The sequence below is a fragment of the Dendrobates tinctorius genome, unplaced genomic scaffold, assembly GCF_039654945.1.
Source record: "Dendrobates tinctorius isolate UK_male_01 unplaced genomic scaffold, ASM3965494v1 ptg000203l, whole genome shotgun sequence".
Taxonomy (NCBI): Eukaryota; Metazoa; Chordata; class Amphibia; order Anura; family Dendrobatidae; genus Dendrobates; species Dendrobates tinctorius.
Genome location: NW_027361870.1, coordinates 612,795 through 756,973, shown reverse-complemented (window position 1 = coordinate 756,973; position 144,179 = coordinate 612,795). Strand labels below are relative to the sequence as shown.

At 44.6% G+C, this 144,179-nt stretch overlaps 3 protein-coding genes and 1 long non-coding RNA gene across 10 annotated transcripts in view; 1 reads left to right on the top strand and 3 right to left on the bottom strand.

The window, feature by feature from the left end:
* AFTPH (aftiphilin) overlaps positions 1-10,708 on the bottom strand; it is a 76,964-nt gene extending 66,256 nt beyond the window's left edge. For 2 of the 3 annotated variants that reach the window (XM_073553767.1, XM_073553766.1), the window contains exon 1: positions 10,445-10,707. The gene's annotated coding sequence lies outside the window, so the exon portion shown is untranslated. Of the gene's footprint in view, positions 1-10,444 lie in introns of all 3 variants that reach the window. The other variant, XM_073553768.1, reaches the window with a different exon arrangement.
* Positions 10,709-10,762: 54 nt separating this feature from the next.
* SYS1 (SYS1 golgi trafficking protein) lies at positions 10,763-18,339 on the top strand. 2 transcript variants are annotated; one of them, XM_073553769.1, is made up of 3 exons: positions 10,763-10,994; positions 15,118-15,166; positions 16,524-18,339. In XM_073553769.1, the coding sequence occupies exon 3, from the start codon at positions 16,573-16,575 to the stop codon at positions 17,047-17,049; it is 477 nt and encodes a 158-aa protein (XP_073409870.1). In that variant the 5' UTR covers positions 10,763-10,994; positions 15,118-15,166; positions 16,524-16,572; the 3' UTR covers positions 17,050-18,339. The 2 variants fall into 2 exon arrangements, with proteins under 2 accessions (XP_073409870.1, XP_073409871.1); XM_073553770.1 differs by lacking the exon at positions 10,763-10,994 and adding an exon at positions 11,043-11,116.
* A 24,079-nt stretch (positions 18,340-42,418) lies between these two features.
* LOC141057200 (uncharacterized) lies at positions 42,419-44,901 on the bottom strand. 2 transcript variants are annotated; one of them, XR_012221997.1, is made up of 3 exons: positions 43,912-44,901; positions 43,431-43,553; positions 42,419-43,322 (listed from the first exon to the last, which is right to left on the bottom strand). It is a non-coding gene; the product is annotated as an uncharacterized lncRNA (long non-coding RNA). The 2 variants fall into 2 exon arrangements; XR_012221998.1 differs by lacking the exon at positions 43,912-44,901 and adding an exon at positions 43,754-43,899.
* Positions 44,902-66,036: 21,135 nt separating this feature from the next.
* On the bottom strand, positions 66,037-100,661 carry LGALSL (galectin like). 3 transcript variants are annotated; one of them, XM_073553763.1, is made up of 5 exons: positions 100,419-100,661; positions 86,753-86,824; positions 79,121-79,209; positions 76,621-76,798; positions 66,037-69,469 (listed from the first exon to the last, which is right to left on the bottom strand). In XM_073553763.1, exons 1-5 carry the CDS (start codon positions 100,449-100,451, stop codon positions 69,326-69,328), a joined length of 516 nt encoding a protein of 171 aa, XP_073409864.1. In that variant the 5' UTR covers positions 100,452-100,661; the 3' UTR covers positions 66,037-69,325. The 3 variants fall into 3 exon arrangements, with proteins under 3 accessions (XP_073409864.1, XP_073409865.1, XP_073409866.1); XM_073553764.1 differs by lacking the exon at positions 100,419-100,661 and adding an exon at positions 97,126-97,182; XM_073553765.1 differs by lacking the exons at positions 86,753-86,824; positions 100,419-100,661 and adding an exon at positions 79,305-80,371.
* Positions 100,662-144,179: the final 43,518 nt, after the last annotated feature.

The following is a 144,179-nucleotide window of genomic DNA, read 5'->3' as shown; positions in this document are numbered from 1 at the left end:
TTTACATTGAAGGCAACTTCAACTGTGAGAGACAGATTAAAAAACAAACACAAACAGAAAACTCACATTGTATGATTTCTACATACGGTAATTAAATTTCATTTTATTGCATGAAACAAGTATTTGATCACCTTCCAAATAGCAAGAATTCTGGCTATCACAGACCTGTTAGTTTTTCTTACCTCTATTACTCTATTAATTGCACCTGTTGTAACTCGTTACCTGTATAAAAGACACCTGTCACCACACGCCATCAATCACGCTCCAACCTCTCCACATTGGCCAAGACCAAAGAGCTGTTTAAAGACACCAGGGACAAAATTATTACCTGCACAAGGGTGGGATGGGCTACAGAACAATAGGCAAGCAGCTTGGTGAGAAGGCAACAACTGTTGGCCCAATTATTAGAAAATGGAAAAAACACAAGATGAGCGTCAATCTTCTTCGATCTGTGTCTCCATGCAAGATCTCGCCTCGTGGGCTAAGGATGATTTTGAGAAGGGTCAGGAATCAGCTCAGAATTACACAGGAGGATCTGGTCAATGACCTGAAAACAGCTAGGACCACAGTAACACACTACACCATCATGGATTAAAAACCTGCATGGCACGGAAGGTCCCCCATCTAAATGATCTATAGGAGGCTAGGGAGAAAGTCATGTGGTCAGATGAGATCAAAATAGAACTTTTGCCATTAACTCCACTCGCCGTGTTTGGCGAAAGAAGGATGAGTACAACCCCAAGAACACCGTCCCAACCGTAAAGCATGGTGGGGGAAACATAATACTTTGGGGGTGCTTTTGTGCAAAGGGGACAGAACAACTGCCCGTATTGAAGAGAGGATAGATGGGGTCATGTATCGTGGGATTATGGCCAACAACCTCCTTCTCTCAGTAAGAGCACTGAAGATGGGTCGTGGCTGGGCCTTCCAGCATGACAATGACCCAAAACACACAACACGGGTAACTAAGGAGTCGCTCCGTAAGAAGCATTTCTAGGCCGTGGAGTGGCCTAGCCTGTCTCTAGACCTGAACACAATAGAAAATCTTTGGAGGGAGCTGAAACTCTATGTTGCCCAGTGACAGCCCAGAATCCTGAAAGATCTGTATGGAGGAGTGGGCCAAAATCCCAGCTGCGGTGTGTGCAAACTTGGTCAAGAACTACAGGAAACGTCTGACCTCTGTAATTGCAAACAAAGGTTTCTGTACCGAATATTAAGTTCTGTTTTTCTATTGTATCAAATACTTATTTCATGCAATAAAATGCAAATTAATTATGTAAAAATCATACAATGCGATTTCCTAGATTTTTTTTTCCTTTTTAAGATTCTGTCTTTCACAGTTGAAATGTATCTACGATAAAAATTAAAGTTATAGCTCCGGATAAAAATGGTGCAAATTGTCTTTTCAATCAACTGGGCGTATACCAAAGAACTTGGGTGTTTGCTTTTCCTCATCCAACGCTAGCCAATCATAACACAGCCGCACCCATAGAGTAGTTTGGTGGCATACGCACAGTTGCACTACACATTACACTTATACCAACATGTGTTCCGGCTCATTTCTTTGTGTTTGCTTTAGTTTCTTGCACATACAGGGGAGTGACTTTGCCTTTTAGGGCTGTGCATTTAGTCTATATCACTTTCCATGGGCAGGCGTCTGAACAGTCATGTCTGGGTCCTTCTCTGCCCTCGTCAATGGAGGCCTCCTAGCACAGAGAGGTTTAATAGTAGAGACAGGACTATCCCGATTGGGTCACCTTGTCGTGGTGGGTGGGATAGCCTTTATGCTTTTTTGATTAAAACATTGTCAACTAAGTACCCCATGTTATTTACACGCACTATCACTATTTACTTTCTGCAGGGTATTTGCCCATGTTGTTTTATCCTAGGTTATGTTTGTTAATGTTCACAGTGAGAATGTGCAGCTAACACGTTGCACTTAAATCAACATGTGTTCCAGCTCATTTCTTTGTTTTTGCCCAGTTAGTTGAGAATAGAAAATTTACATCATTAACAGAAGGAATAATTTTGGAACGGAGGGGCACAGAACAGAAAAAAACTGTTCCAGAATCAATGCCGCTCTTGCAAATAAAAGAGGCACTCAAAGGAGTTTAAACCCAAAAAATAAAGTGAAAAGGTCCTAAGAAAATGTGCCATCTTCAGCTGTTTACTTCCATCAATGATTACCTGTCGAGTGGTGAACACAAGAATAAGCCGTCCACTGGCTCCATAACTGCTGTACTGTTTCCCTGTGATCATTAATCTTCCGTGAGGAAAACCTGGCTGACGTGAGCTTTATGAAAACTATAAGGGTGTGTGCACACGCTGCGGATTTTGCTGCGGTGTACAGTACCATGATTCCCTATGGGAATCAAAAACCGCAGTGCAGACGGTGCGGAATTTTCCGCGCGGATTATCTGCGGTTTTCAATCCGCAGAAAGAATTGACATGTCAATTCTTTCTGCGGATTCCCCTGCGGTTTGCCATCTCCTCCATTGAGGAGATGAAAAACCGCAGGGCCAAACCGCAGAGCAATCCGCAGGTAAAACCGCAGGTCTTTTGACCTGCGGTTTCACCTGCGGATTTTACAAAATCCGCGCGGATGAATCCGCACCTAATCCGCAGCGTGTGCACACAGCCTGAGAACAGGTGCACACGATCCTGAACTAGCTCTCGCTTTGGATGCCGTGTGTGACCGCTGCGGGTTGGACACTGTATTAATACGCACTGTCAAACCCGCAGCAACTCCGGATCATGGGCACTTATCCTAGGCGTACATGCACACGGCACCTTTTAGATTCTGGCGTAACAGCCAAATTTTCCAAAATGAAGACGTTTCAGGAAAACGCATTTGGTGTTTTTCTTAAAGCATCATCTTTGGTGTTTTTTCAGGTCATTTTTGTAGCGACTGTGCCACCACCATCTTTCTTTTAACGTAATTTAAACTTTAAACAGCGAGTGGAAGTTGCCCCAAAAACGAACAACCTACTTCTGTCAACCACTTCCTTTCTTCTGAAACCTGAAGCATTTAAAAAAGTGACATAATAAAGAAACATGTGCCCAGCAATGTCATTTTTACATCACTGTGCATTATGTTTTTTGTTTATATATCTTTTTTTTGTATTTACGCTTTTTCAGACAGGTACCAGGCAGAATCCGACTGAAAATAAAATCACGTGTACATACCCTCGAGAGCACAGCAAATATTTAATGAGGATAAATGTGTTATGAATTTGTGGAGCAATCTGTTGCAGAATACAAGGCTGACCCTCGGTGCGGATTTGCAGGTTCAAATGAAGGGAGTTCACATGTGTATTGACCCAATTTCATGGAGCTAGTTTGTGTGTGGACAGTTTTCTGTGTGGCTTCGGAAACACATTTGAAAAAATTTATGTCCATGTCAACGGCGAGTCGATTTCTCACAAAGGCCTCAATCACACATCCGTGTTCAAAAACATACATGAAATAAAATGCTGCCAGTGTCATCAGTGTGTCATCCGTGTGTGCATTCCTACCATCAGTGTGTCAGCCGTGAGTCGGATTTTACCATCAGTGTGTCATCCGTGTGTTCGTTTTTACCATCAGTGTGTCATCCGCGATGTCCGTTTTTACCAGTGTGTCATCCGCGTGTCCCTTTTTACCAGTGTGTCATCCGCGTGTCCCTTTTTACCATCAGTGTCATCCGCGTGTCCCTTTTTACCATCAGTGTCATCCGCGTGTCCCTTTTTACCATCAGTGTCATCCGCGTGTCCCTTTTTACCATCAGTGTCATCCGCGTGTCCCTTTTTACCATCAGTGTCATCCGCGTGTCCCTTTTTACCATCAGTGTCATCCGCGTGTCCCTTTTTACCATCAGTGTCATCCGCGTGTCCCTTTTTACCAACAGTGTCATCCGCGTGTCCCTTTTTACCAAGTGTCATCCGCGTGTCCCTTTTTACCAAGTGTCATCCGCGTGTCCCTTTTTACCAAGTGTCATCCGCGTGTCCCTTTTTACCAAGTGTCATCCGCGTGTCCCTTTTTACCAACAGTGTCATCCGCGTGTCCCTTTTTACCAACAGTGTCATCCGCGTGTCCCTTTTTACCAACAGTGTCATCCGCGTGTCCCTTTTTACCAACAGTGTCATCCGCGTGTCCCTTTTTACCAACAGTGTCATCCGCGTGTCCCTTTTTACCAACAGTGTCATCCGCGTGTCCCTTTTTACCAACAGTGTCATCCGCGTGTCCCTTTTTACCAACAGTGTCATCCGCGTGTCCCTTTTTACCAACAGTGTCATCCGCGTGTCCCTTTTTACCAACAGTGTCATCCGCGTGTCCCTTTTTACCAACAGTGTCATCCGCGTGTCCCTTTTTACCAACAGTGTCATCCGCGTGTCCCTTTTTACCATCAGTGTCATCCGCGTGTCCCTTTTTACCATCAGTGTCATCCGCGTGTCCCTTTTTACCATCAGTGTCATCCGCGTGTCCCTTTTTACCATCAGTGTCATCCGCGTGTCCCTTTTTACCATCAGTGTCATCCGCGTGTCCCTTTTTACCATCAGTGTCATCCGCGTGTCCCTTTTTACCATCAGTGTCATCCGCGTGTCCCTTTTTACCATCAGTGTCATCCGCGTGTCCCTTTTTACCATCAGTGTCATCCGCGTGTCCCTTTTTACCATCAGTGTGTCATCCGCGTGTCCCTTTTTACCATCAGTGTGTCATCCGCGTGTCCCTTTTTACCATCAGTGTGTCATCCGCGTGTCCCTTTTTACCATCAGTGTGTCATCCGCGTGTCCCTTTTTACCATCAGTGTGTCATCCGCGTGTCCCTTTTTACCATCAGTGTGTCATCCGCGTGTCCCTTTTTACCATCAGTGTGTCATCCGCGTGTCCCTTTTTACCATCAGTGTGTCATCCGCGTGTCCCTTTTTACCATCAGTGTGTCATCCGCGTGTCCCTTTTTACCATCAGTGTGTCATCCGCGTGTCCCGTTTTACCATCAGTGTGTCATCCGCGTGTCCCGTTTTACCATCAGTGTGTCATCCGCGTGTCCCGTTTTACCATCAGTGTGTCATCCGTGTGTCCCGTTTTACCATCAGTGTGTCATCCGTGTGTCCGTTTTTAGCATCAGTGTGTCATCCGTGTGTCCGTTTTTAGCATCAGTGTGTCATCCGTGTGTTCGTTTTTACCATCAGTGTGTCATCCGCGTGTCCCTTTTTACCATCAGTGTGTCATCCGCGTGTCCCTTTTTACCATCAGTGTGTCATCCGCGTGTCCCGTTTTACCATCAGTGTGTCATCCGCGTGTCCCGTTTTACCATCAGTGTGTCATCCGCGTGTCCCGTTTTACCATCAGTGTGTCATCCGCGTGTCCCGTTTTACCATCAGTGTGTCATCCGCGTGTCCCGTTTTACCATCAGTGTGTCATCCGTGTGTTCGTTTTTACCATCAGTGTGTCATCCGTGTGTCCGTTTTTAGCATCAGTGTGTCATCCGTGTGTTCGTTTTTACCATTAGTGTGTCATCCGTGTGTCCGTTTTTACCATCAGTGTGTCATCCGTGTGTCCGTTTTTAGCATCAGTGTGTCATCTGTGTGTTCGTTTTTACCATCAGTGTGTCATCCGTGTGTCCCGTTTTACCATCAGTGTGTCATCCGTGTGTCCCGTTTTACTATCAGTGTGTCATCCGTGTGTCCCGTTTTTACCTTCAGTGTGTCATCTGTGTGTCCCTTTTTACCATCAGTGTCATCCGTGTGTCCCGTTTTACCATCAGTGTGTCATCCGTGTGTCCGTTTTTAGCATCAGTGTGTTTTCTGTGTGTGCGCTTTTACAACCCAGTGTCCGTTTTTACCATCACTGTTTTTCACCGATGGATAAATAAATGACAGTGCTTCTCCTATACTCTGCAATGTTAAGCACGGACAGTACACTGATGCCATCCGGGTGCTGTACGTATTTTTCACAGACCCATAGACTTGTATTGGTCCTCGTCATCCGTGCTACTGGGGGGAAAAAAAAAATTAAAAGAGACGTTTCTCTGAGTGTTTTGCACAGACACACGGTCCGTGAAAAATACGGACATAAATTATAAAGGTTACATGTTGTATCCGTGGGAAAAAAAAAAAAAAAGATACAACAAGTGTAGGCAACGCAGAGCTATTTGTGGGCCATGAGTAACCCACCATCGTATATATAATCCCCTTATAGTGCAACCTAGAAAATCTCCTCTATAATGAAATAATTACAGCCCATAGACTAAAGCCTGGACACTTCTGCCTGGAATGCAACCGGTCAAGTTCTAGTATTTGCTTTCCAGTGTCTCGATCTGGAAAATTACAAGTCTAGTGAATATTTCAGAAGGAAGGATCAGGTGCCACCTGCTAGTCGCACAACTACCCCTGAGCCAAAAGTACCGTAACTCCCTCCCAGCTAAACACCAGGAGCAGGGGGCTCAACAGACACAGAACAGAAGAAAGGAAGAAAAACTGTATTCCTTCTTGTGTTAGGCTGTGTGCCCATGATGCGATTTTTGCCGCGATTTTCGGTGCAAAAAAAGCTGCGAAAACGTTTAAAAAACTCATACAGAACGCACCCCATGCATTCCTATGGCATTCCGCACATGCTGTGCTAATGTTGCACTTTTTTCCGCGGCGGAATCACATTGCGGAAAAAAACGCAGCATGCTCATTCTTTTTTGCGGAATCGCAAAGAATTGCCGCGATTCCGCACCCATAGGAATGCATGAGAACTGCTTTCTTCCCGCATGTGGCTATGCCCACCATGCTCGAAGTTAAGCGTCTCATGTGCGGTTGGTTCCCACGGTGTGGAGGAGAGGAGACTGTCCTCCAGGCCGTGGGTACCATAACCCTGTAAAAAAAAAAGAATAAAAAATTAAAAAAAAAAAAATCGGGGTATATTTACCTTCCGGCGTCATGGGCAGCATTCCCGGGCCTCAGCGTTCCCAGTAATGCCTTGCGGCAAGGACCTGTGATGACGTAGTCTCGCGTTACTCTAGTGGTCTCGTGAGATCGCTATACCAACGTCATCACAGGTCTCGCAAGGCATCGCTGGGAACGGGAGCGTCGCTGAGACTGCGCGGGACGTCGGAAGGTAAATATACCCCGATTTTTTTATTTTTTTATCATTTTTAACATTCTATCTTTTACTATTGAGGCCGCATAGGCGGCCTCAATAGTAAAAAGCTGGTCACACTTGTCAAACACTATGTTTGACGAGTGTGACCAACCTGTCAATCACTTTCCAAGCGATGCTTCAAATCGCTTGGAAAGTGCTTGAATATCGCACGTGAAAATCGCGGCAAAATTGCGAACATAATCGCGGTAAAATCGCGTGGAAAAAAATGCGCGATTTCTGGGAAGGAGTCCGGTTTTGAGTGTCCGGATTAAAACGCAACGTGGGCACACAGCCTTATACTGGATTACAATGTATGCTTTTTTTCTCAAAATATTTACCACGATAAGAGTAAAGACTGCCACACGTCACTGCTGCGGTAACCCTGCTGCTAATGATTTCGCATAAAGTTCTTTATAAGGCATTAAATACCCCAAAATGAATCTGCTAAGTGAGATGCGACCATAGAAAAGTACAGAAGTATGAAAGCTGCCTGTACAAGGCTGCCTGTGCCAGCGACACAGTGTGATCAGATCTAAGGCACCAAATGTTAGCACAGAAAGACACGCTGCACATGTCCTCTGTTACTGGAGCTCTAGATCTAGGTGCGAAAGCCAATTAATGTAATGATGGCCTTAGGATTCAACATGCGAGACTGGCTCCAGGACTCTAATGAAAAATCCTTTTCAGAATCTAGCAAGATCTGGAAGGAAGAACGTAATATGGCCGTACTACAGGGCGACAGGGATGAAAGGACCAGAACAGGCGCTGCCCTGCATGGTACATGGATGCCACTGGAGAGGATAATAAAGACGTAGATTTTTGCTCATGGACATAAAACAGATTACAGGAAACCTATCACACGCACATCACCAAATCAGATGCCACCACGATTTTCTATTCAAACATCTAACAAGTAAAATGGAAAGTAGGAAATGACATCAAAATATGTGGGCGAAATGCTATCGCTCAGGGCAAAAATTAAGGGGTTCTCTATGGGAATGATACGTTATCACATACACCGGACTTTACATCAGTCTATGATCCAAATACTGGGATTGCAGCAGATATTCAGTATAAGGGCACACAATGGACTTTCCTACAAGATGTACCCTAAAAGGCATCTCCCATAACTCAAAGATGTGAGTGGATGGCTACAAATTAAGTTCAAGGCATAAAACTAAAATCTTTCCATATGGTTCTGACTGGTATATAGCCGTGTAGTGCTGAGGCTACATTCATACAGATGCTGGGGTTCTCAGCAAATTGAAACCATGAATGTACTGTGTGCTCATCTTCATCACAGAGAAGGAAAAGAGCTAGCAGCTATAAAAACTAGCAGTGGTCCGTGTGGAAAATCACTTGTAAACTTACACACTGACATTCATGGGTCAGTCCATGGTCCACACAGAAAAACTGTTTGGAGCCCCCAGAACTCACAAGGCTGGGCAGCAGGCAGGACTATGCAGTCGGTAAGCCAAACCTCCGACTCCTCAATTTCCATGACACCGACTCCAACTCCCTCATACCATTGATGTGGAGTCGGTAAGCCAAACCTCAGACTCCAACTCCTCAATTTCCATGACACCGACTCCACAGCCCTGGCAGAAGCAGTGCACCCACTATATCCGGACCCCTTGCAGTCCTAGTAAACCAGCCTTAGATCACTGCAATGACGGTGGCTCAGTAGAAGGTTGGGAATTTCTGGTTTCGCAGTTGTAATGAGAACTAATTGAGCTTATAAGTTATAGCCGTGCCCGCAGGAAGTATATTTGTATACTGCGAAATCCCCCAAGAGTCACACAGGCAGTTTTTGAGCTAAACTCATAAGTGGATCCAAAAAAAAAAAAAAGTTGGTGTGTTGCAACCTTGTGAACCAGAGTTGGTACCAACCAGCAGGCAACTTACAGTGCAGAGAACCTGTTGCTAGACACCACCGTGCCTTACCCCAAAAAATAATATATTGACTATCCAGAGCTGTAGTTACATTTGATGCTGTGCATACTGACATAGGAGTGGTGGTCAATTCCTTCTGTGGCCCTGGGCCCTCTCCTCCACGACATGCAGAGGTGGCAGAGCCTTGTCCACATCATTTGGCCATACCCTTACTGGACCACCAAAATTGATGAGATTTTTGGAAATATTATCCACGCTTTGTAGATCAGGGCTGAGGATTTGACATCAGCAAGATGTGATTTTACTCTGCAGATTTCCACAGCGGATGTTAAGCCTTTGCACTGCAAAGTGAAATCTGTGGCAATTATGCAGAATTTCTGCTGCTCTCTTGGCTGGGAACAGTCCAGGGCATATGTACCCAAAGGGGGAACCTGACAGCTGCCTGTGGGGGTCAGGGGCCTTAGTTCTGTTCTTGCAATCAGATTTACCTCACTCTGGAACAATGCGTCCCAAGCCGATCTCTGGCAGCTTGTCCTTGCCCCACTGCCAGAGACTGATAGGTCTCTCCCTAAGGCCCGGGTCACACTTGTGAGAAATTCGCACGAGTCTCGCGTCTCAATACCCGATGCTGCTGCTGGCACTCAGACCGGAGCGCTAAGCTGCATGGAAATACACGCAGCCGCACACTCCGCTCCTGAGTGGCAGTGCCGGGTATTGAGACGAGAGACCCAATCTAAATGTGAGTGTATGGGGAATGACCCATCAGTCGGGGGGATGGGAGCTGCTGTTGATCGGCCACTTGAATAGTCCCCGTCCGGCTTATAAAAGTCTGTGAAACCCCTGCAGAGTAACGGTACCGGTCTCTGATTCCTGACCCTGCGGTTTTGGCTGCAGGAATCTGCTGTCAGGATTCTTTAGTTAATTATGCAGAGTTTATACTGCGCCATCATATTCCGCAGCACTATACATACATTATCATCACTGTCTTAGATGGAGACCCCAGCGTTCGGCGATGGACACTGACCCCCTGCACTGAACGTCGAAGTTCTCTAAGTCATAAGGGGGACAGCCCAGTGATGCAGATTTCCCTGATGGGTCACATGACAGGTTAGCACACGGAGCGGTCAGAGCAGTATGGCGATGAGTAACGCTGTGGTGTTCCTGGAAGCTCCTGACACTGGAGCCAGTGCTCGGCATTGGAGCTGCAGTACCCCACACAACCTGCAGACAGGGGCGGCGCTGCTTCTCTAGTCCTGTACAATCCTTTTAAATTAACCTTTTACTTCCTGGCGCCCCAGTAGAAGCTCTAGACCCGGTGTTCAGCAGTCAGCCCGGGGAGAACACCAGGCAGCGCCTCCCTGACCCCGGAGGAAGTGACAGGCAGAAGTTGTCAGAGCTGCCATGTTGTGTACACGGAGTCACAGATGTAAACAGCCGGATCTCACCTTGCCCCCTTCTCCCGGGCCGCACAGCTCGGACTTGCCGCTCATGTCGGTCCCTGGTACAGTCCCGACTCTCCGCCACTCGGGACGTGGTGATGTTCTAGTCGCCAGCTCCACCTGTCAGTCCTCCAGTTAACCCCGAACCCAGGAAGCGGCAACAACACCAGCAGCACTCTGCCTCCACCTCCGCCTCCTCCTGGATCCGCCTTCCCGTCAGCCACCGCGTCCAGGAGGAGACGCTAAACCGCTGCGCAGGCGAAGACGGAAGTGGAACAGCAAAGAAGGGCGGAAAAGTCTGAGTTGTCAGCTTCCCTTGCCAGTTCTACATCACTTCCGGCAACGCTCGACGTCATCTCCAGGTGACAGACAGGAATCGGGGGGATGATTGTGTCACGTGATTGGAAAGTCTGTGAGATGTGTACAGGCTGACGTCACTTCCGGTACGGAGCTGTAGCTGGCGGCTAGGGCGGAAGTGACGCACTCGTGTGGCCGGTGTGATGGCAGGAGACGGAGGCGGCTGGAGTGGTTGACGGGAGACGGAGGCGACAATATGGTAAGAAGGAGCCGTCCTGGCCTGTCAGCAGTGTGCGGCCTGCTGTGTGGAGGTGTCACCTGGTTGTCGGTGCTCGGCTTTGTCCTGTCTCGTTTTCTCTCCCATCAGTGCTGATATCCTAGGTCTCTGTCCGGGGCCCGTAGGGAGCGCGAATGCGGAAGGAGTTTTCCTGTCACATCAGACATTGAGTCCGCTGTGTTATCCACCATGCTTTACACTGTATCTCTTCTTTATAATTCCTGCTATGTATCAGCATAATCCCAGAGTCCAGCACATGCCTTATTTTGTATCCCCACAGCTCCCACTCTTACACTAATATCTGGTCCCTTAGAAACAGCAGGAAATGTCCCCAATGAGCGCTCCGCGTTTCCTGCCATGTTTGGTGATGAGGCCGGTAGTGAGCGCTCCGCGTTTCCTGCCATGTTTGGTGATGAGGCCGGTAGTGAGCGCTCCGCGTTTCCTGCCATGTTTGGTGATGAGGCCGGTAGTGAGCGCTCCGCGTTTCCTGCCATGTTTGGTGATGAGGCCGGTAGTGAGCGCTCCGCGTTTCCTGCCATGTTTGGTGATGAGGCCGGTAGTGAGCGCTCCGCGTTTCCTGCCATGTTTGGTGATGAGGCCGGTAGTGAGCGCTCCGCGTTTCCTGCCATGTTTGGTGATGAGGCCGATAGTGAGCGCTCCGCGTTTCCTGCCATGTTTGGTGATGAGGCCGGTAGTGAGCGCTCCGCGTTTCCTGCCATGTTTGGTGATGAGGCCGGTAGTGAGCGCTCCGCGTTCCCTGCCATGTTTGGTGATGAGGCCGGTAGTGAGCGCTCCGCGTTTCCTGCCATGTTTGGTGATGAGGCCGGTAGTGAGCGCTCCGCGTTTCCTGCCATGTTTGGTGATGAGGCCGGTAGTGAGCGCTCCGCGTTTCCTGCCATGTTTGGTGATGAGGCCGGTAGTGAGCGCTCCGCGTTTCCTGCCATGTTTGGTGATGAGGCCGGTAGTGAGCGCTCCGCGTTTCCTGCCATGTTTGGTGATGAGGCCGGTAGTGAGCGCTCCGCGTTTCCTGCCATGTTTGGTGATGAGGCCGGTAGTGAGCGCTCCGCGTTTCCTGCCATGTTTGGTGATGAGGCCGGTAGTGAGCGCTCCGCGTTTCCTGCCATGTTTGGTGATGAGGCCGGTAGTGAGCGCTCCGCGTTTCCTGCCATGTTTGGTGATGAGGCCGATAGTGAGCGCTCCGCGTTTCCTGCCATGTTTGGTGATGAGGCCGGTAGTGAGCGCTCCGCGTTTCCTGCCATGTTTAGTGATGAGGCCGGTAGTGAGCGCTCCGCGTTCCCTGCCATGTTTGGTGATGAGGCCGGTAGTGAGCGCTCCGCGTTTCCTGCCATGTTTGGTGATGAGGCCGGTAGTGAGCGCTCCGCGTTTCCTGCCATGTTTGGTGATGAGGCCGGTAGTGAGCGCTCCGCGTTTCCTGCCATGTTTGGTGATGAGGCCGATAGTGAGCGCTCCGCGTTTCCTGCCATGTTTGGTGATGAGGCCGATAGTGAGCGCTCCGCGTTTCCTGCCATGTTTGGTGATGAGGCCGGTAGTGAGCGCTCCGCGTTTCCTGCCATGTTTGGTGATGAGGCCGGTAGTGAGCGCTCCGCGTTTCCTGCCATGTTTGGTGATGAGGCCGGTAGTGAGCGCTCCGCGTTTCCTGCCATGTTTGGTGATGAGGCCGGTAGTGAGCGCTCCGCGTTTCCTGCCATGTTTGGTGATGAGGCCGGTAGTGAGCGCTCCGCGTTCCCTGCCATGTTTGGTGATGAGGCCGGTAGTGAGCGCTCCGCGTTTCCTGCCATGTTTGGTGATGAGGCCGGTAGTGAGCGCTCCGCGTTTCCTGCCATGTTTGGTGATGAGGCTGGGTAGTGAGCGCTCCGCGTTTCCTGCCATGTTTGGTGAGGAGGCCGGTAGTGAGCGCTCCGCGTTTCCTGCCATTTTTGGTGAGGAGGCCGGTAGTGAGCGCTCCGCGTTTCCTGCCATGTTTGGTGAGGAGGCCGGTAGTGAGCGCTCCGCGTTTCCTGCCATGTTTGTTGAGGAGGCTGGGTAGTGAGCGCTCCGCATTTCCTGCCATGTTTGGTGATGAGGCCGGTAGTGAGCGCTCCGCGTTTCCTGCCATGTTTGGTGATGAGGCCGGTAGTGAGCGCTCCGCGTTTCCTGCCATGTTTGGTGATGAGGCCGGTAGTGAGCGCTCCGCATTTCCTGCCATGTTTGGTGAAGAGGCCGGTAGTGAGCGCTCCGCGTTTCCTGCCATGTTTGGTGATGAGGCTGGGTACTGAGTGCTCTGCATTTTGTGCTATGTGTCGGTGACTGTGGATGTCACTTCTTACTTTTTTAGAACAGTCTCAGCCCTTTGTATATTAGTATGGGGTTTTGCTTCTGCTGGAAACTCCCTTTTTAAAGAGTTTGTCCAGGATTAGACATGGAGCAGGAAATGATCCTTACTCACCTGGTAAATCCTCAGGTGCACTACGATCTCTGAGGCTCCTGATTAGCTGCAGTGGTCTGCTGAACATGACTGGTGGGGAAATTACTTGATGAGGTCATTTTTCAAAGAAACTTCTGTAAACATCTAAGATCTCTCTTGTGTAGGGGCAGATCACATTACACTGCTGTTATAGTGAGTGGTCGGATAAATTTAGAAGTAATTAAACCTCGAGTGAGAAAGATAACAACTGTCATCTAAAAATGGAGCAAAATTAGATTTAAAGGTTTATTTCCAAAATCACAAGTTATCCTATTGCTAAAGGTCCAACTGATGGAACCACCTGTAATCCAAACATCAGCTCCCATCTCTGCAGCCCCGTCTTGAGTGGAGCAGAGCGTTGCATTCTCAAACCCCACTCCATTCATTGTATACAGCACTATAGTGGAGAATGGAGCTGTACTCTGCTAATCCCGTTAGCCCAGTTGACAATCAATGGAGCTGAGGTCAAGCATGCACACACCAGCTCCATTCAATATTGGGCTGCAGAGCTCAATCTCTAGAATGCTAGTCGTTGTCAATGGTCAGACCCCTGATGATCAGCAAGTTTTCCTTTATTCCTTATGACTTTGTGGGAAAAAGCCTAGAATAAGAGAGTAATGTCTGTAATGTCTATTGTCTGTATAAATCCCCTCTGAAATGTAAAGTGCTGCGGAATATGTCGGCGCTATAGAAATAAAGTGTATTATATTATTATAAGGGGGGGGGGGGCAGAAGTTCCTCTTTAATTTCTTAAGCATGGGGCCAATTTTCATTTTTACGTTTCTATTTTTTTTTTTTCTTGCAAGAGCCATAACTGTTCACATAGCCCTACGAACTGTTGATCGAGTTTAGTGTGAATGACGCCATTCATTTTACCATATGATAAATTTAAAAACCGGAAAGGAATTCTAAGTGCTGTGAAATGGCAAAAAATTTTGAAAAAATTATTGAATTCTGACATTGTTTCTTGGGTTTTGTTTTTGTGACTTTCTTTTTCTATTAAAAATGGCTTGGCAATATGATACAATTATAGAAACACCAAACTTGTGTCTCTTTTCCCTGATGCATAACTTTTTTTTGTTGTTTTTTTTTTTCCCCCCATCAATGGAGCTTTGTAAGGGTAGGTCCACATTTTCAGTATTAGGCAGCGCTTTGGACGCAGCACATGCCCGCTGCGTCCATACTTGACAGCCGCTTTCTTGATCTTTTATCAGCGCTACTTCAGTCGGTCTCCAGTAGTTTGTGACCTGAATTTCTCCACTGTTTATGGAGTCACTTCTCAATATAAGTCTATGAGAGACAGAAAAGAGGATCCCATAGACTTACACTGAGAGCTTATGACCATTACCTCTGACTCCTGGTCAGTCACAAGTTACAGATTGCAAGAGCGGAATGGTGCCAGAAGAACTGAAGACAGTGGCTGTATAAGGCTAGGGTCAGGGAATTTGCATTAGTGGCACCACTCCAGCTCTGAAATGAAAACCCTGCTTTAATATTTCCTCCATTATTACACTTTATTTCTAGTCCTCATACGGGATTTCAGCCTGCAATCGTTTGTAGAATATAAGTCGTGGTGTCCTTTATTCAGGGACTGAGCATAACATTCAGGTAACTAATATTTTTGTTTGTTTGTTTTTTTAGGTCTGTTACATATTTTCCAGACTCGTTAACAAGTGGAATCTTATGCCAGGTGAGAATGGACCCTCCCATTCACTGCAGTGTAACAACTGGCTTCTGCATTATCTCGCTTCACTGTCCACAGTGGCCATGTACATTCTCCCTAATGGGTTGGTCTGTCTCTATTTGCAAGTAAAGGCCAAAGCTGGAGAACACATATGTATCACGCATCACGTTTAGATACTGTCGGGTATGGCACAGGATACTTTTTTGGGCTGTATAGAAGAATGGAGGCTGCTTTGCAGTTCAAAATCGCATAAAAATATGTATACTCTGCTTTTTGGTTGTATTTTTATTCCATGTACTATTGAGAATACTGTGTTTTTTTTTCACGTTTCTATTCATTAAAATGAAAAAAGAAAAGCTGCAAGTGTCCTAAAATAGCAAATAAAAATCCAGTTCAGAGTTCCTTCAGAATACAATGGCCCAGGAAAGACTATTGTAACATAAAGGGGTTTATTCTTAAACACTTATATTGTAGAACAGGGGCGCACAGCTCCTCTTCTTCCCAACTCTTGTTTGCCAGGGGGCACTGCGATCCCAATTAATTGATCATTCAGACCAGCAAAACACAAACAGGTTGTTCACAACCAAAATAATACTTGGGATGTGATGAAATGTGAGTGTGTTTTCTGCATGTACACAACAATATGGCACTCGGGACAATGTTAGTCTGTGGGGCCATGCTCTCGTCAGATTTGTTTCCTCGAACCAGGTCGATCTGAGAAAGCAATCACTGCATGTCCGAGTTTATTATGATATTCGGATCACTCTCTGCCATGCGAATCAATGACTGTGTGTAAACCATCGGACTGCAGTCGGTTGACATCGGAGTACATTTCGATTTCCACAGAATGAAGAAAATGGAGACATTTTTTTCTCCTCATCCAAGAGAGTCAGCTCACAGCTGATCAAACTGTGATCAGAGTGTCATTTGCATAATCGGCCCGATTCTCTGATAAGAGAATACACAGTCTTCTGCACCTATCCTTGTTGTGCAGTTCACACCAGCAGCATGGGTGTGCCACGGGACCAAACTGTGCACCCTGTAATGCTGTAATCACTAATCAGAGGCTTCTTTTACTCTGCAGCAGCAGAGGAGCTCTGGATGACTGAAGTAATCTGACCGGTTTCAGAGCAGCACTTACAATCTCTAGAGCAAGTTGTTGTATGCGCTGCACTCTTTGCTTGGTAGACTGGCCGACACTGAGCAAGGAGTAGTAGACTATAAAATTAAAAATCCCTCTGTTCTTCAGAATGGAGAGGATTTTTAGTAAGATATCAATTGTAAAATTGCTTATTTTTGCAGTCAATGAACTTGAGATTAACCATTTAACATATTGCTTTTTTACTGTGTTTTTCTTTTCCAGCAACAGTTTCCTGAGCTTTTCACCTGTGTCACCGCTTATAGACTGTACCATGAGAATGGCCGGACAGTTCCGGAGCTACGTGTGGGATCCCGTCCTCATCATTTCGCAGATTTCACTGATGCAGTTCGTCTACTATGGCTGCCTGGGTCTCTGGATTGCATTACTGGACTTGTTGATTCACTACAACCCTTCCCTTGACCAGCTATTTAATTATGAGCTCTTGGGCTTTTCTTCTGTGCACGGGAGGATCACCATGATGGCTTTCATCTTAAACTCTTTGACCAGTTCTCTGGGACTACTTCACTTTATCCGCAGGGGAAAGCAATGTCTGGATTTCACTGTGACAGTCCACCTTTTTCACATGTTGGCATGTTGGATATATAACGCTCACTTCCCGAGCACGATCACTTGGTGGCTGCTGATGTTTGTCTGCATTGGCCTAATGGCAGTGACTGGCGAGTATCTGTGTCTGCGGACTGAACTCAATGAGATCCCCCTCAGCTCTGCACCCAAGTCTAACGTGTAGACTTTTTTTTTTTTTTTTAACCCTACGTACCCGTCAGATGTTTCAGTATTTATACTCTGCACCATTAGATCTGCTAATGGTTTCTGGAGTTTGGTTAAAACTACTGCTAGAATTAAAGCTATGGAATAATTGAGATGATGGAGTATACAAGCTGTGTGCACGTCTGAGTATGGTCTGTTCAGCACTTGTTTTGCATACCCAAAGTTTTTCTTTTATTATTTTTCCTATCATTTGTTACATATATGACCACCCTGGATTTTTTTTTGTCTTCTCAAACTAGCAAGAACTTTCCTGGAGGAGATTTAAAGGTTTCAACATCTTTATATGTAATACAACCACATTTCTATCAGTTCGGAACAAATGCAAAGTAATAGAGACGCCAAAAATGATTGTCTGATAGATTATACACTGGTGTAGCAAATAGGTGTGAGCACGCACATATGATGTACAGATGACCATAAACTTCAAGGGAGACGAGAGGTGATGGATGAACAGAGGTTGAGTTGAAACTAGAAAAGAGACATCATGATAGGGGTTTTATGTAGCGTTTCTTATAGTAAGGCCTCATTCCCACGTCCGATGTTCTCGTGTGAGTGCCATCTGTGGTTTTTTAACGGATATCACTCGTACCTCTTATGGTCTCTGGGGCGTCTTATTTTTCACAGACCAAGAGGTCTGCTCAAAATCGCAGAGATTTGTAAGATTTTGATATGAGTGTCTGATTAAAATCATCAAAACAAGTCCACGGATCCGTGAATAAATCGGACAGCACTTGGATTACCAAAGCATAAAATTGATGGAAAGCACTTACCAGGGGTAGAAAATATGAAAAAATACCTTTTATTGCTAGATGCACATGACAAAGCAACACTTCAACCATTCAGGTCTTTCGAAATGTTGCTTTATGTGCATGAAGCAATAAGGGAATTTCTTTTTTTTTTTTTTTTTTTATACAAGCACTCGGATGACATGAGATTGTGATCCAATTTTCAGAGACTGAGGCTGGATTCACACATCTTTGTTTCAGTGCTCAACTACAGACCTCGTGGCACGGACTGGCTGAAGGTCTCCTTATGCTAACTCGGCAGCCTCATATGCAAGAGCGGTCGAATTCAACTCGGTCTGTACTTGGACCGTTAAACTTGATGTGTGAATCCTTAGTCAAGGTCTACAACACGTCTTTTTGTTTTTATTCCGCAAGTTGCGGTAAAGGTGCAGCTTACATGAAATTTTATGTGATTAAATTAAGAAAAAATCCATTTCCCATTAAAACCTGATTTTTAAAAGTAACAGTCATTTATTTACTGTATTTTTTCCATAAATGGTCACCTGAAAATTAGAAATTTTTTAATACATATTTATCAGATAAATCTGCTTTCTCTTTCTGGACTGATTTTAAACTCTCAGTAGTCTCTATTTACAAGTAAAATCTGTTGTCGGTGATAGAGATGGGTGATGGCAGCTGGTGCTCATAAAGTTCTATGGAGATGGGAGGAGGAGGAGGAGCTGCTAGAGGCAAAACCCAGACATTCTGCTTCAAGTTCTCCTTGACCAGGCACATTTTCCGGTTTTATTGTATATGTTCTTTTAACAGCGCTGTAAAAAAATTCCTGTTTTTTTTTCGCAATACACAAAGCTTAATTTGTCATCTTTTACATTTCCTTTTTTATTATGCCTATAGCAGGAGGGACATGTTAAGAGAAATAGGAAGTGTGTGACTATTTTCACCATTTTTTTTTGTTCTAACTACAAAGGACCACCAGAAAACATTTTAAATTGCTTTCCTCTTCTCCATATAAATTATTTTTATATATTGGACATTTTCTTTTTCAATGGGGGTTGGGGCTAGAAAGATTACTTACCAGAAATTTAAGACCCCAAATGCCTGTAACTTTTGCTCACCTGCCATCCATCCAAACAATAAAGTTTGCCAACCACTGCAATAACTTAGTATGGAAACAGAATCCATTTATGAAATTTGTTTAGGGATTTCACCATATACTGTATAGTGATGAGCAAATGTGCTCTGATAGTGTTACCTGCCCATGCTTAGGTTCTAACATAGCATTTTCGGCGTGCTCTAAAATTAAGTTCGCGTTCGACAGCCGCAACACATGCAGGGATTGCCTGTCGAACAGCCGTGAGATATGCAGCTGCAGCGACTCGAACATAGTATTCCAGCATGCTCGAATAACACCTTATGCGAACACATTTGCTCATCACTAATAACAGACAGAATAATGATCCGCACTACTGCTACACCTGTAATAATGCACCTGTATCCAATTGTGGGAGGCTGCCGGTATATACGCCTGGGATTTTGGGTGCCAGCTCAATGAAACAAGTTAGGGAAATATTCCATGCAGAGAAAAAGTGATCCGTGGCACTCACCATCCCATAAAAATGCACGTTATTGAATCGGTTAAAACATGCCAAGCAGGGAAGTTATACGTGGTTCATGCTGGACGACGGCCGTTTCTCGCAATGTGCGCTTCTACGGGTCCCGTCATCCAACCTGATCCACGTATAACTTCCCTGTTAGGCATGTTTTAACTGATTCAATAAAGTGGATTTTTATGGGATGGTGAGTGCCACTGATCATTTTTCTCTGCATGGAAATTTGCTCATCACTAATAGATAGATATATCTATCTCATAAAGGTATCATATCCTATTTGTATGAGTGGTAAGATTTCTTAAAGGAAATCTGTCACCTATTTTTTTTGACTATCAGCTGCCGCCACCGCCATCAGGGTCTTATCTACAGCATTCTGTAATGCTGTAGATAAGCCCCCGATGTAACCTGAAAGAGAAGAAAAACGAGTTATATTATACTCACCCAGGGGAGGTCCGGTTTTGGTCCGATGGGTGTCGCGGTCCGGTCCGGCACCTCCCATCTTCTAACGATGACGTCCTCTTTTATGCTTCCCGTCGCGGCTCCTAAGCAGGTGTACTGGTCTGCCCTGTTGAGGTCAGGGCAGCGTACTGCAGTGCGCAGGGCCTCTCTGACCTTTCCCGGCGCCTGCGCACTGCAGTACTCTGCTCTCAACAGGGCAGAGCAGTGAGCCTGCGCCGGAGCCACGACGGGAAGCAAAGAAGAGGCCATCACCGCTAGAAGATGGGAGGCTCCGGACCGGACAAACACCAATCGGACTAAAACTGGACCCGGACCTCCCCTGGGTGAGTATAATATAACTCGTTTTTCTTCTCTTCAAGGTTACATCGGGGGCTTATCTTCAGCATTACAGAATGCTGTAGATTATACCCTGATGGCGGTGCCGGCAGTTGATAGTCGAAAAAATAGGTGACAGATTCCCTTTTTTGTTTCACCCACCCAGTGCTGTAAAAGTAAATTAAATCTGCATCATTCCCGCTACATGTGAACAGAGCCTATGGAATGAGAAATGTTTGGTTTTAAGGAAATATATTTTTACATTCCTTGTTACTATTTTTCCAGGTTTGTTACTTATTTCATCTTCTCTTGATGAAATTGCCACCTCGATTTTTTTATTTTTTTTTATAATTTTTTTGTGTGTGTGCTCTTAATCGTTCCCAGTATGGACTAGAAGAGTCTGGCCTGAACCGCTGTTAAATCAGAAGATCTGATGCCGGTTTGGAAAATGCGGTGCGTAATATGGAACTTGGACGTATGAATCCGGTCCAACATATCCAAGAAGAGAGTTTGCAGACATCTTTTCTATGTATTGTAGTCAGATTTTCCTTTTTTTTTTCACTTTTGTTTGGAGCCTTTATCCAACAGAATTTTGTGGCCTTATACATTTGAGAACACGCACGACTAAATTGTCATCATGGTCTCATGTTTAGTAATGCATTTTCTGAGGGCAGAAAGCGATTCAATAACTGAGACAAAAGGAGCAGAAGTTTTTCTGTCCGTATTGTTACAATTTAGATTTTTAGAAAAAATAGTCAAAATAAATATTGTAAAAAAAAAATTGGTAGTAGAGAATCCTATAAGAGACTGACCACTTAAGGGTATGTCACACTAAGAGATATCGCTAGCAATATCGCTATAACTAGTGACGTAGTAGCGATATTGCTAGCGATATCTCTGTGTGTGATACTTACCTACGACCGGCTCCCCCGCTGGTTATCGCTGATCGCGCGAGAACGTTCAGGACTGTTTCTCGTCGTCAGCTTCCTGCTGTGAGGACGAGCGACGTGTGGAGCCGGGCGGGAGGACGCAGGATCGCCTGGTGTGACAGGTAAGTAGCGATCCCCATCCCCAGCGATGTCGCTGGTGAGATCTGCCTGTGTGGCAGCTCACTAGCGACCACTTAGCGATGTACCAGCGATCCTGACCGCGTCATATCGCTGGTCGGGATCGCTGGTACATCGCTAAGTGTGACAGTACCTTTACCTACAACATATTCAATAATATTTTGGTCTATGGGATCCTTATTTGCAGTGTAAGGCCGGGGTCACACTGGCGAGGAATACGGGAGAGTGAGAGGCGCAAAAAGCACGCATTAGACACGGACCAATGATTCTCTATGGGGTCACTTGCACCAGGCGTATATTTCTCCTCAGTATCCTACACTCCGTGCCACTCGCAGCATGCTGCGATTGTCAGCGTACTACGCCCGTAATACGCCAATGCAAGTCTATGGGTGCGCAAAAAATACGGATTACACACGGACCACACGTGTGACTTGCGAGAAATACGCACCAGGTGTCTTTTAGCAAAGCCGGCAATTCAGTGCGCTATACAGTAAACTCACACTGACAGGTTTAATAAAGAAATGAAAGAATAGATATAAACACATAGAATACATATATATATATATATATATATGCATTCTATGTGTCTATATTCTTTCATTTCTTTATTAAAACTGTCACAGGGCTCCATTATATGTCCATTTTGCAAGCCTGCGAGAAAATCTCGCCATACGGATGCCATACGGATTACATACGGATGCTGACATGCGCAAAATACGCGACCACACCTTGATTACGGATGACATACGGAGCACTGTTTAGGGGTCTGTCATCCGTATTACGCATGTAAAATACTGACTGTATTTTGCGCAGGTTAGTGTGACTCCAGCCTAATGGACAAACTCACTGGTAGGAGCACACCCCACATCTGGTTAGTGGTATTGGTTGTATTGCTACTCTCTATTGTACAGAGTGCTGATAGACCAGACCACCCTTAAAGAATCGCAATTTTAGAAGGTAGGATTACTTCAGTCATATATACAGTGTGTCCGCAAAGCCATGGTGCACATGGTTTCTGTATTTTGTTTCTACATCCATGTTTGGGTGTGGTTTGTTGTTTTTTTTTAATATTCCTTCCTGAACATCCTCCTCTGAACAGAAATGGGGCATAAGGATATACTACTAGAATCCTGTTTAAAGGGAATCTGTCATCAATTTTTCAGCTGCGGCCACCGGAAGAGGTCCAGCGCCTGCGCACTGCAGGACTCTGCCCTAAATAGGGCAGAGCAATGCACCGGAGCCACAACGGTCAGGAACGAAGAGGACGTCATCGCTACAAGATGGGAGTTGCCGGACCGGACCGCGACTCCCTCCGGACCCGGAACGCCCCTGGGTGAGTATAATCTAACTCCTTTTTCTCTTTCAGGGTACATCAGTGGCTTATCTACAGCATTACAGAATGCTGTAGATAAGCCCCTGATGCCGGTGGTCGCAGCTGATAGGCAAAAAAATTGATGACAGATTCCCTTTAAAATTTATACCCTCTGCTAATAAAATGTCAAGAAATAAATAGAAACCATTATGGATAAAAAAAAAACACTACAAAGTTTAATAAGACAAAAACAAAGGGCATTCAATACAAAAATAGCATTTCAGGAGTATAAAGATTTATGTAAAAAATGTAAATATGAAATCAACCTGGCAAAGTTATCTACAGAGAAACAAATCGCCAGCGACATTAAAATAAATCTCCACATTTTTTATAAATGCATCAATGCCAAAAAGAAAAAAAAAAGATATGGTAATTATAGAGGACAAAGAAAAGGCTGAGATATTAAAGACACTGTTCATCCGTGTTCACCAATGAACTGTCTGTTCCAGGGTTCTTTCAACAAGGCAAAAATCAAAGTTCACCACCTGATATAACTAGTTTAACACAAAAAGAATTACACCTGCGTCTGAACAAATTAAACATTGACAAATCCCCCGGCCCAGATGGTATAATAGCCTTATACTGAATCTACAGAAGCAAGTACTGGGGGAAACTATATGCAGATGGGTAAGGAATTGGCTAAATGACAGGAAACTAAGAGTTATCATAAATGTTAGGGTATGTTCACACGCTGCGGATTCTGCTGCAGATTGATCCGCGCGGATTTAGCAAAATCCGCAGGTCAAAAGACCTGTGGTTTATCTGCGGATTAGCCTGCGGTTTTGCCCAGCGGTTTATCACCTCTACAATGGAGGAGATGGTAAACCGCAGCAGAATCCGCAGAAAGAATTGACATGTCAATTCTTTCTGCGGATTAGAAACCGCAGCAAATCTGCACCGTCTGCACTGCGGTTTCCATTTCCCAAAGGATATTATGGTACCAATTGGACAGACCAGCAGCAGATTTGGCTTTCAGTACCATCTTTATGCTGATGATACACAACTATATACGTCATCCCCTGACCTTACCCCCGCTGTACTACAGAATGCTAGTGACTGTCCGCAGTCTCCAACGTCATGTCCGCTCTCTACCTGAAACTTAACCTCTCAAAAACTGAACTTCTGCTCCCGCCATCTACTAACCTCCCTAAATCTGACATTTCCCTCTCCGTGGGTGGCACCATAATAACACCCCGGCAGCAGGCACACTGGGTGTTATGTTTGACACCAATCTCTCCTTCACATCCCATATACAATGTCTTGCCCGCTCTTGCCGCTTACACCTAAAGAACATCTCCAGAATTCGCCCTTTTACTCTTCGCCACGACAGCACCCACTGGAGGTATCGGATCCGCCCATTTGGAACAGGAAACCCTACAGGAAAGATAAAAGGGGCGGTCCGCCTTTCCTCCTCAGTTTTGGTTTCCTGTTCCAAATGGAGCAGGATCCTGCAGGATCTTACCTGGGCCATGCATCCGCCTGTGCGGTCTCTTCGGGAACGGCAGGGGCTGCGGTCCGGAGGCAGCGTCGGGGGAGACTCCGTTTGACGGCTCCCCCCTCGTCTGGTGGCACAGTGGTAATGGCCGGGTCCGGGGAGGGCCGCCCGGTCTTACCAGGGAGCGCGCCGGTCTGGCATCCGGGAGATTTTCCCCCCCCCCCATTCCCATCGGTGGGGGTATAGCGTGGATGGTGAGGCCATGTGCGCGCGAGCCGCGTGTTACTAGCGGTGGCGCGGGAGCAGGCCGGCGCCCGACGCTCCCATACCCCGGAAGTAATGGTTGAACTTCCGGGGTAAGATGGCGATGACGCGGCGCATGCGCCCTGTGACAGGGCGACTTCCGGGGCAACGATACAGGTAAAACAGCGCTGCAGCGCTGCAACATTGGAACAAGATAACCTGGTAAAAGCGGTTAGGAATACCATGGGGTGTGAAGAGGAAAGGGGAGCCCAGACCGCGCAGGACATTATGTTTGCGGGATTGGCAGAAAAAAAGAGGAGATCATTTCCAGTAATACCGGCAATTAAAGATCTCATCAAAAGGGAATGGGAAAAACACGACCAGAGGGGTTTTCTCCCATCCGCTTCAAAACGGAAGTACCCGTTCACTGATGAAGATCTATTAAAATGGTCTAAAATACCAAAGGTGGACGCTGTCATATCCTCCACTTCCAAACAAACCTCGATCCCGGTCGAGGACGCAGGATTGTTAGCAGACCCATTGGACCGAAAGGCTGAATCCTCGCTCAAAAGGTCCTGGGAGTCCACCACCGGGGTATTCAAACCCGCAATAGCCAGCACATGTACTGCTAGGTCAATGCTGGTATGGCTAGATCAATTAGACCAGCAGATTGAGCAAAGAGTGTCAAGGGAGAAACTGCGTGCAGCCATCCCGTTGATAAGAGGGGCAGCTGCCTTTATGGCAGACGCTTCAGCGGACACCCTAAGACTTGCAGCAAGGTCGGCAGCCCTGGTGAATAACGCCAGACGCGCGCTTTGGATAAAAAGCTGGAAAGGGGATGCACAATCAAAATCCAAAATTAGTGCAACCCCATGCGAGGGTGAGTTCCTCTTCGGAAAAGCCTTAGACGAAATTCTCGCCAAGGCAAAAGAAAGGAAAAAGGCCTTCAGTGATTCTCCCATTCCGTTTTATAGGAAAACCTTTAAAAGACGGCCATTCGGGAGAAGAAGACAATCGGACAGAACGAGATGGGCCACGAAAGACGAAAAGCAGAAGGGTACCATCTTCAGAGGGCCAACATATAGGAGAGAAAAAAATTAAAAGTTTAGACCCACCGGTTGGGGGTAGATTAAAATTTTTTTTTACCAAATGGGAACAAATTACGTTAAACCCATGGATTTTGAATATAATCAGGGAAGGAATAAAGATTGAATTCCTTCGAATCCCCTATGAGTTCTTTGTTATAACTCGCCTTAATTCCTCACTTCAGCAAAAGGCTCTCGAAGACGAGATTCGAGTCCTGCTAGCTAAAAAAGTTTTAGTTGACGTCCCTGAGGAACAACAGGGTAGAGGCTTTTACTCTCCCCTGTTTTTGGTGTCTAAACCAGACGGTACATTTAGAACCATTATTAATTTAAAGAAGCTAAATTCATTTATAAAAAATTATAAGTTCAAAATGGAATCGATTAGATCCACTATAAAGCTTCTTTTCCCAAATTGCGTAATGGCAGGGATTGATTTAAAAGATGCTTATTATCATCTCCCTATACACAACAGATTCCAGAAATACCTAAGAGTCGCAGTGGAAGTCGAGGGCAGGATTCGTCATTTCCAATACGCGGCCATGCCCTTCGGGCTTTCCACGGCACCAAGAATATTTACCAAGGTGATGGCAGAAGTAATGGCCTACCTTCGCCAAAAGGACACACTAATTGTACCATATCTAGACGACTTCCTAGTAATTGGGAATTCAGTCAAACAATGTACTGAGCGTGTGACTGACGCAGTCTCCTCTTTTCAGAGCCTTGGCTGGATCATCAATATCCAAAAGTCCAGACTCGATCCGCAATCTCTCCAGACATTTCTAGGATTTCAACTAGATTCCTTGACCCAGAGATGTCTACTACCCCAGGTAAAAATCATCCTCACAAAATAAAAAATACAAGCAGCTATAGATAAACCACGTGTATCCTTAAGAGGAGCAATGTCACTATTAGGATCACTAAATTCTTGCACCCCGGCAGTCCGGTGGGCCCAGTACCATGTCCGTACACTACAACACCAGATCCTCCAGGAGGATAAGCGACATAGTGGTCGTTTACAGAGTAAAATAACCCTGTCACAAGAAGTCTTGACTTCCCTAGAGTGGTGGTTAGACGATGACCATTTATGTTCAGGAGTCCCATGGGTTATAGTTCCATCCTGTATTGTAACCACCGATGCCAGTCCCCAGGGCTGGGGAGCCCACATGGAGAATGGGTTTTATCAGGGAAGGTGGAGTAAAGAGGAATGTGATTACTCATCTAATTTAAAAGAACTGACTGCAGTGTTCTATGCTCTATACAACTTCCTTCCACAGCTCCAACAGAAGCATGTAAGGATCCTGTCGGACAATACCACCACAGTGGCATATATAAACAGACAAGGAGGAACTCGATCAGAGACTCTGATGTCTTCAGCGGCAAAAATTTTAAACTTAGCAGAAAACTATTTTTTGTCCCTCTCGGCCCTTCATATAAGAGGCGAGAGCAATCAAAAGGCAGACTTCCTAAGCCGTCACACTCTACGACAAGGAGAGTGGTGCCTCAATCGGAAGGTCTTCAGGGACATAGTAGCCGCATGGGGACAACCCGAGGTGGATCTTTTTGCCACAAGGGAGAACAGGCAGATAAAAACCTTTGCCTCCCTATCTCCGTCAGATCACCCAAACATACTGGACGCCTTTCTAGTTCCATGGAATTTCAACCTAGCATATGCGTTCCCTCCATTGATCCTCCTACCTCAAGTAATTCGGAAGATCAGAGACGACAAAGCAAGAATAATCTTAATAGCACCGTTCTGGCCAAAAAGACCGTGGTTTTCGTGGCTGCAGATTATGTCGATAACAGATCCTTGGGTCCTTCCGACTGCCAATCTACTCTCCCAAGGCCCCTTTTTCCACCCTCAAGTACTCAGCTTGCACTTGACGGCGTGGAATTTGAGAGGCAGTTATTGAGGACAAGAGGATTCTCGGAGTCCTTAATTGCTACACTACTACAAAGTAGAAAACAGTCCACGACCCAGATTTACATTAGAATATGGAAAAAATTTCTTCAATTCCATACAGTACCTCATACAACAGAAGTTCCGATAATCCCAATCTTGGAATTTCTGCAGAAGGGGAAAGACTTAGGCTTAGCAGTAAATACACTGAAAGTACAAATATCGGCATTAGGAGCACTATATGGCCATAATATAGCAGGCAACAAATGGATAACTCGTTTTATTACAGCATGTGAACGAATAACTCCAATCCACATACCCTCCGTCCCTACATGGGATCTAAATCTGGTCTTAGACGCCCTAACGGTAGACCCCTTTGAGCCGATCGACACAATACCCTTCAAATACTTAGCACTTAAAATGGCCCTCTTAGTATCACTAACCTCAGCTAGAAGAGTGGGTGATATTCAGGCCTTATCAATAGATCCACCCTTTTTTCAAGAATACCAAGACAGATTGGTATTAAAACCAGACCCTGCCTACCTGCCAAAAGTGGCAACAAAATACCATAGATCTCAGGAGATACTCCTCCCAACCTTTTATAAAAATCCCTCTACTCCGGAAGAGCAGAGGTTCCATACTCTGGACGTCAAAAGAACTGTCCTAAAATGTATTGAGAGGTCCAACAGTTGGAGGCAGAGTAGGGCCCTATTTGTTTCATTTCAGGGCTGTAAGAAGGGGTATGGAGTCACGAAGAGCACCATTTCCCGGTGGATCAGAGAGGCCATTCGTTTAGCCTACTCCGCAAAAAACGAAGATCCTCCAGGGAACATCAGGGCGCATTCCACCAGGGCAATGGCAACCTCTTGGGCGGAAAAGGGAGATGTTCCGATTGAAACTATATGTAAGGCGGCAGTTTGGTCATCCCCTTCTACCTTCTATAACCACTACAGACTTGATCTGTCATCAACCTCTGACTTAAGCTTTGGCAGGACTATCCTTGGCACGGTGGTCCCACCCAGGTGATGGTCTCTGGAATCTCTCCAGTGGGTGCTGTCGTGGCGAAGAGTAAAAAGCCGGATTACTTACCGGTAATGCTCTTTTAATGAGTCCACGACAGCACCCGTTCACTTCCCCCCCTAAATATATCAATAGTTAAAGTATTACCAAATAATGGATAAGAAAGATGTTAAAATAAGAGAACATTGCCTAATCCTTGGCGGTCCTTCTGGTACTCTGAAACGTAAAACTGAGGAGGAAAGGCGGACCGCCCCTTTTATCTTTCCTGTAGGGTTTCCTGTTCCAAATGGGCGGATCCGATACCTCCAGTGGGTGCTGTCGTGGACTCATTAAAAGAGCATTACCGGTAAGTAATCCGGCTTTTTCTCACCATGGAAACAACAAAAACCCTTACTGTCGCATTGATCCACTCCCGCCTGGACTACTGCAATGCTCTATTAATTTTCCTCCGAACTACTCGACTTTCCCCTCTCCAGTCCATACTTAATGCAGCAGCCAGGGTCATCTATCTGGCTAATCGGTATCGGACGCGTCCGCTCTTCGCCAGTCCTTACATTGGCTGCCCATTCATTATAGGGTCCAATTCAAAGTACTTGTTCTCACCCACAAAGCTCTCCACAGTGCACCACCCCCTACATCTCCCTCATTTCTATCTATCGGCCTAGCCGACCGCTGCGCTCTGCAAAAGACTTTCGACTAACCTCTGCACTAATCTGCACCTCCCACTCCCGACTCCAAGACTTTTCCCGCGCTGCGCCAATCCTCTGGAATGCTCTACCCCAAGAAATTAGGACTATCCACAATTTGCACAGTTTTAGGCGCTTTCCCCCTTGCACATTTGTTAAGAGCGGCCTATCAAGTTCACTGATCAGTCATTTTATGTGCAAGTGTGTGTGTAGCTCATTCACTATCTCTATCCCCCACCTTCTCAAGATGGCTGGGCCATCATTACTGTACTGTACTTTGTATCTCCCCCACCTCATTGTAGATTGTAAGCTCTCACGAGCAGGGTCGTCTTATTTTACTTTATATTACTGTATTGTTAACGTTGTTACTTATGACTTGTGTTTTGAAACTGTTAAACTGTAAAGCGCCGCGGAATATGTTGGCGCTATATAAATAAAGATTATTATTATACTGTGCTGCGGATCCGCAGGACCAAAACCGCTGCGGGTCTGCAGCAGAATCCGCAGCGTGTGCACAGACCCTTACATTCTCTAAATGGTATATAATCAGCAGTGTACACCGCAGGGATCTGTGCTAAGACTGATTCTTTTAAAGCTCTTTATTAATTGTGGATGGGATTGAGAGTAAAGTGTCAGTCTTTGCTGACGACACCAAACTATGTAGGATACTAAAATCTGATCTTGACATTACAATATTGCAAAATGATCTGGATAAGATGACTGAATGTGCAAACACTTGGCAAGTGAGGTTTAATGTAGATAAATGTAAACTAATGCACCTGGGACGGAGTAATCCTATTGCTGCATATACATTAAATGGGAGTGTACTTGGGACTACAGAACAGGAAAAGGATGGGGGATTCTGGTTACAAGTAAGCTGAGCAGCAGCATTCAATGTCAAGCAGCAGCTGCAAAATCAAACTGATAAAAAACCTGTGATCCCAATGTGTTGTTACCCTTTATAAATCACTGGGGAGGCCACATCAAATGCGGGATCCAGTTTTGTGCTCCACATTTTAAAAAGGGTAATCAGAAGTTAGTTCAAAGGCTGGCAACTAGATTATGACAGTGAATGGAAGGCCTCTCATATGATGAGAGGTTGGAAAAGTTGGGCTTGTTTAGCTTAGAAAAAAGACGCCTCAAAGGAGATCTCATTTATATGTATACACTGTGTTCCAAATTATTATGCAAAAAGACTTTAGGAGTGATAAGGTTAGAGTTTTTTTGTTTGTCATTTAAACTCATTGATGGTGATGTGTGTCAGGGCTCTTTATATCACTGAAAGCAATTGCAGATACCTGTGCAAATTAGTTTGGCAGGTGTGTCCAAATAAAGCCAAGACTACTTAAGAAGGCTGTTCCACATTATTAAGCAGCCTACATTTTTTGCCAAAATCGGAAAGAGAAAGGATGTGTCGGCTGCTGAGAAGCAACAAATTGTGGAGTATTTAGGTCAAGGCATGACTACAATCAACATTGCCAAGACACTTCATCGTGATCATCGCACAGTGAAGAAGTATGTAGCTGATTCCCAGCACACACGTGTGCGTGCTGATAAGGAAAAACTGAGGACTCTTTCCAACAGGCAATTGCGTCAAGTTAAAAGAGCAGCTGCAAAAATGCCTTGTCATAGCAGCAGACAAGTTTTTGAAGCTGCTGGTGCCTCCAACGTCCCCCGAACAACAAGATGCAGGGTCCTTCAGAGGTTTGCAGCTGTGCGTAAGCCATCCTGTCGACCACCTCTATCCACTGCACACAAGCAGAAACGGCTCTAGTGGGCCAAACGATACATGAAGACTGACTTCCAAACTGTTTTGTTCACCGATGAGTGCCGTGCAACGCTCGATGGTCCAGATGGATGGAGTGGAGGATGGCTTGTTGATGGACACCCCATGAAAACACGGCTAAGGCGCCAACAAGGAGGAGGTGGAGTAATGTTTTGGGCTGGAATCATGGGGAGAGAGATTGTCGGCCCCTTTAGGATCCCTGAAGGGGTAAAGATGACCTCCATAATCTATGTGGAGTTTCTAAAACAGCACTTCCTGCCATGGTTCAAGAGGAAGAACCGTGCTTTCCGCAGCAAGATCATTTTCATGCATGATAATGCACCGTCTCATGCTGCAAATAACAGATCTGCATCTCTCGCTGCTATGGGCATAAGAGGACAAACTTATGGTGTGTTTCCACCATCTTCACCTGACCTCAACCCCATTGAGAACCTCTGGAGCATCATCAAAAGGAGTGTCTATGATGGCGGGAGGCAGTTCACATCTAAGCAACAGCTCTGGGAGGGTATTCTGTCCACATGCAAAACAATTGAAGCACAAACCATCCAAAAACTGACAAATTCAATGGACGAGAGAGTTCAGAAGCTTCTTTCCAACAAGGGGTCCTATGTGCAAATGTAACATCACCTAGAAGAAAGTTTTGACTTGAAAACTGTTTGATTTCATTTTGTAATAAGCTGATAATGCTTATAATTTCACAATTGACCATTTTTTTGTTCAAAATAAAAATAAAAAGGTTGAAAACTCTGCTGTGCATAATAATTTGGAACATGCATTTTGAGTGTTTCTTATTTTTAAAAATATACTGTTTTCATAGGCAGTTTGTTCAAAAACATTGCAATTATACTAGAATATTAGATGACTGGAAAATAACAATGACTGCAATTCATATAGGTAATTTAGAGAAAATATGAGGAAATATTTTTTGCATAATAATTTGGAACACAGTGTAAATGTTGTGAGCTCATCTGTTCATTCACCTTTTGTGTCCGAGGATCTCCCTCTTCTGGTGAAGGAAGGTAGTGAGGCTGATTTGGATGAAAGAAACCAAACACCTGATCAGGTGGATTGTGACTGGGTAACAGGAACTTCAGACTGGATATAAGGCAGCCGACGCCCTTCTGAGTTGCTGGTGATTTCTCTGCTGGATTCTTGGAGACCAGTCTGATTCCTGCTTCCCAAAGATAAGTTTTTGCTCTGCTATTGTGCTATTGAACTTATTGGTTTTGGTTTTGTTTACCTTGTTTTTTTTTAATTCAGCCATCCCCGGCCGGGGGTGTGCTGGATTCTTATTCCTTGATCAGTGTTCTCTTTTGCTCTGCTTTCAGAATATTTTGAGTGCTGATATAGGGTTTGAAGTCTAGTGACTTCAGGGTCCTTTTTGCTTATCAGTTGTGTTGGTAATATTTTTAGCAGGGTTTTCTCGGATTGCAGACAGCAGCTTTTCTGTCCTGTCCTTTTTAGTTAGCTTGGGCCCCATCGTTTGCTTAACCTATCTTTCTATCTGTGTTAGTGTTTTCATCTTGCTTCACCGTCATTATATGTTGGGGGCTGCCTATTGCTTTGGGGTCTGCTTTGGGGCAGTCAGTTTTTCTCTTTTCTCTCTTTAGGCTTATTAAGATCTCCGGCTGTGACAAGGTGGCTAGGATCACCGTAAGAACACTCCACGGCTACTGCTAGTTGTGTGATAGGATTAGGGGTCTGCAATCCGCTAGTTTCCAACCTCTCTGATTTTCTGGGCTGAGCTTGTGTTTTGTTTTTTCCTCCTCGGTGACTCAATCATAACAGTAAATATATGTGTGGTCAACACAAAGGACTGGCACATGACTAATTCCTTCCAAAGACCATACGAATAACCAAGGGGCATTCATTACGGGTGGAAGAAAGGCGATTACGGAAGCTAAATAGGAAAGGGTTCTTTACAAGGGCTGGATGATTTCCTTGATACACATAACATTGGGGGTTATAATTAAATTAGTGAAAAAATGTACAATTGGTGGAGAAAGGTTGAACCTGATGTACCTAGGTCTTTTTTCAACCTATGTAACTATTTGTTCAGTGATTTTTCGTTTTTAAATGCAAATGGCTAATGCCAAAAATTAGTAGCGGAGGTGATCTGTTTCTTTCATCTTTGGAGAGAGAGAAGCCAAAGGATTTCAAGGGGTCACTGCGTTTTAACTTTAGAGTTTGCTCACCTTAGCGTATAAATCGGATGAGTGCAATGCGAGAAAACATTGCATTGCACTCGCATCAATGTTATTCAAAGAGGCAGTGTTCATCTACAGTATGAGGAGGTTTTCCTGAGCTGTAATTGGGCTGAGAAAAATATGACGGCATTCTGTAAGTGACTGCTTATATTGGACAACACTCACCAATGCAAGTCAATGGGTGCGGGGGAAAAAACAGACAGCACATGGATCATGCATGTGCTGGCCAGTGTTTACCTACACATCTCAAAGGAACAAAGAAATTGCATCAGCCAAGCACAGGAAGTTCATAACAAAAACCATGAGACGAGGTAGATGGATAAAATCAATAGATATCCTGCAGATATATAATTTCCCAACCCCCCCTACATATTGTAAACTTGCGCCATTTAATGCTTTTCATGTGGAGTCTATTGTTGAGATTTTTAGGCTTGTTTAACCTAATTAAAAAAAAACAAACAATGAGGGAGTCCCCTTTTTTTAGATAACCAGCAAAGGTAAAGCAGACAGCTGTGAGCTGTTATCAGGCTGGGAAGATCCATAGTTATTGGGCCCTTCCCATCCTAAAAATACCAGCCCTCAGCCTCCCCAGAAGTTGGACATCAAATGAGATGCACCAATTCTGCCATTTTGCCTCTCGCCAATTGTCCTGGGGAAATGGCAGTTGGGGTAATGGGGCTTGGGGTTGATGTCAGCTGTGATTTATCAAAAATCACAGCTGACATCAAGCCCTGGGGTTAGTAATGGAGAGGTGTCTATCAGACACCTCCATTACTAATCTCGTAATAAATAAAAACACAAAAAAGTGCTTTATTTGAATAAGCACTCCCCGACGCTTTTGCTGATTCACCAATTTATTTGAAAAAAATTCACACAGGTCCGACGTAGTCCTGAGAATCCAACATAATCCACAAATGGAATCCTGAAAAACATAAAAAGAGAGAAATAAAAACAAGACACTGTCCCTTGCTCACCAATTTGTTAGGAAAAAAATGTCTGCCTTGTAGCCTAAGGGTGCCGTCACACCAAACGATGCACCAGCGATCCCGACAACGATACGACCTGGTCAGGATCACTGGTGCCTTGCTACATGATCGCTGGTGAGCTGCCAAACAGGCAGACACACCAGCGAACAGGACCAGCGAGGACGCTGGTATCCAAGGTAGATATCGGGTAACTAAGCGATGCGCGCTTAGTTACCCGATATTTACCTTGGATACCAGCTCCCAGCGTCTGCTTAGAGCGCTGGGAGCTTGCTGATTGTTGCTCTCCCGCTGCCACACGCAGCGATGCATGCTGGCCAGCTGGAGACCAATGATCAAAAAATGGCCCAGGACATTCCTGCACAATCAGCGATACCCGGCGGGGGGGGGGGTGGGCCGTCGCTGATGCGTCACAAAATAAGCGATCTCTGTATGTGTGACGGGCCCTTAACACAGGAATGCATTTTATGGCTTTTCTCAGTCCGACATGATTCTCCTCTTACAAATCAAGCTGTGACATCTCCTTGCTCACATCCTCCTAGAAATAAAAGGTGTGATATTACTCAGCTGTAGGAATGCCACGTAGGCTGACTTTTTTTTATTTTCTACTTAGTCCTGAGCAAAGCTTTATTTGCCCACACTGTGATGACACGAGGTTTTTATAACTAACATTTTCATTAAATGACTAACAAACACTTCTAAGAATTGTTCAATCATGGAATAAAATCTTGACTTATCTTGGGCTAAGGCGACACTAAAACTGAAGCGTCACATTGCATCTAACGATTTCCTAAGATGTCGCATTGTGACCTCCTACTACACAAAGTCACAAATGTTGGATTTTCTGTCCCCAGTTGCACCTATCACACTTGACATATACTGTACTTCATTGCAAGTCACACACGTGTGATATGTCTGCAACTCGGCTGTTATGTACAGCAAAATCAGTTGTCTGAAATAGTAGCGTGTCAGCAAGTTGTGGACAAATTGCACAAATGTTTTTGTCATGTGACTTTTAAGAGAATTGCTGTTGCTCAACACATAGAATGTTAGAGTTGGAAGGGACATCTAGGGTCATCATGTCCAATCCCCGGCTCAATGCAGGATTCACTAAACCATCTCAGACAGATGTCTGTCCAGCCTCTGATTGACGACTTCCATTGAAGGAGAACTCGCCACCTCTCGTGGCAGCCTGTTCCACTCATTGTTTCCCCTCACTGTCAAAAAGTTTTTTTTTTATAATACCTAATCTGTATCTTCTCCCTTTGTTTCATTCCACTGCTTCTTGTGTTTCCATGTGCAAATGAGAATAAGGATGGTCCCTCTACACTGTGACATCCCTTCAGATATTTATAGAGCGCTATTACCGTAAGTCTCCTCTTAGCCTTCTTTTTTGCAAGCTAAACATTACCAGATCCTTTAACCGTTTCTCATAGGAAATACTTTGCAGTCCGCTCACCATCCTCGTAGCTCTTCTCTGAACTTCTCTCCAGTTTTTTCATTGTCTTTGTTAAAATGTGATGCCCAGAACTGGACACAGTATTCCACATGAGGTCTGACCAAGGAGTAGAGAGGGAGAATTACTTCATGTGATCTAGACTCTGTAATTCTCTTAATATATCCTATAACTGTGTTTGCCTTTTTTTGCTGCTTCAACACACTGTTGATTCGTGCGTCTGTGATCTACAGTATTGGTATACCCAAGGCTTTTTTCACATGTGCTGTTGCTTAGTTCTCTTCCTCCCATTCTGTAGAGGTAATATTCGTTTTTCTTGCTCAGATGAAGACTCTTGCATTTCTCCTTGTTAAATACCATTCTATTAGTCACTGCCCATTGTTCAAGCTTATCTAGATCCTCCTGAATCCTTTCTCTATCTTCTCTAGTGTTAGGGTACCGTTACACTTAGCGATGCACCAGCGATCCCGACAACGATATGGATCGCTGGTGCATCGCTAAGTGGTTGCTAGTAAGCTGCCACACAGGCAGATCTCACCAGCGACATAGCAGGGGTCGGGGGTCGCTACTTACCTGTCAGACACGGCGATCCTGACGTCTTCCCACCCGCGTCCATGCCTCGCTCGTCAGCGCCACAGGAAGCGCAGCAGGAAGTGGCCGACGAGGAATGGTCCAGCAGCTTCTCGCGCGATCAGCGATAATCAGCGGGGGAGCCGGTCGGAGGTAAGTATCACATGCAGCGATATCGCTAGCAATATCGCTGCAACGTCACAGAATCGGTGACTTTACAGTGATATTGCTAGCGATAATGCAGTGTGTAATGGGGGCTTTACCTATCCCTCCTAGCTTTTTGCATCGTCTGCAAATTTGATCAGTTTACCTTCAGTTCCCTTATCTAGATGATTTTTAAAAATGTTGAACAACACAGGGTCCAGGACAGAGCCTTGTCGTACCCCACTTGAAACACTTTTCCAATTGGATGTGCAACCATTTATTACCACTCTTTGAATACGATCACTGAGCCAGTCATGAATCCACCTAACTGTAGCCTTGTCAATCCCAAAATTGGTCATTTTTTCAATAGGATAGTGTGAGATACTTTATCAAATGATTTACTGAAGTCAAGATATACTATCTTTACCGCAATCCTTTTTTACTGCTTTTGGTCTCCCTTGCCAGCCTCACTTCATTACTGGCTTTAGCTCTGCTATCGCTTGCCCTGCATTCACTGCAAACAGCATTATACATGACACAATTTAGCTCTAGATTTGTGGAAAATCCACACTACTGCATAGAAATTGTCTATATTGTGTCAGAATACCTGGTAACTCAAACTAAAATCCTCCTATCTACTTGTGAGCCTGTTAGTTTGAGTCACGAGACCCAGAGTCATTCAGGGACTTGTATTCAAGAAACAGATGAAGAAATATGACCATGATATGACCATGTGAATTGGCCCTTAGAGCACATTTAGTCCTGAGCTACAGGGAATCTGTCATTAGAATCATGCTGACAGAATGCAGACAGAATCTGACCCTGGCCGAGCGATTGCAGACCGGTATGTTTTATTCTGAAATGCTTCGGCCTTCCAGGGACTGAAAAGCTTTGCGGTGATTTTAGGGAGAGACCTGCCTAGCCCAGTGAGATCCAGGGCCGGCATGTACCAGCCTCACCCCAGTTTATTCATATATACCCCTTACATATATGAGGATGAGTCAAAAATATTTCTTAAGAATGAAAGATGAAAGCTTGTTGACAGATGGACAAAGTGTATTGAAAAAGCAGTGAAGGTATGTCGAAAAATACTGAAAGTTGACACTTTACAGCCAGAGTCGTGTTGATTTTTTGACTCCTCCTCAGTTGGGTAGGACAGAGCCGTAGTACGAGGTGCAGCCGACCGGCAGGTGAGACGCTGCGCCCGTATAGGCATTGGAAGACTGCAGTGCCGCACTCCAATACTTCTGGCTTTTGCGTTGGCTTAAAACATATGTTCCTTTAAATACTATTTTTGCTTAGAGAGAAAATAGCCATTGATCTCCAATTCCCTATTGTCAGGACCCGTGAGTACGATGTAGAAAGAAGAAAAGAATGCAGCTCTATAATAGCGAGAACCTATGTGTAGTGCTCAGTGAGCACTGTAGGGGGCAGCATTCTACTGTCAAATGCAATGACTGTACCATAAGAGTGTTGTAGAGGCTTTGCAGCCATGCTCATCCTATTGGCTATGCTAAGAGCTTTCTCTATTATCTGTAATTGTCTTGGCTACTGAATAATCCCTGCGTTTCTTTGCTAGGACTCTTCTCCGTGTTGCTGCGGCGTCGGTGCTAGTAATGGCAGCAACAATCCTTTTGTTTTCAGGAGAGATAAGATGAGGATAGAGGAGTCTGGCAGCAGCTTTTTCCTCTCTCCCCATTGACAGACAGCTTTCTCATCTATGGCCATCTTTAGACTATTTTACATAGCTCACAATGTCACTGAGACGGCCGTGGTCATATTGGCAGGAGCGCCAGAAACGGGAATGGAGGAACAGCGGCAGAATGCACCAGCTATGCGGCATGAGTAGTGAAATTGGACGTCTGTGACTGGAGGGTCCCTTTAAATATTGTAAATTATTATGCAGCGAAAAACCTTCCCATTTATTCTGTGGGTCATGAGAGTCATCCCAAATGTACATCCACCGGTTAGGAACCTACGCAAATGCTAGAAAAATCCTTTTGAAAGGGGCTGTCAAGGACTGGGGATCAAGTCCATAGTCACTCTATGTGATGCAGACTTGTGAATCCTCACATCGCATAGTGTGCTTCACTGTCAGGATTCTGGGAGGAAGTGTGTGATTCCAAGTATGCGATTTGCATAGAGACTGTGGGTCGTTACAATAGCAGCTCATGCCTTACACATACAGTCATGGCCAAAAGTTTTGAGAATGACACAAATATTATATTTTCACATGATCTGCTGGCCTCTGGATTTTATGTGTGTTTGTCAGATGTTTTTATCACATACAGAAATATAATTGCAATCATATTATGAGTAACAAAAGGTTATATTGACAGTTAGAATGAGTTAATGCAGCAAGTCAATATTTGCAGTGTTGACCCTTCTTCTTCAGGACCTCAGCAATTCTCCCTGGCATGCTCTCAATCAACTTCTGGATCAAATCCTCACTGATAGCAGTCCATTCTTGCAAAATCAATGCTTTTACTTTGTCTGAATTTGAAGGTTTTTGTTTGTCCACCCGTCTCTTGATGATTGACCACAAGTTCTCAATGGAATTAAGATCTGGGGAGTTTCCAGGCCATGGTCCCAAAATCTCTATGTTTTGTTCCCTGAGCCATTTAGTTATCACCTTTGCTTTATGGCAAGGTGCGCCATCATGTTGAAAAAGGCATTGTTGATCGCCAAACTGCTCTTGGACGGTTGGGAGAAGTTGCTCTCGGAGGACATTCTGGTACCATTCTTTATTCATGGCTGTGTTTTTAGGCAAGACTGAGAGAGAGCCCATTCCCTTGGCTGAGAAGCAACCCCACACATGAATGGTTTCAGGATGCTTGACAGTTGGCATGAGACAAGACTGGTGGTAGCGCTCACCTGGTCTTCTCCGAATAAGCCGTTTTCCAGATGTCCCAAACAATCGAAAAGGGGATTCATCAGAGAAAATGACTTTACCCCAGTCCTCAGCAGTCCACTCCCTGTACCTCTTGCAGAATATCAGTCTGTCCATGATGTTTGTTCTGGAGAGAAGTGGCTTCTTTGCTGCCCTCCTTGAGACCAGGCCTTGCTCCAAGAGTCTCCGCCTCACAGTGCGTGCAGATGCACTCACACCTGCCTGCTGCCATTCCTGAGCAAGCTCTGCACTGCTGGTAGCCCGATCCCGCAGCTGAAACACTTTTAAGAGACGGTCCTGGCGCTTGCTGGTCTTTCTTGGGCGCCCTGGAGCCTTTTTGGCAACAAGGGAACCTCTCTCCTTGAAGTTCTTGATGATGCGATAGATTGTTGACTGAGGTGCAATCTTTCTAGCTGCGATACTCTTCCCTGTTAGGCCATTTTTGTGCAGTGCAATGATGACTGCACATGTTTCTTTAGAGATAACCATGGTTAACAGAAGAGAAACAATGATACCAAGCACCAGCCTCCTTTTAAAGTGTCCAGTGGTGTCATTCTTACTTAATCATGAAAGATTGATCTCCAGCCCTGTCCTCATCAACACCCACACCTGTGTTAATGGAGCAATCACTGAAACGATGTTAGCTGGTCCTTTTAAGGCAGGGCTGCAATGATGTTGAAATGTGTTTTGGGGGATAAAGTTAATTTTCTAGGCAAATATTGACTTTGCAAGTAATTGCTGTTAAGCTGATCACTCTTTATAACATTCTGGAGTATATGCAAATTGCCATTAGAAAAAATGAAGCAGTAGACTTTGTAAAAATTAATATTTGTGTCATTCTCTAAACTTTTGGCCATGACTGTAGACATCAATGCTCAGCCCAGTGACTGCCTGTAGCGGTCACATGTATTCTAGATGAGACGTCACCACTGCAGCCTGTCTACAAAAAATGGAGCAATGGCGAGAGACATTGCTAAACCCGGGAAGGTTGAGCATTGGAGTGTTTGTTGTTTTAAATGTTTGTAAGCCTATGGGAAAATAAAAATTAATATCTTCATAGCGCTGTCAAGATTCTCCGATGCCGGGGTCAGGAGAAGCAGGTGGGTGACCGTAAGTATGTGATTTGCATACATGCGATCACATGCCGACTAGACGTGCGCGGTCTCGCTCAATACAACTGAACTGAGAGATGCTGGACATCTCTAATCGAAATGTGGCCGGAAGTATACAAATTACATACTTATGGTCACGTGACCGTCCGCTCCCGGCACTGGAGAATCCTGACAGCGAGCACTGTAGGATTCACAAGTCTTCAGTCACATAGACTGACTGCACACTTGAGCCCCGAGCCCCTTTAAGGCTGGATTGACAAACTGGTTTTTCTGATGTTTTGAATTACATTTTTACTGGCATGGGGGATTGGTTGTTTGGTCAGAGCTCACAGCTCATCATTACAGATCGGGATAGAAAGGCCTAGTCAGAGTGTGGTGTACTCCTGCAGCATGGAAGGATAGTGAAAACGGGATTGATCATCTACGTCTGTGAATAATAACACAAAAATTAATTTAAGGCTTCATTCAGACATCTGTGTTCATGTATGTAATTTATCCATTTTTTTCATGGATATAACATGTACCCTTTACGGTGCTCTTCACATGTCCATGCAAACCGCACAGAGACATTGCCATTTTTCTCCAGCAACACGGATGACAAGGGCCAATATAAGTCTATGGGTCCGTGATAAATACATACAGCACACGGATGGCATCAATGTGTTGTTCATATTTAATTTGCAAAGTGCAGGACAAGCTTTGTAATTTTTTTCACTATTACGGCTAGTTTCACACTAGCATATGGAGAAGCTGCGGACAGTTCGTTTTGATGGTGCGGCGACCTGTGCCGAACGCAACATGTTGCATTTTGGTGCGGTCGCCGCACCATCAAAACGATGCATGTGGAGGCATCCGCATACATCAGCACGGCCTGCGTACCTAATGCTACAGATAGGGTACGCAGGCCGCATGCCGGCGGAGGCGGAGCTGACCGGAGGAGGTGCGGGCGTGGGCGGAGCTTCATGGAGGAAGTCCGCATCCCTCCACAGCTCCTCCATACGCTAGTGTGAAACTAGCCTAATCCATCTGTAAAAAAAACACTGATAACACACTGATGGTAAAAATTGACACACGGACCAAACACTGATGACACACTGATCCAAAACATTGATGACACGGTACTATTTTTTCACATACATTTTTAAACATGGATGTGTGAATGAGGCCTAATAGGGAGGTGCTGGACCTGAAGAGTCAGAGAGACTGTGAATTTAATGATCCCTGCATACACATATACATATATACTGCAACAACAGCACCTTAATAATAGCATTTTTTTTCATTTATTTTTGTTTCTATCCCTTCAGTCCTAATAATTCTAGTGAAACAAAGGCTTGTGTGTCTTAAGAAGTGTGCTCCTGCCTTGTGAGACATACAATCAATTAGCAACATCTTTTTTTCATTTCTTTTGCATATTTTTGTGAAGGTGTTTTATTTATTTTAAGTCAAAAGAAAATTGCCAACATTTCAGAAATGTAAATGTAACCGTCTATCTTAAAAGTTTAACTTTTTTTTGGCACAATTGTTTTATTAGTCCAATATTACTCATCTTTTCTGGGCAAATAATGTTTACCAGTTCTGGTGTTTTGCTGCCAATTGATTCACTACAATTTATTTATTTATTTAAATTTGAGATTTTGAATTTAAAAACAAATTGATCATCTCTGCTTTATTAGGTTTTTTGGTAATTTTTAGGGTTTGTAGTTTTTTCTGATCGTGGCTTATTGGCTGTTTATTCCATTAGGCTTCTGTACAGGACTTAAAAAATATCACAAAAATACTTCAAATAGATAACACCAAAAACGCTTGATAAAACACTGTGAAAACAACTCCAATTTGTTCCCACGGGGAGCACTACTGTCTTGTTAGGACTAGTAGCCATGTGCAGTTTCTTATGGTTTAATAACATGGGTTGAGCCGTGTGGTTTCGGGGAGATTTGCAGCTCGTCCATTATTTGTATGCCTCTTTTGATACAGCAGCGAGAGAATAAATGTTTGTACATCCTGATCAATATTTGCTTAGTGTAAATCTTTCAGATATTCTCATAGACGTAAGTCAGAATCATAAACGTAGCACTAACATGCCCCCTTGTGATTTTTTTTTTTTAGGCCCTGATCACTTCATGTTTTTGATGTACGTACAATACTGTGCAAAATATTTAGGCAGAAAACTTTTTACTGTGAAAACTTTTTCGACACTGAAAAAAAATGCTGCAAAGTAAGAATAATTCCATAAAAAGAAGTGTTCATAGATTATTTTTATTAATTAGCAAAATAATGATAAACCAAAGAGACCACCCTTTAGACTATGGTCCTCATTACAGAGGCCAAAAGAGTGAAAAAAGTATGTTTTAATTTTTTTTTTCTTTACAAGAATGAGTGACAAAAGCCGCTGTCTGGCGTCCATAAGAGGCATCTGCATGTATATTATACAGATGTCAAAAATGGAATGTGAACTGAGCCTTACAAATGACAGGTTTTTTTTATACTCTTTGACAAAGAGAATAAATCTAGACATACGGTAATAGAAGGGGGAGTCCAGCAGAAAAAAAATATGTTTTATTATGTTTAAAATGCTTACTATTATATTCTTATTTTAATAAATGTACCCCAATGTTCGGGTTGCAGTGTCTCTTTCAAAGCCCTCTCAACTCCAAATTTTTTGGGGGATTCAACACAGGAGAGCACTATCTGTGTTGGCACCTGATCAGTGCTGCATTTAAAGGACGGTGGCTGACAAGTCATTTTAAGAGCTAAACCTCTTTTTCTGATGGGCTGGCTTAGCTACTAAAATTATTTTCCAAGAAGACCATGGCCAGAAGGTATTCTAGAAGGTCCATAGTCATGGCTTAAAGACAGCAATTTTCAAGTTCAGGAAATTCTCCAAATTTTCAGTTTGGATTTTTTAGGCAGAAAATCTGCAGCCCAATAAAGCAAAGTGAATGAGATGTGAAAAAAAAAAAATCTCAATCACACAAGCAGAAATTGACATCTGGTGTTGATTTTGAAATCCGTGGAATTGTAATTTCTGTTGCAGGTTGCTGATTTTTCCCTTTGAGTGTAGAGGTGAAATCAAAATCAAAGCTCAAGATCAAAATCCGATTGTTGCAGATTTTGCTGCAAATCCTAAGTGAAATCTGCAATTCCAGCTGCAAAAAAATATATTCCAAGAGTTTAAAGTAAAATAAACAAAAAAAAAAATACACATTACAATTGTGCATAAGTTGAATGAATTTTTATGCTGGTTTTATGCTCACCTCCCTTACACACAGCCTTCTGTGATGACATCTCGCTCATGGGTTGCAAATGTGATGAAACTTTATCGCATGAAGTCAAGTGTGAGACCAGCTGGGGACCAAGATACATTCCCTGGGTGCGATCTAAAAAAAAAAAAAACTCTTCAAAAACATTTGGAAAACTCTTCCTATTCATTTTATGTGAAATTCACATTGCTATTGATATGGTTTTGATTTTTTTCCTTAATGGGGTTGTCCAATACCTATAATGCCTTTTAGAAATATTTATCTTTAACCCTTGAACACTTATGTAAGGTTAGTTGGTTTATCATACGATTTCTTACCATTCTCCCTATACAGCTATTCCTTATATCTGTTTGTTTTTTTTTGTCTTCACTTCTGGTGACGTCACAGGAAGCCAGCCCTGCAGTCACATCCCCGCAGCTTCTATCACCCTCCCTTAAACAGGACGCCATCAGGGGGCGGCGCTGCAGTCACTTACCCCTTCTTATTTCACTGCCATCCCCTAATGATGTCCTGTTCCAGGTGAAGTGGCTGCTGCCACATTTCTTTTGCCCACATCATCATCTTTGGGCGCTGCATCACTTCTGTCCCCCCGAAAAGCGAAAGGGTTAAATGTCCTAAGAAATTGGTGATAGAAATGTTGGGAGCTGCACTATGTAATGAGTTTTGTTGGCCAGACAGGATGCGGCAACCATCAATAACAGCCGCCCCAGTCCTTGTATGTGTTATCATCCAGCGATCCACACCCTGAATAATTCACAGATCACATTATCATGCAGCGATGACACTTATCTTTGCTTCATCTCTTCTGTTTCTTTGTCTGTGAATTTAAGCTGAAGTCGGTGAGGCGTGTAATGAATGCAGGGACGTAATATAACCTGAATAAATCTGTCTCTCCCAAATATCACGCCTGGCTCACGGATCTTCTTTTAATCTTTTTCCTGCACCCCATTAAGACACTAAAATAGAAATAAGTTGCTTACACAAAACTTAGGTGGGGTGGTCACACAGACGGTATCTTCCCATATTGGGGGAGAGCTGGGGAGGCTCCATGATGTTTGGTTATAGACCAATTGAAAAAAAAAACTTCTAATTTGTAAAACTAAGAATTGGAACTGGAATTGGAACCTATTTTAGTTAACAGGTATCAGAAGACTAAATTCTGATACTTTCTATCTTTTTCAATAAATGGTGTGGGAAATCATTCAATGTTTGCGCAACTTCACCCCTTCTAAAATGATACGCCCCGTCCACGCCCGTTTCACGCCCCTTGAATGGGCACCTGGGTGGCGGGACTTTATCTGATGATGAAGCATCTATGCACCACCCACCAGAAACCTCCCGGGAGAACTGCGTATAATAAGAGTGAAGCAGATGTATCCTGCATGGAGAGAACATCATTCACCTACTGTATGTGGACCTATTCTTCTCTTGAAATCACTGAAGCCATTGATATTTGATTCAGTGTGTTTTTTATTTCACAACCAGAGTAGTATCACTTATGTATTTTACCTGCTTGTATTAGGATATTTACCAGCGGCCGTCTTCATCTGTTCTCAGTGCCGCTCCGGTTCTGTCACTGTGATCTGCTGCATTGCTCCAGTGTTTGCTGGGCGAGCTGGAAGTCACTTCTCAATATAAGTCTATGAGAGCCAGAACAAGGCCAGAACGAGGATCTCATAAACTTACATTGAGAGCTGGTGACCCAGTCAGGAGCTTCAGTAACAACATGGTAGAACAGGAATGAAGCGGCGCCAGGAAGAGCTTAAGATGAGAGCTGGCAAGTATTTTACTATGGGCAGGAGACAGACAATAGTGATACCACTGCGGAGGTGAAATAAAAAAAAAATGCTGGAGTGGTGCCTTAATGAATATAGCAAGCAAAAGACCAAGTAGTCAAACACTGGTGTCCATAAATAATTGTCTCTAAACTCATGGGTGGTAGTATAAGAGCTGCACCTTGTCACAGAATAATAGATGTGCACTTATGCTGAACCTCATAGTAGGGGTCCTTGGCTATCTCTGTCCCAGGATTACCCCTGAAGGTGGAGATGCCTGGGCCTCATTCCTTCCTATGCTCTTAAATAACACTAGCCTGTGCAGTGTATGGGGAAATACAAAATAAGACAGAGAAGGCAAAACGGAAGCATAATCACACAGCACTCTGTCAGTGAAATGCACAGAGGAATATAAAGTGTACAACCCAAGAGGCAACAAAGTAAAATAAAAATACCTAGGGGAAAAGGAAAGGGATAACCAAACACAGCTTGCAACAACTTTAAAAATAACCACTAATAACCAGGACGTGTCCAACTCTTCTGACCAGGATAGAGAGCTTCAATAGGGAAAGAGCAAACACCTCCGGTTTTCCCTCAGGATATGACCACAGGTAATCTACAAACTAAAGGCCCGGTCTCACATAACGAGATCGTTAGCGAGATCGCTGAAGCGGCACCAATTTTGTGACGCAACAGCGACCTCGCCTACGTTTGACACGTAGTGGCGATCAGGCCCCCGCTACGATGTCGCTGATCATGCTCTAATGTCCTGGGCCATTTTTTGATCGCTGGTGTCCCGCTGGCCAGCACGCATCGCTGTGTTTGACACTAAGCGACCTCGTTAGCGACTCAGAAATCATGGACGCAGGCGGGAGTTGTCAGAATCGCTGCTGTGTGGCAGGGTGACAAGGTCCCAATGACCACCAAGGTCGTTATATGGATCGCTGGAGAGTTGCTGCATCGTTGGGTAAGTCTGCCTGTTTGACGGCCATGTAGCGATCATGTAGTGACGTACCAGCGATCCTTACCAGGTCGTATCGTTGTCGGGATCGCTGGAGCCGGTACCCTAAGGCCATGTGCACACGGTGCGGATTCTGCTGTGGAATTTTCCGCGCAGATTTTGCTAAATCTGCAGGTAAAATGACCTGCGTTTTACCTGCAGTTTTAGTGCAGTTTTTGTGCGGATTTCCCCTGCAGTTTTCACCTGTAGATTTCTATAATGGAGCAGATGAAAAACTGCTGCCGAACTGCACAAAAGAAGTGACATGCTGCAGTTTTAAATCTGCACCAAATTTGCGCGGAAAAATCTGCAGCATGTGCACAGCGTTTTTTGTTTTACATACACAGCCTTAAATGGTACTGTACATCACCTGCAGTCCTGCAGGGCCAAATCTGCTGCAGAACTGCACCAGAATCTGCACCGTGTGCACATACCCGTCCATGACAGATTAAACTCCTTCTAACCTGCCTAGGAGCTGCAGCTCTAGAAGTCCACGCTGAGTCACTCTGCTCTGACCATAGCTATCTATGGAGTCACAAAAAGGATTGTCTGAATCTGTGGAAATAACGCCGCCATGACAGATGGAGATGTTTGCGAAAACCTTCTTGTGGCACATCCACTTTAAGAAATTGGGACAAATAGCAAAGTTTTTTAAGACATTCTAGTATTAAGTTTCCGACCACTTGATCTCATTTGATAGGCAACCTGCAAATCATCTTATCTAAAAATGTTATTGTCTTAGGCCTCTTTCACACTTCCGTTTCTGACCATCAGTCAAAATCCGCCAGGTTTTGAAAAAAACGGATCCGCAATTTTTTTTTTGCGGATCCGTTTTTTTCCCCATTGAGTTGCATTACAGGCGGATCTTGACTGATGGTCATCCGTTGGATCCGTTTTTGTGAGGATCCGCCAAATTTTTTTCATCCGCCGGCATGCCTGGACGGACCATGCAACGTTTTTTTTGTGGTTGGATCCGCATTTTCCAGTGCGCATGCCTGGAGAAAGGAAGTCAGGGAGAAAATTAACCCTGAAATCCTTTCTGGCGGAGAAAAAAAAACTCTCTCTCTCGCCAGCGGTTCCTTTAAATTTCCTCATTCTGCGGATCCGTCAAAAAACGGATCCTGTGGCATCCGTTCACATCAGTTAGGAACGGATCCGCTTTCCGCCTTTTTGGCGGATTTTAACTGACACAAAAAACTAAAGTGTGAAAGAGGCCTTAGCCCTGAAAATCTTTCCAAATTGCCTGCGACTATTTGCCTCCCTGCTGTGTATCTTGCTGTTCACTGCTTGCTCTGTTGCCGGCTATAATCTGTCTCTAGCAGCAGAGACCCTGAGATGGATTATAGGACGGGGATCTTTATCTCTCTGCTCCTGTTCTCCTGTCTGTCAAACTGTATACAACCTAAGGGCAGTTTCACACGTCCAGATAATTCCGGTACCGGAAAAAACGGTACCGGATCTATCCGTGTCTGTGTGCATACGGGTGACATCCGTGTGCTATCGGTATGTCCATGTGTACCGTCCGTGTGCTGTCCGTGTGTCCGTGTTTTTGAAAAATTATTTTCAATGTTAACCCTTTGAGTTTTAAAAACGCACACGGATCACACACGGACAGCACATGGACAGCATCCATGTGCGGTACTTGTTTACACGGACCCATTGACTTGTATGGGTTCGTGTGATCCGTGCTGTTGCACAAAAACGGACATGTCAGCGTGTTTTGCACACGGACACACGGTCTGTGAAAACACGCTGACATCTGCATAGACACATTCATTAGAACGTGTCTACGTGTGTCAGTGTCTACGTGTGTCAGTGTCTTCGGTACGTGAGAAAACTGTCACTACACGTACCGGAGACACTGACGTGTGAAACTGCCCTAACAGTGTATACAGGCGTAACAGAGACCTCCTTTACAAGCACCCATACAACATAGGACGAACCTGCCAATATATGACTTTTTTGGCAGCCAGCCTAATGTGTATGGGGACCATCGACAGATGATGGTCGGGGGAGATAAAAATCTGGAATGTCCAGTTTCAGACGGCCAATCCTTTTGTTTTCCCACAGATAATCCGCCACCAGAGATGTCTGAAAGTCAGAGCGTCGAGTCAGATGACTGCCGGCTGAACGATGGTTCAGCTGAGAGCTGTTTAAGGTGTATGGAGGGGGCTTTAGTTCCAGACAGACAAGCCACTGGACAGAGGCAAGAGCAATGCATGGTGAGAGGTGAGGGAGGAGAAGTTCCTGCACCTATGGTGAAGGCAGAATGCTGATTAAGAGGAACCATATGTAACAGCATGAGGATCTGGACAGTCCCGTAGATATTAAGGCCCCGTTACACGCATCAATGTCCCAGCGATCCCACCAATGATCCGACGTGGATGGGATCGCTGGGACATAGTTAGCTGATCGCTGGTGAGCTGTCACATACACAGACCCTCCAGCGATCAGGACCAGCGAGCAAGCTGGTCTCCAATGTAAACAGCAGGTATCTAAGAGCCGCGCGGCTCTTAGATACCTGCTGTTTACATTGGAAACCAGCGCCCAGCGTTGCTGATCGCTGGTCTCTCGCTGCCACACACAGTGATGCACGCTGGCCAGCGGGAGACCAACGATCAAAAAACGGCCCAGGACGTTCGAGCGCGATCAGCGATACCCGGCAGGGGGGGCGGTCGCTGATACATGTCACACACACAGCGATATCACTGGCGAGATCGCTGTGGCGTCACAAAATCAGCGCTCTCGCTGGCAATCTCGCTGTGTGTGACGGGGCCTTTAGTCTGGTGTGTGCACTAAAAGCAGTTTTAGCTTGTAAAGACGCAAAACCATGTGTTTTTTTTTTAAATGTTTTGTGTGAAAGGACAGCTACATATCCTATGATCTTCCACTGTTTATAAATTTAATGGTCAAACTTGTAGACATCCTCAGAGTGCCCAGAAGATACCACGAGGTCCTGTGGGTCATACAGCATCCAGCCTGAGTTTACTTCTGTCAATCATCTTCTGGAGGACAGAACATGCAGGACTTCTTTTAGGAGTGGATTGTGTGAGCGAGTTATTATTGCACAAGGAGGCTTCCTTGGTTAACAAGCAGGTCCGACACCTTGGGTTATTTTATATTCAAATTCACCAACTTAATTGATGCAATTTATTTGAAAGATATTCCTGGGCTTGGACGTTTGTTTTGGAAGCCATCACACCATGCAATATATCAAGCTAATTGCCCAACGTGCTTATCTCTGAGCAGCCATAGTTCAGAAAATCCATAAAGCCGGCACCTTGTGATAGGACTCATGTGTGAGCTATGCTGCCGATCATCACACCCTGGGATTTATGGTATTTTTTGTGTCTGTGCTGTATGGGAGTTGTACCTGGTTCACCTGAGATGGTTAGGCGTGTAAAAGCAAAACTAAAAGCTCTTTGCTAATTCCCTAATTGAGTATTAGGCAGGTAATCTGGATCCACCTATTATAATCACTACTTAAGTGTTTTCTTCTATATACCAGTGCATTGTGCTGTCAAGTATGGAGTATTACACCTGCTGTGTTAGATTTATTGGTTCTCTCAATCCCGACCTGTATTTGTATATTCAAAACGTCAAAAAATTTCCTAAAATTATAAAATAATTCATGTTTATCATTTCAACACATTTTCTAAAATCAATAGTATGAACAAACATATGAAACTATGTAATAGATGTTATCAGAAAAGTTTGTTCTTTCTCCCCCTATGAGCCACTTCTTGACCTCTCACTTGACTCATCATTCACTCTGAAATGCTGCGAAAATCCATCTTGATCAGTACAAGACAGATTACCAGCTCACTGAGGGATCAGATTACAGCGTCCTATTAAAGTCTATGGAAAGAATAGAGGGGGTGAGGAGCAGAATGAGAAGTAGGACATTGCTATTGATTTCTGGTACGCGTTTTATCTTACCCCAGAGCTGGATTGATAGTTACACTGCTCACTGCTCAGTATAATTTCCACCTTCCTGCTTCCGTTTTTTGAGAGTGTGTTACATAAAGTTAAAACTGCAAGAATCCATCATGTCTGTGTGTATTGTGTATGGGAGACATAACAGGAGTTAGTCTTCACCCAGTAGCTCAGAGGCAACTGAAAATTATGTTCTTGGGAACAAAGTTTCAATAGAAAAAAAAAGAAGTAGAAAACGTAGTTACTAGCGCTAAAAATCTGAAGCAGCGTACATGAACCGGACTTCTAGCCAGTGACATGCATCGGCCCCAGGCAAAAAGCATTTAAATTGGCTGAGCATGAACATAATGCTGATAAAACTGAATCCCGTACTAGGAAAGCGAGCCCCGTCCATCCTGTAGGCGCCAGGCTGCTGTAGGCCTAGGGTCTACTAGATGTCAGCACCTGGCAAAGGTGGCGCAATAATGTCTATGCATTGTGCTGCCTCTGGAGACCCGTGCTGTGTGTTAAGGTATTGGAAGTGAAGCTGGTTGGATGCAGTGAAGAGCAGGAGGCAGAGAAGGGGCTAACAGAATTTACTTTAACCCCTTCACACCCAAGGGTGGTTTGCACGTTCATGACCGGGCCAATTTTTACAATTCTGACCACTGTACCTTTATGAGGTCATAACTCTGGAACGCTTCCATGGATCCCGGTGATTCTGACAATGTTTTCTCATGACATATTGTACTTCATGTTAGTGGTAAAATTTCATTCAAATAACTTGTGTTTATTTGTGAGAAAAACGGAAATTTGGCAAAAATTTTGAAAATTTCGCAATTTTCCAAATTTGAATTTTTATGCCCTTAAATCACAGAGATATAGCACACAAAAAACTGAATAAGTAACATTTCCCACATGTTTACTTTACATCAGCACAATTTTGAAACCAAAATTTTTTTTTGTTAGGAAGTTATAAGGGTTAAAAGTTGACCAGCGATTTCTCATTTTTGCAACACCATTTTATTTTTACGGACCACATCACATTTGAAGCCATTTTGAGGGGTCTATATGATAGAAAATACCCAAAAGTGACACCATTCTAAAAACTGCACCCCTTAAGGTGCTCAAAACCACATTCAAGAAGTTTATTAACCCTTTAGGTGCGTCACAGGAATTTTTTGAATATTTAAAAAAAAATGAACATTTAACTTTTTTTCACAAAAAAAATAATTCAGGTTCAATTTTTTTTAATTTACCAAGGGTAACAGGAGAAATTGGACTGCAACAGTTATTGTGCAATTTGTCCTGAGTACGCCGATACCTGATATGTGGGGGGGAACCACTGTTTCGGCGCATGGCAGACCTCAGCAGGGAAAGAGCGCCATTTGACTTTTTCAATGCAAAATTGGCTGGAATTCAGATCGGACGCCATGTCGTGTTTGGAGAGCCCCTGATGTACCTAAACAGTGGAAACCCCCCAAGTGACCCCATTTTGGAAACTAGACCCCCCAAGGAACTTATCTAGATATGTGGTGAGAACTTTGAACCCACAAGGGCTTCACAGAAGTTTATAACGTACAGCGGTACAATTAAAAAATCATATTTTTTCCACAAAAATGATCTTTTCACCCCCAATTTTTATTTTTCCAAGGGTAATAGGTCCCTAAAAGTTATTGTGCAATTTGTCCTGAGTACACTGATACCCCATATGTGGGTGTAAATGACTATTTGGGCGCATGGCAGAGCTCGGAAGGGAAGCAGCGCCATTTGACGTTTTTGGCTGGAATTGAGATCGGACACCATGTCGCGTTTGGAAAGCCCCTGATGTACCAAAACAGTAGAAACACCCCACAAATGACACCATTTTGGAAACTAGACCCCCCCAAGGAACTTACCTAGATGTGTGGTGAGAACTTTGAACCCACAAGGGCTTCACAGAAGTTTATAACATACAGCCGTACAATTAAAAAAATCATATTTTTTCCACAAAAATGATCTTTTCACCCTCAATTCTTATTTTTCCAAGGGTAACAGGACCCTAAAAGATATTGTGCAATTTGTCCTGAGTGCGCTGATACCCCACATGTGGGGGTAAACCACTATTTGGGCGCATGGCAGAGCTCGGAAGGGAAGCAGCACCATTTGACGTTTTTGGCTGGAATTGAGATCGGACACCATGTCGCGTTTGGAAAGCCCCTGATGTACCAAAACAGTAGAAACACCCCATAAATGACACCATTTTGGAAACTAGACCCCCCAAGGAACTTATCTAGATGTGTGGTGAGCACTTTGAACCCCCCAGTGCTTCACAGAAGTTTATAACGCCCGTGCGTGAAAATACAAAAATCGTATTTTTTCCACAAACATGATCTTTTAGTCACCAATTTTTTTCATTTTCCCAAGGGTACAAGGAGAAATTGGACCCCAAAAGTTGTTGTCCAATTTGTCCTGAGTATGCTGATACCTCATATGTGGGAGAAAACTACTGTATGGGCACACGTCGGGGCTCGGAAGGGAAGTATTGACGTTTTGGAATGCAGACTTTGATGGAATGGTCTGCGGGTGTCATGTTGCCTTTGGAGAGCCCCTAATGTACCTAAACAGTGGAAACCCCCCACAAATGACCCCATTTTGGAAACTAGACCCCCTAAGGAACTTATCTAGATGTGTGGTGAGAACTTTGAACCCCCAAGGGATTCACAGAAGTATATAATGCTCAGGCATGAAAATAAAAAAATCGTATTTTTTCCACAAACATGATCAATTAGTCTCCAATTTTTTTATTTTCCCAAGGGTAACAGGAGAAATTGGACCCCAAAAGTTGTTGTCCAATTTGTCCTGAGTACACTGATACCTCATATGTGGGAGAAAACTACTGTATGGGCACACGTCGGGGCTCGGAAGGTAAGTAGTGACGTTTTGGAATGCAGACTTTGATGGATTGGTCTGCGGGTGTCATGTGCGTTTGGAGAGCACCTGATGTACCTAAACTATTGAAACTCCCCACAATGACCCCATTTTGGAAACTAGACCCCCCCACAGAACTTATCTAGATGTGTGGTGAGCACTTTGAACCCCCCAAGTGCTTCACAGAAGTTTATAACGCCTGGGCGTGAAAATAAAAAAATCATTTTTTTCTACAAAAATGATATTTTTGCCTCCAATTTTTTATTTTCCTAAGGGTAACAGGAGAAATTGGACCCCAAAAGTTGTTTTGCAATTTGTCCTGAGTACGCTGATACCCCATATGTGGGGGTAAAACACTGTTTGGGCGCATGGCAGAGCTTGGAAGGGAAGGAGCACCATTTGACTTTTTCAACGCAGAATTGGCTGGAATTGAGATCAGACACCATGTTGCATTTGGAGAGCCCCTGATGTGCCCAAACAGTGGAAACCCCCCAATTATAATTCCAACCCGAACCCCAACACACCCCTAACCCTAATCTTAGCCCTAGCCCTAACCCTAGCACTAACCCTAACCCTAGCCCTAACCCTAACCCTAGCCCTAATGGGAAAATGGAAATAAATACTTTTTTTAAATTTTATTATTTTTCACTAACTAAGGGGGTGATAACGGGGGGTTTGATTTACTATTTATGGCGGTTTTTATGTTTGGCGGCTGTCGCACGCTAAAAGACGCTTTTTATTGTAAAAATAGTTTTTGCATCACCACATATTGAGAGCTATAATTTTTCCGTATTTTGACCCACCGAGTCATGTGAGGTCTTATTCTTTGCGGGACGAGTTGACGTTTTTATCGGTACCATTTTTGGGCACATGACATTTTTTGATCGCTTTTTATTCCGATTTTTGGGACGCAGAATGAACAAAAACCAGCGTTTCATGAATTTCTTTTGGGAGGGTACGTTTACACCGTTCCGCGTGCGGTAAAATTGATAAAGCGCTTTTATTCTTCGCGTCGGTACGGTTACAGCGATACCTCATTTAGGTCTTTTTTTATGTTTTGTCGGTTTTTTGCAATGAAAAGAATTTTATATAAAAAATAATTATTTTTGCATCGCTTTATTCTGCGAGCTATAACTTTTTTATTTTTTTGCGAATGATGCTGTATGGCAGCTCGTTTTTTGCGGGACAAGATGACGTTTTCAGCGGTACCATGCATATTTATATGCGTCTTTTTGATCGCGCGTTATTGCACTTTTTGTTCAGTGGTATGATAATAAATCATTATTTTTTGCTTCGTTTTTTATTTTTTAAGGGGTTCGCTAAAGGGGTTAACTAATGGGACAGTTTTATAGGGCGGGTCACTACGGACGCGGCGATACCAAATATGTGTACTTTTATTGTTTTTTTTTATTTTCAAAAAATGAATTTATTGGGGAATATTTTATTAGCGATTTTTTTTTTTTTTTTTTTAAATTATTTTTACACTTTTTTTTATTTTCTTTTTACTTTATTACATAGTCCCAGGTGGGACATCACTGTCCTGTGACAGATCGCTGATCTGTCACATCACAGATCACTGTGACAGATCAGCAATCTGTCACAGGCAGTTCTGCAGACTTCCTCATGCCTGCGCTTTGCAGGCAGTGAGGAAGTCAGCTCCCTACAGGCCCCCGCCGCCATCTTGGATCCGGGAGCCTGTAGGGAAAGAGTCCCCCGCAGCAGCGCTGCACATTGCGCTGCCGTGGGGGGCTCAGGGAAGCACGGAGGGAGCCCCCTCCCTGCCGAAGCTTCCCTTTAACTCCCGGTACACCGCGATCATGTTTGATCGCGGTGTACAAGGGGTTAACGTGTTGGGGGCGGTCCGTGACCGCCCCTGACACATTGTGCCGGGTGTCAGCTGTAATAATCATCTGACATCCGGCCGCGATCAGCGGCGCTCACCACGTGGGCGCCGCTGATCGCATTAGACGTACTATCTCGTCCTTGGGAATTAAGTCCCAGGGCACATGGACGGGATAGTACGTCTAATGGCAGAAAGGGGTTAAACAGGTTATTGGCGTACAAGGGATACTTCGCACAGGGAGATGAATTCAACGTCAAAATGGTGCAGGAACACTGAGCGCAACAACAGAATTTGCACAAAAACAATATTTGGGGGAAGGGGTGTACGAAAGAGGTAACTTATCGCTTGAAGTTCTTGTTGGGAAGAGGCTGGAATATCTCCCACCGGCGTCGTAGTCTGTGGACAATGTCTCTGGCTCTGTGCGGAGGAACGAAATGCACTGTCTCTCGACCGTGCCGATGTATCCGGGCTTGCTTGGCTTGAGTACGTTGGTATGTGGGAACAGTCTCTTTTATTGATTCCTCTGGGATGTCGCTAAACACGAGCAGCATGCAGGCTCGCAGACCACGGCAGTGTGCGAACCTCTAATGGGCTCGCTATGATCAGAGCGAGTAGAATTATCTATCACTGTGAGCGATACGTACCAGACCGGTACGGGAACATCCGGGGGCAGCTCAGTCAGAACGCTCTCCGATGGAAAGTCATTCTGCAGGGTACTAGAGTATGCGGCATTCGCAGTCGGAACAGTGAGGAGGGAGTCAACCTTCACCTTGTTCTTGTGTCGTCTTCCTGCCAAATCTCCCTGTTCCCGCGCTCAGTCCCTTTTATTTCCCCCATGCTCTCCACTCGGATAAGTTGTCCCCCGGCAACAGTGGTGACAGTCCCAATAGTTCTGGCCCTAAAGTGCATAGAGAACCGCTGACTGTTCAGGCTCATCTTCTTACACTGTGTGCTGGGGTGAAGAGAGCTCGGTTTCTCAGATTAGGTAAGTATAGGCTTTATTTTTGTGGGAGGGGACATGAAGGAGACATTATTAGTCTTGGAGGGCCATTTACTTTCTAATGAGAGCACTGAGAAGGAATTATTATTGGGTTAGGGGGTGTAATACTTGCTATTCCCTGGGTGCTGGGAACCAATCTACACCATTGTCATTATGTAATTCTTGATTTGTAGCTAAATTTGAGTATGTCAAGAGGCTGTCTGTATGGCTCAGCAATGTAGCAGAGTTGAGTATGTTCGCTGGCGGACACAGACAGAAAAGTGCCCCTGTGCAAGAACAATAAATGGGTCCTTTGCCCTAAAAATGTTAAATTGCACCTGCTTTGGAGGTAGAAATGGGTCCTCTTACCTCTTGGGCCCTGTGCGGCCTTGCAGGTTGCACCAATGATATGTCCGCCCCTAAATATGTGCCAGTGTGCGCGAGACAGATGCTGGGGAGCGTGACCACAGAGGTATGAGCCAGGTTACTATGTTAGCGGGCAGAGGTACAGAAGGATTCAGTTGGAGTACTAGACAAGTGGGTGATCCAGTGCCGGAGCCGGGGACAGTAAGTAACACGGTGGCTCTAGAGACCCTGTTATCTTCCTCTTTGAAGAGACTACTCACACTAATTGATTGGGTGAACGCTCTTACCACAAGGCAATGTTCACACAATCATATTTTTAGTTTGAGTGCTGTCCGTGGAAAAAAGTCACAGCACTTTGACAGATGTTATACGGGATGTTCATATTACCTTTTTTTTAACACAAACCAAATGTTTGCTCATAAAAATCACAGATACACAGGTCTATTTCAGATAAGATCCACCTATTCGAGTCTATGGGTGCGCAAAAAAAAAATCAGTTCCCGTTCAGATCAGCCGGGCAGTATCCTGAATTTATGGAAACTTTGCAATTATTAACAGAGAGAGCTTTATTATAGTGCTTTGAAGAAACCACTATCTTGTAATCCGAACGCTGCTAACTTATTCTTATTATTCAGTTGATTTCCGCAATTAATACAGCCCGAACCGCTACACGCACAGACTCCGTTGAGGTGTCGTTTCGAAGCCAGCGTCCACGAGTGGTGTTCTAATTATTTTTCCTGTCGATCGGATTTGTAGTTTTTGCGCAATTTGCATTTGAAAAATTTTTTTCCCGTCATTGGAATGCATTGTCTCAATGCTTTTCAATGGGAAAATGTTGCCACAGTCAAAACGTGCCCTGTGGCGATAGAAATGGCAGTTAAGCTCATTGATATGCGCAGGCACACCCAGTTACTATGCCAACGCCTACGAACTTTACATGACCCCCCAAGACACAGTTTCTGGCAGAAAATTTCAGCTCTTAAAGCGAAACCCACGGCACAAATTCAAATCTAGCTTCATCACATGACGCATGCCCCTGAGAGAGAATGTGCGCCAAAGTGGATTTAGAAGCCCAGTGGGCAAAACTAGCTCTTAAAGGGCCGACGCGCCAAATCGAAAGCTGAGTGACCCCAGGCTCCAAATCGGAGGCTGAGCCACCCCGGCCTCCAAATCGGAGGCTGATCGACACTGGCCTACAAATCGGAGGCTGAGCCACCCTGGCCTCCAAATCGGACCCAGAGTGGCCCCGCCCACCAAATCGGACCCTAAGGGGCCCCACCCACAAAATCGGACCCAGAGTGGCCCCACCCACCAAATCAGACCCTGAGGCCAAAGTGGCCCCTGAGAGGCACCCACACTTAAAATGGATCCTGAGTTGAAAGTCTTGCAGGGGCAGCAGGCAAGTCTCTCTTAAAGGGGGAGCCCGGGCACCATTTCAAACCACTATCTGTACTTCCTTCAGGAAATGCACATCTAGTTATTATTCAGTTGATTTTCCGCAATTAATGCGGCCCGAACCGCTACACGCACAGACTCCGTTGAGGTGTCGTTTCGAAGCCAGCGTCCACGAGTGGTGTGCTAAGTAATTTTCGTGTCGATCGGATTTGTATTTTTTGTGCAATTTGCGCTTGAAAAAACATTTTCCTCAATGTAATTCAATGGGAAAATGTTGTCACAGGGTAAACATGCCCTGAGGCAATTCAAAAGGCAGTTAAGCTCATTGATATGCGCAGGCACACCCAGTTACTATGCCAACGCCTACGAACTTTACATGACCCCCCAGGACACAGTTTCTGCCAGATAATTTCTGCTCTTAAAGCGAAACCCACAGCACAAATGCAAATCTAGCTTCATCACATGACGCATGCCCCTGAGAGAGAATGTGCGCCAAAGTGGATTTAGAAGCCCAGTGAGCCAAACTGGCTCTTAAAGGGCCGACGCGTCAAAGTGATTCTTTAAGGGGCACTGAAATGAGTCTTAAAGGGCCGGCGCGCCAAATCGAAAGCTGAGTGACCCCAGGCTCCAAATCGGAGGCTGAGCCACCCAGGCCTCCAAATTGGAGGCTGATCGACCCTGGCCTACAAATCGGAGGCTGAGCCACCCTGGCCTCCAAATCGGACCCAGAGTGGCCCCGCCCACCAAATCGGACCCAGAGTGGCTCCCCCACCAAATCGGACCCAGAGTGGCCCCCGCCCACAAAATCAGACCCTAAGGGGCCCCACCTCCCAAATTGGACCCTGAGGGGCCCCGCCCACCAAATTGGACCCTGAGGGGCCTCGCCCACCAAATCTTACCCAGAGTGGCCCCGCCCACCAAATTGGACCCAGAGGGGCTCCGCCCACAAAATCTGACCCTACGGGGCCCTGGCCACAAAATCAGACCCTGAGGTGCCCCAACCACAAAATCGGACCCTGAGGGGCCTCACCCACAAAATCAGACCCTGAGGGTCCCCAGCCACAAAATCGGACCCTGAGGGGCCACACCCACAAAATCGGACCATGAGGGATCCCGGCCACCAATTCAAGCCCTGAGGAGCCCAGGCCACCGAATTGGGTCCTGAGGGGCCCCACCCACCAAATCAGATCCTGAGGCCAAAGTGGCCCCTGAGAGGCACCCACAGTTAAAACGGATCCTGAGTTGAAAGTCTTGCAGGGGCAGCAGGCAAGTCGCTCTTAAAGGGGCAGCCCGGGCACCATTTCAAAGCACTATCTGTACTTCCTTCAGGAAATACACATCTAGTTCTTCTTTTTCTGCTTCTTCTTATTATTATTATTCAGTTGATTTTTCGCAATTAATGCGGCCCAAACCGCTACACGCACAGACTCCGTTAAGGTGTCGTTTCGAAGCCAGCGTCCACGAGTGGTGTGCTAAGTAATTTTCGTGTAGATCGGATTTGTATTTTTTGTGCAATTTGCGCTTGAAAAAACATTTTCCTCAATGCATTTCAATGGGAAAATGTTGTCACAGGGTAAACATGCCCTGAGGTGATTCAAATGGCAGTTAAGCTCATTGATATGCGCAGGCACACCCAGCTACTATGCCAACGCCTACGAACTTTACATGACCCCCCCAGGACACAGTTTCTGCCAGATAATTTCTGCTCTTAAAGCGAAACCCACAGCACAAATGAAAATCTAGCTTCATCACATGACGCATGCCCCTGAGACAGAATGTGCGCCAAAGTGGATTTAGAAGCCCAGTGAGCCAAACTGGCTCTTAAAGGGCTGATGCGCCAAAGTGATTCTTAAAGGGGCACTGAAATGAGTCTTAAAGGGCCGGCGCGCCAAATCGAAAGCTGAGTGACTCCAGGCTCCAAATTGGAGGCTGAGCCACCCAGGCCTCCAAATCGGAGGCTGATCGACCCTGGCCTACAAATCGGAGGCTGAGCCACCCCGCCCACCAAATTGGACCCAGAGAGGCCCCGCCCACCAAATTGGACCAAGAGTGGCCCCGCCCACCAAATTAGACCCAGAGTGGCCCCACCCACCAAATCGGACCCTGAGGGGCCCCGCTCACCAAATCGGACCCTGAGGGGCCCTGCCCACCAAATCGGACCCTGAGGGGCCCCGCCCACCAAATCGGACCCTGAGGCACCCCGCCCACCAAATCGGACCCAGAGTGGCCTCGGCCACAAAATCGGACCTTGAGGGGCCCTAACCACAAAATTGGGCCCTAAGGGGCCCCACCCACAAAATCGGACCCTGAGATGCCCCGGCCACAAAATTGGATCCTGAGGGGCCCCACTCACAAAATTGGATCCTGAGGGGCCCCGGCCACAAAATCGGACCCTGAGGGGCCCCACCCACAAAATCAGACCCTGAGGGGCCCCACCCACAAAATCAGACCCTGAGGGGCCCCACCCACAAAATCGGACCCTGAGGGGCCCCACCCACAAAATCGGACCCTGAGGGGCCCCACCCACAAAATCGGACCCTGAGGGGCCCCACCCACAAAATCGGACCCTGAGGGGCCCCATCCACAAAATCGGACCCTGAGGGTTCCCGGCCACCAATTCAAGCCCTGAGGAGCCCAGGCCACCAAATCGGATCCTGAGGGGCCCCACCCACCAAATCAGACCCTGAGGCCAAAGTGGCCCCTGAGAGGCACCCACAGTTAAAACGGATCCTGAGTTGAAAGTCTTGCAGGGGCAGGAGGCAAGTCTCTCTTAAAGGGGCAGCCCGGGCACCATTTCAAAGCACTATCTGTACTTCCTTCAGGAAATACACATCTAGTTTGTTCTTGTAAATGTGTAACAATGGAGGCACTACAGGTGCCATACTCCTGCCATAAACGTGACAATACAGATGAAAAATTATGCTTTTTTTCTGAATGAAATTTGGATGATTTTTTTAAGATGCTCTTGTGAATTTAGCTTTTCAGTTTAAGTCCCTTCCTATTGTTTTGGGGGTCAGGGACTTTTCTTTACTATATTTAGTAGTTAGTGTTCCCCGTAGAATACAGTACACTGGTATTGTGAATAAACAATGTTGAGAATGGATGTGTATAGATACATTCACATGAACGCTGAATATATAGAGGCTTCTATTTAGATTCTGTGGTATATAGAAATATTTATTATGAGGGTATATACGGTAGTATATTATATACTCACATGGGGCTGATACCAAGCAGATTTCTTCTATCTGGATTTTCTGATCAGCAAATCTAATGAATTTTACAATGCCAGAATTGTGGATTAGACTTTACAAAATCTGCAGTATAAATTGACATCTGCAGCAGATTTATAATCCAATGCATGTCAGTTTATACTTCAATGCAAAGTAACAGCATTTCTGCACACAAGGTCTCCACATATATTGTGGAAAAATCAGCATTATATGACTGAATCTAAAAATGAAAACCAGAAAATCACACTGTGTGATTTTTACATGATTAATTAGCATTTTATTGCATGAAATAAGTATTTGATCACCTACCAACCAGCAAGAATTCTGGCTTTCACAGATCTGTTAGTTTTACTTTAAGGCTGGAGTCACACTGGCGAGGAATACGGGAGAGTGAGAGGCGCAAAAAGCACGCATTAGACACGGACCAATGATTCTCTATGGGGTCACTCGCACCAGGCGTATATTTCTCCTCAGTATCCTACGCTCCGTGCCAATCGCAGCATGCTGCGATTGTCAGCGTACTACGCCCGTAGTACGCCAATGCAAGTCTATGGGTGCGCAAAAAATACGGATTACACACGGACCACACATGTGACTTGTGAGAAATACGCACCAGGTGTCTTTTAGAAACCCTGTCATAGGGCTCCATTATATGTCCATTTTGCAAGCCTGCGAGAAAATCTCGCCATACGGATTACATACGGATGCTGACATGCTCAAAATACGTGACCACACCTTGATTACGGATGACATACGGAGCACTATTTAGGGGTCTGTCATCCGTATTACGCATGTAAAATACTGACCGTATTTTGCGCTGGTTAGTGTGACTCCAGCCTAAGAAGCCTCCTTCTCTGCACTCATTACCTGTATTAATTGCACCTGTTTGAACTTGTTACCTGTATAAGACACCTGTCCACACACTCCATCAATCACACTTCAACCTCTCCACCATGGCCAAGACCAAAGAGTTTTCTAAGGACACTAGGGACAAAATTGTAGACCTGCACAAGGCTGTAATGGGCTACAGGACAATAGGCAAGAAGCTTGGTGAGAAGGCAACAACTGTTGGTACAATTATTAGAAAATGGAGAACACAAAATGACTGTCAATCTTTCTTGGTCTGAGGCTCCATGCAAGATATTGCCTCGTGGGGTAAGGATGATTTTGAGAAAGGTAAGAAATCAGCTCAGAACTACACGGGAGGATGTGATCAATGACCTGAAGAGAGCAGGGACCACAGTCTCAAAAAATACCGTTAGTAACATACTACGCCTTCATGGACTAAAATCCTGCAAGGCATGCAAGATCCCCCTACTCACGTCAGCACATGTCCAGGTCCAATTGAATCATCCAGAGGAGGCATCCAGAGGAGGCATTGGAGAAGGTCATGTGGTCAGATGAAATCAAAATAGAACTTTTTGGAATTAACTCCACTCGCCATGTTTGGAGGAAGAAGAAGGATGAGTGCAACCAGAAAAATACCATTCCCACCATGAAGCATGGTGGGGAAAACATCATACTTTGGGGTGCTTTTCTGCAAAGGGGTAAGGACAACTGCACCGTATTGAAGGGAGGATGGATGAGGTCATGTATCATGAAATTTGGGCCAACAGCCTCCTTCCCTCAGTAAGAACATTAAAGGTGAGCCATGGCTGGGTCTTCCAGCATGACAATGACCCGAAACACACAGCCAGGGCAACTAAGGAGTGGCTTCATAAAAAGCATTTTAAGGTCCTGGAATGGCTTAGCCAGTCTCCAGACCTGAACCCAATAGAAAATCTTCAGAAGGAGATGAAACTTAATGTTGCTTAGAGACTGCCCTGAAACCTGAAAGATCAGAAGAGGATCTGTATGGAGGAGTGGACCAAAATCCCAGCTGCAGTGTGTGCAAACTTGGCAAAGAACTACAAGAAAAGTCTGACCTCTCTAATTGCAAACAAAGCTTTCTATACCAAATATTAAGTTCTGTTTTTCTATTGTATCAAATATTTATTTCATGCAATAACATGCAAATTAATTATATAAAAATCATACAATGTGATTTTCTGGATTTTTTTTCAAGATTCTGTCTCTCACAGTTGAAGTGTGTCTATGATAAAAATTACAGACCTCACCATTTATCATAGGTAGGAATTTTCCCCACTGTATATAAACCAGTTAAGGCAAAAAGTGTATAGATATTACCCGTTGCAGCTAGAGATGAGCAAATTAATTTGCAGAATCCTTGTCCAGCGGCCACCTCAGTAGTTCATGTCCGTCAGAGACAGAGAGGAACCCTGCTGACTTCCTAGTGGAATACTAGGAGCCTCTTGTTATTAGTACATTCGGAGTGACATCATCGTTGCAGTTTGATACATATACATTACATTGCACCTGGCCGACTAATTGACCAGTGTGACCGTGCACTTACTGCATGCACACCAGTCTCTATCCCAGTTCAGACCATCAGGTTTTTAATTAGAAGAGGTTGTTGGGAATGCTGGCAGGTAGGAGGAGATATTCTAGACTCCCGTCTGGTAGCCCTGAACTACTGATGTAGTCGCTGGACCAGGGTCCTGCAAATTGATTTCCTCATCTCTAATAGCAATTTATTTATTGTAAAAAACAGATTCAGTGCACTTTACTCTTGACTCTCTGTGATGCAGCATGTAATCCAAGTATTTTACTGCACATTTGGTCATATGTATGTACAGTATCGGACTGGGGCACCAAGGGCACATCATTTACCAACTTCAGGGCCCCAATTTTCAGCTACATACAAATGTGACATTATCCTCAATCACAAGTTTATATAACAATGACCTGGGTAGATTGATAAATGACCCGTGGAAGCGCCTTCTCCGCGCGACACGATCGTCGTTGCTCCTGTTCAGCACCCGTTCTCCCATTAACATGCTTTTACAATAAAGCCTTGACTACTTTACCCGGTGAGTGCCATTCTTTCTACATTTTTGCAATGTAGATTGATAAATGAATAAGATGCCGCCTTTGTCTGTACATAGAGATTCAAGTATATTTTGCCAAGTGCTGCTCATACAAAAGGGCGGTGGTCCAGGCCCGCACAAGGGCCCACCGCAGGATTCTCCTCTTCTCCTGTGGACCAGTCCAAGCCTGTGTATGTATATGGTAAAGTCAAACACGCCACAATTGAGCAGACAAGAGGTTTTCCTTTCCTCGAATGCTCCATGTGTACACTTAGAAGTTGTGAATAGTGTTAAGTACAATATAATGGGTGGATTTGTAGCAGAGTAGAAACCTGGATTATCCCAGGATTACTAGAAGAGCAGGAGACACGGAATCTCGAGAACAATAGATAATCTTTGCACCAGCTTTTGGATGAATTTTAAAAGTGAGATGAGAAGCAAAGAATAGAAGATTATAGTAATTTCATTGGGACAAAGCGAGCACGAACACTAGCGTATAGCAGCAGAGTCGCACAGACAGGGACATGGGGAGAACGTAACCTGCTAGCCATTATATTGATTTATAAACTGAAACTTTAAAGATCATTTTTGGACCCCATCTGTATAGTACTGCCACTATTCACCCCCTAATGGATTTCCGTGGTTTCATTACTGGGATATCAAATCCAGGCATTGTGGCTGCCACTTCATGCCATTGGCCTTAAAGCACCACTCCAGCATTTTTATTCCCACCACTGGCACAGTAGCATGAATCCATGTTCCCTGCCCATAGCCGCCGTCTTCTGCTCTTCTCAGTGCCACTTCAGTCCTGTTCCTCCATCTTGTGATTGCAGTAGTTGACTGACCGGAAGTCACAGACAACAGTCGGAAGCTCTCAATGTAAGTGTATGAGATCCTCGTCCTGACTCTCATAGACTTACACTGACGAGTGACATCCAGCTGAAGTGGTGCTTTAAAGATGGCCGTTATAACTTTTTTGTTTAACATAAATGAGGCTGAGTTTTTTACTGGATGATTTTACTTTGTAGTAGTTTTTTTCGTACATACACATTAGTGTCTTTTTAAATTCATTTTTATTTTAGAGCAATGCAGAAAAAAAAGCAATTCTGCATTTGGTATTCTTACAACACTTGCATTTGTAATAATACCAATTAAGGGTTTACTGTTTTACATTTTGTGTTTTTTTTTAACATCACTTTTATTTTTATTTCTTTTTAATTCTTTAGGTATGTTTACTTTTTGATTTTTATTAAGCAACAGCAAATATGATGAGGAAGACGTAGGCTACATTCTTATATCCGTGTGACATTCAGAGCAGGTCCAATTCTCATTAGTTTTGAGGATCAGACTTGGCCATTCAAGTCTATGGGGATCTGTGAGACACAGATGAAACTAGGAAGACATTGTACTTCAGAGTTACTTCCTTTCTTGTTATTGGTGCAGTTCACTTTATTCTCTGTCTCACCTCCTGGGGAGGGGGTTGGGGGTTTAGCTCAGGGCTAAACAGGAGATAGGGACAGGTCGGGGACTGGGGTCTCACTATCATCAAGTGTACCCCCAAGTTAAGGAGAGTCAGGGCACCCCCTTAGCCTGAGGGGCAGTTCAGGGGCCCAGGTTCCTCGTCCCGTTTTTCCACTATTGCCCCGTGACACTGAGCCTGCCACCGCTCCAACGGTACCTGAGCCTGCCACCACTCCAGCAGTACCTGAGCCCAACACCGCTCCTGCGGTACCTGAACCCTGAAGCCGCTCCGTTGGTATCTAAGCCTGAAGCCGCAGCAGTGTTATTGAGCCTGAAGCCTTATCAGCAATACCTGACCCTGAAGCAGCTCCTATGGAGCCAGTTGCAGTATCCGAATCCAGTCCTACTTCTGACTCAGAGTCTGTGTCAGTTCTGGACAACCCCTTTAAGAGAAGGCCCAATATAGGCCCATAAACAGATAACAATCGTTCAATCTCAGTGGGATCGGGTGATTCTCCATCTGTGGGGGGGGGGGGAGAATGGGGCTTACTGGATTTTAACATGGAGCCTGGCTGCGGTTTCTTCTCCTCTAGTCTATTAAAATAAATATATGGAAGAGCTGACAGAGATAATTATCAACCAAAATAACAAATTATCTATTAATGTGTATGGGCACCTAAAAAACGTACAAACGTGCTTGTAAAAGGACATAATAAAAAAAAAAATACATCAGACTCTTGCATTACATCTGGATTGGTATCTATCGAGACACTGCGTAGTAAACATTCTCCGTAGATTATCCCCATTTTCAGCATTATTTTATTTTTCAGAATAGACTTTTTGTGGAATCACTGTCGGAGAGATCTTAACAAATTACAAAAAATGGCAGCATCGTCCGAATACTTGTGAGTTAGTACAAAAATTTAGAAAGCATGAAAATCACATTCTTCGAGCAGAATGACTAAGTCAAGTATATCCAAAATATCTATAAATATTTCCAGTACATGAGACGGCTTGATTGGTGATTGTATCATTAAAAACGTTTTACATTCAATGTGTTCTGATTTTTGCATCCTAAAAAAAGGGGGGGGAAATATTGCTTGCCGTTCTAATGCTACGTACAGAGGATACCTAAGCAACAAAGGAAGCGACATAACGGTGCAGACAATATACTGTGCAAACAAACAATCTACATTCTATGCAAATACCCTGACAATATAGAAATATATTATTGTGCTATGCTAATTCACGTCAGTGCCAAAACAATTTTTTAACACAAAACCTTCTTTATTTGTATGCACGCCATTTTTTTTTGCATTTGGTTTAATGTAACGAAGCACCACTACCCTGAAAATCGTGAGAAATACTCTTACGTGTGTGACATGGATGAGTTGAATGGAACAAATGAGTAACAATTGGATGATATTGGCTCAGACGTGATAACGATGAGGAAGTACTGATGAGAAAACCCTGGTAAATGGTTTACAGGTCTAAAAAGTTGGGTTTACTTTAAAAATAATATTTGAGCGGAACTCAAAACCTTATAATTGCATCTAGATATCTTCTCTCTAACAGAGGACCCTCTGGCAATCAGTCGTGATCACCAATGTAAGGTATGGAAGCTGCACATTTCTCCTGCAGCGGCCACTGCTGGAGAGAGGTGGTATAACACAGTGCGCAGTCAACTGAATAGGCAGGTAAATTATACATGGTCATGTTGAGTCCTCCAGGGTGGGAGGCGCTGTTTGCAGCAACTCTTTGTCTCGTTAAAAAATGATGGTCACAAGTGAAAAAAAAAAGTTTTGATTAAATTCATATCCCCTAAATACGACAACCCATTTTAAGCATCGTTTTATTATGACAGTCAAGAAGCCTGAGATACATCGAATTGTTTGGTTGGATCTTCACAATAGAGAGATGTTGGCCATCAGTGTTCTTCTTTCACTGAGAACACTGAATCCTGAGTGTTAATGGGTTTGTACAGGATTAGAAGAAAGTCAGTTGTGTCTGGTATCGAAGCCATTTCTTATAAGTCTGAACAACCCCTTACAAAATTGAACTAGAAGCCTTGACCTTGCCGATGATCCCAAGAGAACATCATCTCTACAACATAATAATGCTGTGAAACAACGACCCATATCTCACTTTTCATTATCCCACAAGAGAAGTGATAGAGGTGCAGAAAATGGCACTGAAACTTTAAAGGGAATCTGTCAGTGTGGGGGGCGCGATCTCAGCCACCGCTCACTATGAACTCAGCAGTGACTGAAGTCGCTTCGGCCCACTCATATGACTGAAAGCCTGGAGGCTGCCAGGAGGAGTAAAATTCATTTTCTGGTGGCAGCATAACTCTCGTTGGTTCAGAATGATATTATCCTGCAGATTTACCCCATATATGCAGGCTAATAGCATTTTTTTCGACAGGCATTGCAACAACATTTTTTATGACAGGATCCCTTTAACTTTTGGATTTTGAGTTAAGATTGGAAAATATTTGCAATTTGCACCTGCTTACACTGAATTAGATGTTTGGAAGTAGGAACCAAAAGGCTAAGACCGGTTTCACACATCCAACTTCCATGGTGTGAAGACAGACCGCTGGTCTTTAAGAGAATATATCAGCAGTTTTTGCTACCTCATGTGAGGGCAGCATAATGTAGTTAAAGAGACCCTTATTCCAGTGATGTGTCACTTAGATTACTGGGCGTAGTGGTTCTGACAATCAGAGCTTTCAGATTTAGCATGAAGCAGAGCTGAGAAAGCTAACCCCGCCCACATCACAGCTAACCCCACTCACACCAGGCTCTCTGTTTACAAAGTCCATAGATAGTGAGCTGCTTATCACAAAAGGAGAGGGCGTTGCCGATCTAGTTTGCAACATCAAGCACTAATAATAAATCAATCCTTCACAGTTAGTAAACAAAAGCACGCACTTTGACAAGTGATGCATCCCTGAATTCTGTGTTTCAGCCTCTATCTTCTGCTGTCTCCAGATTACATAGCAAAAACCTGCTGATAGATTCCCTTTAACAATCTCATACAGATATGAGACAGGTCAGGTCAGGAGACCTCGGCCAGTCCATACATTGCCGTCTAAACTTGGAGCATGTAAGTCAAATGTGTGATACCAGCCTCAGCGCTCATTCACAAGTCACTTTTTCACGTACGAGTGATATCCGTTTTTTTTCATGGATAGCATTCGTAACTATGAAAGTCTATTGGGGCTGTTCACAAGTCCGAGTTTTTAGCCCGCAGACTGAGTGGTCCATTCAAAATCGCAGAGACGTATCTAATATTGATACGCGTGTCGGATCAAAATCATCAAATCAAGTCTATGGGTTGGTGAAAAAATTGGACAGCACTCGGGTGCCATCCGCTATTCTCTAACTGAAAGATGGGAGAAACTCTAACCAAATTCTGATGAAACTTGGTCTGTTAGTCTTGTATGTCAAAAAAATCTGACGTCTGAATGAGACCTTATACTGGATCAGATTGGAAAAGTCAAGATATATCGATCCATGAGTCAACAATTGAGATCATACCAGTGATTTATCCAGTTGACACATATGAGGAGTGCACCATAAATGAGTTAGAAGGCCCAGTAGTAGGTCTTGTTATGGGGACATAAATACAGTAGCCTTCAATTTAAACTAGTAACTTTTTTTTTCCACTCGGCAAAAAAAAAAACCCCTATTGTGAGATTCATGTGTACATTCACAAGAACAATGTTCCCTTTATTGACTGGCTTTATGAATGGGTAACTATGAAGATGAAAAATGACATCCAAAACACAATTTCAAGTAGAAGTAAAAAAAAATAAAAAAAGAAAAATGTTAAAATAATGAAAATAAAAATGAACTGTTGTGTTATGGAAAGAGTAATCCGAGTCAATAAAATCAGATTTACAGGCAGCAATTTCTGATGTGGCAAAAAAAAAAAACCAGAATGGCCAACGGTGGCAACGTAGTCCTGCAGTCCCGTAGAGTTGACGCTAAATCACTGCAGAGGGAGGGAACTTCGTCCCCTCACATGTGCCGGATTGTCTGCTCTCAGTCCACTGGTGACATCAGACCCTCGGTAAGACCTCAACCAAGTTTGGTAAGCTGGAGATCTCCATTGATCTTAATAGTGTCAATAGAAGAAAGAAGTTCCACACGATGGTAAAAGTCAAAAAGCTGGTGTCCATCAACAAATAGCCTGAAACGTGGATGCTCGCAGAGGATCTCTACCTGCGAGAAAAAAAGCACATGAGTTAAGAAAACGAGGCGCAGTGCAAACGAAACAACTTAAAGGGAACATGATAGTTCCCCCATGGTCCCCAAACCGTCAGCACGTCTTTATTCTTATGTTAATACTCCGCCTAACAAGCCCTTTGTACAGTATAAGTGGGTGCAGTGTATGGCAAAAAAAAAAAAAAAAGAATTTTAAAAATCCATTTGCAACATGCTAATTGTGTCAGACTAGTCGAGGGTGCGTCGGTTTCCCCAGACTAGTCGAGGGGGCGTCGGTTTCCCCAGACTAGTCGAGGAGGCGTCGGTTTCCCCCAGACTAGTCGAGGGGGCGTCGGTTTCCCCAGACTAGTCGAGGGGGCGTCGGTTTCCCCAGACTAGTCGAGGGGGCGTCGGTTTCCCCAGACTAGTCGAGGGGGCGTCGGTTTCCCCCAGACTAGTCGAGGGGGCGTAGGTTTCCCCAGACTAGTCGAGGGTGCGTCGGTTTCCCCAGACTAGTCAAGGGGGCGTCGGTTTCCCCAAACTAGTCGAGGGGGCATCAGTTTCCCCAGACTAGTTGAGGGGGGCGGATCATGTTATCACATGCACAGATCCGTCAGGTCTCCATTAAAGTGGAAACCCAGTGCAAACCATCTTCTATGTCATTTATAGATGACTTAGTACAAGGTCCCTGCTAGTTTGCACTTCCTCAGCTCCTCTGAATAAATAGGATAGGCAGGCTCAGCCGAGCCATGGATGAAGCAGAGAACTTCCTTGGTTGGCGACCAGTGAGCAAGAGATAGGAAACAGAATGGGAGTGGTGGTGAGTATAAGGGCTGGTGCAGACGACCAAAAACATCAGATCACACTTGGGCTAATGTTACTCAATGAGGCAGTGCAAATGACCAATTTTTTCCGCTGACCCGGTTGTCTAAGAAAAAAGATTGGATGGCGATCGCCCACTCATGTCTATGGGTCTGTGGAAAACATCGGACCGCACTCGGATGACATTCAAGTGCAGTCCAATTGAAGAATATGGAGAAACTTTTTTTTTTTAAATTCTCCACGTCCGAAAAAAATCGTCTCACTCTCATCAAACTCCGATCAGAGTGTGTTTAGCATCAGACCGATTTTCTCAGGTGGAGAACAAATGGCCATGCGACCCAAGTCATAATTTTATTCTTTTTTTGTCACTTATCCATTTATCACCCAGAGGATTTATTTGTACTGTGGAGTAGGCGCCTACTGACCCACAAAGGAACCTGTGAATTCCCCTGGTGGGCCCCAATGCAAAAATGGGCCCCACATCTCTTCTACATGAGACGTAGTTAGCACAATATACTTGATTCACTATGGACAGACAAAGGCAGGATCTCATAATTTATTTACCAAAACGATCCAGTATATGATTATATAGAAGCATAAAGCAAAGGTAATTATGTTAATGAGGGCAATGTAATATTTGCATGTAGCTGAACAGTGGGGCTCCTGTGTGAAAGTTACTGGTGGGCCATTGATAATATGGGTTATACATGTGTAATATAGTAATGAAGCTCAGCAACAACATCAAAAAGTATTTAGAATCCCTTCCTGACCAAGTGCTTTTTAATTTTTTGGCTCTTTTGTTTTTTCCTCCTTTTTTCCAAGATTCACAACTTTTTATTTATTCATCTACAAAGGGCTTGTTTTTTTGCAAGATGAGCTGTGGATTTGTATGACAGCCTTCACTTTAACATATAACGCACTAAAAAACAGGGGAAAAAAATTCCAAGAGTGGAGAAAAAATAACCATGCAATGCTGAAAATTTTTTTTCAGGAGGGTTTAATTTTTATTTTTACGATGTTCATTGTTCATAGAATCATAGAATCGTAGAGTTGGAAGGGACCTCCTGGGCCATCTGGTCCAACCCCCTGCTCAAAGCAGGATTCGCTAAATCATCCCAGTCAGATGTCTGTCCAGCCTCTGTTTGAAGACTTCCATTGAAGGAGAGCTCACCACTTCTCGTGGCAGCTTGTTCCACTCATTGATCACTCTAACTGTCAAAAAGTTTTTCCTAATATCTAATCTGTGTCTCCTCCCATTCAGTTTCATCCCATTGCTTCTAGTCTTTCCTTGTGCAAATGAGAATAAAGTTGATCCTTCTACAATGTGACAGCCCTTTAGATATTTGTAGACAGCTATTGAGTCTCCTCTCAGTCTTCTCTTTTGCAAACTAAACATTCCCAAATCCTGCAACCTTTCCTCATAAGACAGGGTTTGCAGACCGGTCACCATTCTGGTCGCTCTTTTCTGAACTTGCTCCAGTTTGTTGATGTCTTTTTTAAAATGTGGTGCCCAAAACTGGACACAATATTCCAGATGAGGTCTGACCAAAGAGGAGTAGAGGGAAATAATGACATCACGTGATCTAGACTGTATGCTTTTGTTAATATATCCTAGAATTGCATTTGCCTTTTTTGCTGCTGCATCACAATGTTGACTCATATTCAGTCTGTGATCTATTAGTATACCCAAGTCTTTTTCACATGTGCTGTTGCTTAGCCCTATTCCTCCCATTCTATATATGCTTTTTTCATTTTTATTGCCCAGATGTAGTACTTTGCATTTTTCCCTGTTAAAAACCATTCTGTTAGTTGCTGCCCACTTCTCCAGTTTATTTATATCTTTTTGAATAAAAATAACCTGGCAACATGATTCTCCAAGTCAGTGCGATTTTGGTGGTGAAAAAAAAGTAAAAAAAAATTAGTTTGTGTCATCCTTTTCTAAGACCCATAACTTTTTTATTCTTCCAATTGGATATATATACGTGTTTTGATCACTTTTTATTGCATCTTTGGGGAGAGGTACAGAAACGAAAAAATGGCAATTCTGGCGTTTCCATTTTTCTTTGTTTTTTTGGGGTTTACTATATGGGTTAAAAAAAAAGTAAAAGTTGATAGATCAGACTTTTTTCTGATGCAGCGATACGAAATATGTTTATTTTTAATGTCTATTTTTCAGGGAATTTTTGTATTTTTTCTAAGTCTTCTTACAGGACTTGAATCTTTGATCATCAGATTGTTTGTTATATATACTGCAATACAGGGGTCTTTCAGTATATAGATAAAATGACGTTCTCTTATGAAGCCAAGCCTTTGATTGAGCTTCAGGGGAATCGTCAGCAGACCCATGGGCTCCTCACAAGTGTGTGTGTGTGTGGGGGTGGGCGATGGGTGGCAACAATGATGTGCCAGCGGGACCGCTCGCCTTAAACGCCGCTGTCAGATTGATGCATTTAAGGTATTAACAGCAGCAATGGGAGCTTAATTTTCGATCCCTACATCTCCATTTTGTTGACCTCAATGTGGAGTCTACAAAGTTCTCCTACTAGTAATAACAACCTAAGGACACCATAGATGTGCCGAGGCGCAAGTCTTCATGGACAGATGTTGATGAGCATGGATGAATGCATTAAAGGGGTGGGCAACTTTATCTTTAGTTTAGCAAATGTGTTGAGGACATGATTTTGTGGCACTTGCTATTATACAGGTATTACAGGTTCTCCTCCTGCTCTTGTTAGCACAGCCTTCCTCACAGACTCCTATGAAAATAGCTGCTCATCTAGGACAATATGACCAGACCTGCCCATCAGATTCCTCCACTTCAAAAGTAACTTACCTATGTGTAATACTTTTCTAACGAAGAAGCAGATGGACCGGTCTGGTTGCATGCTTCTACACCAGCAGACATTTTTCACATTTTTTTTTATAAGTTATAATATAAAAATAACTTTTTTAGGCAATGTGGAAGGCAGTAATTTAAAGGGATTCTGTCACACTGTACACGCAGTCTGCACGGTAAAGAGCAGGAGAAGCTGAGCAGAATGATATATCAAGTTTCTTGGAAAAGATTCAGTACAACTTGTATTTATTTACTGAAATCCCCGGTGTTTGTATATGAGAGTCCAGTGGGCGGTGCTACTCAGTGGGGAACCTGTCAGCAGGATTGTGCACAGTAACCTACACACAGTGTCAGGTCAGCACCGTTATACTGATTAAAATGATATCTTGGTTAATAATATCCGTCTTGTGGTTGTTGTGTAATCTTTATTTTCAGTTTTGAGTTAATGATATTGCTCGTGACCCGGGGCGGCCTGTGGGGGGGTCTTCATGTGGTGATCTGATTAGGTATTCATAATGCAGACTGATGATAGGTCACTGATCCCTCACTGACATGCACTGTAGTTTACATAATGATATTAAATATAAATATTGAAAAAAAAAAAATCCCCTTGTGAAGGCCGGCGCCGATGCTGCAGCATGATCGCATCTATGGTGTGTATTTAAATCTTTTCTTTGATGTATCCATAAATTCATTAAAAAAAATCAGTTTGAAAATGACGCCAGCTGTGCCTGTGCAGTAGCAGCTATAGGCAATTCGATAGATGCTACTGCGCAGGTGCCGTTTTCAATATATATATATATATATATATATAATATTCATTATGTAAACTAGGGGGCAGGTCAGTGAGGGATCAGTGACCTGTCAGCAGTCTGCATTATGAATACCTAATCAGAGCATCACATGAAGACCCCCCACAGGCCGCCCCGGAGCACCAGTATATCATTAACTCAAAACTGTAGATAAAGATTAAACAACAACCACAAGACGGATTTCATCACCATGTATCATTGTAATCAGTCTAATGTTGCCAACCTGACACTGTCTGTAGGTTACTATGCACAGGGGAAGGGAAAATGACGCACACTCTTGCTATAATAAAGGTGCAGACTGAACGTGGATCTGGTCCACAAAACGTAATCCCAAAGATAAACAGTTACACTCAAAATCTCATGTATTTGCAGTAGAGGAAAATTTATTTCAATCATAAAAATAATATTTCACTGCAGTTGAAGAATGAGTAATCAAGGTAATCAAGATGAGTAAGGTAACGTTTCGACCCTAGCCTGGGTCTTTTTCAAACCTTGCTCATGTAGGAGATCAAGAGAGGTAAATGGTACATAGAGAGCACAGGAATCCCGTTAGGGGCTTATTATATGTTGGATCAGGAGATCTCACCGCAGCCTCCTAATCCAACATATAATAAGCCCCTAACTGCGGTGAAATATTATTTTTGTGATTGAAATAAATCTTCCTCTTCTGCAAATACATGAGATTTTGAGTGCGACTGTTTATCTTTTGGGTTACTGTGCACAGTTCTGCTGCTTCCCTTTAACGGCTATCTCTTGTTGCAGTCATATAGGGAAGCCTGTCAATCACTGAATAGGACCGCCCACTGGACTCATGAGTACAAAAAAAACAGGAATTTCAATGAAGAAAATGTAAGTTTTAAAGATAAGTTTCCCACAAAACTGTAAATCAATCTGATCAGCTCCTCATGCTCTATTACATCCTGTCCAGACCAGACACCATGTTCAATATGACAGGTTCCCTTTAATTTATAATAACTGTTAGATTAAATCTGTAATAAGAAAAGTGTTGCTAATTAGAACGGCCCACACAGGTAGATTTCACTCTGCTCCATAAGCGAGACTAAGCCTCTGGCAAAGAAACTGTTGGAAGAAGCTATTTCCATCTGCGATATTCCCCCTATTTATAAATGATGCACTTATCCTGGAGACCTAAGTGATAGAACAATCCTCAGAAGTATTGCTAATTTACATTGAACGGAAAAAAGTTGTTTTTGCTATCTCTTCACAAATGTTTACATTTTGATATATTTTGGAAACATTCTTTTATTCACTTTTACTTTATTTTTTAGTCCCCCTAGGGAACTTGAAACTACAAGCATTTGATTATTTATACTATAATAACACACTATGGCAGAATATAGGAAATTTGCAATTCTCTTATAACACCCAGCCAGTGGTTGATCTTCACATGAGGACCAAGATGGACATTAAGGGGCCTTCATCAGACCCCTGGCTGCTGTGGTAACTCATCGGTTCCCTGCAATCATGTCAAACATTGACAGCCGCATTTAAACTGCTAAAGTGCAGGGATTGGAGCCATGTAATACGGCCGACCTGGTATTAAGCCTGAGTTGGCTTCTTAGTTTCCTTGGTGAACAATGACGAAAATATATACGTCATAGGTCATTAAGGAGTTAACTGGCTGGGTTGATAAAAACGGTATGGGTAAGAGCGTTTGCTAATTTTTCTGTCCCCATACAGCATCATGTTGTTGACAGCACATCCACATTAACATGGGGGGATTAACATGGGGGGGGTGCTACCAACAACGATATGTTCATTGAGTGATCGTGCATTACACGAAACAATCATCGGAAATAATTGGCGGATAACCGGTGACCATTGCGCTTGGCTGCAAGATGCAACTAATCATAGTGAATGTGGTTGCAAAGAATTAGAGCAGGGTGAGATTCCTACAGGCTGTTGTGTGACGGTAACTTGCAGGTAGGAATGTGACCATGTTTGCTACTGTTAGTTGCAATGTAGTAGTGCAATGGTATTTGCGATCTTAAGTTGTGTGACTACAAGTTGCTTACGGGTAAAATAAATGAAAATTCATTTGAATGTATTTTTATGGAGCATTCAGCTAGAAGATCTGGTAATGGCTGAAAGCGTGCATAGATTTAAAGGAGTGGTCCGAAACTGATATGTATTTTACCACTGGTCTCTGCTTTTCTTACACGCTGGGTATTATTCTTACAACGAGAACTGACAGTGCGCTCTCTTGCTGGCTCATTACTTCTGATCAGAGCCAGCAAGTGAGCGCACTGTCAATGTTCATATCACGCAGTCACAAGAATCTGCTGAGCATACGTCGTAATTGACAACCGACGCATGCTCAGCCCCTGAAACGGACGTCACCGATGATGCTTCGTTTCAGGGACGGGGCAGAGGCTGAGGTCACTGCCGCTGATGACGACTCGTTTTACTCGCTCAGCATGCACTGGGATTCTCACATGAAGCGCCATCAAGGAGGAAGTAGTAGAAAAATAATAAATAAAGAAGTATGATAGAGTAATGAGGGAACGGCACAGACTTATTAATTAAAATAAATTGTCTTACAAGCATTAAGGCCATTATGCCAACATGCAGAATCGGCATTTATACGGGAAGATTGTCAGCGGCAGTTTTACGATTATGTCTTCGTTTAAACAAAAAGTAAAAACCTTGCACCAATCATACATGGTCTTATCACTTACCCTGAATGGCTGGTCAGCAATAAATGGGAAATAAGGGATGGCAGATTCCTCCTCTCCCCACTCCCCAGACACACAGGCGTTCCTGAGCAGCTGCTTATCGGTGAATTCTGCTTTCATCTCTATGGCCACATCAGCCGGAGGATCTTCTGAGTCACCACATGTTAACCTGATGTCAAAGCTGAAAAAAAAGGGAAATGTTTAAAATTAAAAGGTTTTTCTGGTTGAATAACATGAATTGGCTATCCTCTAATCCTTTACACCTCTACCGATCAGCAAAACGTCTTACTTTAAGTAGCAGCTGCGCTCAGTATTTCAGCTCAGTCCCATTCACTTCTATGGAAGTAAGAAGTAATATATGGCATAGCCGCTAATAGAACTAAGGCGTTGTGCCTGGTAAATAATGACGAGAATGTAACGCTCCATCAGGAGGAGTGCTGAGAGTCAGATCCACCGAGGTCTAATATGGGTGGGATATCCTAAAAATAGGCAATAAATGAAGATTTACACTACTGTATCATGCTTGGTTTATTATTATTTTTTTTTTCTGGTAATTTTAAGGCAAATTCTATAAAAGGAAATGTAAGAAACCTTAGGAATGAGCAGCATCTACAACATCCGTTATCAACATGGCTTCTTCCCCCGGGGTGCAAAACACGAAACGGCACACTATTGCCACATTGAACCATTAATAATGTGGAACCATTTTTCAACATTTTAAAAGTTGTTCACACATCTCATTACAAGTAAGACCTCTCTCACACGTCAGTAATTTCCACGTACAAGAAAAACAGACAGATTATTTCGATCAGAGTTTGGTCTGAGTGTCCGTTTTTCTCGTAAGTGGTCAAAAAAAAAAAAAAAAGTTTCTCCACCTTCTCCTATGTGGCTGTCTGTGAAAATCAGATTGCACTCGAATGTCATTAGAGTGCAGTCCAAATTTTTTTCACGGACCCTTAGACCTCCATTGACGTTTTTGATTTGACGCTCAGATCACAATTGGAACTTTTTTTTAGCTATTTTCTGTGGACAAGTGAATGGCTCCATAGACTATCACGGGTACAATGCAATGCGTGAAAACCACAGACAGCGCTCGTACCAGAACATCGGACATGTGAATAAGGGGTTTAAAGAAAGAAATTTATGATGGATCGGATGATGGGAAACGTCTTCTATCTGAGTAAATCTCCTATAATAACAGCGCCAATTTCATACTGGGTCTTTACATAGAGCTGGTAGTGTCTGCAACCTTATATAAACTTATATAGAACTACTGCCGCTTCTATGGGACGCCCTAAAAGTATTGCACTGGGGTGTACTGAACACCTGCCTCTTCCTTCGCTACTCTCAGGACTGTATACTTTACCTAGCATTCAACTGAAAAGGACATTTGGAAAAGAAGGTCTCTGAACATCATTATTGACTTTCCTCCCTTAGATTTTACTTTTCAGATAGATACCAGAAAAGTATGAAGGCTACAAACTTAGATACTGTATTGTTCAAAGCATGAAGGGTATGTCCCAAGTTCTATCTTCAGCAGCGCCTTGCTCCCCAGCCTACCAGCTGCCTATTTGCCATGGAGACGTGTGCTGCTGATGACTGATCGTTCACGCAGGCGGCACTGACATGTTGTTGGCCCGAACTCTGCTCCCTCCCATGTTGCAAACAGAGGCTGATTAGCAAAGAGCTTGTAAGTGCTGTGCCACTGCTGACCTATCCGAAACGCGCGTTGGGGTGGGCAGGGGCTGCATGTGTGGTCTGATATTTTATCTCTGGTATGTATATCTATGGATACTTGGTGCATTTGCACTACTAATACCAAGCTACAGTGATTGCAATTATGTCCTGGCATACCTAGTCTCCATATGATTAACTAACATATAAAATTCCTATAGTATACTGTTATTTGGAGGCGTTATTACTTTATCAGTTATATTGCCCACATAATTATCTACCTGTCCCTTTGTGAATGTTGAATTTTGGCACAATCTTTTACCCGCTGTGCTTTTTTACCTGGTACTATTTAATAAAGCTTTTTCATATTTGTAATTTTGGACTATATGACTGCTTTTTGTTTGTTGTGGATATTTCTACTGAAAAGGTGGGCGGTAACCTAGCCAACAAGCTGTCAAACATACAATTAAAAATCCCTCCATTTTTGAGAACTGATGACATTTTTAATAAAATGTAAATTGCACAGTAGCTTATTTTACCCATTTAAGAGAGTGAGAAAGCCCTTTTAACGGATTTATAAACAGATATACTTTGAATTTGTTTCTCGTGGGAAAAAAAAAGGATGCCCTTCAGTAAAATAAAATATCCCTTTAACCATGTAACTGCTTGATTTCTTTTATTCTCACTCGCACACATACCAGGGAAATGGTGCTTTAATAATAAGGGGCCGCCACTTGCATCCGCAATATCATACTAGTATGCCCTGTCAATCACAACTCCCCGATACAGCAGGAACACGTCAATAAGAATTCTGACAAAGGGTTCGCACCTCTCTGGGTTCACGCCCACGATTCCCATTATGAGGATCTTCTTCCCCGGTCTCATGCCGCCTTTTATGTGACCACAGAAAGGAACTGTCTGAAATAATAATGAGTCGGGTTAAAAAAAGGACGCCAACATATACGCTGTATACAGAGGATTTCGGAACCAACTTTCAGCATTCACATATTTACCATATTCTTTCGTAAAAAAATATTGTCTATGGGACAAAGCCTTTACGTTGCATGTATACGAGCTAATTTCCAGCCAGAACCAGCACCAAGAGACTAGATGGTTAAATGAGGTGATCCGGCCAATCTTCACTATCCTATATACATTATTTAAAAAAAAAAAAAACATAAAAAAATAAAACTCAGACGGCAAAGCTGCCACAAAGAAACATAAAAGATGGTTAAAAAGACGCTTCAGGAAAAAACATTGCAGTTCTCAAGAATCGTTTTCTGCTTCAAAAATTTGGCAGGTTTGAGTGAGCCTAAAAGATGCCGTATGCACATGCCTTTAGTCATACCTTAGTGACCTTTATTCGATAGTGACTTTTAGGATCACTACTTCCTAGAGGTGGCGCTATGGTTCTAGTCCTCTTCCTCTCTGAAGTGACAATTCGCATATTTCCCATAGGAGCATTGCAGGGCTTGAAAGCGTCCTCACCTTGGCATGTCAAGCTTGACATGTCACTCTCCGAAAGGAGAAACCCTTTGATCCCGTTCAGATGGCTCTCACACAGCCAAACCAGATCTTGCACTTTGCACTGATAAGGGACGGTAAACCGAAACAAAGTGTCTGCAAATTGAAATTTTGGTTTTGGATTTTGTCCTAAGTCATGTGGCAAGGCTCGTTAGAGGGTCGATATTGACTTATAGGATTGCTCCTTCCTATAGGTGGCAATAGAGTTCTAGTCCTCTTCCTCTCTGAAGAGGCAATTTGTACATACCTTTAGGGCTCATTCACGCGCCAATGGGTCTCGGTCCGAACTCAGCCTGCAACGCATGGACTGGCCACTGGTTCCATGAGGCTGTCACGCTTGGGTCGGGAGACCCTCGGCCGGTTCACGCATTAGCAGTTCGTGACCGATTTGCAAGGACGTCTGAATGAGCAGTAGATCAGCTGATGAGCGATGCAGACATCCGTTTGCTGTAGACTGCTGCTATGTTAACACAGACCATTAGACTGGAACCGACCTCTCTTATAAATGCAAGTTTGCTTGGTTATTGACCTGTGTAAAAGGCCTTCACATCGGATACTGCAAAATACAAAGGAAGGATTTATACTTTTCTATCCTGATGTATTCACTTCTGGCATCCAGAACTGCAGCACTGCATGCGTGATTCCAGGTTCACCAGCAAAGCATTATAGAAACAATCAGGACTGGATTTCTTACAGTGAAGCCACGGAAGGATCCCAGAGTCCTGTAACTCCAGACACGGCAGAGCACAACCAGTGTACTGTACTGCGCTGAGCATCAAATGATTGGGGGGGCCATTCCGGAATAACCGGCGTAGCTTCCGGTTATAATTATAGGTGTGCAGCAGGTATAATTATATATATATATATATATATATATATATATATATATATATATACACATACACACAGACATTCCAGCATTGGGGATCTGGGTTTATTTTAATCTTTTTAAGAGCACATAAATATAGAAAACCTAGTGCTTGTTTCTAGGTTTCATAGAAAACACTGGTGTAATAATATAGCTGATAATGGTTCATGACCTCATCCTCTAGGCCAGTGTTACCTAGCCATGCACCATGTTCTGGCCCTTGTGAATAGTGAGAGTCCCAGCAGTCAGACCCCCAGCGATCACACATATGTAGATAGTGTATCCTGTGGCTTGGTGATAAATGCTTGCTGGGTTTATAGATAGTTAATATACAGTGGCATGTAAAAGTTTGGGCACCAGCTCACCTACTTCTTCTTTTTGTACATTCACGCTTGCCCTGATGTCAGCACGCTGTAACATCTGTGACAATTCCTGTCCCCTCTGTTTCCACTTCAGCCTTTTTTTTCTGGCAACGTCAGTCCTAAATCAGGGAGCTATGGGGTTATTCCTTGTCTGGAGTTGATTACTCCTTAGTGACAGCCTTAGGCAGGGCTGTCAGCTATTTAAACCCCTGATTCCACTGCCAGTCACTAAGTTTGGCTTACCTGGTTTATAGCCCTATTCCTTTCTCTTCTTGATTTATCCCGTTTTCTGACCTTGATTTGTATTTTGACCACTTAATTGCCTTCTGATTTTATCTCTTCCATGACCTCTTGATATCGAGCATCAGTCAACTCCTGGACACTTTGTGGAGCAACGTGGCACTGGTGGATGGAATGAGACATGTGATGTTCCAGATGTGCTCATTTTGATTCAGGTCTGGGGAATGAGCAGGCCAGTCCATAGCATCAATGCCTTCATTATGCAGGAAATGCTGACACACATCATCCACCTGAGGCCTGGCATTGTCATGCATCAGAAGGAACCCAGGGCCCACTGCACCTGCATATGGTCTCACAATGGGTCTGAGGATCTCATCCCGATACCTAAAGGCAATCAGAGTACCACTGGCTAGCACATGGAGGGCTTGTGCGGCCCTCCAAAGAAATGCCTCCCCACACCAGGGGAGCAGAACGTTCTCCACGGTGTTTCCAGACTCTTGTCACATGTGCTCAGGGTGAACCTGCTCTAATATGTAAAGAGCACAGGGCGCCGATGTTGAATCTGCCAATCTTGGTGTTCTCTGTAAATGCCAATCGCCGTACATGGTGTTGGACTGTAGTAAATGCCAATCGCCGTGCAAGGTGTTGGACTATAGGCACAACACCCACTTGTGGATATCGGGCCCTCATACCACCCTCATGGAGTTTGTTTCTTACAGTTTGAGCAGACACATGGATGTTAGTGGCCTTAGTGGGTTATTTTGCAGGGCCCTGGCACTGCTTCTCCTGCTGCGGTGTTGTTGGCCTCCTACGGCCCCCTCCACATCTCTTCATGTAATGGCCTCTCTTCTGGTATCTGCTCCATGCTCTGGGCACTGTGCTGACAGACACGGCTACCTTTCTTGTCACAGCTCGCATTGATGTGCCATCCTGGATGAGCTGCATTACCTGAGCAACTTCTGTGGGTTGTAGACACCATCTCATGCTACTGTACAGAACTTCTAGTGGTGAGAGCAATAACAAGATGCAAAAGTGAACAAAACAACAGCCAAAATACCGCTGTAAATGATTCAAAGCGTCACTCAAATGGTTAAACATCAGGGATTATATAGCAAGCTTTATTGCTGTTGTTACAGGCAGAAATTGGCTGTGTAACACAGATGGCATCTGCCAGGTATGGTGTGGGCTCCTGAGTGGGGAATAAATGGGGAGCTGACATAGGGTATACTATTATGTACTACGTCAGGAAGGGGTAATAGGTTATTTTCTGATGCCACTTTTTCCTTAAGGGCTCATACTCATTGCGAGAAATACGGACGAGTGCAATCCAATAAAAAAATCGGTTTGCACTCAGACCAATGCTATTCAATGGGTGACGTCTCATCTGCGATTTTTTTCTCAGCTGAAATCGGACTGAGAAAAAAAATCGCAGCATGCGACATATTGCTGAGTATCTCAGACGAGACTCACCAATGTAAGTCAATGGGTGCTGTCCGATTTTTACGCACCGGTGTCCTTTGAAAAGCCGGCAATTCATATGCGGCTACTGTAAAATCACACTGACAACTAACAACACAATAAATATATACACAGAATTTTCCCACGGTCCTGAGGCCACAGCACTTCAGGCTGGCTGCGAGAACAGCTTCAGTGAATAGAGGTGATGTCACTGTTGCTGCGCTCCCTCACATCCTGACCCGCGCTGAACTCTTGAGAGTGGGAAAATCAACTGGCATTTTCCCACGCTCAAGAGGTCAGCGCAGTTCAGGCAGTGAGGGAGCAGAGTCAAAGATGTCAGCGCTACTCACTGAGGCTGCGCTGGCAGCATCTCATTCATTCACCAGTAGTTTGCAGCCGGGACGGTCGCATCTTAGCACCGTCCTGGTTGCAAACTGTATATTCCCCATATATGGATTACGGCGTGGGACACAACGGACAGGTATGATATATTGTTGGTTTATTATTTTATGTTTACTACAGGAGAAGGACGGAATTAGCAGAGGTTGTAAGTATGGTTTAATTAAGAACAATAAAGGTGTCTGTGTGTTTATTTCAAATGAAGGCTTTTTTCTCACGGTGTCTGTGTTTTATTTACTATTTGACTATATGGAGTTAGTAATGGGGGCGTCTAATTGACGCCTCTTCATTACTAACCTCGGTACTTGATGTCACAAAAGTGACATCAACAACCCAATATTACCCCATATGCCACCGCTACAGGGCAGTGGGAAGAGCAGGGCTATGTGCCAGAATTGGCGCATTTTACAGATGCGCCCTTTCTGGGGCGGCTGAGAGCTGGTGTTTGTAGTCGGGGGGGCCCACTATCCATGGCCCCTTCCTAGGCTATAAATATCAGCTCTCAACTCTCTGCATAGCTATTGCTGGCTATTAATTATAGGGGGACTCCACGCTATTTTTGTCCGTGAAATAATCATTTATTAATTAAATACATGTCCAGAATTTTGCGCAAACACTATACTAATTGTATTTGTCACCGATATGTATATATATACTTTATATATATATATATATATATATATATATATATATATGCATGTGTGTGTGTTTTGAAGGATATTTTTATTTAAATTGATGTGTAAAGGACAGAGAACTGCTGTATGTAAAAGCTCATGTTAAAATCGCATTGCATACGCGTGTCATATGGATGTTCTGTTTAAAAATCGCACTGAAATCGCATAGCACTCGTTCGCTTTTTCGGTCCAGAAATCAGACCGTTTTTTTTTCTCGCAAATGGGTATGAGCCCTAATACAGAGCTTTAGCGGACACAGATGGATTATGGAAGACACAAAGCTTATCCACAAGTTCAAGTTTAGATACATGAAGGCGAGGGAGGACAGTGACAATTCTGCATCCAATTAAATCAATATTTTTACAATTGCAATAAAGAAAATTATCTCTAGAGTCTCTTTATCTGCCATAGGCAATAGTGCAGATTTTTTTTTCTAATGAACCACAACATGTTTTTGAAGTAAATGCAAAGTGTAATTGGTGTCCCCAGCACATCGTTCACGCTGCATTATATATTCTTCAGATCTTTGCATGCTCAGAATTTACTTAGCGTCTCATCCAATCACGAGTCTCCTCGACTCATTGCTCCACAGTCCTGGATGTGTGCTACTTACGCAGTGGAAGGCTCTGTTCACATCATGCCATGTGTCATGGATATGGGGTTATTCTAAATTCAGGGGGTCTGGTAATTTATCCTATACAGTCATGGATGAAAGTATTGGCAACTTTGAAATAGTTCCAGAAAATAAAGTATTTCTCTCAGAAAATTTTGCAATTACACATTTGTTTTGCACATATTTATTTCCTTTGTGTGAATTGGAATAACAAAAAAAAAAGAAAAAAAAGGCAAATTGGACATTATTTCACACAAATCTCCAAAAATGGGCTGGATAAAATTGTTGGCACCCTCAACTTAATATTTGGTTGCACACGCTTTGGAATAAATAACTGCAATCAATTGCTTCCAATAGCCATCCACAAGCTTCTTACATGTCTCAACTGGAATTTTGGACCACCCTTTTGTAAACTACTCCAGGTCTCCAGGATTTAGATCCGGACTAATTGCTGGCCCCTTCAGGATTCTCCAGAGCTTTGTTTCCAAGCATTTCTGGATGCTTCTTGAAGTAAGTTTGTGGTCACTGTCCTTCTGGAAGACCCATGACATAGGATGCCACCCCAGATTTCTGACACTGATCACTACATTGCGACCAAAATCCTTTGGTAATCTTCAGATTTCATGATGCTTTGCACACAGTCAAGGCATGCAGTGCCACAGGCAGCAAAACAACCCAAAAACATCTTTGAACTCCCACCATATTTGACTGACTATAGGCACTGTGTTCTTTTCTTTGTAGGTCTCATTCCATTTTCGGTAAACAGTAGAATGATGTGCTTTACCAAGAAGCTCTATCTTGGTCTTATTCCACAAGACCCTTTCCCAAAAAGATGTTGGCTTACTCACGTACATTTTGGAAACCTGCAGTCTAGCTTTTTTATGTCTCTGTGTCAGCAGTGGGGTCCTCCTGCGTCTCCTGCTAAAGTATTTAATTTCATTCATATGTCAACAGATAGTTCGCGCTGACACTGATGCACCCTGAACATGCAGCACATCTTGAATTTTTGTGGAACTTAATTTGAGGTGCTTATCCACCGACTGAACTATCCTGCGTTGCAACCTTTCATCAATTTTTCTCTGACGTCCACGTCCAGGGAGATCAGCTACAGTGCCACGGGTTGTAAAACTCTTGATTATGTTGCGCACCATGGACAAAGGAACATCAAGATTTCTGGAGATGGACTTGTAACTTTGAGATTGTTGATATTTTTCTACAATTTTCATTCTAAGCCCTCAGACAGTTTTATGCTCTCCATGTTTAGTGTGGCACACACAGACGCACAATGCAAAGATTGAGTCAACTTCTCTTTTTATCTGGTTTCAGGTGTGATTTTTTTTTGTCTTTTATAAATCAGTAATTTTTTTACATGTTCTCCTGAATCTGAATTAGTTTATCTTTTGTCCTGTATCTCTTTGTTCCTAACTACGTCTTCCCAGTATATAAATCTATTCTTTATCGTCAAGTGGGCGTGGTTCTCAACTTTTCTTGTGTGAGTCTTTTTGAGGATCCCGCCTAGTTGGGTAAAATTACTAAACTTTCATAAGAGGGGAAGAGGGGCCATAATTCAGGATTGGAGAGGTGCATTAACTAAAAAAATAAAGTTAGGTTTAAGAGAAAAGTTGCATTTACAAAAGGCAAAAAATATATATTTTTGAAGAGTAGCAGGTCCATTTTAAAGTAATCTGCAGTGTTTTTAGGCTAAAAACAACATTTTCATCATGTCTTGCTTTTAAGTGCCACCCCTTGGTGCTGCTCTGTGTGGACTTTGAATATTATAAGTCTCCTTCCCCCTCTGGCAGCTGACAACATAATCCCTTCTTCTTACTTACTCTAAGGGTGCAGTCAGCAGTGCTTGGACTAGCTGGCGGCTTCCCTGACCTGAGCTTGACGGCATGTGTTTCTATGCGGCTATCACTCTTGGGTCAGGAGAGCCACCAGCCAGTCTGTGCACTGCGATGTGATCATAGGCCGTCTTATACGGCCGCCTGACTGTGCCCTAAAGAAGAAATCTTTTACCCTATACTGTTATGGCTTTGCTCTTTTACTGACAAGCATGGCAGATAGCCATTGGTTCCTCTGCTGTGAGTAGTTGCGGTTGCTTGGAAGTGACTGAGCATGTGTGTCCATCAGCACTCAGCCAATTAGGTGCACATGCACATTGCTACACACATTATCACCAGCTGGCACTATAGATGTCGTACCTCTTCACTAGATAATTTGACAGCACATACATGCAAATATTTCTCATTTTAATGAGATTTACAATGAATATCATATTCATAATCATTATGTAAATCGAGTAAAGAAAGCCCTGACTTACCAGGCGTGGAAAATACACTTCAGTCTGCACCGGTGACCCTAACGGACTGCTTAAACGCCTGCTGTCCAGCTGCTGCAAAGAGAACATATTACAGATATTTGTATAATGTCCAGTTATTACAATTCTCATACTATATAGTACAAATCAATATTATCCTGCCATGAATAAGCGAAGGAGACGAAGAAGGTTTTATTTTCTTCCTGCGTGAACGTGTGACCTCCAGGAATGATAAGAGGCAATGCCACCTTTGCACCTGTCTAAAAGATTACAGCACTTGCAATATGATCCCTGGAGAAAGTGACACTACATAGTGCAGAGATAGGGAGCGCTCTGTATGAGAACCCTCACATGAACTAGTAAGTGAAAACAGAGAGCTGCCGGAGTGAGCACAACTAATAATAATAATGATAATAATAAATAGGAACCTTATTGATTTAATTCCAGAGGGTACAAATCAGTCCTGGTCATGTCATACTTACAGTACAGTTTTCAGACAGCTCTTAACCCCTAGATAAAAGAAGGCTCCTAGGCACCAAAATTGCAAGGGGCACAGGTTACCATGTAAAGTGCAGAGTGCACACAAATAATCAACCAACAAGTAAGTAAAATAGTGAAAAATTTCCTACAAGGATGTGTCAAGCTGGTTGATCAAAAATAAATAAAGTGACATATAGCAAGTAAATACAATAAATTTAAGAAATAATAAGAATCAAAGTGACAGTACACAGAGTAAAGCTGTATGAACTGCTATTAGAAAGTGCAATCAGGTTGACCCAAAGTGACAGTGCAGTCAAAGGGATCAGCGGTGCCTGACAGGATGCCTAACTGCAATGAGGGCACAGAGCAGGAGGAATGGACTTACTGTGGTGAAGTGGAGGTAACTGGAGTGTTCCTGCCGCCCCAACGCATGTTTCGTTTAGACTTCTTCAGTAATTGTGAAATTGTGAAAATTATTATTATACAAAGATCTATTAATTAAAATGTACTTTGTTCATGGGAAAATCCCTTTACGTGACCCTCTACAGTTTGTACTAGTACGGTTATGACTTGATCAGGTCAGATTTCTATTATTTGGGATTAAACCAAAAACATTCCCATTCACTAGTTCTTAGCTGAGATCTAAAAAGCAACGAGCAAATACACAAAAAAATTGGAGAACGTTATATGACCTTTAATTCCATAGTAAGGAATGCTCGTACCCGATTATTTGCCAGTGTAAACGAACTAGCAAAACGTTCATTTGTTGGATCATGGAATCGAATAGGCTAACATAAAAAATACCCACATAATTATCGACAGCAGGTAACCAACTGCTGAGCTCCAATATCATGTACTGTATATGGGGACAGAACAATCATATTCGCAAACATTCTGTCCCAATTACTGCTCGCTGGCCTGTCTAAACAGGCTGGGAAATGAGCAATGAATGAGTCCATGCTCCTTATTGGCCTGAAATCAGCCTGCATAAGTGAGACCTTAGGCTACTTTCAGAGTTCAGTTTTTTAAATCCGGCGGGCTGCGGCGAAAAGTTGTCAAACCTGATCCGGTAGAAGCCGCAGCCCGCCAGATCATCTGTTGAGGCCGGAGACGGTGCAGGAGAGGGCTAGAGAGTCTTCGGGCATGCGCAGTGGAAAAAAGCGGTCCGAAGCTGTCAAAAAACGTTGCAGGGAACGTTTTTTGCAGACGCCGGACAGGCATTTTTTGCCGTATCCGGCAAAAGCCGGACACGCCGCATGGCCATCAGGCGCAATGCGGCAATAATGCTAGTCTATGGGAAAAAAGCCGGATCCGGTGGCAACCGGCGCCGGCTTATACATTTTTCGCTGCATTGCGCCTGATGCTTAAAAACTGATGTGTGGAAGTAGCCTCAGGCTGCAATCCCGCGATGAGATTTTTGTGTGTTTTTGACAATGGGTATTTTCGCTGCATCAAAAACGCAACTTTTTAGGCTATGTGCACACGTATGCAGAAAATTTCTGCATAAAAACAGGACTCCTTCCCAGAAAATGCGCGTTTTTTTCCTTTTTTTTGGCGCAAAAAACGCACGTTTTTATGCGTTGTTTTCAGCACGTCCCATAGAAAATAGCAACAAATGCGGAATTTTCCGTGAAATTAATGAGCATGCTGCGTTTTTTTACCGCAAAGCGCTTTTTTCGCGGAAAAAAAACGCATCAATACGCACAAAAAGTGCAAAATGAATTAAAATGAATGGGAAGCTTCTTTTAAGCGGATTTTTTGGTAAATCCGCAAAAAAAACCCCGCAACGTATGAACACAGCCTTACAATTCCAACAAATTGGGTGCTTCTTTTTTGCTTAGAGTAAACTGAGCTGTGGTGCGTGATTCAAATCCGCAACATGTCAATTTCTCTTGCGGGTTTTCTGCGCAGATTTTTCCCATAGATTTGCATTAGATGTGGAAAATCAGCAGTTAAAAAACGCACGTGTGTTTTTAGCGCAATCTCACAATGGTAATGCATCGTAAACGCGGATAATCCGCACATAACTGTATCAATAAAGTTTTGTCAAAGCCAAGTCACCAGAAAGTATTAAAATTAAAGCAGCTTTATTTATATCATGTCCAATACGGGAAAGATGTTGGAGGGAGAGTCAGCTCACCAGATATGTTGTGGCAATGTTCACCGAATGTTAGGGCGTGGAAATCATCTGGAAAGAAAGAATCCTCCATCGATGGCGCAATAAACAGGGTAAAACTTCACATGTATTGATATATAAAAATTGTGGCGGGGCCTCCATACATTTCTGAAACCAACGCGTTTCAGCTTACATAGCCTTACTCATGGTTCTACAAGTAAGGCCTTGTAAGCTGAAACGCGTTGGTTTAAAAAATGTATGGAGGCCCCGCCACAATTTTAATATATCAATACATGGGAAGTTTTTATCCTGTTTATCACCGTGCCATTGCTGGAGGCTTCTTTCTTCCCTGCTTGCTTATAACGTCACACAGCGACAATAGACAAAAAATGCTATGTCAAAAATGCGATAAAAATGGATGTAAAAAAAAAATGCACACAAAAACACAATGAAAAAACACAAGTAACAGATTTACTTAATGGTTGCAGAAAATCTGCAACATCAAAAACTCAGCAAAAGCTCATGGTGGGAACGTCGCCTTGGTCCATGGTCACATCGCTTTATGTGAACATGTAATGCCTACAGGAGTGAAGCCGCCCCCCGATATCCATTGATGTCATATCCTCAATACTGCTTTAATGTCCGATAATTGTGATTACTGGCCTATGTAAACACGGCAGGGAGCGGCCGTCATTCGTAATGTGGTCACACTTATGTATAACCTAAAAAAAAAAAAAAAAACATCATTGGTTGCAAAAAATCTGTGCGAAACGTCCTGGCAACAATATGCATCCTGCATGGAGGCCAAGAGATCACTCCCGACTGGAAATGCATAAGGGCATTTTATAGAACAGATTGGTGTCACCTTCCTAAAAGCGGCATGAAAATCCATTTACAGCCTATATGGCCAACTGTAACAACCACAGACCCTTGGATATGACAGTCACCATTGACAGGCTGTTACTTACAGCCGTAACCCTATCTGATCCTGACACAAGGAGAAATGATATCACGGCGTACAGTGCAGAGAAGATCTACAGTACTCGTATCCCTGTACTAAACTATAGCAAACATCTATTACTGCTCTACTGTATATCTAATTGATTATTGCAATGCTCTTAGGTTTCAGTATGGAACAAAATCCCCTTCCCCCTTAAAAAAAATGTTTCCCTTTTTTGCAGATACACCTTGAAATCTCATGGTTAAAAAAAAAAAATCATCCTAAAAATAAACAAACTGCACGTTATAAAACCAAATTACTGACTCTAACTTAGTAATGTGGTTTAAATATGCCATGTGCCCTGATCATTAGGTATTTGCTCCAGTCCAGTGCTTGACGCAGAACCAGTTTGTTCTGCCGGGCGCAGCAGTTCCAGGAATGAGACGCGTGGTCCTCACACACTGATGGAACTATCTTTAGGTAAGGGTCGCTCATCCGAGAAAATTGGGCTGATTATGCTAATCACGCTCTGATCAGAGTTTAAACAGAGTGTGATCAGAGTGGGGTCCGATGCGAAGTAGATGGAAAAAAAAAATGTCTCCATCTTCTCCATTCTATCAGTCCGTGAAAATTGCACCACACTAAGACGTCATCCGAGGGCAGTCTGATGGGTTCCATGGACTCATTGATTTGCATGGCCAAGTGTGATTAAAGGATAGGTGATCAATGTCTGATCGTGGGGGGTGCGACACCCATCACCACAGCCGATCAGCTGTTCTCAGTTCTGGAGCTGCACAGGGCAGTTCCGTTGACAGAAGAATGGCCGCAGCAGGGCATGGCACATCTGCCCCATACTGATTTGGACAGCGTGTGGATGTGCAGTCCCAGGCCGAAAACACTATAGAACTGATGGAGCTGCGTTGTGCAGCTCCATAACTGTGCAGTTTACGGCCGCTGCCAACATCGGGAATAGCTGATCATGGGGTGCCGGGTGTTGCGCCCTCTCGATCAGACATTGATCATACGGCTAAGCAATCAATGTTAAAGTAGTGGACAACCTCTTTAAATAAAGCTAAAGGGAACTTGTCATGTAAAAAAATGCTCCCGCTGGGCAGAAGAAATGAACTTTACTCCTCCTGGCAGGCTCGGTCTTTCAGTCATAGGGATGGCGCAGGCATGGTTTCAGCCACTGCTCAGTGGCATAAAGGAGGCTGTAGCTGTTCCCCAGCACCGACTGACAGACGACCCTAATGCTGATCCTGCTGTCAGTCAGTGCCAGGGTTACTGCTGCCGCTCTCTGGGCACTGAGTGATGACTGAAACCGTGTCGGCCCACCTCTATGACTGAAAGACCGAGCCTGCCAGGAAGAATAAAGTTCATTTCCTCCTGGCAGCGGGGCTCTCAGTGCAGCAGTCACAAGGTGTCACAATGCTATTAACCTGCAGATTAACCCCATATCTGCAGGTTAATAGCGTTATTTTACATGACAGGTTCCCTTTAAGGTCTCCAACTACACGATAAAACAATATACAAAATAAAAGCTGGCAACCCTAAGTATCTATTTATACAATTGCCTTGTAATGTTTGCATGTCCTGTTCTGTCCAGATGTCACCGTATCCCAGAATTCCATATATCCATATTGGGACACCCAAGTAATAATCTTTATTTTTATATAGCGTTAACATATTCCGCAGCGCTTTACAGTTTGCACACATTATCATCACTGTCCCCAATGGGGCTCACAATCTAAATAAGTGATGGGTGTCTCAATATGGAAACTGCTGCTGGTACCAACCTATTGCACGGTACCACCAGCGGAACATCGTCGCAACACACACACTCTATACGCCGTACACACCACACTCACTCACACAGCCTCTTGCGCGGTACCACCAGCGGAACACAGTCGCACTGCACCTGCGCGAATTCCGTGTAGGCGCAGTGAATCATTCGGCTAATCCTGGCGGCAGATGCGCGACTTGTCTACAGGCAGAGGAAGCCGGTCACATTAAAGGGTTTTCCCACGAACGAAAGTTCATTTTAATAATTGTCCGTGTCTGATCGTGTACGGAGCATACAACATCTCCTGGGCAGGGGAGGAAGCAAAAGACAATACTGACATTACAGCATGGGATCACAGAGGATTCATTTTGTGAGACAAAATATTTCACTGACTGTTTTTAAACAATATTTTACCTCACAAAATGTATCCTCTGCGATCTCCTGCCGTAATGTCAGTATTGTCTTTTGCTTCCTCCCCTGCCCAGGAGCTGTGGTATGTTCTGTACACGGTCAGACACAGGGGTGAGAGACAGAGCACAGGGGGGAGACAGCTCAAATGGGACAGCACATGAGGGGAGAACACAGCACAGAAAGGAGAGAGACAGCAGACAAGTGGGATAGCACATGGGGTAGACAGGTTAAAGAAGAGAGCACAGACGGGAGAAGTCAGCACATGGGGAAAGAGAGGGTGGATAGGTGGGTGAGCACATGGGGGGAGAGATTCTCAATGCTGCAAAGCCTGCCCCCAACGTGACATTACCACCCTCCAGATGCGATAGCATCGAGCCTCCATCTAGTATTATATATACTCCGCTATTTAACAAATGTCCTCTTTAGTGCTTACAAGGCCTCAGTAATAGGCCTCAGTGACTCTGAGGAAGGTGAAATTGCTACAGTCACTTTGACCTATACCGTCCAGGATGATATTACAAGAATACTATGTACAAAAAATTCTCAGGATGGTACAAGGACAAAAAATCTTCTTCACACAGCTGTATAATGGGCTCCACACAGACCGTAACTTGTACAGTGGTGTCTAATAGAAAAGCTTTCATCCAAAGGCTGACAGGCGTGTTTATTTTTCTGTCAGATTCTTTATGACAGAAAACAAACAAGACCTCATTTATAAAAGCTGTCTTTATTGTCCATTGCAATGGACAATAAAGATATTTTTTACTTAAAGGGGTTCTCCAAGAATGTAATAAAATGGCCCCTTCGCACAACTCAAAAGCTGGCCCCTTTCTAGTGGCGTGGCAGGACGGGCTGCAGTCTGAATAAACACATCTCCTGAGACCTGTGTCTCAATAACAGAGGAGCTATATTGAAAGCACACATACTGGAGCTGGCTGAGAATATATGACAGGAAAAGAAATCTTGTCAGCTAACTGAGCATGGAGGACTGAAGTTGGAGAAAAAAATTCTTTATGTTCAGTCAGTCAAGGAGAAGATTTATTTCGTCTGTCACAGCCCTTATGCTCTGGTTCATGTGCTTACTATACAGTTACTCTGTCAGTTGAGACACAGGTCTTAGGGGCTATTTTTCTTCAAACTGCAGCTTGCTCTGACACGTGACTAGGACGGGCTGCCTTTTGAATTACTTTACGGGTGGGCCATTTTATTACATTCTTGGAAGACCCCTTTAAGACATCTTTCAGAAATCAGCCCCAGTAATGTATGCTCATTCGGACGACTTGTTAGAGAGATGTAAAAGAGTGACTCCACACAGGCCAAAAAAATAAAACAAGTGCTAGGAAATTGTACATAGACAAAAATTCTAAAAAAAAAAAAAATCTAATTTATAGCAGTGGCAGTACTGATACCACATTGATTTCTAGAGATTTATGCTAGGGAAATAAATATCGACAGCTGAGAAACATAATATCTAAAGAGGCAGAATTTTGCTCTTCGCTTTAAGCCTATGCAGTGTGACCGTAGCAGCACGAACTGACCGGCTTATACAATAAGCTTCTTTGAATTCGGAGAGTGCTAAATCCCTCAAACAAGTCATCAGAAAGCTCAGTTTTCTCCTCACGAATGGTGGCCCACAAGTCTTCTTCTGATCAACATTGCAACAATTGCCTGACATACATGTTACCAACTAGTGACAAAATCTGCAACACAGTTTTAAGTATAGCCAGTCTAGCATGTAATGTTTTCCCCACAGCGCTAAGATTAAAAACTTCTACAAATGAGCCATCCACTGACACCAACAAGAATTGTCATTTGCAGGTATTGGGAGATCATAGGAAAAATATATTACTACATCTCCCCCTATATCTGCCGGTCAGAGGTTTCTTTACAGCCACATACAGATTTATGAAATTGCAAACTGAGTATGATGCAAATACATTCCCAGTTGTGCTAATCAGAGCACTTTAATTATTGATGTGTTTCATGGAGCCCGGCCCTGGGGAATAAAGACTGATTTAATCACTGCAGTTTAATTAAGCAAGAAGGATAAAGACAGGTTTGGTAAGGCCAATGCACTATAAGTACCTCAATACGGCAGGAATGCAGCACAGGGCTCTCATATACACCTGGTCTTGCTAGTGCAACTGGCTCAAAAACGTGCAAAATCTTGGTACTAAGCTCATGTTGTAGCTTAGGATGCTCTCAGATGACCGTCAGTGGATGCTTTTTTGTCTATAGAAATCGGAGGCATATTCGTGGATCCAGTGCAGACCGCTCCGGATGTCAACAGAATAGCTGAAGCCTGTGATTGCCTGCAGCGGTCAAGTGACTAGATGAGGGGGTCATTGGTTGCTTCTATTATGACATGCTCCTTTAGTCATCAGAGCACTGTAGTGAATCACAGGCTTCAGCGGTCTTTTTTCGTATTATCTGTACCATAGGAAAAAATCTGGATATGACCTCAGTGTGCTCATGCGGGATGCAGAGGAGCGCAGAGCTGCACATGGACGGACGCGGGCCCAAGAAATCCCACTTTTGTGTGAACTTGGCCTAAGGTTAGTTGTCAGATTTGTAGCAAGAAATCTTTACCATAAGGCCTGGGTCACACATGCGAGAAACTCGGACGAGTCTCGCACATCAATACCCGGCACTGCCGCCGGCGCTCGGATCGGAGTGCTCAGCTGCATAGAAATACATGTAGCCGCATGAGCCTCTCCCGAGTGCCGGCGGCAGTGCCAGGTATTGACTGACGTGCGAGACGCTTCCGAGTTTCTCGACAGTCTGACCCCGGCTTTAGGATAAGTTCACACTAGGTGTTGTTTCAGCGTTTTTTTTTCTGCAGCAAAACCTGATCTCTTGGCAACAAAGAAGCTGCAGAAAAATGTTTTCCTTGGTTTTTCTTGCGGTTTTTGTGCGGTTTTTTGCGGCGGTTTTGGCACACTAGATTTGCCTCTTGTGCATGCTGATAAAATTTACTGTTGAAAAAAAGTCCTATTCTATAGAATCAGGTTTTGCTACACAAAAAAAAAATATCAAAGCATGATATGTGCGTTTTTGGTGCATTTTTCAGCGTTCTTTCACCACTTATTCAAGACAATGGGTGAAAAATGCTGAAAAAACCCTGAAAAAAGTGACATGCTCCACTGTGCAAAAAAAAACATGCAAAGCACAAAATACCGATGACAAAAAAAACTTGTGTGCATGAGATTTTTGAAATCTCATAGACTTGGTTTGCACTGTAAAAAGCAGCTGAAAATTAGCATTAAAAAAGCAACAAAAAAAAAAAGGCACCAAAAAAGCCTAGTGTGACCTTAGCCTTAATGTGAATTGGGTTGTTTCTGTTGCATTCATGGATATTTTACATAAGATACATGAATGGTTGCGGAAATTTACCCTTTAAGGGTACCATTATACAAATATGTAGGAATGTACAATTTCAGTGATTTTGCAAGAGAAAAATGCAGTTGTGCTCAAAAGTTTACATACACCAGCAGAATTTTTTCTTTCTTGGCATTTTTTCAGAGAATATTAATGATAACACCAACACTTTTTCTCCACTCATGGTTAGTGGTTGGGTGAAGCCATTTATTGTCAAACTACTGTGTTTTCTCTTTTTAAATCATAATGATAACGCAAAACATCCAAATGACCCTGATCAAAAGTTTACATACCCCATTTCTTAATACCGTGTATTGCCCCCTCTAACATCAGTGACAGCTTGAAGTCTTTTGTGGTAGTTGTAGATGAGGTTCTTTATTTTCTCAGATGGTAAAGATGCCCACTCTTCTTAGCCGAAAGCCTCCAGTTCCTGTAAATTCCTGGGCTGTCTAGCATGATCTGCGAGCTTGAGATCTCCCCAGAGTGGCTCAATGATATTGAGGTCAGGAGACTGAGATGGCCACTCCTGAACCTTCACTTTGTTCTGCTGTAACCAATGACAGGTCGACTTGGCCTTGTGTTTTGGATCGTTGTCATGTTGGAACGTCCACGTACGTCCCATGCGCAGCTCCTGGGCTGATAATTGCAAATTTGCCTCCAGTATTTGATGAAAACGTGCTGCATTCATCTTTTCTTTAACTTTGAATACGTTTCCTGTGTCTTTGTAGCTCACACATCCCAAAACATCAGCGATCCACCTCCATGTTTAGAGTAGTAATGGTGTTCTTTTGATGTTGACCTATCTCCAAATGTAACGTTTATGGTTGTGGCCAAAAAGTTCAATTTTGGTCTCATCACTCCAAATTATCTTGTTCCAGGAGTTTTGAGGCTTGTCTCTGTGCTGTTTTGCGTATTGTAGGCAAGATACTTTGTGGCATTTGTGCAGTAATGGCTTTCTTCTGGCAACTCGACCATGCAGCCCATTATTCTTCAAGTGCCTCCTTATTGTGCATCTTGAAATAGCCACACTGCTAGTTTTCAGAGAGTCCTGTATTTCAGCTGATATTATTTGTTGGTTTTTCTTTGCATCCCGAACAATTTTTCTGGCAGTTGTGGACAAAATTTTAGTTGCCTACCTGACCGTGGTTTTGTTTTTACAGAGCCCCTGATTTTCCACTTGTTAATCACAGTTTGAACGCTGCTGACTGGCATTATCAATCCTTGGATATCTTTTTGTATCCCTTTCCTGTTTTATACAGTTCAACTACCTTTTCCCGTAGATCTGTTGACAATTCTTTTGCTTTCCCCATGACTCAAAATCCAGGAGTGTCAGTGGCTGGATGAAAAATGCAAGAATCTGTCTGGATCCCAGAAACTCACTCAGCTTTTAAGCACACACACTGATTACAAGCAAACAGGTCACAGGTGAGGATGTTACCTTTAGTAGCCAGTCAAATCCATTCAGGCCAAAATCACCAGGGTATGTAAACATTTGATGAGGGTCATTTGGATGTTTTGGGTTGTCATTATGATTTAAAAAGAGAAAGTCAGTGAGTCCGCGGATAAAACTCTTGAATGTAGTCCGATGTTCACGAAATGACAAAATCGATAAGAAGGAGAAATTTATTTTCCATCTCCTCATCAGAGAAAATCGGATCACACTGTGATCATGCGCTGATCAAACTGTGATCAGAGTGCAATTTGCATAATTGTCCGTATACTCTCTGATGAGGGAAGATACGGTGATCCTAGCCTCGGATATGACATCCCATATGCCAAAGACTGTTCTTATTAGGGTAAAAGTGGTCTGGTGACCCCTGCCCCATATAAAGGGTACATTCACAAATGGCAACTCTGATTTCTGTAAAATTGTGGCTACAATGGTAATATAACTGCAATGTGTGTACAGATGTCATAGTAAGGGCTCGCTCACACCGCCATAAGTTCCATCACGCAAGAGAATTGCTAATGACACTCCCATCAAACTTGGTCAGAACTTAATTTATCCATCTTCTCCATTCTCTGTGTCTGCGGTATTTGAACTGCACTTGGATGACATCTGATTGCAGTCCAATGTTTCACACGCACCCATAGACTTGTATGATCATCGGACGCACCTGCAGAATGCTACAATTGTTTTATCATACCAGATCATAATGAGAACAATATCCCTGATCTGTACTGCCCTACAGTATAACACTGGAGTGCTATCCCGTAAAACATCACATAGCACTCGGCCGTGTTATACGAAGCCTAAAAATGACCATTTCCAATCACAGCCTCATGATTTCCACCACAAATATGCACTAAATACACAAACACGAAGGTGGCTGCATATAGTTCTTATTCAGTGATGATAGCTAGATAATAGATAGATAGATAGATAGATAGATAGATAGATAGATAGATAGATAATGAAGCAGCACTATAGTAAATTGATGCATGTGCCAGGCTTGAGAAAGATTCTGTGATGGGACAGAGACTTCACCACATGAACTAATAATAAGCTTTCTTGTACAAAATATCATACCGCAGCGCTGCCACCTTTTCCAGTGTTTAGATAGACATGAGGTAGATACAAATAATAGATGGGTGTATACATGTGTGACACTGTAACATATTACCCTGTAGTTGTGTGGTGTTTCCCTCAATACTGCACTGGGGACAGCACAGAGAGACTAGAACTGGCACAGTACAGGGAGAATAGCACAGTACAGGAAGAGAATAACGCTGGCACAGTACAGGGAGAGACTAGCGCTGGCACAGTACGGGGAGAGACTAGCGCTGGCACAGTACGGGGAGAGACTAGCGCTGGCACAGTACGGGGAGAGACTAGCGCTGGCACAGTACGGGGAGAGACTAGCGCTGGCACAGTACGGGGAGAGACTAGCGCTGGCACAGTACGGGGAGAGACTAGCGCTGGCACAGTACAGGGAGAGTATAGCGCTGGCACAGTACAGGGAGAGTATAGCGCTGGCACAGTACAGGGAGAGTATAGCGCTGGCACAGTACAGGGAGAGACTAGCGCTGGCACAGTACGGGGAGAGACTAGCGCTGGCACAGTACGGGGAGAGACTAGCGCTGGCACAGTACGGGGAGAGACTAGCGCTGGCACAGTACGGGGAGAGACTAGCGCTGGCACAGTACGGGGAGAGAATAACGCTGGCACAGTACGGGGAGAGACTAGCGCTGGCACAGTACGGGGAGAGACTAGCGCTGGCACAGTACGGGGAGAGACTAGCGCTGGCACAGTACGGGGAGAGACTAGCGCTGGCACAGTACGGGGAGAGACTAGCGCTGGCACAGTACGGGGAGAGACTAGCGCTGGCACAGTACGGGGAGAGACTAGCGCTGGCACAGTACGGGGAGAGTATAGCGCTGGCACAGTACAGGGAGAGTATAGCGCTGGCACAGTACGGGGAGAGACTAGCGCTGGCACAGTACGGGGAGAGACTAGCGCTGGCACAGTACGGGGAGAGACTAGCGCTGGCACAGTACGGGGAGAGACTAGCGCTGGCACAGTACAGGGAGAGTATAACGCTGGCACAGTACAGGGAGAGAATAGCGCTGGCACAGTACAGGGAGAGTATAACGCTGGCACAGTACAGGGAGAGAATAACGCTGGCACAGTACAGGGAGAGAATAGCACTGGCACAGTACAGGGAGAGAATAGCACTGGCACAGTACTGGGAGAGACTAGCGCTGGCACAGTACAGGGAGAGTATAACGCTGGCACAGTACAGGGAGAGAATAGCGCTGGCACAGTACAGGGAGAGTATAACGCTGGCACAGTACAGGGAGAGTATAACGCTGGCACAGTACAGGGAGAGTATAACGCTGGCACAGTACAGGGAGAGTATAACGCTGGCACAGTACAGGGAGAGAATAGCGCCGCTGGCACAGTACAGGGAGAGAATAGCACTGGCACAGTACAGGGAGAGAATAGCGCTGGCACAGTACAGGGAGAGAATAGCGCTGGCACAGTACAGGGAGAGAATAGCGCTGGCACAGTACAGGGAGAGAATAGCGCTGGCACAGTACAGGAAGAGAATAGCGCTGGCACAGTACAGGGAGAGTATAACGCTGGCACAGTACAGGGAGAGTATAACGCCGGTGGCACAGTACAGGGAGAGACTAGCGCTGGCACAGTACAGGGAGAGACTAGCGCTGGCACAGTACAGGGAGAGTATAACGCTGGCACAGTACAGGGAGAGACTAGCGCTGGCACAGTACAGGGAGAGACTAGCGCTGGCACAGTACAGGGAGAGACTAGCGCTGGCACAGTACAGGGAGAGTATAGCGCTGGCACAGTACAGGGAGAGACTAGCGCTGGCACAGTACAGGGAGAGTATAGCGCTGGCACAGTACAGGGAGAGTATAGCGCTGGCACAGTACAGGGGTAGCACCGCATAGGTGACTGGTGAGGACGTGCTTCACCGGGCAGCTCACTGGAGACACAGCGGAGCTGGCACAGACTGACAGGACCCCACCGCATACACTGTGTGTGATGGCAGCACCAGACTGGCACCACGTCTTCCCCTACCCCCCAGAAGCCACTTACCATCGTCTCCCTTTCGACCAGGGACCCCGCCATCTTGCAGAGCAGTGTCTGTACAGAGGTGCAGCTGCAGAGGGAGCGGATCAGCTGGAGCCCGGCAGGAGGCGGAGGAGGGCGGCTGCAGCAGCAGGGTGAGGGCGGGCAGGTCTGAGCCTGGCTGAGCCGGTGATCACAGCACGAGGAAGAAGCCGCGGCTGAGCTGGCAGACTGGAAAATCTGAGGAGGAGAAGAAGGAGGCGGTGATGGCGGAGGAGGAGCCGTGCACTGCTCTGTGCAGCTAAGGCGATGTGTGAGGAGGGCACCACTGCTGGCACCAAGCGACAGGCTGGGCATCCCTGCCACCTGCACCCCACTGCTCCGCCGGAGGGTCACCCACCCTGGGCATATCATGCCAGACACAGCAGTCACAGAGCAGAGATGGCCACAGTGCCCCGTGACAAACAGCGTGTCATGGTGCCCTCAGTGCCCCATCACTGGGCCACACTGCCCCTCAGTCTAGTGACGGCCACACTGTGCCATTACACTGATGACTATGGTGCCCCCATAACAGAGACATACTGCCCCCAACACAGTGACGGCTACAGGGCACACAGAGTCAGTCCCAGTGTCCGGTGACAGCCACACGGTGCCCCCAATATAATGGTCGCTACTGTGCCCTCATAGCAAAATCAGAGCCTGTCACCCACTACAGTGCCCCCATAACAGCCAGTCACCCACTACAGTGCCCCCATAACAGAGCCAGTCACCCACTACAGTGCCCCCATAACAGAGCCAGTCACCCACTACAGTGCCCCCATAACAGAGCCAGTCACCCACTACAGTGCCCCCATAACAGAGCCAGTCACCCACTACAGTGCCCCCATAACAGAGCCAGTCACCCACTACAGTGCCCCCATAACAGAGCCAGTCACCCACTACAGTGCCCCCATAACAGAGCCAGTCACCCACTACAGTGCCCCCATAACAGAGCCAGTCACCCATTACAGTGCCCCCATAAAAGAGCCTGTCACCCACTACAGTGCCCCCATAAAAGAGCCTGTCACCCACTACAGTGCCCTCATAACAGAGCCAGTCACCCACTACAGTGCCCCCATAACAGCCAGTCACCCACTACAGTGCCCCCATAACAGCCAGTCACCCACTACAGTGCCCCCATAACAGAGCCAGTCACCCATTACAGTGCCCCCATAAAAGAGCCTGTCACCCACTACAGTGCCCCCATAACAGCCAGTCACCCACTACAGTGCCCTCATAACAGAGCCAGTCACCCACTACAGTGCCCCCATAACAGCCAGTCACCCACTACAGTGCCCTCATAACAGAGCCAGTCACCCACTACAGTGCCCCCATAACAGAGCCAGTCACCCACTACAGTGCCCCATAACAGAGCCTGTCACCCACTACAGTGCCCCCATAACAGAGCCAGTCACCCATTACAGTGCCCCCATAAAAGAGCCTGTCACCCACTACAGTGCCCCCATAACAGCCAGTCACCCACTACAGTGCCCTCATAACAGAGCCAGTCACCCACTACAGTGCCCCCATAACAGCCAGTCACCCACTACAGTGCCCTCATAACAGAGCCAGTCACCCACTACAGTGCCCCCATAACAGAGCCAGTCACCCACTACAGTGCCCCATAACAGAGCTTGTCACCCACTACAGTGCCCCCATAACAGAGCCAGTCACCCACTACAGTGCCCCCATAACAGAGCCAGTCACCCACTACAGTGCCCCCATAAAAGAGCCTGTCACCCACTACAGTGCCCCCATAACAGAGCCAGTCACCCACTACAGTGCCCCCATAACGGAGCCAGTCACCCACTACAGTGCCCCCATAACAGAGCCAGTCACCCACTACAGTGCCCCCATAAAAGAGCCTGTCACCCACTACAGTGCCCTCATAACAGAGCCAGTCACCCACTACAGTGCCCCCATAACAGCCAGTCACCCACTACAGTGCCCCCATAACAGCCAGTCACCCACTACAGTGCCCCCATAACAGAGCCAGTCACCCATTACAGTGCCCCCATAAAAGAGCCTGTCACCCACTACAGTGCCCCCATAACAGCCAGTCACCCACTACAGTGCCCTCATAACAGAGCCAGTCACCCACTACAGTGCCCCCATAACAGCCAGTCACCCACTACAGTGCCCTCATAACAGAGCCAGTCACCCACTACAGTGCCCCCATAACAGAGCCAGTCACCCACTACAGTGCCCCATAACAGAGCCTGTCACCCACTACAGTGCCCCCATAACAGAGCCAGTCACCCATTACAGTGCCCCCATAAAAGAGCCTGTCACCCACTACAGTGCCCCCATAACAGCCAGTCACCCACTACAGTGCCCTCATAACAGAGCCAGTCACCCACTACAGTGCCCCCATAACAGCCAGTCACCCACTACAGTGCCCTCATAACAGAGCCAGTCACCCACTACAGTGCCCCCATAACAGAGCCAGTCACCCACTACAGTGCCCCATAACAGAGCTTGTCACCCACTACAGTGCCCCCATAACAGAGCCAGTCACCCACTACAGTGCCCCCATAACAGAGCCAGTCACCCACTACAGTGCCCCCATAAAAGAGCCTGTCACCCACTACAGTGCCCCCATAACAGAGCCAGTCACCCACTACAGTGCCCCCATAACGGAGCCAGTCACCCACTACAGTGCCCCCATAACAGAGCCAGTCACCCACTACAGTGCCCCCATAACAGAGCCAGTCACCCACTACAGTGCCCCCATAAAAGAGCCTGTCACCCACTACAGTGCCCCCATAACAGAGCCAGTCACCCACTACAGTGCCCCCATAACAGAGCCAGTCACCCACTACAGTGCCCCCATAAAAGAGCCTGTCACCCACTACAGTGCCCCCCATAACAGAGCCAGTCACCCACTACAGTGCCCCATAACAGAGCCTGTCACCCACTACAGTGCCCCCATAACAGAGCCAGTCACCCACTACAGTGCCCCCATAACAGAGCCAGTCACCCACTACAGTGCCCCCATAAAAGAGCCTGTCACCCACTACAGTGCCCCCATAACAGAGCCAGTCACCCACTACAGTGCCCCCATAACGGAGCCAGTCACCCACTACAGTGCCCCCATAACAGAGCCAGTCACCCACTACAGTGCCCCCATAACAGAGCCAGTCACCCACTACAGTGCCCCCATAAAAGAGCCAGTCACCCACTACAGTGCCCCCATAACAGAGTCAGTCACCCACTACAGTGCCCCCATAAAAGAGCCTGTCACCCACTACAGTGCCCCCATAAAAGAGCAAGTCACCCATTACAGTGCCCCCATAACAGAGCCAGTCACCCACTACAGTGCCCCCATAACAGAACCAGTCACCCACTACAGTGCCCCCATAACAGAGCCAGTCACCCACTACAGTGCCCTCATAACAGAGCCAGTCACCTGAGTCGCCCTCGCACACCCAGGGCAGCTGGGGTACTCGGTACCGGGCCGGTGTCAAGGCGGGAATGTGTCACAGCAGCGGTGACCCGGTCCGTGGCCCTGGGGGCTCAATATCAATAGCAGTGATGTTAATGGTGTTAAAGTTTATATAAATAGTTTGTGACGCCACCCGTGGTGTTTGGCAAGTAAGATGGTAAGCCAACGCTGCATACAGATCCGCTGGGACTGATGGTGTGGTGCAGCAGAGATGGTATAGCTCCCCACAGGTGGAGATGTAGTCCCAGGGCAGTGTAGGTGCAATGGATGAGGAGAGGCGCAGAATGTATGGAGGCTGGTACCCAGGTGTAGTGGTGCTGGAATAACTGGAGGACACCAGAGTATGCGGTTCCAAAGCTTTACTCACTTGTTTGCAGTTCACACCACTGCCTGCCTCCGTACCGTGTTCTCCAGGTCAGGGCTCCAGCCAACCTCCAGGCAGGATAGGATTCTCCCTTCCACACTCCGCCAACATGTACCTTACTGAACGACTCCTCCAATGCACCTTTAGGTGCGAAGCACTCCAGTACTTAGTTACCCTGGAATGCCTCTCTCTAGGTGTTCCTAGTCTTTACTTGTATGACAGACAGCTGTAGCCTGCTTCGGGGACTCCACTCTGCGTCCCGGCTCTCTATTCAGTTGCTGTTGTGTCCCAAGTCTATGATGGGAGCAAAAACATGTAAATCAAAAGCCGCTGAGACACCATCACATGTTTCTCAACGCAAGCAATGACTAGCCAGGTCTTTCACCGGGAAGGAACAGCCACGGGAAGGGCAGTCTCCAATGAAGGAAACCACCTATGCCAAAACATGGTATCCATCCACAGACAGCTGTTTCGGGGTATTGCCCCTCATCAGTGTGGAGTAGGAAACTGGCTGGTAGGAGCAATGCCTAGTAAAAGACTGTGAAAAATGAGGATGAATGAACTCATGGAGATAAACATCCATCACTGCGGAGACACCATCACGTTTCTCAACGCAGTGATTCTAGAGCAATGCCCTCATCCCTTATGGGAAATATGCAAAAACATGCAAAACACAAGCCGCGGATGGGGGCATTGCTCTAGCATCAGTGCGTTGAGAAACGTGATGGTGTCTCCGCAGTGTTGGATGTTGATCTCCATGAGTTCATTCATCCTCATTTTTCACAGTCTTTTACTAGGCATTGCTCCTACTAGCCAGTTTCCTACTCCACACTGATGAGGGGCAATACCCCGAAACAGCTGTCTGTGGATGGATACCATGTTTTGGCATAGGTGGTTTCCTTCATTGGAGACTGCCCTTCCCGTGGTTCCTTCCCGGTGAAAGACCTGGCTAGTCATTGCTTGCGTTGAGAAACATGTGATGGTGCCTCCGCGGCTTTTGAGTTACATGTTTTTGCATATTTCCCATAAGGGATGGGGGCATTGCTCTAGCATCACTGCGTTGAGAAACGTGATGGTGTCTCCGCAGTGTTGGATGTTGATCTCCATGAGGTCATTCATCCTCATTTTTCACAGTCTTTTACTAGGCATTGCTCCTACTAGCCAGTTTCCTACTCCACACTGATGAGGGGCAGTACCCCGAAACAGCTGTCTGTGGATGGATACCATGTTTTGGCATATGTGGTTTCCTTCATTGGAGACTGCCCTTCCCGTGGTTGTTCCTTCCCGGTGAAAGACCTGGCTAGTCATTGCTTGCGTTGAGAAACATGTGATGGTGTCTCCGCGGCTTTTGAATTACATGTTTTTGCATATTTCCCATAAGGGATGGGGGCATTGCTCTAGCATCACTGCGTTGAGAAACATGTGATGGTGTCTCCGCAGTGTTGGATGTTGATCTCCATGAGGTCATTCATCCTCATTTTTCACATATGATGGGAGCAAGGCGTTAGCGGCTCACTACTCCTCCGGTGTCTGTTGCCAGACATAAAGATCCAATCAACTTCTGGGACCGGTCCCCGGCCTTTGCGCTCTCTGGACTGGAAGGGTTCTCTATCTTTCTTCAACCAGCTTCCCACCGTCCTTCTATTCTCCTTCGTTCCGATCTGTTCTATCTCTCTTATGGAATCTGTAGTCTCCAGTCTACGTCTCTTTCTCCTTCTCTTCCCTAGGGAGCTCGTTCCACTAAGACCAGTCCTCAGCCTCTCCTGACTGACTGCCTTCCTCCGCCTTGAGCTCCTCTCAGGCTGACCTGCTGTCAGCCTGCTCTCTCTCTCTCAGACCCTCGTCTGACTGACCTCCTTCTCTGGGACTCACCCCAGACTGACCTGAAATCCTACACCTTCCCTCTCTTTTATATCTAACTCCACCCGTCTCCCCAGCACCTCTCATGTTACGAAGCCAGGGACCACAAAAGGCACCCTATGACCTTTCCAGCATAAAGCATGGATGGGTCCCTGCTGAACTATCCTGTGTGTGGGGTGCAGGTGTTGGAATGCGGAAAGGAGTTCCCAGCCTACCTGGATGGTGGGGCACTACATCTTAGTAGAAAGTGCAGTACCTCTGTGGCGAATGAAGCCTCAGGGGCGCCACATACCCCCCATTAAACATAGCACGTCCGCGGGCTGTAAGACAACAAAAGGTACAATACAGGAACACAAAAATTTTAAATGCTATTCAACAATACTTATCTAATCTTCCTAATGTAGGAGGCACATTTCTTAAACGTTACAAACAGGTTAACTTCCTATCTTAGTATCAAAAATTTACATAAGTGCAATTCCTAGTTCAAAGTGCTATACTCAACACATTTTCTTTATTACATTTTCTATCAATTATTCTCTTTTTCTTTTTCTCTCTCTACTGGACGCAAGACAATGGCCATCTGCACTTGGCCTGTCACCCGTCACTTTCAATTCTTCAGTCTTTATTCAATTCTCACATTCTATCTCAAAACTTTTCTAATTCTCTGTATCAAATATTCTATAAGAGACATTTACTTTTCACAAGACACAGCATTATCAAATACTTTATCATAAAACATTCAAAGATTCTTGCAAAGTGCTGAACACTGCTCCCAGCCGGGCTTTCTTGCAGTGTTCCTTGAGGTAGACATCATTCTTCAAAAAGTGTCCATGCAAAAACATTATCTTCGCAAAGTGTCTTTATATGTAAAACCAAGAAAGGGCACCTAAAGAGGTGCAACTATTTACAATAAAAGTTTTTGGATCAATCAGCGTCTATGATCTCCACAGTTCCATTTCAAAAGCAATGCTGCCAATCAAAAACTGGGCAACATGATGAACAAAAGAAAGGCAAAGGCACAACTGGTGCAACAAACCCTCCTGGGTAACAAGATTTAGAAAATTATTTCAATTGTGGTCCCCTCCTGGGGTTCTGGAAGCTGAACTGGAACTGTTCTCATCCTGATTCTGGTTCCTTGCTATGGGGTCTTGAAACTGTGATAAATGGAATCCATGATGTATCTCCATGCCCATCAACTGTTCTCCCTTGATAGGTGGTTCCACTGTTCTGGTACGAGGTCTAGCTCCTAGGGCCTCTGCAGTGTGTTGTTGCTGTTGAGCAACTGCCTGGGGACTTGGCAGTGAAGGAATCTCGAGATCACCGTCCCAAAACGATCCAGATCCCCCTCTGACCTGTAGATGTCGGATCGGGCATGCCGGCTCCAATCGTACCCCCACCAGCATGGTCCTCCTCCTCCCCATCAACCCGTTAGGAAGGCCGAGGTAAATACCTGGGAGTTCCCAACGGTGCGGCCTCTGTTCCGGTGCAGGCGTGGCGGCAGCGGGTGCGATCCAGTGAGACATCGGGAACGGCGGTGGAGCCAGCAGCAGCGCTGGTTCCGCAGGGGTCGCTGGCAGGACCTGCGCAGCCGCGCCAGGTCCGGGCAGGAGCTTCTCTTCCTCCGCTTCAGCTCCTGGAGCTGTGTATAACTCTTCCGGTATCAGCGGCAAAGAGGGGACGGAGTACGCTGCCGATGGCATGGCAGCGGCTCCGAGCTCTGCAGTGTCTGTCAGGAAAAGATCCGGTGCAGCAGCGGTGGGTACCGGTGTTGCGGGTACCGCAGGTGTGGGCTCTTCCTGGGCGCGCTGCAGGTTTAATGTCCATAGCGCTTCTCGCCTCAGTCGCAGGCGGCGTGTCAGCTGGATAATCTCGTCCTCCAGCTGTTGGGGATTCATTCTTGAGATCGGGTCGGAGCCTTCAGCCATGGCGCCAGGGAGATTCAGTTCCCCGCGCTCCGCAGGCCTCCTTCCCTTGCTCTCCAAGATGGCGTTCTGTCGTTCTTCCTCTTGCTCCGCCCTTCTGCTCGCCACTGGCTTTCTCTGCCCCTCCTTCCGGGGGCGGCGTCTTCTTCCAGCGCCTCAATACCAAGCCAGTATACGAACCCCTCGGGGGGTGGGCCATGCATCGGTCACATAGTAATTCAGGCAGGGACGGCCCAAGACTCTTCACGGTCTTTTCTTAGGACCTCCCATCTCTTCACGCCCTTCTTCTCCGCGCCAGCGGCCATTTCTAATGTCCATTTTACAGTCTATTAAATTTGGTCTTCTGCACATTTTCAAAAGTTGTAAATCCAAGGCACACAGAACCCGATGGCATCGGGTCTCGTCATCCTGTTCGTGACGCCAAAATTGAGTCGCCCTCGCACACCCAGGGCAGCGGGGTACTCGGTATCGGGCCGGTGTCAAGGCGGGAATGTGTCACAGCAGCGGTGACCCGGTCCGTGGCCCTGGGTGCCCAATATCAATGGCGGTGATGTTAATGGTGTTAAAGTTTATATAAATAGTTTGTGACGCCACCCGTGGTGTTTGGCAAGTAAGATGGTAAGCCAACGCTGCATACAGATCCGCTGGGACTGATGGTGTGGTGCAGCAGAGATGGTATAGCTCCCCACAGGTGGAGCTGTAGTCCCAGGGCAGTGTAGGTGCAATGGATGAGGAGAGGCGCAGAATGGTATAGATGCTGGTACCCAGGTGTAGTGCGGGAATAACTGGAGGACACCCGAGTATGCGGTTCCAAAGCTTTACTCACTGTTTGCAGTTCATTCAACTGCCTGCCTCTGTACCGTATTCTCCAGGTCAGGGCTCCAGCCAACCTCCAGGCAGGATAGGATTCTCCCTTCCACACTCCGCCAACATGTACCTTACTGAACGACTCCTCCAATGCGCCTTTAGGTGCGAAGCACTCCAGTACTTAGTTACCCTGGAATGCCTCTCTCTAGGTGTTCCTAGTCTTTACTTGTATGACAGACAGCTGTAGCCTGCTTCGGGGACTCCTCACTGCGTCCCGGCTCTCTATTCAGTTGCTGTTGTGTCCCAAGTCTATGATGGGAGCAAGGCGTTAGCGGCTCACTACTCTTCCGGTGTCTGTTGCCGGACATAAAGATCCAATCAACCTTGGGGACCGGGCCCCGGCCTTTGCGCTCTCTGGACTGGAAGGGTTCTCTATCTTTCTTCAACCAGCTTCCCACCGTCCTTCTATTCTCCTTCGTTCCGATCTGTTCTATCTCTCTTATGGAATCTGTAGTCTCCAGTCTACGTCTCTTTCTCCTTTTCTTCCCTAGGGAGCTCGTTCCACTAAGACCAGTCCTCAGCCTCTCCTGACTGACTGCCTTCCTCCGCCTTGAGCTCCTCTCAGGCTGACCTGCTGTCAGCCTGCTCTCTCTCTCTCTCAGACCCTTGCCTGACTGACCTCCTTCTCTGGGACTCACCCCAGACTGACCTAAAATCCTACACCTTCCCTCTCTTTTATATCTAACTCCACCCGCCTCCCCAGCACCTCTCGTGTTACGAAGCCAGGGACCACAAAAGGCACCCTATGACCTTTCCAGCATAAAGCATGGATGGGTCCCTGCTGAACTATCCTGTGTGTGGGTGCAGGTGTTGGAATGCGGAAAGGAGTTCCCAGCCTACCTGGATGGTGGGGCACTACACCTTAGGAGAAGGTGCAGTACCTCTGTGGCGACTGAAGCCTCAGGGGCGCCACACACCCACTACAGTGCCCCCATAACAGAGCCAGTCACCCACTACAGTGCCCCCATAACAGTGCCTGTCACCCACTACAGTGCCCCCATAACAGAGCCAGTCACCCACTACAGTGCCCCCATAACAGAGCCTGTCACCCACTACAGTGCCCCATAGCAGAGCCAGTCACCCACTACAGTGCCCCATGTAACAGAGCCAGTCACCCACTACAGTGCCCCCATAACAGTGCCTGTCACCCACTACAGTGCCCCCATAACAGCCAGTCACCCACTACAGTGCCCCCATAACAGAGCCTGTCTCCCACTACAGTGCCCCATAACAGAGCCAGTCACCCACTACAGTGCCCCCATAACAGAGCCAGTCACCCACTACAGTGCCCCCATAACAGAGCCTGTCACCCACTACAGTGCCCCCATAGCAGAGCCATTCATGGGCCTCCATTACAATGACAGCCATACGTTTCTTCATAACAGCCATTGCCTCAGGGCCGGCTCAGTGCTTATGTGGGTTCCTGGGCCACAGAGTCCCAGTGTCCTCTTCACTTTTGATTTTTTCCTCCTTGCCTCCCAAGACTTTTCTACTATTTGGTGGAGTTGTGTTGTGCAGGACAAGCTGTGGTTTTATCATCACGGTTTTGGGATCCATACATCTTTCTGGTCTGTTTTCATTCTATTTTATGGGAGGACAAGTTGCAAAAAATCAGCGATTCTGCCATTTTAGTTTTTTTTTTCCTTCTGGTGTACCAAAGTAAACGATGTGCACTGAGCGATCGGCACTAGATTGCTCACTGCACATTGGCTGCCATTGTTCTCGACAGTGCGAGTCCTGGTTACACAGGATGACGCACCGCAAGGTAATCAGGGAACCAACACTGGTAATAACGCTCGTTCACTATTATCTTGCAATGTAAGTGCCCCTTTAGCGCCAATCGCAGCATCAGGTGGCTGCTGCACTTGGGCTTGGGAGCCTGCTCCATACATGTAGTGCAGACATTTGCCATCTAGGCCACCAGGCGCAGTGGACGTACACCCTGATTCAGTGCCATGCCTAGAAAGCTGAGCGTCATTGCGCAAGTGCTGGATCCGCGGGGAGATGGCGGTGACGTAGGGAGCTGTGACGCCATGGTCGTAGAGGGTTTGAAAAAGGACATGTGACTGAATGTGACTGAAAGGCTAGAGATCCTCGCCCTAAGACTGAATCAGATGGTATGTGGGGCAATCATCAAAGTATAAAAAGTGATTTTTGCGCTAAATACGGGGACGCTTTGCTGAGATAAACATGTTAGTGGCGCAATGTGCATCGCGAACTAGACATTGGGGGCAGTTTAATAGCAAAAAAGGATGTGACCGGTTTCCTTTAACAGGTCATTTATACCACACAGTGATTTCTGGAGAAAGAAAATATTGCATTATACAGTGGCTTGCGAAAGTATTTACCCCGTTGGCATTTTCTGTGTTTTGCTACCTCACAACCTGGAATTACACTGTTTGTTTGTTTGTTTTTGAGGGTTTACATCAGTTCATGTAAAGAACATTCCTACAACTGTGAACATTTGGTTTTCTTTTTATGGTGAAGCAAACAATAGGTGAAAACTTCATTTTGCATAACTATACACCCTCCTAAAGTTAGTACTTTGTAGAGCCTCCTTTTCCGGCAATTACGGCTGTATGTCGCATTGGATGAGTCTCTATGAGCTTTCCTCTGGGATTTTTTGCTCGTTCCTCAAGGCAAAACTGCTCCAGCTTTTTCTAGTTAGATGGCCTTCCTCTGGTGAACACCAATCTTCATGTCTGAGCACAGATTCTCAATTGGATTAATGTCTGGGCTTTAATTAGGTCACTCCAAAACATTTGCATGTTTTCCCTTAAACCACTCGAATGTTATTTTAGCATTATGCTTTGGGTCATTGTCTTGTTGGAAGGTGAACCTCCATCCCAGTCTCAAATCATTGAAAGACTGAAACAGATTTTGCTCAGGAGTATCCATGTATTTCGCATCATCCATCTTCTGCTCGACTCTGACCATTTATTCTGTCCCTGCCACCAAAATACATCCCCACAGCATGATGCCGACACCACCATGTCTCACTGTGGGGATGGTGTTCTTGGGGTGTTGAACTGCGTTGGTTTGGCGCCAGACATAGCGTTTACCTTGGTGGCCAAAAAGTTACATTTTGGTCTCATCTGACCACAGCACCTTCCTCCATACATTTGGGGAGTCTCCCACATGTCTTTTGACAGACTCAGCGGCAGCCAATCAGTGCACTCAGTAGCTATTGAAATGGGCCTGTGGCCTTCACACACATCACTCATCATGTGCTGACCTAGGAAACTATCTCCTAGTTTAGGCTATGTTCCTTCGAAGAGCTTTTGGTGAGTTTTTGTTGTTGTAGATTTTCCTGACCATTTCTGCACTCATTAAGTAAAATAGGCTACTTGAATTTTTTCCAAAACACACAGCGTAAAAAACTCACCAAAAACTCATCTTGGGAATATAGCCTAAGGCCGGGATCACACATGTGGGAAACACGGACGAGTCTCACATGTTAATTCCCAGCACTGCGGCCGGCACTCAGGAACGGAGCGTGCGGCTGCATGGATTGCTATGCAGCCGCACGCTCCACTCCCAAGTGCCCATGGCAGTGCCAAGTGATAACATGAGAGACTTGGCCGTGTTTCTCACATGTGTGATCCCTGCCTTATAGTCAAACCAGCAGTGGACCTGCCGGGACTGGTACAGAGATTTGGAAATTGGGACGTCTATGTATATCTTGCTATTTAAAACATCTTTACAGATAGTTTGCATGCGGTGTGCACCCTATAAGATAGAGTATAACAGTGATATTCAGAAAAATAAACACCACCAAATATATGGGAGGATCAGAGGTGACAACTGTAGGCAGTCATTACACACATAACATTTCCACAATCCAAGCCCCCACCTTCAAAATAATGCAATTTCCAAACACCCATCGTTATGACACTTGCTGACAACCATTTTTTGCCGACAACTCATTATTTTTGTTTACATTTCTATTTTTCACGCTTGTCATTCTTTACGTCGTGTCATGCATATAAAGTTGTCAGGCTTGCTTCTTCTTTTTTTTATAAGGATGCTGACATAATGGTATCTAGAAAACACCTCCCGTACATTCCCACCCTGCTGCTAATTAAGCACGGAAAGGTCTGTATAATGACGTGTTTAGCATAGCCCCTGTAGGCAGGGATGGTTTGTAGTACGCCTAGTTTCTGGCAAAGCCTGCTTTACTCCTCCAGCAATGAAGAGGTTAATATATAATATATCATCAGCGCTCTCTTAGGTATGACAGCACTTTCCATTTTTATGCCCAGCAGTGTCCGGCTCTATATGTGTCTACATGTCATCTGCATATTTCATGTGTTGGATGGAAACTTGTACAGTCATATGTTAAAGTTTGGGCACCCCTATTAATGTTAACCTTTTTTCTTTATAACAATTTTGGTTTTTGCAACAGCTATTTCAGTTTCATATATCTAATAACTGATGGACTCAGTTATATTTCTGGATTCAAATGAGGTTTATTGTACTAACAGAAAATGTGCAAACTGCATTTAAACAAAATTTGACTGGTGCAAAAGTATGGGCACCCTTAACATTTTCTTGATTTGAACACTCCTAACTACTTTTTACTGACTTCCTGAAGCACTAAATTGGTTTTGTAACCTCATTGAGCTTTGAACTTCATAGCCAGGTGTATCAAATCATGAGAAAATGTATTTAAGGTGGCCACTTGCAAGTAGTTCTCCTATTTGATTCTCCTATGAAGAGTGGCATCATGGGCTCCTCAAAACAACTCTCAAATGATCGGAAAACAAAGATTATTCAACATAGCTTTTCAGGGGAAGGATACAAAAAGTTGTCTCAGAGATTAAACCTGTCAGTTTCCACTGTGAGGAACATAGTAAGAAAATGGAAGAACACAGGTACAGTTCTTGTTAAGCCCAGAAGTGGCAGGCCAAGAAAAATATCAGAAAGGCAGAGAAGAAGAATGGTGAGAACAGTCAAGGACAATCCACAGACCACCTCCAAAGACCTGCAGCATCATCTTGCTGCAGATGGTGTCACTGTGCATCGGTCAACAATACAGCGCACTTTGCACAAGGAGAAGCTGTATGGGAGAGTGATGCGAAAGAAGCCGTTTCTGCAAGCACGCCACAAACAGAGTCGCCTGAGGTATGCAAAAGCACATTTGGACAAGCCAGTTACATTTTGGAAGAAGGTCCTGGGGACTGAAGAAACAAAGATTGAGTTGTTTGATCATACAAAAAGGCGTTATGCATGGAGGCTAAAAAACACAGCATTCCAAGAAAAACACTTGCTACCCACAGTAAAATTTGGTGGAGGTTCCATCATGCTTTGGGGCTGTGTGGCCAATGCCGGCATCGGGAATCTTGTTAAAGTTGAGGGTCGCATGGATTCAACTCAGTATCAGCAGATTCTTGACAATAATGTGCAAGAATCAGTGACGAAGTTGAAGTTACGCAGGGGATGGATATTTCAGCAAGACAATGATCCAAAACACCGCTCCAAATCTACTCAGGCATTCATGCAGAGGAACAATTACAATGTTCTGGAATGGCCATCCCAGTCCCCAGACCTGAATATCATTGAACATCTGTGAGATGATGTGAAGCGGGCTGTCCATGCTCGGCGATCATCAAACTTAACTGAACTGGAATTGTTTTGTAAACAGGAATGGTCACAAATACCTTCATCCAGGATCCAGGAACTCATTAATAGCTACAGGAAGCGACTAGAGGCTGTTATTTTTGCAAAAGGAGGATCTACGAAATATTAATGTCACTTTTATGTTGAGGTGCCCATACTTTTGCACTGGTCAAATTTTGTTTAAATGCAGATTGCACATTTTCTGTTAGTACAATAAACCTCATTTGAATCCAGAAATATAGCTGAGTCCATCAGTTATTAGATATATGAAACTGAAATAGCTGTTGCAAAAACCAAAATTGTTACAAAGAAAAAAGGTTAACATTAATAGGGGTGCCCAAACTTTAACATATGACTGTAATTGTTATATAAAAGGTAAACTTATATAACCAGTCACAAAGAAGTAAAACCGCTACTAGAAATGAAGGTCTGGGACCATTTGACATATAAAAATGCACACCGGTAAAATAAAGGGAACAGATACAAAATTATTGTATTGCAATATGGTAGATTAACATGGATGGTAACCATGCCAGTTCCACCATACGTGGAATACTATAAAGAGTAAGTACGCTTTTTTTCTTTTTTCTTATTATTAATTTGGTCCAGCATTGAAAGTTATCAAACTTTGCAAATCACTTTATTATGGGATTTGTCACCATTTCTGTAAGAAAAAAATGCATTTAAGTGGCTTCCCAACCCCTGCCTTTTCCCAATCCATTTGCCTGCTTTTAGCTGCATTGATATCAGTGCGTGCTCATTTTCGAGTACAGATGATGGCAGTGATGTGTCAGCTCAGCATCTGTGTCTCAGTAAGGGCTCATTCACACGTCCAATTTTTCCCACATATGAGAAAAATAGGTTGATTGTTCTGATCAGACTTTGACCAGAGTTTGGTCCAAGTGTCATCCATTTTTTTTCGTACGTGGAGAAATAAAGAAAAAAGTGTATCTACCTTCTCCATTCTGACAGTGAGTAAAAATCAGACCGTGCAGGGACCCGTTGACTTGTATTGCCGATTTTGATCCGACCCTCGGATGAAAATTGGACAAGTCTCCACTATTTTCCGCAAACCTCTCAGTCCGCTAAAAATCACGGTCATGTTATAGTCTCCATAGACTAAAACAAGTACAACTGCTATCCGTGAAAAATACAGATAGCATTCGTACTTGAAAATTGGACGTGTGAATGAGTCCTAACTCAGAGGCTGGAGATGTCATGCAGAACCCGATCAGTGCTGACCCTTTCACTGCCATCATCTGTACTCCAAATGTGTATGTTCTGATGTTAATGCAGCTGAAGGCAAACAAATAAACAGGGGGAAAGCAGGGATTTGGAAACCACTGACATGCAATTTTTTCACAGGAATAGAAAATTCCTTATAAAGTGATTTGTAAAAAGTTTTAGAACTTTCCATGCTAGATAAAATTATTAAGAACATGCAAATTTAGTTAGTTACTCTTTTAAAAGGAATAGAATGAACGACCGACCAAATCCCTATCTTGGACTGGTCAAAGCTTACTTTACTAAATAAATTTGATTTATTTACATAAACAAAATATAAAAATTATAGTCCAAATTCTAAAAAAACCACACCCACTGGTAATTCCCTTTTTGACACTCCTGCTCTAGCAAAGAAGTTCTGTTTCCATTGATCTCTTCACCCTGGTTCACTTGCCAGTGTCACCTGTCATTTCCCATACATACAGTATACCCTTGCTTTTGAACAGTGCAGTGTAACCTACATCTGAGTTCTACAATATTTGCTTTGAGTGTAGAATAAGGCTTTTTATGTTCTAATGCTCTATATTATTTTTATGCTGCCAGCCTCATCTGTCTATTGACGTGTAGTGTTTTTAATTTTCCTACTCTACAGTAGAGACCACATCCTGCCCTCCGATTGTTCCAGTCCAGCCCATGGACCGAGACAACCGAAATGCTGAAAACAGTGGCCCAAGGGCCGCACCATTCACTCACCCGCCATCCCTTCCTGATGTCACCGCTGTCCGCATCCTCAGGATTATTGGATGATGGAGCCGCTGGAGACAGCAGTCTGCAGTGCGAAGAGTCAGTTGCACCGAAGACAGGAACAAAGTGCCGAGGGAATGGGAGCAAAAGGAGTATGTGTTGGGTTTTTTCTCAGAAGTGTATGGCTTGTTTTTATGTATATAGTAGGCTATGTGGGGTTCTCATACTGTATTTTAAAGGCTATGTGGGGGTTCACAATGCATATAGGAGGCTATGTGGGGGCTCACACTGTATTTAGGAGGTTTTGTAGAGGCTCATACTGTATTTAGGAGGCTCTATGGGGGCTTACACTGTATATAGAAGTCTATGGGGCGGCTCATACTGTATTTAGGAGGCTAGGTGGGGTTCATACTACATATAGTAGGCTATTTGGGAGTTCATACTGTTTATAGGGGCCATATGGGAGTTTATACTGTATAAAAGAGGTTATGTGGAGGCTCATACTAAATTTAGGAATCCTTGTGGGGGCTCATACTGTATGTAGGAGGCTATGTGATGATTCATACAGTATATAGGGGCCATGTGATGTCTCAAACTATATAAAGGAGGTTATGTGGGGTTCCTACTGAAAGTAGGAGTCTATGTGTGGGCTTATAGTGATATAGGTTGCTATGTGAGAACTCACATTGTATATAAGAGGCTATATGGGGACTCATACTGTATTTAGGAGGCTATGTGGGGGCTCATAGTGCATTTAGGAGGCTATGTGTGGGCCTATACTGTATTTAGGAGGCTATGTGAGGGCTCACATTGTAAATAGGAAGCTATGTGGGATATCTTGCTGTATATAGGAGGCTATGTGAGGGCTCGCTATACAGCTCTGGCAAAAATTAAGAGACACACAGTTTTATAAAAATTAGCATCTCTACATGTCTGACAGCCATTCCAGCGTCAGGTGAATTCCTACCAGAGTACACCTCATTCTACTTAATGTGCTTCTGATTAGGTGGTCACCTGAACCAAATCTTATTTAATGAAGGATAGTATAAAAAACCCTGCTGTGGTGTTCACAATCCTCTTGCAATAGGATAAGCTGGATGGCAAAACATGTGCTAGTAATGTCCCAAAAGTAATAGGAATGAAAAAATAACTTTTAACCATGCCAAAGGAGTTGAAAAGAAAAGTCTTGAGTGAGGAAAAGAAGGGCTTAATTCTGGCTTTACTAGCAAAGGAAAACAGTGAGCATCATGTTGCCACCATCCTTAAAATTTCTAAGACAGCAGTCCATTACAACAAGGTCAAGCAGCAGACATTGGGGGACAACAAAGGTACAGACCGGCAGAGGGCGAAAGCGATTCTCCACTGACTGGGATGACCTTCATCTTATTTGAATGTCACTCAGCAACCGCAGGATGACATCAAGTGACCTACAAAAGGAATGGCAAATGGCAGCTGGGATAAAATCCAGAACGGCAAGAACAGTTCGTAACAGGTTCCTAGAAGCAGGGCTCAAGTCATGTAAAGCTAGAAAAAAGCATTTCATCAATGAGAAGCAAAGGAGAGCCAGGCTGAAGTTTGCCAAGACCATAAAGATTGGACCATAGGACTGGAGTAAGGCAATCTTTGATGAGTCTAATTTTCAGCTTTGCCCAACACCTGGTCATCTAATGGTTAGACGGAAACCTGGGGAGGCGTACAAGCCACAGTGTCTTGCACCCATTGAGAAATTTGGTGGAGCATCGTTGATGATCTGGGGATGCTTCAGCAAGGCTGGAATTGGGCAGGTTAATCTTTGCGAAGGAAGTATGAATCAAGCCGCATACAAGATTATCCTGGAAAAACAGTAGATTCCTTCTGCTCAGGCAATGTTCCCCAACTCTGAGGACTGATTTTTCCAGCAGGACAATGCACCATGCCACACAGCTAGATCAATCAATGTGTGGATGAAGGACCACCACATCAACTCCCTGTCATGGCCAGCCCAATCTCCAGACCTGAACCCCATTGAAAAACTCTTGAATGTAAAGAAGAGAAAGATGGATATTCACAAGCCATCAAGCAAAGAACTGCTTACATTTTTGTACCAAAAATCAGTGTGAAAGACTGGTGGAAAGCATGCCAAGATGCATGAAAGCTGTGATTAAACATCATGGTTATTCCATAAAATATTGATTTCTGAACTCTTCCTGAGTTAAAACATTAGTATTGTTGTTTCTAAATGATTATGAACTTGTTAACATTATTTGAGGTCTGCAAGCACTGCATTTTTTTGTTGTTTTGACCATTTCTCATTTTCTGAAAATAAATACAAAATTTAGTGCTTGGAAATTCGGAGACATGTTGTCGGTAGTTTATAGAATAAAAGAGCAATTTACATTTTACTCAAAAATATACCTATAAAGAGAAAAATCAGACAAACTGAAAATTTTGCAGTGGTCTCTTAATTTTTGACAGAGCTGTATATAGAGGGTTATGTGGAGATCTTATACTATATATAGGAGGCTATGTGTGGAATGCATACTGTATGTAAGAGACTATGTGGGGCTCACTGTATTTAGAAGGCTATATGGGGCACAGATTGTATATAGGAGGCTATCTGGGGACTTATACTGAATATAAGAGGCTAGGTTGCATCTCATAATGTATTTAGGAGGCTATGAGGGGGGTTTCCCTTTACCATAGATTTCAATAAGAAGCTGTAATCTAAACCCTCAATGAGCTGGCCCTGTAACTTGTTTTCACCTGTGGAGACAGAGCATTGGAGAATAAGGGGCTCAAAGGTGGAGAAAAAAGCATGTTTCTTTCATAATATATTTTACAACATTTCTTATATGCCTTTGTACTATTGATTTATACAAAGTTTGTTGACACAAGAGGGTTTATGGGACTTTTAATCAGCTTATGTCAATTCCCTACACAGTACGATATGGTTTCTGCAGTCAATAAATATTTATGAATATAAGAACAACCACACCTGGATTTTTTAGGAAGATGGATGGAATTTTTTTATTTTAATATTTTACAATGGTGCAGTATAGATAGGAGTACAGAATATACAGGTAGTAAAGATCATAAGGGAAATATATCTAGGGTTTGGGGCTAATTTGTTTCTCTTTAAAAGGTTGCAAATTTTGGGGGTTTTTTTGACAAAACTGACATTTTTAACCAGTTCAAGACCAGGCCATTTAACTCTTTTTCTGGCTAGGCACATTTTTTTTCGTAAATGCAGTTTAAAGAGCTGTAAACATCTTCCTTATTTAATATTTTTGCATCTTTTATTGTAGTATGTGGGGCTTTATTTTTATGTCGCTGTCATAGTCTCTTTTTTTTATTTTGCTAACATTGGGTGATATTGGTGGGAAAATAAGGGAAGTAAATATCTGTGTTTCCAATATTTCTATTTTTTTAAGACAACAAAGGACCACTAAAATACATTCTGTAACAATTCTTTTTATACATCGGATGCATTTGTTTTGTACGTGGGTAGGGCTAGTGATAGCGATTTGGATTGACAGTGGCATTTTTATTTATTTTTTCATTAATTTATTTTTTACCTTCAAATATTTTTTCTTAATTCATTTTGCGCATTGTGCGCCCGATAATATTGTTAAAAACGTGGGGGGCATTTCAATATGTAAATTTTTTTTACATTTTAATTTTAAATATTTGTATTTATTATTTCCCTTGACACTTGGGCTGGTATATTAGCCACAGTTACAGGGGAAATGCAGCCTGCTGGCAGAATAGCAGAGCTGTCTGGGTCTTTTATGTTCCAGCAGCTCCTGCTCCATTCTTATACCCATCAATCACATGACTGATATATATGTAAGAGGTAGTGGTTCCTTTTATTGCACACGCAGTACTTGTTTATTCCGCTATATACAGCCATATGGAAGGCATGGGTGGTAATAAACTGATCCCTTTCTGTTGGAACGAACATTGGCTGTCTCTGACAGCCAGATTCCGGCTCCTGTAGCTACATGATCGCATATAGCGGCACTAGTACGTTGTGACATTTTAGAATGTCATCGCAGAGTAGGAGTCACACTGCCTGGATGCTTAAGTCTATGGGTGGCCTGTAAGTGGATACAACGTGGGTGTAATCTGGGTGTAGTTAGCAAATAATGCTTTAGCCATATTTGGAAATTGCAAGTTTTTTTTTAAAAGTCTCAAACTTTCTGATGTAGGGGGTGCCATAAAAAAAAACAAAAAAAAAAAATCAGGTCTAGACCGAAGTGTTATATCTAAAATTGAACCGAGAACATCAATCGTTGCATGACACATTTTGATATATTTGCAAATAACGGCAACATTCCCCTCAATATGAATTTTTCACCTTGTGTACTTACTTGAGAAGTTTTATTCAAATACCTTTTTAGAATTAGAATGTAAATGGTATTTTTGCAATGATCTTTACCAGAATGTGGTGGCTCATTCTAGTGATAATCTATGATGCTCATCAACAATACATACACTACCAAGGTAGAGACTGCGTGAGATTATGACCCCCACGTGTGACAATTCTTGTCCAAGTTTCAATATATCACTGCTATTGTCATTAAATTACATCTGGATAATACCAGGAGTAACATTTTATTGTATATTAGGGTAGAAATGACTACTTTATCCCTAGATCTTATATTACTTTTGGAACTCTAAGGCTGTGTGCACACGCTGAGGATTTTGCTGCGGTTCCGCAGCGGTTTTGGCCGCTGCGGACCCGCAGCAGTTTTTGCTGCGGTGTACAGTACAATGATTCCCTATGGGAATCAAAAACCGCAGTGCAGACGGTGCGGAATTTTCCGCGCGGATTATCTGCGGTTTTCAATCCGCAGAAAGAATTGACATGTCAATTCTTTCTGCGGATTCTCCTGCGGTTTGCCATCTCCTCCATTGAGGAGATGAAAAACCGCAGGGCAAAACCGCAGAGCAATCCGCAGGTAAAACCGCAGGTCTTTTGACCTGCGGTTTCACCTGCGGATTGTACAAAATCCGCGCGGATGAATCCGCACCTTTTCCGCAGCGTGTGCACACAGCCTAACCCATTCTCTGATCTGAGAGGTGTTAGAGTATTACCCAATTCTGTAATCCTGTTACTAAAATGGATTACCGTACATTAAAACAAGACATACGACGCTCACTAGGAACACAATGGACAGAATCACCAAATCATATTGGTTACTAAAACGACCCCATTGTTCATCCGTTCACACGCAATGTGTTCCTATAGTGAACATTTGTCATGCCATTTTGGCCGTAGTAAACTAGTAGAATTTTACACAAAAAATATACACCTCGATATTTAAATATGTAAGTAACAAAAAAGGAACCTGATCCCCTCCAACCATACAGAATTACTGAAGTAGTGCAGGATAGAGCTAGTTCCAGTCTGGGTTGAGTCATTCTGTATTCTTCGGCCCAAGAGCCGTTGCGAGTCTTCTTGTCCAGTATAAAGGTGCCCAGATACTATAGATGGCTGTCGGCCAAATTAGCGTTCATCTTACCACTATCTCTCCGGAATTCCTCATGCACTTGCCTGGTCTGAGCGTTCATATGTTGCCAATTGGGTGATGGGAATAAGCGTTTAGATTCTGCCAGATCCTTCTCTTCCCCAACATCTGTCAAATGAGAGTCAGGAGCACCTCCGACTCATTGCATTGGTTGGCCGGTCTTGCCCAAAATCTACTATACACAACATTTCCCAAAAAACCAATATCTTAGTGAGATTAAGCATGAAGCATTACAGAGGAGAAGATGGGGTGTAAGGCAGTCAGGGTGGTAGTCTTGGCAAAGAGCTGTAGTGTTCCCACACCCTGGCGCCCCACAGAAGAAACATAATGTCCCTCCTGCTGTGTGTGCAGCAGAACACTCACTTCAGTTGCTGAAGTCCTCTCGTCGTCTGTCACTCCGGCTTCAGATCCTTGGATCTCACAAATCACTACAAACTCCATATCCTTGCCCAACAATTCAACTTTACTTAATGACAGGGTTTTCATTACAAGTGCAGCACAGTTCCTTTGCGATGGCAGTCCTGAAGCTTTCTCTGTCAGTCTCCATTTCTCCCGGTCATCTTGGCCCCTCTGGACAATCCCTGTCCCACTTGACAATCTCTTTCTCGTCTGGCCATTCCGACCTCTCTGGACAGTCCCTGTCCCAGCTGCACCGTCCGTGCCCTTGGGTCCACCAGCTTCTTCCCACTCCCCTCATCCGGTCTCAATAGAAGGTAGAATGCTCGCCATCTCAGCTGCACCTAATCCCGACCGTAGGCCCCGGATCCTCTTGGGGTTGGTTTCCATTGAAGGTGGTGACCGCTAGCACGTTCCTCAGCCTGGGGCCCCTCCCTGACGTAGCAGCTTTATCCCCACAGCTGGCAGACTATTACTGTTCACTGCTGCATCCTGACTGCACGGAGCCCTAACCAGGTAGTCCCTCTCTATATCCCCTGCTCTATGCTGAACTGCTCTGTAGCCCCTCTCTACTGGAAACCCCTTTGCTAACTAACCCTAAGCTAATACTCCTATTCCCTATCTCTAATGTGCCCCACTAATCTAATCCCACTATTGCCCTATGCTATCTTCTATTCTATCCCTACTTCTATACATAACACACATCAAATACATCACATTACAGTACATAAACAATACAGCACATTAAAACATTATCAAACAACAAGGTACTGCATGTTATCATGTGAACAGTGTCCAAAGAAGGGGAGGCATGTGACGACCTCAGTCACCTCCTTACAGGGGCATGATAGCTTTCATGGGGCCGATGCTAAACTGCGGTGACTTGGTTTATTCGGATAGTACAGGATTTCATTTTTCTATTCTAAAAATATAGCACAATTACAATAAAATATTCCCTTCTGCACAAGTCTTTTCTTCTTATCAGACTGAAAATAGAGTATTGTTTATGCCCGCCACCCTTCCTGTGTACGTCTGTCTTGTTTCCATAAATCTCAGTAATCACAGGTCCCTCTAATGTCCTAATCTGGTGCCCTGGGAATGATTTCACGTAATGGCGCTATATAAGTAAACTGAAAATGCTATATTTAAGTATTAGATATAACATTTCTTGACATTTAACTAAAATAAATTAATCTGAAAATTAAACAAAAGTGATTACTCCTACACAGATTTTGCTGTGTAGGAAAAAATGTGTTATACCATATGTAAAGCTATGCGGAATTAATGCAACTGTATGAGTAAAATAAAAATAAATAATAAAAAATCTGAAAAGCCTGATTTAAACAATAGGGGTATGTGCATACGATCATCAGTAATCGCTGTGGGTTTGACGCTGCATACTTAAGCAGTGTCAAACCCGCAGTGGCCATCTGTTACAGTATAGTGGATGGGATTTCAAGAATTTCCATGTCCACTATGCGTGCACAGATGCCCGCGGCTCTACCGAGGAGACGGACATGCGGCGCATCTTTCCAGATTGCAGCATGTCAATTTCTCGCAGAGATGGTAGTTTCTGCAAGAGAAAATACACCAATAGAATGTATTGAACACATGCAGATTCACCTGCATTCAATAGACGCAGCACTTTGGACGCAGCGGACATACAGTCATGGCCAAAAGTTTTGAGAATGACACAAATATTAATTTTTACAAAGTCTACTGCTTCATTTTTTCTAATGGCAATTTGCATATACTCCAGAATGTTATAAAGAGTGATCAGCTTAACAGCAATTACTTGCAAAGTCAATATTTGCCTAGAAAATGAACTTTATCCCCCAAAACACATTTCAACATCATTGCAGTCCTGCCTTAAAAGGACCAGCTAACATCGTTTCAGTGATTGCTCCATTAACACAGGTGTGGGTGTTGATGAGGACAGGGCTGGAGATCAATCTGTCATGATTAAGTAAGAATGACACCACTGGACACTTTAAAAGGAGGCTGGTGCTTGGCATCATTGTTTCTCTTCTGTTAACCATGGTTATCTCTAAAGAAACACGTGCAGTAATCATTGCACTGCGCAAAAATGGCCTAACAGGGAAGAGTATCGCAGCTAGAAAGATTGCACCTCAGTCAACAATCTATCGCATCATCAAGAACTTCAAGGAGAGAGGTTCCCTTGTTGCCAAAAAGGCTCCAGGGCGCCCAAGAAAGACCAGCAAGCGCCAGGACCGTCTCTTAAAAGTGTTTCAGCTGCGGGATCGGGCTACCAGCAGTGCAGAGCTTGCTCAGGAATGGCAGCAGGCAGGTGTGAGTGCATTTGCACGCACTGTGAGGCGGAGACTCTTGGAGCAAGGCCTGGTCAGAAGGAAGGCAGCAAAGAAGCCACTTCTCTCCAGGAAAATCATCATGGACAGACTGATATTCAGCAAGAGGTACAGGGAGTGGACTGCTGAGGACTGGGGTAAAGTCATTTTCTCTGATGAATCCCCTTTTCGATTGTTTGGGACATCTGGAAAACGGCTTATTCGGAGAAGACCAGGTGAGCGCTAGTACCAGTCTTGTCTCATGCCAACTGTCAAGCATCCTGAAACCATTCATGTGTGGGGTTGCTTCTCAGCCAAGGGAATGGGCTCTCTCTCAGTCTTGCCTAAAAACACAGCCATGAATAAAGAATGGTACCAGAATGTCCTCCGAGAGCAACTTCTCCCAACCGTCCAAGAGCAGTTTGGCGATCAACAATGCCTTTTTCAACATGATGGAGCACCTTGCCATAAAGCAAAGGTGATAACTAAATGGCTCAGGGAACAAAACATAGAGATTTTGGGACCATGGCCTGGAAACTCCCCAGATCTTAATCCCATCGAGAACTTGTGGTCAATCATCAAGAGACGGGTGGACAAACAAAAACCTTCAAATTCAGACAAAATAAAAGCATTGATTTTGCAAGAATGGACTGCTATCAGTCAGGATTTGATCCAGAAGTTGACTGAGAGCATGCCAGGGAGAACTGCTGAGGTCCTGAAGAAGAAGGGTCAACACTGCAAATATTGACTTGCTGCATTAACTCATTCTAACTGTCAATATAACCTTTTGCTACTCATAATATGATTGCAATTATATTTCTGTATGTGATAAAAACATCTGACAAACACACATAAAAACCAGAGGCCAGCAGATCATGTGAAAATATAATATTTGTGTCATTCTGAAAACTTTTGGCCATGACTGTACACTGCGTCCAAAGCGCTGGCACTTCTGGATCGTGTGCACTCAGCCTCAGTCATTTACAAATAATAATTAAAAAAAAAGTAGACAGAAACATAATGATTAAATGCCCTGTAGTGAATAAATAAATAGTATAGTGCATGAAAATAATATACTGTACTTAGTTAACATGTTTTTTGATAAAAAAGAAAAAAATGCAAAAGCCATCCCACCTCTTGTGTCCAACTCTCCTGACCAGGATTGAGAACTTTTACTGGCATTACCTGAACAGTGGAGCCAGCTTAAATAGGGAAAGAGCAAACACGACTGATTCTCCCTCAGGATGTGACCACAGGTAATCAACAAGCTAAGTCCAGCAAAGATTTCATTCCTTCTAACCTGCCTAGGAGCTGTAGCTCTAGAAGTCGATGCTTGAGTGACTCTGTGCTGACCATAGCTATCTATGGAGTCACAAGGAGGATTGTCTGATTCCACAGATCCTGATGCCGCCATGACAGTTGGAGAAGTTTAAGAAAACCTCCTTGTGACACTGCCCTTGAACTTAACTTTTTCTCTTACTTTCTCTAACACTGAACACTAACTAGACCCGGAAGTGCTTCCTCTTTTTGTCTGACCCACCCTGTCCCATGCTGGTCTGGACCAAAACATAATAACTGAATCCTATCTTGTACACTATATTCTACTACTAATTTTCCCACCACTGCATACTGTATCTTCCTATCTAACCTACCCTCTAAGCCCTATACTAAACCTCATGTTCTAAATCTAATCCTATACTCTCCCTATGCACTACTCACATACATTGATTGCATCACTTTACAAGAACCATATGCATTAGTGTCTATAAGATTCTATGCACTTCTACATTTTATATCACTCCATAAAAATGCACTTAAAACCACATCACAAACTTTACAAATGGTGTCTTAAGGAGCAAAGGTGCATTAGAGTCCCTGTCAAACTCTTACACACATATTAGTAATCACTGCAGAAACATAAGCAATTGGAAAAGATTCAATTAGTTTTCTTGCAATTGTTTCTAAACAATAATAAAATAAGAGTATATGAGACATGTAACTAAAGGGTTCTTACAATATCTGTGCAGTAAGTGCTCTGTGTACTCCTACAGTCAGTGATTGTAAATCAGTTGATACACAAAAATGCAACAAAAAGAGCAAAAATAACTGAGTAGCTCATGGGGGTTGCGCTCATTCGCAGTTTCCACGAGAAGAGCAAGATGTAAGCTGGATCACACAGGACATGCCAAAAATCTGGGACTTGGATTTTCTCATGGTTTTGGTTAAAGGCTAAGAAAAGCTATTGGCATTCCGACTAGAAGTCATCAAACACTTACTGCCAACTTCTAAAAAAAGAAAAGACCGCAGAACGGAGATTCCTTTTTCTTTGGAAAAAAAGAGACACTGTTTCAAATTCAGATTTTTTCGTGCAACGTCCAGAAACATAGACTCCTCAGAACATCCCCCCATATACATAGGATGATTTATAGGATATTATCATGGGCTTCCAAATTGTTTCCTCCACATCAGGAGAGTGAGTCTCTCTCTCTGTTATTTAATCCATTGAGTGGGAGGGATGATGTCACAGAAAACAAGCAGCGTCAAAGTTTTCAACTATCACTTTACGACAACCCCACCTCAAACATAAGCCATTTTCTGGCATTAATCATTCAGAGAGGACCAGCAGGTTTTCCTTGATAAGATTTGCTTCCTGACATCGCAATAAAATAGCAGAAATTGTTGGTTACCTTGGCTTTAAATGGTTTTCTGCTGTGACGAATCCCTTATTGTTAAAATCCGTTTACACTAGGCGACTGGTGACACTAAATGGCCGCTGATCGCCGGTTGTTTAATAGTCTGTTCACACAGTCTGATGAGCACTGAACAATCAGTAAAAGATCATTCAGTGCGTATAGGCTGTCATTGTTCTCGGCAACTCAAATCCTGTTTGCACAGGACGATGCGCCACCGAGAATGATGATCTTTTGGGTAAACCAAAAGAGCTTTTCACCCTACGAATGAGCGTTATCCTCGTGAGACAGGGTTGTCATATGTATATAGCAACTTTAAGTGCTTTTTGTCACGGTTTCATCATTTATTTTGGCCTAGGTACACTGTGAGTGACAGCTCAGCCGCCCTATGGGATCTGGAGTGTGTTGGACTGTCAGTGTTGAGGCTGACAGTCAAGTCATGCAATCTGATGCTGGGGCATGTTGCGTTGTCAGCACTTTGATTGACAGCCCTGCTGCTCAATCTGGTTCATTCTTCATGCGTTTCCCCAGGTACCTCTCACCCTTAGTGATTTTGCTGGCTATTTAGCTGGCTAGCAGTGAGAAGTCCAGTGTTGGCTGTAGCTTAGCTTAGTTTGGTGTGTGTGCTTAGCATTGTGTCTGTTTCTCTGATATTGTTGTTGGACCTAGGATTTGTCGTGACTATTCATGTGGCTTATCCCTTCTGCTTTTAACGCTCTCTGACTTCAGGTACCTGACCCTGGACTTGGCCTCTATTCCTTTTTATTACTTCCTTGTCTTGACATACTCTCCTGACATTTGACCCAAGACTGTTACCTGACCATTGCTTTGTCTTGCCCCTCTGTATTATGTGCCCTCCTGGGATCTGATCTTGGACCTCCTGACTACTCTGTCTCACGACTTGTCCATGAGTAGTGACTCAGAGTCACACTTTTTTCTGGAAAGAGTGGTGGTGCAGAAATTTTCCCTATTATAACCTTGTGCAATAACTGCTCAAATGTGATCACTTTGACTGCCAACCATGCACCAGATATAGCTCCCCCTTCAGGCAGAAAAGAGGAACAGCCACCCGTATATTTCCTGAACTGTATAATAATGTTCTGTTCTGTTTTATTGTGAATTCACTGTTTCATTCTGAATGTTAAAACTTAGAAAAGGACACAGTTTTTCTAGATAATTATTATGATGACTCTTTAGGTCTAAGGCTGGTTTCACATTTGTGTCTGTTTGCGCAGTGTTTCATCCGCAGCAATCCGTATGCGTCATGTTTCCCTATCTTTAACATGGTGTATGCAGGGGCATGCGTTTGCAGCAGTTCGCATGCGTCATCGTACGCATGCGTTGTTTTTCGGTGTGCGGTGGGGTCCGGCGAACGCAACATGTTGGATTTTTGGAAGCGGCAAAAATCCGTCAAATATGCGCAGTCATGCGCATGCGGATGAGTGCGTCAAATAAACGCATTACTGTCTATGGGAACGCATGTGTACACAAGGACATGCGTACGCACATGCGTTCTATAAGCATGCGTTTTTTTCAATGAGTTGGTCTAGGAAGTGATTCAACCACCAGCTAATTGAGAGCTCTATAAAAGGAAGTGTGAACACAGCAAGGCCATAACTCTCTGCAGGGCTGCCACTAGGAATTTCGGGGCCCCATACTGGCAAAATTTTGGGGGCCCCCTTGAGACTTTGCCCAGGCTCCACCCAGCCCCGCATCCACCCCTCAAACTGTCCACAGTCCCACCGCTCTCTTGGAAAAACTCCACTTCTCACCTATCACACATTAACAGTTCCCATCACCAGATCACACATATAGCCGGCAGCTTTTGCTTTGGACAAAAGATTTTTTTAAGCCGCCACCATAACAGGGTAGACACTTTTGGCCGGGCTCTACTCTACTGTAGCATATTAAATATTTGATAAAATATGCAATACACTTTAGGTATATTTTTATTTATTTTTCAATTTTTAAAATGACCAGTAATATCACATACAAGGAACAAATACCGCTACACCATGTCCAGACCACATATTACCACCACATAGTGACCTATAATACCACATACAAGGAACAAATACCACCGCACCATGACCAGACCACATATTACTACCATAGTGACTGAATAATATCACATACAAGGAACAAATACCACCGCACCATAACCAGACCACATATTACCACCACAAAGTGACCAAATAATAGCACACACAAGGGACAAATACCACCGCACTATGCCCAGACCACATATTACCACCACATGGTGACTGAATACTACAATACTGATCATTAATTAAAAAAAAACATAATACTATCACCATAAGTGGCATTATACACAGGAGATCTGTATTTAGTATGCAGTATCAGTGTACAGGTAATATATTGATCAATGACATTATACACAGGAGCTCTGTATATAATGTACAGGTAACACAGTGATCACTGGTGACATTATACACAGGACCTCTGTATATAGTATACAATGTATAGTGTAGGTGTACAGGTAACACACTAACTTACCAGTGACGTCTCTAGGTGAAGTCCTTCATCCTTGCTTTTCATTCATCCAGCACAGATCGCCATCACGTCTTCCAGCCAGGACTCGTCTCTGCAGGAAATAACATGGTTATCTAGAGCTCCGCTTGCAGAACACATTACTTATTTTTTCCCAACTTCTACATTACACCACATGAAGAAAAAAAGGCGACATAGTGTCGCTCTGCACAGTAACAGAACCGCCCCCCCCATTTAAAACAGTATCCTCAAAAAATTAAATACATCACTGTATCTCCCATCCTGACCCCCATGTGTCTCATTCCTGGCTTTAGCCATATGTTTTCCCATCCCGCCCTCATGAGTATCCATTCTTCCCCATATGATCTCCATCATATCCATCCTGCCCCATGATCCTGTGCGATCTGTCTCCAACCCTGCCCCATCTGTTTCCAATCATGCCCAGTATCTCCATTCTGCCCCAGTCTCCAGCATTCTGCCCCCACGTCCAGCATCTGCCCCCATGTCCAGCATTCTGCCCCCATGTCCAGCATTCTGCCCCCATGTCCAGCATTCTGCCCCGTGTTCAGCATTCTGCCCCATGTTCAGCATTCTGCCCCATGTTCAGCATTCTGCCCCATGTCCAGCATTCTGCCCCAGTCCAGCACTTTGCCCCATGTTCGGCACTCTGCCCCATTCCAGCACTCTGCCCCATGTTCAGCATTTTGCCCCATGTTCAGCATTCTGCCCCCGGGCCCCCCCGGATCGCCGCTGTAAAAAAACAAACAAAAAAAAAACAAGTTCTCCTTACCTGGCCACGCTCCAGCGGTGGGAGAGGCTCCGTCCCTCCACGCTGCAGCGCACTCTAGCCGGCGACTGACACTGACGTCAGACGCCGGCGAGGTGCGCACTGCGGCTAACGTCAACTGGCAGCCTCCGATTGGCTGGCAGCTGTTAACTATTGACGTGCGGGCCGCCGGGCCCACATGTCAATAGCATTTCGCTGCCGCCCGTAGCGCCGCGCTAAGGGCCCGGTTTACCTGCCGGTAGGGGCCCGGTGAGCAGAGGAGACCGGGTCTGATGCGGGCCCCCTCTGCCCACCGGGCCCCATATGCCAGTCAGGGTAGTAATGCCCTGATGGCAGCCCTGCCTCTCTGGACTCTGTACGATACCACAACACTTGCTATGTAAGTATGGAGCCTTAGAAAATGTCATCCTCCCTCACTGCTGTTTGTACTAAAAAAAATTTCTGTTTACTTTTAGACTTGTTGACTGGCCTGGTACAATGGTTGCCTCCTGGTTGGCTCCTGGTTCAACGGGTTTCTCCAGTTCGTCTCCTGGTGCTGCTTTCTGTCATGGTGAGGGCAACACTGTCTATGTAAGTATAGAAACTTTGGAAATGTCTGTCTCTCTGAATGCTTTTTCTATTCCTTGTAGACTGGCCGATTCTCTCTGGCGCAATGGGTGTCTCCTGGTGCAGCTGTTTTCTACTGGTCATCTCCTGGTGCTGTGGTTGTCTCCTGTTGCTGCCGTCTGTCCCTGGTCTGTGCTGACTGCTGTGGTGTTGGACTACTGCCTGTAATGTTGTCATTTTTTTTATTTTTTGGTCTACATTGTTTTTGGATCATCACAAGTTTAATTTTTCTTCTGCTCTTTTCTGTAGTGTTTCACTTGACTGCTACCTGCTCTTCGAAATGTCCTCAAGTGAAGAACAGACTTCTTCCCAGGGTGGACCCGACAAAGATTATGTAATCACATTCACTTTACGGAATGGTGTGTATTGACTGGCAATACTCTACATGTGTTAAATCATTTAATTTCTTTACAGGTACCTGGCAGTGATGAAGAGCAGGAGCAGTCCAGTGGAGAGGATTCTTCTCAGGGTCGTCGGGCTCATGTGTCTCAGGAGGAAAGACGGGGTATTCTTTTCATCAGAGTTGTAATACAATTTTTTTTTCCAGTTTTACTTAAAATTATTTCTATTTTATCTATAGGCTTTATAACATGAACCAGCCACACTTGATATAGACAACGAACAACTCATCCACGTAGTGCAAGAGCGAGTACCGTTGTGGAACACCCGTGACCGACAGCACTCCGACAATGTTGTGATTAGACGGTTCTGGGAAGAAGTGGCAATATCGCTGCTGCCTGGTTCGGACCGTGCCACGCCACGAGCCAGAACTGATTTTGGTAAGTATTGCAATGTGGTCTGGACCGGCAGTGAACCTGTGAATGGATGTGCATTGTTGTCTAATTTTTGTTTTTCACCTTCACAGTGAAGCGAATCAAAATCCGTCGGCGCTCGATGAAGCACCGCTTCAACAAGGACATGAGAGAGGAGGTTTGGGTTTGAAGAGGTTCTGCTGCAAGGTTCCTAAAATATAAGTACCACCGAGACATTGCCTTTCTGAGGTCTGCGCTTGCTCAGCGAACGTAAGTATGTAATTTTTTTTTTCTTTTAACTAATGTTTAATTTTTTTCCACACACAGAACCTGGAGCAGTACTACACATCCTTGATTTTTGCACTAATGTTTTTCTCTTTTCCACACAGAACCTGGTGAAGCACCACACAATCCGGATCATCCTCGGTTGAAGCGGCCCCTCATCTACCAGCCACTGAACAGACGCGGTCACAGTCATCCACCAGCGATGGAGCAACCTTGCAGGCTTCACAGGCTGGGGAGGAGGCAGCCAGTCCATTAGGTTTTCCCCTCTCCCAGCCTTCTGCCTCTGCTTTTGCTGGGTCTTCTCGTCAGCAGCAGAGGGCCTGGGAAAGGTCAGGCATACCCGAGTTTCTGCAACTAAGCTCGGTCTTCCAGGATGGGATTAGGTTGATTGCTGACAGAGTGAAGAGTGGGTTCAAGGAAGTCAACAAACGCCTCGACTGCATGGAAGCCAATCTTGGGAGACCGGCGCAACATTTTTTTTTCTGCAATTGAGCGGAAAAACCTCAACTCCTTACACCTCAACTCCAGCTGAACGTCATGCAGGCCTGCCAGGTTGCTTACAGCCGCACATTACAGCAGCAGCAGTCACAATCCTACAATCAACAGGCTTGATGATATTACCAGCAGCCAATCTACTTTCCAGCTCCCACAACACTGAACTATCCGCCATGACCACCACCTCCAGTTCACCGAGCGACCATGCTGCCAAGTCCATTAACCCTGCAGCCGGCAGCATCCACCATGCTCCAGAGTCCAGCACCCATGCAACCAGCAGTATCAACGATGCTGCCCAGTCCAGCACCCCTGCCCACTACAGCACCCCTGCCCACTACAGCACCCCTGCAGCCAGCAGTATCCACAATGCAGCACCATACCAGATGACTGCTACAGAGCCCAGCACTCCCACTCAGCCAAGAAAAGCGAGGTCCAAGAAAAAAAATCTTGGCATCAGGACCAAAACCAGGAGCCAAAAAGCAATGCCCACATTGAACCCACCACCTCCACCCTCACCTACCAATTTGTCACTACCTTCCCTTGTGTCTCTGTTCCTTCCAGTTTGTCTATCGATTCCACTTTGTCATCTATCCCCAATGTCTCCACTGCCATCCCTGATCCAATCCTTCAATTTGTTGCCACTTCCCCTGTAGACCCTTCCCCTGTAACCCCTTGCTCATCAACTACCACCCAATCCTCACAGCGCCACACCCCTAAGGTCCTCCCCATTTCACCCTCATGTAAATCCCAAAGAAAAAACAAATCACCCCAAGCTTAACCGTTTTTTTGTAAAAGTGTTAGAAAATAAAAGTTGTATTTTTTTTTAGCACTATATCTTGTCTTATTGTATCTTTATGCGCCACCGCCGACACAAACACACTTTATTTTTAAGGTAAGGTACGACACAAATACACTTTATTTTTGAGGGAAGGTAGGTAGTTTATATTTAACTCAACAAACATTAGGGGTAAATTTTTACATTACACGTACATTTTAATATCACAGGTACATTTAAACATAACAGGTACAAAACATAACAGGTACATTTAACTTAGCGGCTTAAATCATTTCGTCTTGCCGTACCACATGTCCATTATTTGAAACAAAGTAAGCAGCAAACTTATCCCTCATCTGGGCAACTTCAACTGTGGTTCTCAGAGGGTGAAATTGGTCATGCAATGTAACAGATTCCTCAGGTTGTAAGCTTGTTCGCTCTTTTACCATGATGTAGTTGTGCAGAATAACACATGCTTTCACAACCTCATCAATAGTGTCAATTTTTAGATTAATGGATGTGCACAAAATGCGCCATTTCAATACCAGCAATCCAAATGCACACTCCACGGTTCTTCGTGCCCTTGTCAGTCTGTAGTTGAAATTTTTTTTTGTGTGATTTAAGTTCCGACATGAGTATGGCTTAATGAGGTTGGCACACATTTGGAATGCCAAAAGGCATTGGTGGTCCATCAGTGTTGGGAAGAGGTCGTGGTGGTGGAAAATTAAAATCATTCCCATACAGTCGGCCCATGTCAGAGTTTTTGATTGTCTGCGAGTCATTGGCTCATCCAAATCAGCCAGTGTCCACAGCAACAAATCTACAATCGGCATCCGCAATAGCCGTTGGAACAATGGAAAAGTTTTTTTTTTATAATTGAAGTACTCTGTTCCACTTCCAGCTGGTTTCATAATCCTAATGTGTTTGCCATCCACAGCCCCCACACAGTTAGGAAAATTACAAATTTCCTGGAATTTGGAAGCATTTTCAATCCAGACTTCACTCGTGGGTTGGGGGAGGAATTCTTGCCACAGAATACCAACTAAAGCACTACAGGTGTCTACAATAATCCTAGAAAGGGTGGATACTCCAATCCGGAATTGGAAATGCAACGATGACAATGTCTCTCCAGTAGCCAGGAATCTGCGGAAAAGAAAATGAAAAACAAAAATCAGTACACTCCATAGGGTTAGGGATAGGGTTAGGGATAGGGTAGGATTAGGGTTATTTGTGACAGGAGCTTCTTTTTCAACACTACGTACCTCAGGGTGACCAAAAGACGTTCCTCAGCAGAAATTGTTCGACGGAGCTGTGTGTCCTGCCTGGCGATGGATCCTGAACACGTAGCAGCAAGTCATGGAAGCTCTGTTGTGACATCCTCGTGTAGTCAAAAAAACTTTTCCACGTTTTGCTGCAGCTCAGGTGTACAAAGAGTAGTAGGCTCCACGGCTCTCTCAGAGTTCAAGGATGGGGTGTTGCCAATAGCGATGACGACGTCTTCTCAGTCTTTCTCTTCTGTGTTCTTGACAAGCAAAAGCAAAGGCAGCAGCCAACTTCAATTGTAAATCCAGATCTTCTAGGAAGCTATCCAGGTCAAGATCCATCTTGCAGCTAGATACAGCCGCTAAAGACGAGTATTTCCTCAGTGCACTGTGTCTATATATACAGAAATCCCAAAACGCTGCGTTAACATGCGTTTGCATGTGTTTTTGCATGCGTTTGGGAAAGCGGATGATACGCTGCGGAATCAAACGCAAATGTGAACCTAGCCTTAGATGTCGCTGATTAATCATTTTCAATATTGTGAAATGTTCTTTCACTTATAAACAGTGGCCTGTTCTTATGTGGTGATGTGTATTATGTTGTTACTAGGGAGGTTCATTTTCTGTTATCATGTGTGATGAAAACATATGTAGTTACCATATAGGACAATACATCTGGAAAGGGCGTAGACATTGCATTTAGTATAAGTGAAAACTGTCAGTCATGAAATGTAGATTAAAAATCAGGTAGGATACACCCAGGATCCAGAACATATATAGAATTTATCGTCTCTGCAGTTTCGTACTTCAACATTGTGCAACAAAGAAATATTACAAAATATAGCTCTCTTATTAATATATGGTACCTTCAGCAGAGAGTGCAGTGAATTTTGGTAGTGGCTGGGTGATGAAGTACTATTATTATTATTTATTTATATAGCGCCATTAATTCCATGGTGCTGTACATGAGAAGGGGTTTACATACAAAGTTATAGATACCGTTAACAGTAAACAAGTTTCCACAACAAATTTACAATGACAAACTGGTACAGAGGGGAGAGGGCGCTGTCCTTGCGGACTTACATTCTACGGGATAGCGGGGAAAAGATTGAAGGTCGGGGGTGCAGCAGCTCTGGTGGTGATGAGGCGGCAGCTCAGGCAGTGGTGAGGCGGCAGAATGGTTATTGCAGTCTGTAAGCTTTCCTGAAAAGATGGGTTTTCAGGTTCCGTTTGAAGGATCTGAGGGTGGTGGATAATCGGACGTGTTGAGGCATGGCATTCCAGAGGATAGGGGATATTCAGGAGAAATCTTGGAGGCGGTTGTGTGAGGAACAAATAAGTGTGGAGGAGAGTAGGAGGTCTTGGGAGGATCGAAGAGTACGTGAGGGAAGATATTGGGAGATTAGTTCAGAGATTTAGAGAGGGGAAAGGTTGTCGATGGCTTTGTAGGTCAGTGAGCCAATGGAGGGATTTGCAAAGGGGAGAGTCAGGGGAGTAGCGAGGAGAGAGGTGGATTAGTCGGGCAGCAGAATTGAGGACAGACTGGAGTGGTGCAAGAGAGTTAGCAGGGAGGCCACAGAGGAGGGTGTTGCAGTAGTCAAGGCGGGAGATGATAAGGGCATGTACAAGAGTTTTAGTAGATTGAGGAGTGAGGAAGGGACGGATTCTGGAAATATTTTTGAGTTGGAGGTGACAGGAGGTGGCAAGAGATTGGACATGAGGTTTGAAGGACAGGGCAGAGTCGAGAGTTACTTCAAGGCAGCGGATTTCAGGTGCGGGAGAGAGCATGATGCCATTTACCATAATAGATAGATCGAGTAGGGAAGATACGTGAGATGGAGGAAAGATAATGAGTTCAGTTTTGTCTACGTTGAGTTTTAGGAAGCGAGAGGTGAAAAACGAGGATATGGCTGATAGACACTCCGGGATTCTGGACAGCAGAGAGGTGACATCTGGGCCAGAGAGGTAAATCTGAGTGTCATCTGCATACAGGTGGTACTGGAAGCCATGGGACTTTATGAGTTGTCCTAGGCCAAGAGTATAGATGGAAAAAAGTAGGGGCCCCCAGGACAGAGCCTTGGGGGACTCCAACAGAGAGGGGGCGGGATGAGGAGGTAGTGTGGGAGTGGGAGACGCTGAATGTGCGGTCAGAAAGGTATGAGGAAATCCAGGATAGGGCAAGGTCTTTGATGCCAAGGGAAGAAAGAATCTGTAGCAGTAGGCAGTGGTCAACTGTGTCAAAGGCAGAGGACAGGTCAAGGAGGAGGAGGATGGAGAATTGTCTGTTAGCTTTGGCTGTGTGTTAAGGCCCCTTTACATTTAGCAATGCACCAGCGATCCCAACCACGATACTACCCGGTCAGGATCGCTGGTGCATCGCTAAATGGTCGCTAGTGAGCTGCCACACAGGCAGATCTCACAGCGACGTAGCGACGCAGCAGCGGTCGTTACTTACCTTTCAGATGCGGCGATCCTGACGTCCTCCCGCCCGCGTCCACGCGTCGCTCGTCGGCGCCAGCAGGAAGCGCCCGACGAAAAATGTAGCTGCACGATCTCGCGCAATCAGCGACAGACAGCGGGGGAGCCGGACGGAGGTAAGTATCACACATAGCGATATCGCTAGCAATATCGCTGCTGCGTCACAAAATTGGTGATGCTTTAGCGATATTGCTAGAAAACCCCCTTAAGTCATTAGTAATTTTGGTCAGGGCAGTTTCAGTGGAGTGGTGGGGGCGGAAGCCAGATTGCAGGATGTCAAGGAGGGAGTTAGATGAGAGATGGGAGGAAAGTTGAGCATGGACATGCTGTTCAAGGAGTTTGGAAGCAAACGGGAGCAGTGATATGGGGCGATAGCTGGGCATAGCAGTTGGGTCAAGGTTTGATTTTTTGAGGATGGGTGTTATGGTGGCATGTTTGAAGGCAGAGGGGAAGGTACCAGAAGTTAGGGATAGGTTGAAGAGATGGGTTAGGGCTGGAATGATCATGTTAGTGAGGTTGGGGAGCAGGTGGGAAGGGATGGGGTCAAGTGCACATGTGGTGAGGCGTGATTTGGAAAGGAGATGAGTAAGCTCTCCTTCAGTGATGTTGGAGAGGAAGGTTATTAGGGAGGGGCAGAGGTCTGGTATGTGGAGCGGTTGGGGTGGTGGAGCTGTAAAGGTTTGCCTTGTTTGGTCAATCTTGTTTTTGAAGTAGGTGGCAAAGTCCTCAGCAGAGATGAGGGGAGTTGGAGGTGGCAGTGGTGGGCGGAGGAGAGAGTTGAATGTGCTGAACAGTTGTTTTGGGTTGTGGGATAGTGAAGATACAAGGTTTGTGAAATAGGTCTGTTTAGCAGAGGTGAGGGATGATTTAAAGGCAAGTGCAGCTTGTTTGAAAGCAGTGAAGTCGTCTGGCAGGCGTGTTTTCTTCCAACGCCGCTCTGCGACCCTGGATGCTTGTCGAAGTTTTTTGGTGAGGTTGTTGTGCCAGGGTTGCCTATTGGATTGTCGCACTTTGCCATGCATGAGAGGAGCGACTGAGTCTATGGCTGATGTGAGGGTGGGGTTGTAGAAAGCGGTGGCACTGTCCGTGTTGTGGAGTGAAGATATGGAGGACAGAGGTAGAAGAGAGTCTGAGAGTCTGTGAATGTCTAGGTGTGCGAGGTTTCTGCGAGGATGTGCTAGTGGCTGGACATGGGGGGCAGGTAAGAAGGACAAGGATGAGAAGGTGAGTAGATGGTGGTCAGATAGGGGGAAGTGAGAGGTTGTGAGATTAGATAGGGAACAGAGGCGGGTGAAGATGAGGTCTAATGTATGTCTATCTGTGTGGGTGGCTGTGGAGGACCACGGAGTAAGTCCAAAGGATGAGGTAAGTGACAGGAGTTTGGAGGCTGCTGGTTGGTGGGTGTCAATGGGGATGTTGAAGTCCTCCATGATGATGGTGGGGATGTCAGCAGAGAGAATTGTCATGAAGTGTTGAATACTATTGGTGTGGGATTAGGCATGTCAACCCAAATGCCCATTATGGATTCTAGACATGCATTCCAATGGAAAATCTCCATATTGACAGCCTTGACTAACAGCTTTTGCTCCCGTCTTTCCCACTTATATGATCGATCACCCCAAACGTTAATGTAGAGATATGAAATGCTGCCCAAATCTCCCTAAAGAAAAAAAAAACGTGGAATCAAAGTATTCAAGTGTTGAAACTTAAATGCCCGAAAAGAGTCTTCCAGAGGAGCTGTCCTCTTAATAGGGCTAGGACATTAAATAGTAACCCAAATTTTTTATCATTCAATTATTGATCAGTCTTTCCAAATTCTGAATGTTTGTAATATGCTCCATTACCTTTTCTCAAACTCCATCCTGAAAGGGGCTATGTAACCTGCTTAGATCATGCACTTAGAGAGAACTTGTCTCATCCAGAAGTTCTGTTTAGAGTTGAGCGAATTTGTTCGGATTTGGTCGCCAAATCTGAATTTGCCTTATTTGTGTCATATTCGAACTCTATTCATGCCAAATGTATGTTTGATGATCGGTTCCAAACTTATTCGGTAATTTCTACTCCCATTGACTCTAATGACGTTCGGCTGTGTTCAACGAATATTGCAATAAGGCTGCGTTCACACGTAGCGTTTTGCATTTTCGTGGCGTTTTTAAACGCGCAATTTTGCCATGAAAACGCAAAAAAAAGCATCCCATGCAATCCTATGGGATTCCGCACATGCTGTGCTAATGCTGCGTGTTTTTCCGCGGCAGAATTGCATCGCAGAAAAATACGCAGCATGTTCATTCTTTGTGCAGAATCGCAGGAAAATCCACACACATGGGAAAGCATTGTTCCGCTTACTTTGCATGTGGCTATGCCCACCATGCGAAAAGTAAGCAGAACATTTGTGGATGGTACGCACGGTCTAGAGGAGAGGAGATTCTCCTCCAGGCTCTGGGTACCATATCCCTGTAAAAAATAGAATAAAAAATCGTGATATTCTCACCTTCCGGCATCCTGCGCAGCGTCACCAGGCCTCAGCGATGCTCCCTGCAAGTTCCATTCCCAGGGATGCCTTGCAACAATGACCTTTGATGACTTTGTGGTCTCGCGATACCGCAGCGTCTCGCCAGACCGCGACGTCATCAAAGGTCATTGTCGCAAGGCATCCCTGGGAACGGGACTTGCTGGGAGCATCGCGAGGATCGGGGATGCTGTGTGGGACGCCGGAAGGTGAGAATATCACGATTTTTAATTTTTTTAAACTTTATATCTTTTTACCACTGATGCCGCATAGGCAGCCTCAATAGTAAAAAGTTGGTCACACTCGTCAAACACTATGTTTGACGAGTGTGACCAACCTGTCAATCAGTTTTCCAAGCGATGCTACAGATCGCTTGGAAAACGCTAGTATTCTGCAAGCTAATTACGCTTGCAAATCGCTAGTTTTTCCGCGGGAAATACACGGGAATTTAAAATGCGGAATTCTCGCATATTTCTCGCGGAATGGAATTCCGGAATTCACGTGGAAATTTCTGCGGGAATTCCACACGTGTGCACATAGCCTAACAATATTCGATGACGATCGTATTTAGAACCGAATCCGAACAATTTCACTCAACTCTAGTTCTGTTTACCTGCAGATAATTTACAGGTTAAAGTGTTTAAAGGGAACCTGTCAGAAACTACTACCCCTACCCCCATCACCACCTCATTTCACACAATTAACATGATTGTATAGTCCTTAAAAAGATAAGCCGGTCGATCCTCTTATGAGCCCAAAGCTGCAGTAGCAGAAATCGTATTTTGAATTTGAGTCTGGAAGTCCATTTGGGGAGTGTCAATATCCTTCTTGCTTCTCAGCCTCAGGCCGCGTTCACACATTCAGTATTTGGTCTGTATTTTACATCAGTATTTGTAAGCCACAACCAGGAGTGGATGATAAATGCAGAAGTGGTGACGAGTTTCGATTATTACTTTTCTATTATACTTTTCCTCTGATTGTTCCACTCCTGATTTTGACTTACAAATACTGATGTAAAATACTGACCAAAAACTGAACGTGTCAGCATGGCCTCAAGCTGTATTCCCTTCCTAGCACCCTCCCTTGGCTACTTGACAGGTCATTTGCTCTGGTTCACAGCTACTGAGGAGGGTGCTGCTAGGTAGGTCCTACTGTGTGAGGAAGAGAAGCTAGATGTGCATCGTCATGCCTCAATGCATTTGCAGACACAACTGAAAACATGATTTCTTGCTGCTGGAGCAGCACTTTGGGGTCATAGAAGGACCAACTGGCTTATCTTTTAAAGGGCTACACAGATATATTAATGTTTTTGAGGGGAGGATTAAGTTTCTGATATGTTACCTTTAAATTCTGTTTAGCCAACTTACCAGAGTAGTGGCTAAAGGGAGAATATAAAATTACATTCTCCCTGTAGCCTCTTACTTCCGGTCATCAGGACGGTGCAGCGAGTTGTTACAGTCACCAACTCACTAAACAGTCAGCTATAATCATTCCCTGGCAAATTGATTGACAGTCAGTTCTGCAGTATATGTGTGCAGCGTACATATGCAGAGCTAGCTGTCAATCAAAGTTCTGGGAAGTGATTACATTGCATTGACTATGTAGTAAGCAGTGACTATAATCGCTCGCTGCACCTGGAAGTGAATGGCAGCAGGATAATAAAGCTTCATTTTCTCCCTCTAGTAAGCCAGAAACACAGGATTTAAATGCTATTTATTTAGAGATTACCACTATATTTGCAGGTATATGGCGTTTATGAATATGACAGGTACACTTTAAAGGGAATCTGTCACCTATTTTTTCATATATTAGATGCGGCCACCGCCATTAGGGGCTTATCTACAGCATTCTGTAATGCTGTAGATAAGCCCCCGATGTAACCTGAAAGAGAAGAAAGACGAGTTATATTATACTCACCCAGGGGCGGTCCGGGTCTGATGGGTGTCGCGGTCCAGTCCGGTGCCTCCCATCTTCTAGCAATGACGTCCTCTTCTTTGCTTCCCGTCATGGCTTCGGCGCCTGCGCACTGCAGTACTCTGCTCTACCCTCAACAGGGTAGAGCAGTGCGCCTGCGACGGAGCCGCGACAGGAAGCAAAGAAGAGGATGTCATTGCTAGAAGATGGGAGGCGCCGGACCGGACCGCGACACCCATCGGTGAGTATAATATAATGTGTTTTTCTTCTCTGTAGGTTACATCGGGGGCTTATCTACAGCATTACAGAATGCTGTAGATAAGCCCCTAATGGCGGTGGCCGCATCTTATATGCAAAAAAATAGGTGACAGATTCCCTTTAAGTATATGATAAAGGCAGCTGAAACAGACTTTTCAGCATGGAGATGGAGAGAAAAAGAAGCCAGATCAGGCAGTTGAGTATATTACAAAGGTAATAAGTTTGCAAAGACTGATCAAAATGTCTAAAAAAAAAGTTTAGTTACTGTTTAAATATAAGGTGAACCTGAAAATCTGTCATATAAAAGCTACTTTAGATAACTGAGTGCTCTTCTGATGGAGGCGGTTATTTGGAGCGGTTTCACTGTATATCATTTCCTATATGACAAAGGGTAGCCCCTTGATGACAACCCCTGTTATGGCAAATGGATGGGGGACTAACTTGAATGGTTAGTTGGTAATATTACGTCTTCCATGTGATGGCCAAAAGTACTGTGATTGTTGCAATTAAGAATTGGACAATGAAGTTTTGATGATGGCAAAGATAGGTATAAATGCTGAACCTGAGCAGCAAATCTTAATGTCTGTTGGCAATGTATATTCCACGGGGAAAACAACACTGTCCCATCACAATCGGATTGAACTCGTACATTTTAATATATATTTGTGTTCTATGAATAAGACACACGGCTGAGATTCATACCCTGGAATAATTCTCAAAGTATATTGAGGACTGTAGGAAGGCTTTATGACCCCATCTACTGGTCATAAATAATACTGCCGGAAATTATACGCTTTGTCCCATGGGAACAAAAAACTGTAAATTAGGGCATATACTGCACGTGAAACAAGGCAGCAGGAGTTACTTGGTTACAAAGTAGAACTCCGAAAACCTGATCACTTGGACTCGAGGGAGAACAGTTGTCTGTAGAGTCAAAAAAGGTAAGTAACACATTTTCTTTATTTTACTAGCCTTATAGAAATGATCCTCACTGTCCCCATTGGGGCTCACAATCTAGATGCCCTATAAGTATGTGGCAGGAAAACAGAGGAAACCCACGCAAACATGGGGTGAACATACAAACTCCTTGCAGATGTTGTTCTTGGTGGGATTTGAACCCAGGACCCCAGCGCTGCAAAGCAACAGTGCTACCCACTGAGGCACCGTACAATGTTAACCAGTGATCCACCGTGTTGCAGAACCAAATTACACATGGTTTAGCTAAGTTCATGTGACCATGTGTTCCGTCAATGTGTTTTCCATGTGCCAAACGGAACGCAAACAAATAAATTGTAGCCTACGTGGTAGTGTACATTGATTTGTGTTCGTTTGGAGAAAACATTCACTAGTCTGTACTGTTTTGTCCACCATTAATTTCAGGCGGCTTTTGCACCAGTCCGATATGCAGAGGAGCACATAGAGCACACACAGCCAGTTTTTTGTAATCTAAGGTAAGGCTCCCACGATGATTTTTTGGTGAGTATTTTGAAGATGCATACTTTAGCTGCACCAGAAACGCAACGTCTTACAGTTCCAGCAAAGTGGATGAGAGTCATAGAAATCTCCTTCCCACTGTGCTTTTTTATGCAGCATATACTAACCTGCTGCACATGCACAAAATCCACAACATTTTAAATTTCTCTTATGGGTACGTGGAGTTTTATGTGCGGATATTCCCCATAAAATTCCATTAGATGCCGAAAGTTTGCTGGTAAAAAGTACACGTAGTCCTCAATTGACTATATCAATAAAATTTTATCTAAGCCAAATACCAGGAAGTATCAAAAGCAAAGCAACTTTACTTAAAACATGACATACCAACAAGAGACAAAAGCGCAATAAAATTGCATGTAAAAAGACTCACGTAAACTAATAGGTGCAGAAAATGTGCAGCATCAAAAACTAAGCAAAAAGTCATTGTGAGTCCTCAAATGTACCTATGACAGTAAAAGGTTTGGTCCACTTTTCAGTTTGCAGACAGACTACATTTTATGCAATTTTCTTTCAAACACTGCACGAAGGAAAGAAATTGTTATCTTCTCTAAAAATAAATCCCAAAACAATAATGCACTTTGTCTGTACACATATATTGAAAAAATGGCTTTGTGCATAATGTCAATTTTCCATTAAATTAACCAATTTCCCACTGTCTCACAAAGAGACATTTTCC

Bases quoted from the DNA above. Each gene is read 5' to 3' on its own strand.
- SYS1 (XM_073553769.1), top strand. From the start codon at position 16,573: ATGAGAATGGCCGGACAGTTCCGGAGCTACGTGTGGGATCCCGTCCTC.
- LGALSL (XM_073553764.1), bottom strand. From the start codon at position 97,167: ATGGGGAAAGCAAAAGAATTGTCAACAGATCTACGGGAAAAG. The intron at 79,210-86,752 runs GTAAGTCAGGGC...TTATTATTTCAG, and splicing joins AAGTGTATTTTCCACGCCTG to ACAGTTCCTTTCTGTGGTCA. The intron at 69,470-76,620 runs GTAAGTGATAAG...TTTTTCTCGCAG, and splicing joins TTGCTGACCAGCCATTCAGG to GTAGAGATCCTCTGCGAGCA.